The 108,588-nt window shown below is 47.7% G+C and overlaps 2 protein-coding genes across 6 annotated transcripts; one reads left to right on the forward strand and one right to left on the reverse strand.

Moving 5' to 3' along the window:
• Positions 1–3,652: 3,652 nt before the first annotated feature.
• mitd1 (MIT, microtubule interacting and transport, domain containing 1) lies at positions 3,653–48,862 on the reverse strand. Of its 5 annotated transcripts, none has more exons than XM_072476576.1 (8): positions 48,549–48,862; positions 46,280–46,432; positions 38,682–38,783; positions 33,991–34,127; positions 33,485–33,571; positions 27,034–27,149; positions 9,513–9,573; positions 3,653–6,892 (listed from the first exon to the last, which is right to left on the reverse strand). In XM_072476576.1, exons 1-8 carry the CDS (start codon positions 48,622–48,624, stop codon positions 6,797–6,799), a joined length of 828 nt encoding a protein of 275 aa, XP_072332677.1. In that variant the 5' UTR covers positions 48,625–48,862; the 3' UTR covers positions 3,653–6,796. The 5 variants fall into 5 exon arrangements, with proteins under 5 accessions (XP_072332677.1, XP_072332679.1, XP_072332678.1 ...); XM_072476578.1 differs by having other exon boundaries at positions 48,506–48,862; XM_072476577.1 differs by lacking the exon at positions 48,549–48,862 and adding an exon at positions 47,186–48,498.
• Positions 48,863–49,182: 320 nt separating this feature from the next.
• Positions 49,183–87,271, forward strand: mrpl30 (mitochondrial ribosomal protein L30). Its single transcript, XM_072476583.1, has 5 exons — positions 49,183–49,402; positions 51,807–51,890; positions 62,528–62,674; positions 86,565–86,638; positions 86,732–87,271. Exons 1-5 carry the CDS (start codon positions 49,367–49,369, stop codon positions 86,844–86,846), a joined length of 456 nt encoding a protein of 151 aa, XP_072332684.1. The 5' UTR covers positions 49,183–49,366; the 3' UTR covers positions 86,847–87,271.
• Positions 87,272–108,588: the final 21,317 nt, after the last annotated feature.

The raw sequence follows: 108,588 nt of genomic DNA on the forward strand, positions 1-108,588 counted from the left end.
TTCAATGTCTCCCGATTTTTGGCCCGAAGGACTTTTTTAGGAAAATGAACGTGGCGATCTCGGGTTTTGTGTGGACTGGGAAAACCCCGAAGGCACTCCTGGAACGGGGCCGTGGGGAGGGGGCTTGGCCTTCCCAAGTTTTATTAATTATTACTGGGCAGCCAACATATCGATGGTCAGGAAGTGGGTAGTGGGGGAGGGGTTGGTTTGGGAGCGAGTAGAGACGGCATCCTGTAAGGCAGGCATTGTAAAACCCGGCGGGTCGTGGAGCCGTTCCGTTGCGGCGCTCCCGATCACGCAAATCTGCGCACAACAGCCAGCTGCTAATAACGCCGGCTGCAAGCGGTCTTCAAAATGACTGCGAACAGGTTTTAAAAAAAAAAAAAAAACAGCCGCATTGCGCATGCGTGCCAGATCATCGGCGCGCATGCGCAAAACTATGTGCATGCGTGCCGATGATCGGGCACACATACGCAGTGCGGCAGCTTTTTTAAAAAAACGGTTGCAGCTTTTTGTTTTACAAGTTCGGGGGGGGGTGGGGGTTTATTCATTTATTTTAAACATTTTATTATTTTCATTTATTTTATTTTATTTTTACAAGTTCGGGGGGGTTTTATTTGATACAATTTTACAGGAAAAAATGCAGAACTTTGGTCAGATGGAGACTCCATACTTTCCGACACCGGAAGGCTTCACCTTCATCCAACAGGTTCCATTGGAGGAGTGTGTGCGAGGGCCAAAGGGACCCAAAACCATTTCCTCCATTTTTGTCAGCAGCAAACAAGGTAAGAGAAAATGGTGGGTCGCGCAGGTCGGCCGGCGTGGGTCGCGAAGGTTGGCCGGTTGGTAAAAATGCGTCTTCGGAAAAACAGTTTGAAAACTGCTGTAAGGGTATGAGTTTGGAGGCTTTATTGATGGCGCCCCTCACCGGCTCGGTACCCCACAAGCCCAGAAGGTAGTGGCAGCCCTGAGGGTGTTGGGACAATGGAGACAGCACATGAGAGTGGAGTCACCGTGTGGAGTCAGTGTGGTCACCGATCTGTGACAATCATCGTTTTGTTCCGGGGGGGCTGGATGGGGTCTTTAAGATGTGGCAGCGGGGCAGAGAGAGATTTGGGGATCTCTTCATTCAGGAGTGTTTCCCGGGCCTGGAGGCATTGGAGGAGGAGTTTGAGTTGCCGGGTGGGAAAGGGTTTCGGTACCTACAGGTACGGGACTTTGTTCGGAAGCAGGTTCCAAGCTTTCCTCGCCTCCCCCTGAGGGGACTACAGGATAAGGTGATGTCAATAACGGGGGTTGGGGAGGGTCGGGTCTCTGAGATATATAAGTTGATGGAGTGGGAAGGAGTCCCTATCTGGGAGGGGAAGAGGAGCTGGTTGGGAGCTGGAAATCGAATTATGGGAAAAGGCTTTGAAGAGAGTTAATTCATCCTCTTCTTGTGCCAGACTTTAGCCTGATCCAGTTCAAGTTGGTTCATAGGGCCCACATGACGGTAGCTCGGATGAGCAGGTTTTTTGCAGAAGTGGGGGATAGATGCAGATGCTGTGGGGCTAGCCCGGCGAATCATGTACATATGTTTTGGGTGTGACCGAAGTTGAGGGGATTCTGGCAGGGATTTGCAGACGTCATGTCAGAGGTCCAGGAAGGGAGGTTTACTCCGAGTCCAGAATTGGCAATATTTGGGATATCGGAAGATCCGGGGGCCCCGTGAAGGGGGGGTAGGGGGGTCAAATATTCTGGCCTTCTCCTCCCTGGTGGCCCGGAGACAGATTTTGCTGGGATGGAGAGACGTGGAACCCCCAAAGTCAGGAGCGTGGGTCAGCGACATGGCGGGGTTTCTCAGGCTGGAAAAGATTAAGTTCGCCTTGAGAGGATTAATTCAGGTGTTCGCCCAGAGGTGGCAGCCGTTCATCGGGGGGGGGGGGGGAAGGAAAATGGGAGGCATGGGGGGGGGGGGGGGGGGGGAAGGAAAATGGGAGGCATGGTAGTGTAAGACGAGGACAGGGAACTTAGTGTACGGATAATTAGGAAATAGGGCAGGGGTAGTAGGGGACATTGTTTTTAGGATTTTTGCGTGCGTCGGCCCAGGCGGTCGTTTAAGGAATGTTAAAGTGTTAAACTGTAAACTGAAAATTACAAATGCTTCAATAAAATATTTTCTAAAAACAAAAGGTGGTGAGACTTAAGAGAAGAATGATAGGGAGGGGCAATATTTAAAAGCGGACAGACTAGCTGAATTTGGATTTTTGAAGAGGGAGTGACAGCAGTTTTGTAAGGAAAAGGGATGATTCAGGCAGTGAATGAGAGGCACTGACAAAATTAAGAAGCAACATGGTCTGGGAAGATGGTTGAGTAAGAAGGGGATTGATGGAATGATAGAGTAGGTTGGAAAGGTTGTGGGGAAGGAGTAGGTGGGGAGAAACTTCAAATGCCTGTAACATGAGAAGGCAAAGACATGAATAGCAGGCAGACAAGGAAGTGACGAAAGAAAGCAATGGCAATATGGTCACATTCACTGTTGTGCTATTAATAAGATACATTTCTGACTGTGCTCCTAGTTATTTTTCTCCAGCAAGGAAAAAGACTTTCACCATTACTGCTGGGCAGAATACACAGAAGCATCAATACCTGTCTTTGGGGATGTGATCAAAGTTCTCCTGTCATGGCACTGGCCCACCGATTCTGATTCCCGGTGAGTTGGTCCCAGCTGCTGCAATGTTTTCCAATTCCAGTAGAAAAAGTATTGATACTGGATCCAACTTAATGACCCATGATCACTGGATTTCTTTGTGACATTTTGGCATTTGACTTAAAAAAATATATATTTCTCAACATGAGTTGAGACTAATTTTATTGAGTCAAGCGACAGATGGAAGTACTCTTGTGGGGGCTATTCAAAGCAGCAATCTAATGTGTCCACCTCAAGACAGGAACCTATAGTGACCAACTCAGATTTTACATGGCACAACTTGTACATAAACACTGGTGCCATTTGACTGGAGTGTTCTGTCATGGTAAGAATGGTTCAGGATTTTGAGACTACATTAATTATATAATCTAGACTTAATGGCGTTACGTCCTTTAATGCAGGTGCTCCACTTCTCTGACAAGATGTCATTATTAAACTCTATTGGTTTTGGAGTGAACAAAATTTAGATTTGCTGCTTTGGGCAACACATGTACTTTTCAGTTGCTGCTGAACAAAGGGTGATTATATGCTCAGAAATGACTATGTTGAGACTAATATCCTGATGGAAGTTCTCATTTAGTTACTGTAGGATGGGGAGTTCACATGGGTGAACAGACAGGAAAAAGAGTAGGAATTAACGGGTCTTTTTCCAAATGGCAGGAATTAACGCTCTTTTTCCAAATGGCAGGCAGTGATTGTGCAGAAATGCAGGGATCGGTGCTGGGACCCCAACTATTCACAATATATGTTAATGATTTAGATGAGGGAACGAATAGCAAAATCACCAAGTTTGCAGATGACACAAAAAGGGTTAGGTGGGAACATGAGCTGTGAGGAGAATGCAGAGATCATTCAGTGTGATTTGGACAAGTTGAGTGAGTGAGCAACTGAATGGCAGATGCAGTATAATTTGGATAAATGTGAGGTTATCCACTTTAGTAGCAAAAACAAGAAGGCACACAATAATAATAATAATCTTTATTAGTGTCACAAGTAGGTTTACATTAACACTGCAATGTCACCACACTCCGGTGCCTGTTTAGGTACACAGAGGGAGAATTAAGAATGTCCAATTCACCTAACAAGCACCTCTTTCGGGACTTGTGGGAGGAAACTGGAGCACCCGGAGGAAACCAATGCAGACACTGGGAGAACGTGCAGACACCGCACAGACAGTGATCCAAGCTGGGAATCAAACCCTGGTCTCTGGTGCTGTGAAGCAACGGAGAAGCAACGGTGCTTACCAACTGAATGGCCATAAATTAGGAGAGGGGACTGTGCAACGAGACCTGGGCAAGGTAAGCCTGCAGGTGCAGCAAGTGGTAAAGAAGGCAAATGGTATGTTGTCCTTCATAGCGAAAGGATTCGAGTGCAGGAGAATCAATTTTGCTGCAATTATATAGGGCCTTGGTGAGGCCACACCTGGAATATTGTGTACAGTTTTGGTGCTATAAATGGAGTGCAGAGAAGGTTTACCAGACTGATTCCTGGGATGGCAGGATGGACGTATGAGGAGAGATAAGTCAGTTAGGATTGCATTCGCTGGAGTTCATGACTAGACAGGATAAATGCAAGAAGGATATTCCTGATGGTGGGAGTGTTCAGAATCAGGGGGCATAGTTTGAGGATATGGGGTAGACCATTTTGGACAGAGATGAGAAACGTCTTCACCCAGAATGTGGAAATCTTTACCATAGAATAGTTGAGGCCAAAACATTGTATTATTTCAAGAAGCCATTAGATATAGCATTGGGTGGAAGGGGATCAAATTAGAAGGGGGAAGGCAGGATTATGCTGTGAGTTGGATAATTAGCCATGATAATGAATGGCGGAGCAGGCCGAAGGGCTGCCTCCTCCTCCTATTTTCTATGTATGTTACTAATGCACTATATACTAATACGTAGTGTAATACTATTAGAAATGGAGACGTTGGCCAAATATTACGGTCAATGGCGAAGCACACTACTGATCGCAAAGAAAGCTATCCACATGATCGAGAGATCTGATGTGGATGTGGTTTTCCTCTTTCCCAATGGCAGTTTAGAACCTGACGTTTAATCATAATGAAGAAAATTTACATTCCACAAATATAAAATTGGCTTTCCAGGGCTACTGAAGGTATTTTGCAGTCATTGAATTTAGTAGTCATTCATTCCAAATGGTGTAGCTTTGCCCTGTGTCTCTACGGTGAGAGGAGGACCAGCATATCATATGAATTTATATTGGCTACAGCCAGTTGAGAGGAGTGGGGTAGAGGTGCCTGAACAGTACAAGCTCTGGAGGAGCAAACTACCACTTTACACATGTGGATTCCAGATGTTGCTGTCCATGTCAGTCATTTTAAAAAATATATATTTAAGAGTACCCAATTATTTTTTTTTCCAATTAAGGGGAATTTAGTGTGGCCAACCCACCTAACCTGCGCATCTTTGGGTTGTGGGGGAGAAACCCATGCCGACACGCAAACTCCACACAAGAGTGATCCGGACCGGGATCGAACCCGGGTCCTGAGCGCTGTCGGCAACGGTGCTAACCACTGTGCCGTCCTCTGTCCATGTCAATCATAGTAAGAAGTCTTATAACACCAGGTTAAGACTTCTTAATGTGCTCACCCCAGTCCAACGCCGGCATCTCCACATCATGTCAATCATGATTGCAAACACTGATAACTACCTTGTGATTACCACTGCAAATTTGGACTATTGAGCAATTTTGTGTGGAGAATAAGAAGGGCCAATCCAGAATCCTGTGAAGACATGTCAACTGAACTTATGGTCATTATCATTATCTTTACTAAATTATTGCAGACAGGAAGGTGAACTGAATATATACTTAATTTTTTATGTGTGTACCGCTGGCAAGATCACCATTTATTGTCCATCCTTAATTGTCCTCAAAAGTGGTGATACGCCTCTTTGAACCACTGCTATCCGTGGATGGACACTCCCATACTGGCAACAATGATGTGTAACTTGGAAGGAAACTTGCAGATGGTGATGTTGCTATTGACTCGCTGTCCTTATATGGGTTGGATGTGCAGATTTAGAAGATGCTGTTGAAGCTTCGGCAAGTTGATAGTACATACTGTAGCCAGAGTTTGCCGGTGGTCCAGAATGAATGTTTAGGGGTGAATGGGGTGACAATCCATGTGCGTTGCTTTGACCTGGATGGGGTTGTGGTGGAGCAGTGGCAGTCATCGAGACAAGTGGAGAGTATTCCATCACTCCTAACTTGTGCTTTCTCGATGGGAGAAAGACTTTGGGGAGCCAGGTGGTGAGTTATCTGCTGCACAGTATTTGTGACTGATCCTGCTAAATTTCTAGTTGATTAGTCACTTGGTAGTACAGAACTTGAATGTTGTAGAAAAAAAGGCACACTGTCAAAAGCTTTTAATCTTGCACTCACCAGGAATGATAATTACAATTTGTACTGCATGAGAAAAGGGTACGATTAGTTGTCTGTCTACTCTTATCAAGGCGCTGCCATGGATGTGGACAGACAGCATGTGAAGAGTTGAAAATGGAATGGAACACTTTACAATTGTCAGTAAGCATCCTCATTTCTGACACGATGGAGGGGAGGCCATTAATGAAGGAAAATAATTCCGTCTAGTACACTGCCCTGAGGAACTCCTGCAGCGATATTCTGACCTCCCAACAGCAACAACCATCTTCCTTTGTACTGGGTATGACACCAGTAACAGTAGAATTTGCTCCTGATATTTTTGGTATTATTTGTGTAAAGTTGATACTAGAATGTACATATAAAATGGAATTGATCTTGTTAGAAGGAGAGCGGTGTCTTGTTTTAAATGCCATTGTAATACACCCTCTTCCTCATAAAAAATTGCTGGTGCTTTAAAATATAAGTTCTCAGGTTATAGCAGCCATGCACCTGAATCAGCTTAGAGCTACATGGTCAGTAAGCTGTACCATATAATTCAGAAAATCTTGTAAAATTGTTGGTACATTCAACATTCCAAGTTAAACAAGAATATCAATTTTTTTGACAAAAATCATTTGGTGCTGGGTATTCAAATGCTATTAACTTCACTATTACAAATGTGCCAATTTCATATACTGACTAATAAAGTACCCAGTAGATGGATTATGAATTCTTTGTATGCTTGATATGGAAAATGTCCACTGTAGTTTCATGGCATTGTCTCAAGTCGAAGTCACAGTAACCAATTGAAAATCGACCCTGGAAAAATAAGATAGTGATCTGAGGCAACAAACCTGATATATGGCATTCATGCCTTAACTCATTTTATTGAATTTTTGAGCGGCATAGCTGTCCGTGCATGTAGAAAAAAAATACTGCCCCCCCCTCCTATTTTATGTAACTTAATGAATAACGACCTGCTTATATTCCATATGATTGCCTGTTTTTATTTCATTTTTGTGCATATTTCTCTGTTGCTGTTTCCTGCTTCTTACTTCTCATTTATTGCTGCCATCCCACCCTGAGTTTTATCCTTTATTATGTCCCTCTTTTTGATGCCCATTAGAAGTGTCATGTTTTAGGATTTTGATTATTTTTCCTACAGAAAAGATTCCGAGAAATAGTTTTTAATGTTAATTTTCAAAAATTTCTGATGCTAATGGGGTGGCTGTTTCCCTAGACTGTAAGCAATCAGCAATTTGTAGCTCCTCTCAGTAATTGGTAAACATCTGAAACTCAATGCATTAGAAAGTTTTTGATCCCCACCTGTGAACACAGGTCCTGGAAACCAAAATGGTGGATTACAGAAGGAATCTTGTTTCCGCCAAATAACCACTGGTGGGAGACCGTGGTACATGCTTTGTTATGTGAAGATATCTTATACTGTTCAAAAAGTGAGTTGGTGGCGCAGTGGGTTAGCCCTGTTGCCTCACGGCACCGAGGTCCCAGGTTAGATCCCGGCTCTGGGTCACTGTCCATGTGGAGTCTGCACATTCTCCCCGTGTTTGCGTGGGTTTCGCCCCACAACCCAAAGATGTGCAGGCTAGGTTGATTGGCCACGCTAAATTACCCCTTAATTGGAAAAATGAATTGGGTACTCTAAATTTTTTTTAAAAAGTGAGTTCTGTTTTTACAACCGACTGTGAAATAAAACAAGCAATGTATGAATGCATAGTCAGGCTCATCTCACCGAATGCTTGCTTAGTCCACCTCCAGAGAAATAGAAGAGCACAGGTGCAAGACACAAGTTCACATCAGAGATGAATACTATTAGTTGTATTATTGTACGGTAGTGTGAGTCAACTCAAAGCAAAACCTCTCTCGGGCTACTTTGCAGTGACTGATGTTACTTCGAACAAGATACCAACTATGGCAGACTCAAATTACAATAACTGTTAATGCAGGATCGAGCAGAACTGAAGATGGATCTTTTTAAACAAAGAAACTTAATTCGGGAACAAAGCAGTGGAAAGATGATTTCTTGAGATATGGCTTTGTTAATTATTCCAATGCAAATCAGGGTACAAAGCCCATGTGCAGGGAAGTACAGGCAAATGAAAGTTTATACCCTCAACTTCAAAGGCATTTGAATACTAAGCATGGCAAGTTCGAGGACAAACCTCTTGGTTTCTTTTTTCAAAGGATTCAGTAAGAACTTAAATCATCAGTTGAAGTGCTTAGCAGAAATGTAACATCAAATGCCAAAGCAAGTGACATCGTGAGAACCAAGCAGGCTCACCTGTCACATTAAAGGTAAGCAAAAATGGTGTGTCACGAAGGACCCGGCCGGGCCTAGGCCGTGAAGGACACGGCCGGTTGGTAAAAGTGGGTTTCGGGGAGGGGGTGGAATTTGAAAAACACTGATGTAGATGATAAATAGAGTGCCATGGGTGGGTCCTTGAGGAACACCAGAGATGAATGTACAAGACTGGGAAATGAAGCCATTTCAGATGTGTTTTATTTTTTGGCTACGACTGGGTAGATAAGAACCAGGCAAATGCAGTTCCACCTGTCATGATATGCAGACGCACACAATCATACACAGACAAGCAGCTAATGGACACAGAGAACAGGACACGACCAATAAGCAGGCAGGACACTCGGGTGGGATCTGACTATAAAAGACACGAGGCACTCTCACTCAGCCTCTTTCCACTGATGAACATCTAGAGTCAGTCAAGGGTGTTGTTACAATCTCACACCTCCACCACGTGACTAAGAGCTAGTCTGGTTCAGTCAGACAGAATAACCACACTTAAGTTAGCAGAGAGTCGAACTCATGGAGAACTGTGCTATTAGTTCAATAAACCTGATTGAACTCACTTCAAGGTCTGGAGTATCTTTTTGATCTAAGCTGCATCCAGTGTTAGACCAGTGTACCTAACACCACAACACCCAGCTAGGTGATGCTGGAGAGGCATTGTATCAGAAATTTGTGGTCGACTGCAGAAAGGTCAAAGGATGAGGTGAAATAATTACAATCACATAGGATGTAATTTGTGACTTTGATAAGAGCTGTTTCAGTACTATGGCAAGGTCAGAAAACCGACTGGAGGGATTCGAACATGTTCCGAGAATGCACATTTTGTTCCATGTCCAGACTAAAATACAAGAATTTCTGGAATTCTGGAAGCATAGTCTTAAATGATTTTATGTGAAAATGGAAAGTGGTTAGAAGTCACTTCGCCAAACAATGTGCCGATGCTGAATTATTTGTGGCCACCAGAATCAATAACACAATGTGTTAGATAACATCTGTCACTTTTACAATACTTAAACAGCATTTATGGATCAATGAAATAAAAACAAAAGTATTCATTTGGATTTGTTTTTAGCAGTAGTCTTAAAAATCAAACCTCCCTCTTCAACTGAAACAAACCTGTGTTTTTTTAAAGTAATCGAGTCCTCTTCCAATCTTGATCATCCACCCATTGTTGAATCTGTCATTCAAAAAACATTTTACTTAGACTCTAGAAAAAAGTGCAGTTCATAGCAACACAGACTTTCTAACTGTTCTCATCAAACTACTAAATGTTATGCATTTATGTTCCGAAAAGAGATCATTAAAGCATAAGTTTGTAAAAGGGATATTAAACATTACATTTGAAAACAAATAAAACTGGAAACATATTGAGAAACTTAACATCCCCATCCCATTGAAGTCAAAACTTTGATTAGGGAACAAAGAATAAATGCCATGGATTTGCAAAAATAATCTATCTTGGTAGAGACCAACAACTGTTTTTAAAAGATGAAATTAAAATTCCAGTCGTTCACTAGATCAGTTTAAAACAAAAGACACATTTTACTCTACAAATCAAACACTAATCTATCCTATACTCTAATGTAGAGAAATGAGTGAAACATGAATTAACAGGCAAAATTTCATTTAAAAACTATAAAATTGCACTGTAACTGGCAGATAAATGTAAGACAGGTCTTATGAATTGGTTCAGCAGTCCACTACGATTTTTCAGTCAGTCACAATGTCCTTCAAACCCTTCCTCACAAGAAATTTAAGCTCATCCGGTCGGACCTATCCTGACCCCCAGGTGACAGCAGTGCCACAGGTACAATATTCACTACGAACCGAGTCAGCTTGGTTTGTATGAGGCCGACTCACCAATGCTATCTTCCATAACAGAAACAGCTACAGCAACTTGTTCTCAGCTTCTCTGCCTTCTTCGACCTGGCCTGTTCTGCACCACTGGACTCATCAACTGCTACTGCTGGGGTTGGACTGATCAGTGTCCTTTTATATCTTTCAACAAGATTCAGTTTGCCAGAGCTTTTGGGTTCCAAACCGGTTTGTTTTTGTTTCCTTGGAAACTGGGAGGGTCAGTTTTCCTTCTACATTTACTTGTTCTGTTCCTCATTTTTTTTTTTGTTCCATTTTCAGTTCAGTTTTTGAGTTGGTTAGGATCTTCCACAAAATACAAATTAAAATTAAAAACAGATTCCCTCAATTTCATAAAGATATATTTAATTTTTGTTTTTGTCTACTGCTCATTTTGCTTTAAAGATTTGTGGGAAAAGGAGAAAGAATGGGTTTTAATTATACAACTACACTCCAATGAAATGAGACAAATACCTAAAAATGTAGAGAAACTAACTAAAGCCAACAAGATATTTGTTTATATTAATAAAGCAATGTAACAAACCAAAGGGAACCATTTTGACAGTGCAGACAGACTGCAAATAGTGTCCTGTATCCAGTTTTGATTCCTGCCCCACATAAATAACACTCAATAAAATCATAGAATAGTACAGCACCAAAGGACTGAGTCTGTACCAATTCCTTTGAACAGCAATCCAGTTAGTTCCACTCCCGTTCTCTTTCCACAAATCCTTGTATTGTTTTAAACCCTTAAAGCATTTATCCAACATATCCACCATTATCGGCGAGTACATTCCAATCCAAATCCCAACCAATCATTAAGAATATTTTCATGTCTTCTTTTGCCAATTGCCTGAATCTGTGTTCTATCCTTCACTGGAAACAGTTTCTCCTCACCTAATTAATTAAGCTATCTAAACTCTTGAGGCGAAAGAACATATCTTCCAATGTGACCCCATTTTAACTCTCCACCACCTTGTCAAGAGAAATTAAGGATGGGCAGAAGAATCAGTGAAGCCCCCTCTCCCCAACACATACATTGTAATCAGACACTCTTTCTTCCCCCCTCCCTCCCCCCCCAACCAAACATACACACACACCACTCTTTTCAACTAACTTCCTCCCACTTATTCACTCAATTGCCCCTCTTCCCACCATATCCCCCCACTCATCTGGCAGCCCCTCTCCCAACTCACTCACCTGGCAGCATCTTTTCCCAACCTGCCCTGTCCCACACACCCAACAGCCCTTCCAATGCCCACCCATCGAGACTCTGACTCGTTCCCCCTACCTTCACCCGCCCTCTCCTCCTTCAGGTTGCCAAACCCTGGGAAAGCAAAGCTCAACCAAGTGGCCAGAGCAGAGCACGCCCTTCTGGTGGGATGGGTGGTAGGTCTCCTGAACTTGCTCCTGATCTCATTATTGGCAGGAATTTTCCAGACTTTGATACTCTCTCCTCATGGCCTAGGAAGCGGTGGCGGCCGAGGCGAGGTGAAGGTCAAAAAAGAAAAGTAAAAGGATTCCATTACCCAAAAGTCAGAATTCTGCCAATTGACGGAAATCTCTCATACCTAGGTACAAGGTTTTACACTATACCCTAAGCCTTTATTCATGAAGCCTAGTGTCCATATGCTTTAATGTCTTTGTTAACCTGCTCTACCACCCTCAAAGATATTTGTGAAATCACTCCAAGGCTCTCTCTTCTTGCACTCTTTTAAATTGTAACATTTATTGTCTCTCCTCATTCTTTCTACTAAACTGCAATATCTCACATTCTTCTGCATTGAATTTAATCTGTTGTGTGTCTGCCTATATTCCACCAGCTTGCCTGTATTCTTCTGCAATGTATTTCCAACTTCCTCAGTGCTAACTACACTCCCAGGCTTTGTGCCATCTACAAATCTTGAAATTATAACTTGTACCCTCCAGTCCAAGATATTAAAGTACATCAAAAAACATCAGGGGGGAGGACCATTGTCTATCCCCCTCCATTTGTTTCATGTGATCTCCTGGTTTTAATCATCTGAGGGGTCTGAGATGAATTTTATAGGATATTTTTCTTTGTTAGCTCTTTTTTTTGCTTTTTCAGCCATTACATGGCTGTGGTGGGTTGAAGGGGTCACTAGGTGAGGAAGGAAATTGGTGTTTAGCCATTATAATATGGGTTAGGTTAATGGACCAGGTAGTCTTTTTCTTCCTGTAAATATATCTTTGTTAAAAGCAAATCTGACCAATCAAAAGCATCAAACCTTATACAGCAACAGAAACTATAATTGCCAAGTATTACCTGGCAGGGGGGGCAAGAAGGCAGGCAGTACTCAAGATTTTTTAATTTAATTCTTTGGGAGAAAGAATAAGGAGAGACATTTATATTAATAGTAAAACTTAAAAAGGAGTACAAATTTGAAAAGTAAGAGGAGAAGTTAATGAAGCTATGAAAAGCATTTCGGACCTTGGTTTTACAAATATTGGCATACAGTAAAGAAATGTAAGAGGATAATGCTGAACTTATATAAAACTTTGGTTAGGCTGTATTTAGAAAATTATGGACCATTCTGGGTTCTCTATTTTAGGTAGGCTCAGGGCCATAGAAGGGTGCAGAAGAGATTCACTAAGGTAGCACAAGGAATATGAGGCTTTAGTTATGAAAGCAAATAATTGCTCTTTTGATTAGAATGCAAGTTAAGCGGAGATCCGGTAGGGATATTCAAAAATGATATATTTTGATTGAGTAAATACTATTTCAAGTTGGTAAATAGATAGCATAATTTGAACATCAAAATAACAAAAGGTGATATTACTTTTTTAATGCAGGGGACTTGGGAAACAGTGTCCCATCAATTTGTAATAGCTTTTAAAAACAAAGTGGATGATCATTTTAAACTTTGAAAAATGGTATGCGGAAAGAGGCTACATAGGTGTAACAAGTTGAACAATTTCTCTTTGTTCTGTAAATTTCTATCATTCAAAGATTTCAATTTGTTCATTTCAGAAAAGTTCAAAATTTAAATTGCAAACTGCATTGAAATGCTAACTTGTATTATTTCAGTGAGTGTCAATTTTTTATCCTAGAGCACTGCCTGGAAACCATGTCAGTTCTACATATATGTTTATGACACTTAGCTCTAGCTCTCCAGCATCTCTAAATTGTCAGACTGCTGGTGGAATCCCAGTACTAGACGAGCAAAGATTTCTTCCAACTAACTATTGGGAAGACTGAACTCATTGTCTTTGGCTCCCACCACTTATTTTGTTCCATTTCTCTCCCTCGCTGAGCTTCTGACCACATACCCACGCTTTAAGGCTGCCTATTTCCATCCCCATAACTGCGACTGACTCTGCCCCAGCGTCTTATGTGCACGGTCAATTACAGCCCCAGGTGCCCTGGAGTCTCAACACAAACAAATTAAGCAATAATTCTTATAAAACCTTTGGTTTGTAAGTTGGAACACAATTACGGTTTATTTATAACAAGAATAATGCTGAAATACGCAATAAATAGAAATGGATAACAGAAAGCTTTAACTGTCCTATCCCCTACCCACACACAACACAAGACAGACGAATGCGGGGGTTGGGGGGGCTGGTGAAGGGGTGAAAATAATACGCTTGAAGGTCAAGAGATAAGTCTTTGCTTCCAATGGTGGTTTTTTAGCATGCTTTCCTTGCAGCACGCTGGCTGATTAAAGTCCTTGGTTCGTAGCTTGTAATGATCTCTGTAGTTCAGAAATATATCACTCAGCTTTTCCAGGACAAGCCCCTTTGCTTCGCATCAAACTTTGCTTTTGGTTCATGGTTTATTTCCAGGTCTTTTCTGGAGAAAGAGTTGGTCGGCTTGCATCAGCCTTTTCAGCAGAGAGAGTTGGTCAGTTCTCCCCTGCATTCACAGCCTGCACTGATTCTCCCGTGCATAGATTTATACAGGCACCCAGCTAATTCAGAAAGACATTTCTGGAGAAAACGGAGAAGGGAGAGGACAGCAGTCCTTCATCTGAGCAGCCAGCAGTCAAACAAACAAAAACACAACCCTTGAACTTCTGAAACATTCCAGTGGGATCAGATCCACACCAACTGTTACCAGCAGGGCACAGCATTTTGGCCCAATTAATTGGCCACCAGCCAAATCAATCAAACCGAGACATCACTGATGTCAGCCAATTTCCAATCACCAGCCTAAAACAGCACAGCTTTCTGGATCCTTCTGTTTGAATGAAAGGTGCAGGCTGCTTTGTCTTAAAGTCACATCCATGGATCAAAAATGTAACAGCAAAAATAAAAGCACGGGGAAACAAGGAAATAAACAAGAACAGGCAGGAAGGCCCCTAGCATATCTACCCCGCCCCTGCCCAAAAGAATGAAACTTCACAGCACGGACGTTTCATTATGAGGAATGCAAGACATAAATCACAAACACGTATCCATTCCCAGTGTACAAGTTCCTTTGCCAGTCTCTACATTGGTAACTAGTCAGCCCTTAAAGGCGTGACAAAGCACCCACAATCACATTATCTTTTCTGGGAATATGTACACTTTTATATTGTAATAATAAACTACAACGGAATAACCTTGCATTCTGGGTTTTAAACTTCTCTATAAATGCAAGTAGATTATGGTCTGGAAAAGGGCCAGCACCAGTTCATCCTCCAACATGGCCATCAATCTCCCAAACTCTACTTTGCATTCTGTGGACTACTGCATTTTTGCTCGTTTCTGAAACATGTATTGTATTTCAGTCTCTAACTGAGCCAGTCTCAGTGGTTTTAGTTGAGACGGTTGTGGCTTTAGTGGTTCAGAGTTTCTTATGTCCACACCATGAGTAGTTAACAAGAGGCCCCCGGGGGCTTCCGGGTGCGGCGATGACCAGCTGAGTCGCACGTTTCGGCAGCTCCCTGTGAAACGGACTTTTGGGCTCTTGATAGGAGCCCCAACGGCAATTTTGACGGCTAAAAACACTGTGCGGTAAACCAGAAGGGAATCCCCCCTGGATACGGATGGAAAAAGGAGGAGAGAGTGGCCAGATTGCAGTGGATCCTTTAGAACAGCGGCAAGGAAGGCAAGCAAAAACCAAGATGGCGTCGGAAGGTGGCAGTTTAACATGGGGCCCTGAACAACAAGAGTTCTTGAAATGCTGTGTGGAAGAGATCAAAAAGGAAATGAAGAAAGAGCTGTTGGCCCCGATACTACAGGCGATCGAAGGGCTAAAGGAGGAACAAAAGACCCAGGAGCGGGAGCTTCGGGTCGTGAAGGCAAAGGCAGCCGAGAATGAGGACGATATACAGGGCCTGGTGGTGAAGACGGAGACGCAGGAGGCACATCAGAAACGATGTGTGGAAAGGTTGGAGGCACTAGAAAACAACGCAAGGAGGAACAACCTGAGGATTCTTGGTCTTCCTGAAGGTGTGGAAGGAGCGGACGTCGGGGCATATGTGAGCACGATGCTGCACTCGTTAATGGGAGCGGAGGCCCCGGCGGGTCCGTTGGAGGGAGCATACCGAGTGATGGCGCGAGGACCGAGAGCAGGAGAAATTCCCAGAGCCATAGTGGTGAGATTCCTCCGTTTTAAGGATAGAGAAATGGTCCTTAGATGGGCGAAGAAAACTCGGAGCAGTAAATGGGAGAACGCGGTGATCCGCGTTTATCAAGACTGGAGTGCGGAGGTGGCGAGAAGGAGGGCGAGCTTTAATCGGGCCAAGGCGGTGCTTCATAAAAAGAAGATAAAATTTGGAATGCTGCAACCGGCAAGACTGTGGGTCACATATCGAGGGAGGCACCACTACTTTGAGACGGCGGATGAAGCGTGGACTTTTATTGTGGAAGAAAAACTGGAATGAGCGGGTTATTAAAAAGAACGTTCGAACAAAGTGGTGGGGCGAATGTGGGGGGCAAAGAGGGGTTTTATGTACTAATCCTGCGATGTGGTAACTTTTCTCTCTCCCACAGTGGTGATGGGGGGAGGAGGGGAGGTGGAGGAGATGGGGCGTTGGCCATTGGGGGCGGGGCCAAGGGAGAAGCGCGGGCTTGGTTCCCGCGCTATGATAATCATGGCGGGAATAGAGAAGCAGGAAGGAGGGGGCGTCGCACGGTGCGAGCCGAGGTCACGGGGGGAAGCCGAGGTCAGCCAGAGTTTGCTGACTTCTGGGAGCAACATGGGGGGAGTAATTACGCTAGCGGGGGATCTAGCGGGGGGGGGTGGGAGGGGGGAATTACTGGGTTGCTGCTGCTGGGGAGAGGGGGGAGCTGGTATGGGAGAGGATGGGCGGGGGGCACCGCCTGGGGGAGATACAGCTGCGTGGTAACCGGGTGAGGAGCTGGAAAAAGGTGATGGCTAATCGACAAGGGGGGGGGGGGGGGGGTAGGAAGCCCCCCAACTCGGCTGATCACGTGGAACGTGAGAGGGCTGAACGGGCCGATAAAGAGGGCACGGGTACTCGCACACCTTAAGAAACTTAAGGCAGATGTGGTTATGTTACAGGAAACGCACCTGAAACTGATAGACCAGGTTAGGCTACGCAAAGGATGGGTGGGGCAGGTGTTCCATTCGGGGCTAGATGCGAAAAACAGGGGGGTGGCTATATTAGTGGGGAAGCGGGTAATGTTCGAGGCAAAGACTATAGTGGCGGATAACGGGGGCAGATACGTGATGGTGAGTGGCAAACTACAGGGGGAGACGGTGGTTTTGGTAAACGTATATGCCCCGAACTGGGATGATGCCAATTTTATGAGGCGGATGCTAGGACGCATTCCGGACCTAGAGATGGGAAAGCTGATAATGGGGGGAGATTTTAATACGGTGTTGGAACCAGGGCTGGATAGGTCGAAGTCCAGGACTGGAAGGAGGCCGGCAGCAGCCAAGGTACTTAAAGATTTTATGGAGCAGATGGGAGGTGTAGACCCGTGGAGATTTAGCAGACCTAGGAGTAAGGAGTTCTCGTTTTTCTCCTATGTCCATAAAGTCTACTCGCGAATAGACTTTTTTGTGCTGGGTAGGGCATTGATCCCGAAGGTGAGGGGAACGGAGTATACGGCTATAGCCATTTCGGATCACGCTCCACACTGGGTGGACTTGGAGATAGGGGAGGAAACAGGAGGGCGCCCACCCTGGAGAATGGACATGGGACTAATGGCAGATGAGGGTGTGTGTCTAAGGGTGAGGGGGTGCATTGAAAAGTACTTGGAACTCAATGATAATGGGGAGGTCCAGGTGGGAGTGGTCTGGGAGGCGTTGAAGGCGGTGGTTAGAGGGGAGCTGATATCAATAAGGGCTCATAAAGGGAAGCAGGAGAGTAAGGAACGGGAGCGGTTGCTGCAAGAACTTTTGAGGGTGGACAGACAATATACGGAAGCACCGGAGGAGGGACTGTACAGGGAAAGGCAAAGGCTACATGTAGAATTTGACTTGCTGACTACAGGCACTGCAGAGGCACAATGGAGGAAGGCACAGGGTGTACAGTACGAATATGGGGAGAAGGCGAGCAGGTTGCTGGCACACCAATTGAGGAAAAGGGGAGCAGCGAGGGAAATAGGGGGAGTGAGGGATGAGGAAGGAGAGATGGAGCGGGGAGCGGAGAGAGTGAATGGAGTGTTCAAGACATTTTATAAAAAATTATATGAAGCTCAACCCCCGGATGGGAGGGAGAGAATGATGGGCTTCTTGGATCGGCTGGAATTTCCCAAGGTGGAAGAGCAGGAAAGGGTGGGACTGGGAGCACAGATCGAGGTAGAAGAAGTGGTGAAAGGAATTAGGAGCATGCAGGCGGGAAAGGCCCCGGGACCGGATGGATTCCCAGTCGAATTCTATAGAAAATATGTGGACTTGCTCACCCCGGTACTGACGAGGACCTTTAATGAGGCAAAGGAAAGGGGACAACTGCCCCCGACTATGTCTGAAGCAACGATATCGCTTCTCTTAAAGAAGGAAAAGGACCCGCTACAATGCGGGTCCTATAGACCTATTTCCCTCCTAAATGTAGATGCCAAGGTCCTGGCCAAGGTAATGGCAATGAGAATAGAGGAATGTTTCCCGGGGGTGGTCCACGAGGACCAAACTGGGTTTGTGAAGGGGAGACAGCTGAACACGAATATACGGAGGTTGTTAGGGGTAATGATGATGGCCCCACCAGAGGGAGAAACGGAGATAGTAGTGGCGATGGATGCCGAGAAAGCATTTGATAGAGTGGAGTGGGATTATTTGTGGGAGGTGTTGAGGAGATTTGGTTTTGGAGAGGGGTATGTTAGATGGGTGCAGCTGTTGTATAGGGCCCCAGTGGCGAGCGTGGTCACGAATGGACGGGGATCTGCATATTTTCGGCTCCATAGAGGGACAAGGCAGGGATGCCCTCTGTCCCCATTATTGTTTGCACTGGCGATTGAGCCCCTGGTGATAGCGTTGAGGGGTTCCAAGAAGTGGAGGGGAGTACTTAGGGGAGGAGAAGAGCACCGGGTATCTTTGTATGCGGACGATTTGCTACTATACGTGGCGGACCCGGCGGAGGGGATGCCAGAAAAATGCGGATACTTGGGGAGTTTGGGGATTTTTCAGGGTATAAATTGAACATGGGGAAAAGTGAGTTGTTTGTGGTGCATCCAGGGGAGCAGAGTAGAGAAATAGAGGACCTACCGTTGAGGAAGGTAACAAGGGACTTTCGTTACCTGGGGATCCAGATAGCTAAGAATTGGGGCACATTGCATAGGTTAAATTTAACGCGGTTGGTGGAACAGATGGAGGAGGATTTCAAGAGATGGGATATGGTATCCCTGTCAATGGCAGGGAGGGTGCAGGCGGTTAAGATGGTGGTCCTCCCGAGATTCCTCTTTGTGTTTCAGTGCCTCCCGGTGGTGATCACGAAGGCTTTTTTTAAAAGGATTGAAAAGAGCATCATGGGTTTTGTGTGGGCCGGGAAGACCCTGAGAGTGAGGAAGGGATTCTTACAGCGTAGCAGGGATAGGGGGGGGCTGGCACTACCGAGCCTAAGTGAGTATTATTGGGCCGCTAATATTTCAATGGTGAGTAAGTGGATGGGAGAGGAGGAGGGAGCGGCGTGGAAGAGATTAGAGAGGGCGTCCTGTAGGGGGACTAGCCTACAGGCTATGGTGACAGCCCCATTGCCGTTCTCACCGAGGAACTACACCACAAGCCCGGTGGTGGTGGCTACACTGAAGATTTGGGGACAGTGGAGACGGCATAGGGGAAAGACTGGAGCCTTGGGGGGGTCCCCGATAAGAAACAACCATAGGTTTGCCCCGGGGGAATGGATGGGGGATATGGAATGTGGCAAAGAGCAGGAATAACGCAACTGAAAGATCTGTTTGTGGATGGGAAGTTCGCGAGTCTGGGAGCGCTGACCGAGAAATATGGGTTGCCCCAAGGGAATGCATTCAGGTATATGCAACTGAGGGCTTTTGCGAGGCAACAGGTGAGGGAATTCCCGCAGCTCCCGACACAAGAGGTGCAGGACAGAGTGATCTCAAAGACATGGGTGGGGGATGGAAAGGTGTCAGATATATATAGGGAAATGAGGGACGAAGGGGAGACTATGGTAGATGAACTAAAAGGGAAATGGGAAGAAGAGCTGGGGGAGGAGATCGAGGAGGGGCTGTGGGCAGATGCCCTAAGCAGGGTAAACTCGTCGTCCTCGTGTGCCAGGCTAAGCCTGATTCAGTTTAAGGTATTACACAGGGCACATATGACTGGAGCACGGCTCAGTAAATTTTTTGGGGTGGAGGATAGGTGTGCGAGGTGCTCGAGAAGCCCAGCGAATCATACCCATATGTTTTGGTCATGCCCGGCACTACAGAGGTTTTGGATGGGGGTGACAAAGGTGCTTTCAAAAGTAGTAGGAGTCCGGGTCGAACCAAGCTGGGGGTTGGCTATATTTGGGGTTGCACAAGAGCCGGGAGTGCAGGAGGCGAGAGAGGCCGATGTTTTGGCCTTTGCGTCCCTAGTAGCCCGGCGCAGGATATTGCTAATGTGGAAAGAAGCCAAGCCCCCGGGGGTGGAGACCTGGATAAATGACATGGCGGGGTTTATAAAGCTAGAGCGGATTAAGTTCATCCTAAGGGGGTCGGCTCAAGGGTTCACCAGGCGGTGGCAACCGTTCGTCGAATACCTCGCAGAAAGATAGACGGAATGGGAAAAAGAAGGCAGCAGCAGAAACCCAGGATCGGGGGGGGGGGGGGGGGGGGGGGGAACCAGAAGGACTCTCAGGGTTGTTAATATATACTGTATAGTATGTATAGGTCGTTGCTACAAATAATTATATATTGGACTGTTAAATTATATTTTTGGAGAGTGTTACTTGTGACAAGGCAGTTGCCAATTAGGGCTAGTTTTCATTTTTGTTATTTATTATTTATTCATTTTTTTTTGTTTATAAAATAGGTCATTGTTATTTGTGTTGTTATAATATTGTGTAAAGGATGCACAATGTACTGTGTTGGTTGACCAAAAATTTTCAATAAAATATTTAATTAAAAAAAAACAAGAGTCCCCCTGGTGTTTCCCTACAACTCTGTCGATACCCTTTCAGTCTCTCCTGTAATGCAGTCAGCCTTTTCTGATTTTCCAATGAACATCTCACCAAATTTTGAGGATTTCCTACAGTCAAACTACAAGCAGTATTGTCAATGCTGAGAGAAATATTTGGTTCATTTTTTAACCAATAAACACTCTTTAACCCTTCCAGCTTCACATTCTCTCGTGTCTGTCACATGGCTACCTTAAGCAACAAGTGCAGTTAAAGGTTCAATCCTCTCGGGGTTGGTTGACTTAAAATGCACTGTTCTTGGTATTACAGTTTTTACCTCCTCACCGGAATTTTCGCAATCACAGGCCTTATCCCCATTTGGTAATGCAGACTGAAACAATTTGTACTTTCTAGATTACAATTGTTCCTCTTTACTTTCAGAATCCGAAATTGGCACGTGATCTGTGCCATGAACTTTCTGCTTGTTGTTAACACATACGGTGGCAGACCATCACATGGTTCTCCATCCACCTTGCTCTTAGTTTTTTAAAATAATTGTTTACCGATTAGTTAGTCTCCTTTATTGTTTTCTTCCTTTATCTTGAAGTGGCACTGTGGACCTTCAAAAGGATGTGGGTTAACCAGCTGTTCGCTTGCTATCACTTCACAGCCCTTACTTTCCTCATTCTGACTAACTTATGCCATGCTGTCATCAATATTTTCCTTCAAAGCTTCCTTGCTACCATCATATGTGCTCTATGTATTACCTTAAACTGAATGAGGCTTAGCCTCGCAGAGCCTCTACCCACGTCTCAGCCCCCAACCCACCCAGCTCATCCTCCCATTTACGTCTAATATCCCCACCATGGCCCCCTCCCAATCCATCAACTCCTTATAGACCTCGGAAACCTTCCCCTTTCCTATCTCGTCCCTCAACAGCACATTGTCTTGCAACTCCAGGGGTGGCAGCCCAGGAAAGGACGGCACCTCTCTCTTTACAAAATCACAGACCTGCAGGTACCTAAAACTGTTCCCCTCTGAGCAGCTGGTACTCTTCCTCCAGGTCCTCCAACTTCGCATATTTCCCTCCATGAACAGATTGTCAAATCGATCGATCCCGGCTTGCCTCCTCGACCCCCAAAACGTTGCATCCACCACCCCCAAAACCTTGCATCCAAACGCCCACTGCTGCCTCCACTGTCCCCACACCCTTAGGGCCGACACTACCACTGGGCTTAAGGAGTACCTGGCCTGCGAAAACGGCAGAGGCGCTTAGCCCTTAAACACGTTCACCCACATGATGCCACCTCCGTTCGAGCTCTCCCCCACAACCCATTTCTTAACCATAGCAATATTTGCCGCCCAGTAATAGTTCATAATGTTTGGCAGATCCAGCCACAACCCCCGCACCTGCCATGCTTCTCACCCTCCTAACCCGCGGGGTCTTCCTCGCCCACACAAACCCAGAGATCAGCGCATTAACTCTCTTGAAAAACGGCTTCGGGACGAAATTTGGGAGGTTCTGGAATACAAACAGAAACCTTGACATCACCGTCATTTTTACTGTCTGCACCGGCCCCGCCAGCGACCGTGGCAGCACACCCCACCTCCTAAAATCTGCTTTAATCAGCTCCACCAGCCGAGCCAAGTTCAACTTGTGCACATGCGTCCAAACCCGAGACACCTGGATGCCCAAGTATCTAAAGCTCGCCCCCACCACCCTGAACGCAGGATGTTGGCCCACCAGTTGAGGAAGCAAGAGGCGGCGAGGGAGATTGGCAGAGTAAGGGATGAGAAGGGTAATGTGGTGATAGACCACAGAAGGCTATATGAATCTGTGCCCCCCGGCCTCCTCTCCTGCCTTCTCTCAATCGGGAACACCTTATGTTTCCCATATTCAACTGGTACCTGGAGAACAAGCTAAACTGCTCCAAAATCCCCATAATGTCCCTGATACAGCCCAACGGGTTTGAGATATATAACAACAGGTCGTCCGCATACAATGAGACCCTGTGTCAGCTCCCCCCACTCAATCCCTCTCCAGTCCCTCAACGCCCTAGCCAGCGGCTCTATCGCCAAGGCGAAAAGCAACAGGGAGAACGGGCACCCCTCCTTGTCCTCTGATGAATCCCAAAACTCATTCAGTGCGTCCGCACACTTGCGACCGGCACCTTGTACAGCAACCGACCCAGTCCACAAACCCTTGTCAGAACCCAAACCACCCCAACACCTCGAGCAGATACTCCCACTCCACCTGGTCAAATGCCTTCTCCACGCCTATTGCCGCCACTCCTGTCCTTCCAAAGGCATCATGATTAAATTCAGCAGATTCCTCACCTTTGCCATCAACTGCCTTCACTTTGCAAACCCCGTTTGGACTTCGCCTATCACCCCCGGTCTATTTGCGAGTCCAACACCTTCGCCAACAGTTAGTCGTCTACATTCAGTAACAATATTGGGCAATATGCCCCACACTTCTCCGGATCCTTGTCATTTTTTAATATCAAGGAGATGGAAGTCTGTGACAGTGTAAGGAGGAGTTACCCCCTCTCCCTTGCCTCATTATACACCCTCATCAGCAGTGGCGCTAGGTCCGCCCCAAACCTTTTATATAACTCCCTTGGGAACCCATCCGGCCCTGGTTTCTATCCTGCCTGCATCGCCCCCATACTGTCCATCACCTCCCTTAACCCAATTGGGGTCTCCACTCCATGAACCAGCTCATCCTCTACCTTGGGGAAACTCCAGCCCATCCAAAAACTGCCATATTCCCTCCTCTGCCGGCTTTGGGCACAGCCTTCTGTAGAATGCCTCAAACGTGCCATACACCTGCTCTGGGTCTATCACCACATTACCCTTATCATCTCTTACTCTGCCAATCTTCCTCACCGCCTCTTGCTTCTTCAACTGGTGGGCCAACATCCTGCTCGCATTCTCTCCGTACTCACATAGTGCTCCTCTGTCTCTCCTTCAACCGCCCTGCCTCCGGACCTCCAAATACCTCCTGTCTACCCTCAGAATCCACCAGCCTTGCCATCTCCACTCGCTCTGCTTTCTCCCTGTGCACCCGAATTGAGATAAACTCCCCCGCTGACCACTGCCTTGAGTGCCTCCCAGTGTGGCGGCCGTGACCTCCCGTGTCATTTAGCTCCACGTACCCCCGAATGTCAGCCTTCACCTGCTCGCACAGCTCCTCCGCCAACAGCCCCACATTTAGTCTCCAATACGGGCGCTGCCCCCTCCCCCTGCGGGTCACACGCAAATCCACCCAGTGCGGCCTGTGGTCGGAAACCCCAATTGCCGAATACTCAGTCGACCACCCACACCAGCAACGCCTTGACTAACATGACAAAATCAATCCGGGAGTACACCCATTGCACGTGAAAGTATGAAAATTCCTTCACCCTCGGCCTCCCAAACCGCCACGGTTCCACCCCCCCCATCCCTTGTGCTCCATGAACCCCTTCAGTTCATTCGCCACTGCTGACACCTTCACCGACTGAGGACTCGACTGGTCCAAGCTTCGTTCTATGACTGTATTAAAATCCCCCCCCCCCCCGAAAAAAAATAATCAACCGGTACAAGTCCAAGTCAGGTATCTTCCCTAATACCCGCCTCATAAAATCGACATCATCCCAATTTGAGGCATAAACGTTTATCAAAACCACCGGCATCCCCTCCAGCTTTCCACTAACCATGATGAACCCCAACCCCCGCTCCAAATCTGTTGCGATGTTCCCCACCTCGAACGCCACCCGCTTATTCACCAACAAAGTCATTCCCCTCGTCTTCATATCCAGTCCCGGGTGGAACATCTGCCCCACCCATCCCTTTCCTCAACCTATCTTCAGGTGTGTCTCCTGCACAAAGTCTACGTCCCGCCTTCAGACTCCTCAGGTGTGCGAACACACATGACCGTTTGATCGGCCCATTCATCCACCTCACATTCCACGTGACCAGCCTGGTCAGGGGGGGGGGCTCCCCACCCCCTGCCGATCACCCATATCCCTTTTTGGGCCAGCCCAAAACGCGTGTCATGCGACTCTCCAGGCCCACCGTCCACCGCCCAGCAAATATGGTGGCCCATGTCCAAGGCCTCCAACTTCCCTACCACCCCCAACTCCCCTACCCCCCCAACCATACACTCCCCCTCGATGTACCCCTGTGAATAACCTCCCGTCCAGAAAACCCACCATCAAAAACTTTTTAAATACACACTAACTCCTCCAAAGTTCAATATCCTCACTCTCCTCCCAGTCCATTGTCCCTCAAACTCCATTGCCTCTTGTGGCATGCCAAAATAGTACTCTCGCTTTTGGAACCTGAGACGGGCCAGGGACAATACTCTGAACTTCACTCCCTTTTAAAGAGGGCCACCCTGACCCCGTTAAACCCGGCCCTCTTCACCAGTCCGGCTCCCAGGTCTTGATACACCCGCAGCTCGTTCCCTTCCCAGGTACATTTCCTGGTCTGCCCTGCACATCGGAAAATCTTCTCCTTGTCCAGAAAGCGGTGCAATTCATACAGACATACATACAATTGACAGTGCGGAATGAGGCCATTCGGCCCATCGAGTCTGCACCGGCTCTTGGAAAGAGCACCCTACCCAAGCTCACACCTCCACCCTATCCCCATAACCCAGTAACCCCACCCAACACTAAGGGCAATTTTGGACACTAAGGGCAATTTATCATGGCCAATCCACCTAACCTGCACATCTTTGGACTGTGGGAGGAAACCGGAGCACCCGGAGGAAACCCATGCACACACGGGGAGGACGTGCAGACTCCGCACAGACAGTGACCCAAGCCGGAATCGAACCTGGGACCCTGGAGCTGTGAAGCAATTGTGCTATCCACTATGCTACCGTGCTGCCCCAATTGCACCACCATTGCCGGCTCACTTGCCTGCGGACTCCTCATCAGCAGATTGTGAGCTCGGTTGACCTCCAAGGGCCGGCAAAAGGCCCCCTCTCCCATCAGCTTCTCCAGCATCTTAGCCACGTACACGCCGGCCTCTGCACCTTCGATGCCTTTGGGCATCCCCACGCTCCTAAGGTTTTGTCTTCTGGAGCGGTTCTCCAGATCCTCCACCTTCTCCTTCAGTCTCTTTTGGATCTCCTGCATCACCCCACTTCAGCCACCAACGAGACCAGCTGCTCCTCATGCTCCCCCTCCGCCTCCACTTTCTGGATCGCCCGGCCCTGGGACTCCAGCCTTTGCTCCACTCTTTCGATCCCTGACTTAATCGGTTCACTACCTTGGCTGGGTCTTCCAGGGCCCCTTTCCTCTGCTGGCAGAACTTTCCATTGAGGAACTGCTCCGTTGACCAGTGGGCAGGCAGAGCAGCCCCCTTCCCTCCGCCATCTTATCCTGTGGTGCATCACAAAGACTTTCCTGTTCTAGCATCTCTTTCCTTCTTGCCCCAATCCTATACCGTGGATCCATCTACCAGCCACACCAGAGGAGTAAAACCTTCCCCAGCCACTCCGACACCTCTTACACTCAAATCCTCGCCCTTCGGGCAGTAAAAAGACAGAAAATATCCGTCTTGAGCAGGAGCCACCAAATCTGCGACTGCTTACTCCAGGTCGTCACCAGAAGTCCAACCTTTCAAATTCTGTATAAGGCTGTCCCAGCTGTCTCCTTAAATTCCAAAACGTTTGCCTATATGTGGTTCATGAACCAATTCATATGCATCCAGAATTGCCTTTTTTTTAACCTTGTCATAATTCTTATACACCTGCTCTGACAGAGAAGCATAAATTTCCTATACCCACCGAGTCAATCAAAGAGCACAGCCTTTTGAGCCAATTCTTTGGCCAGCCGCCAAATCAATCAAACCAAGTCATCACTGATATCAGCCAATCTCCAATCACCAGCCTAAAACAGCACCACCTTCTGGATCCTTCTGTTTGATTTGAAGGCTGCTTAGCTTTAAAGTCACAGGTCCATTAAACATCCATGGATCAAAAGTGTTAACAACAAAAATAAAAGAAAGGGGAAATAAGGGAATAAACAAGAACAGGAAGAATGACCCTTACACTTAGGATTTTTACTATGTTGAAAGTATGATCTGAAGTACTATCTAAGCATACTATGTGTACTTGTTAATGAAGAAATTGTTTTGCGTTAGACCATGATTGAGTAGTTTTAAGAGCAATTTTAGAGACACATATACAGCCTCCCCATCGTAACTAGAAAATGGAGTATGTTGCGAACAGCAGGACCAAACTCTTGAACAAAAGCTGGATAATGCTTTAGGTGACAATAATGATACCTCAGTTCATAAAAATACAATTGACGCAGTAAAGAAACTACCTGATTTCTCGGTCATGTATCGAAAAAGAGTGGTTCAGTTCCAAGGTTACCCCATAACTCTGTAATGACTGCTTTATCTCGTCAAGACTACTGCTCTGCTGTGAATTACCACCGCTCTACAATGCATGAAACAGAAGGTTAATGCATATTATACATTTGTGTTCAATAATATGATACCAGTAATGTAATATTAAATAAACACTCCAGCATACAAGCTTCAAATAAAGCAGCTTATTTATAGAATCATTGAGTATGCTATCTAGCTAATCATTTTTGGTATGTTCTGAAGTTATTTTCTTACCTTTTCCCCAATTATGTCCTTCTGTAGCATTCACTCACCACAACTGAGTAGATGAATACTTTACTTTGGTTTTCTACTAATGTCCCTATGAAATCTGGCAAATAATGTATAAGAATTTCCAGCACTATCCTACTTTCATATTAGATATGCAAGTTCAGTGACCTGTTAAAGGAAAGACTGGGGAAGGAAAGTGCGCAGCGATGATTACAACATCCTGGCCTCGGGGATCATATCAGCTACAGCTATTTTCAGGTTAGCAGCAGAGCAGGAGCACTCATCATTGACTGCAATTTCATCTGCTCATGCCCTTTTTACACTAGAGCCTCAGGTGCCATTAACCAGAAACTGAACAGGACTATCCATATAAATACCTCGGCAATAAGAGTAGGTCAGAGGCTAGGAATCCTGCAGTGAGTAACTAATCTCTTGATTCCCCAAAGCCTGTCCACCATCTAAAAGGCACAAGTCGTGAGTGTGATGGAGTACTCACGACTTGCCTGGATGAGTGCAGCTCCAGAGAAGCTTGGCTGTCCAAGACGAAGGAGCCTAATTGATTGACACCCCATCCACAAACATTCATTCCCTCCACCACCGACAGAGTGGAAACAGTGAGTACCATCTGTAAGATTCACTGCAGCAACTCGCCAAGAATCCTCAGACAGCACTTAGAAAACCACAACCATTACCATCTAAAAGGACAAGGGCAGCAAACACATGCAAGTTTTCCTCTAAGCCACACACCATCCTGAGTTGGAACTATAAGGCCATGTTTCACTGTCATTGGGTCAAAATTCTTGGAACTCCCTCCCAAACAGCACTGCGGGTGTACATGCAACAATGGGACTGCAGTGGTTCAAAAAGGCAGTCACCACTATTTTCTCAAGTGCAATTAGGGATGGGCAATAAATGCTGGCTTAGTCTGTGATGCCCAGGTCCCATGAATGATTACAAGATAAAAATTCTGCTCACACATCTGCTGTGATTCATAATTGAGCAGAGTCCAGAGATCTAATGATGAAGTGTACCTTTTTCTCATGAACTGAAAAATTACCCTTTTAACTTCGAGTTTTTTTAATGGATTTGACACCCACAAAACTGCACAGCCTCCACTCTGACAATTCTAATCCCCTCATTCCTCAACAATGCTCATCCTCCCTCCCTTACCCACCCTGGCAATAGCAAACGTATGTTTGCTAAATTTGCTGATCCACAAAGACAGGTAGGGAAGTAAGTTGTGAAGAGGTCATAAGGAATCTGGAAAGGAATACAGATAGGTTAAGAGAGTGAGCAAAAATTTGGCAGATGGTGAATGATGTGGAAAAATCTGAACTTGTCCACTTTAACAGGAATAATAGAAAAACAGCATATTAATTAAATAGAGAGATTGCAGAACACTGTGGTACAGAGGGATCTGGGTGTCCTGGTACATGAATCACAAATTTAATATGCAAATGATCAGGAAGACAAATTAAATTTTGTAATTTATTGCAAGAATGGAATATAGAAGTAGGGAAGTTCTGCTATAGTTGTACAGGGTGTTAGTGAGACTACACGGTGTATTGTGTACAGTTTTGTATAAGCAGTTCAGAGAAGGTTCATTTGATTGATTCCTGAGATGAAGTTGTCTCACGAGGAATGACTGGACAGTTTTGAAGAATGGGAGGTGATCTTATTAAAACAAAAGATGCTGGGGAGACTTAACAGGGTGGATGCCAAAAGGATGTTTCCCTTTGTGAGAAAGGCCAGAACCAGGCTACACAATAAGGGATCTCCCCTTTTAGACGCAGAAGGAGAAATCCTTTCTCTGAGGGTCATGAGAATTCTCTTCCAGAGAGAGCAGTGGTGGCAGGATCATGAAATATTTGTAAGGTTGAATTAGATAGATTCTTTGCTGACGAGGGAGTCAAAGGGCACAGGGAGTAGACAAGAAAGTAGTGGCCACAATCAGATCAGCCATAATCCTACCAAATGTCGGAGCAGGATGAGGGGAAATAAGGCCTACTCATGCTCCTAATTCACATGTTATAACAATAATCTTTATTACTGTCACAAGTAGGCTTGCATTAGCATTGCAATGAAGTAACTGTGAAAATCCCCTAGTCACCACACTCCAGCACCTGTTCAGGTGCACTGAGGAAGAATTCAGAATGTCCAATTCACCTCACAAGCATGTCTTTCGGGATTTATGGGAGGAAAGCAGAGCGCCCAGACGGGAAGACATGGCTCCAAGGTGACCAAGGATGCGAACTAAACATTGAGGGCTATTCAGTTTTTAGGAAGGACAGACAGAAAGGAAAAGGTGATGGGAGTTGTACTGTTGATTAAAGAAGATATTGATACAATATTGAGGAAAGATATCAGCACAGATGATGTGGAAACTGAATGGGTCGAGTTAAGAAACACCCCAGGGCAAAGAACATTTGTAGGGGTGGTATACAGACCACCAAACTGCAGTGGTAATGTTGTGAATAACCTTAGACAGGAAATCAGAGGTGCATGTGATAAAGGAACATCTGTGATTATGGGTGACTTTAATCTGCATGTAGATTGGGTAAGCCAAATTAGTCACAATACAATAGAGGAGGAATTTCTGGAGTGTATATGGGATGGTTTTCTGGACCAATAGGTCGATGAACCAACAAGGAAACAGGCCATCTTGGACTGAATGTTGTGCAATGATAAAAAATTAGTTGGCACCCTTGGGGATGAGTTGCCTATAAAATGATAGAATTCTTTATCAAGGTGGATAGTGAGTAGAATACAGGAGGGAGTTGGAGAACCTAGTGGAGTGGTGCAACAACAACAATCTATCCCTCAATATCAGAAAAACTAAAGAGCTGGTCATTGACTTCAGGAAGCAAAGTACTGTACACACCCTTGTCAGCATCAACGGGGCCGAGGTGGAGAGGCTCGCAGAAAAATACTTTTCACTGTACCTTGGTACACGTGACAATAAACAAATCCAATCCAATCTAAGTTGATTCTGTGACCAGGGTCTTGAACCTCAATAAATGTTACTATGATGGTATGAGGCATAAGCTGGCTATGATGGACTGGGAAACATTGCTGAAAGGAAGGACAGTGGACAGGCAATGGCAGGCATTAAAGGAATGAATAGGTGCATTCCAAAAGTTGTTTATTTCTATTTGGTACAAAGTAGAAAGGGGACTGTGGACAAACCATGGCTTAGAAGGGAAATTAGAGATAGTATTAGATTCAAAGAAGAGGCAAACAAATTAGCAAGAAAGTAGAACCTGAGGATTGGGAACAGTTTAAAATTCAGCAAAGGCAGACCAAGGGATTGATTAAGAAGGGGAAAATACAATATGAAAGTAAACTAGCAGGGAACATAAAAATTGACTGTAAAAGTTTCTATAGATATGTAAAGAGGAAAAGATTGCTAAAACTAATGTAGGCCCCTTAGTCAGAAACAGGGAATTCATAACAGGGAACAAAGAAATGGCTGAGGAACTAAATTTGTGCTTTGCTTCTATCTTCACAAAGGAAGACATGAATAATATACTGGAAGTTCTGAGAAACAAAAGTTTCAGTGATGAGCCGAAGGAAATTAGTATTAGTAAAGAAATTATTTTGGGGAAATTAATGGGATTGAAGGCGGATAAACCTCCAGGGCCTGATAATCTTCATCCCAGAGTACTTAAGGCAGTGGCCCTAGAAATAAGAGATCCATTGGTGGTCATTTTCAAAAATTCTCTGAACTTTGGAGTGGTTCCTACAGATTGGAGGGTAGCTAATATAACCCAAGCTATTAAAAAAGGCAGGTAGATAGAAAACAGGAATGATAGACCAGTGAGCCTATCGTCGGTAGTGGGGAAGTTGTTAGAATCCATTATTAAGGATTTCATAGCACAGCATTTGGAAAGCAGAGGTATAATCAGACAAAGTCAGCATGGAATTACAAAAGGGAAATATCATGCTTGAGTTGGGTGGGAGAGTGAGCTGTGAGGAAGATGCAGAGATGCTTCAGCAGGATTTGAACAGGCTGATGGCAGATGCAGTATAATGTGGATAAATGTGAGGTTAACCGCTTTGGTAGCAAAAATAGGACGGCAGATTATTATCTGAACGGTGTAAATTGAGAGAGGTGGATACTTGGTAAGACCTTCGGTGTCCTTGTGCATCAGTCGTTAAAAGTAAGCGTGCAGATACAGCAGGCAGGAAAGAAGGCAAATGGTATGTTTGGCCTTCATAGTGAAAGGATTTGAGTATAGGAATAGGGATGTTTTACTACAATTGTATAGGGCATTGGTGAGGCCACACCTGGAGTATTGTGTGCATTTTGTGTCCTTATCTGAGGAAGGATGTTCTTTCTGTGGTGGGACTGCAGCAAAGGTTTACCAGGCTGATTCCTGGGATGGGGGACTGCCATATGAGAAGAGACTAAGTCAGTTTGGATTATATTCTTTGGATTTTAGAAGAGTGAGAGGGGTCTCATAGAAACCTATAACATTTCAACAGGACTAGACAGGGTAGATCCAGAAAGCATGTACCCGATGATGGGGAAGTTCAGAAGGGGTCATAGTTTGAAAATAAGGGGCAAACCTTTTAGGAACTTTCTTCACCCAGAGAGTGTTGAATCTGTGGAATTCACGGCCACAGAAAGTAGTTGAGGCCAAAACGTTGTGTAATTTCAAGAATTAGATATAACTGTTGGGGCAAAAAGGATCAAGGGATATGGGGGGAGGAGGGAATCAGGGTACTGAACTTGATCATTAATCCTGATCATAATGAATGGCAGAGCAGGCTCAAAGACCGAATGGCCTCCTCCTGGTTCTATTTTCTATGTATATAAATGTATGATAATGCTCACCCTCCCCACCTGGCAATACTCAATCCCAACTCACCCACTTCCTTGCTCCGCTTCCCTCAAACAATACTTAATTCCCTGTTACCCTGACAATGTTGACTCTTCTGACATCAGCCAGGCAGGAGACACTGATTCTGCAAGGTGAGTCATGGGACGGGGTTTAGGGTTGCATGGGGGGGAGGGGGGAACAAGAGAGAGAGAGAGAGAGAATAACGTTGTTGGGGTGTGAACATTGCCGGCTGGGAGGTTCTGTATCTGAGTTGTCCCAGTGATGGTTCCTGTGACATTCAAACTGATTTACTCGGAGCTATGATTCTGAGCAAGCTTTACACCCGCTTGGAAAAGCTCGAAGTAAATCAGCGTAAATAAAAACATGGCAAGTATAGGGAAAACAGCCCAAGTCAATTTGGTTATGGCCAGATAATCGTGCAGCATTCCAGGCAGGGTATAGCCAACAACTGGAAGATTAAACTTCATAAGTAATTGCCATGCATGTGCACGGACTTCCTCAGGTCCCAGTGTGCATCAGTACAGTAATTCGCCACTTCCCATATTGGAAGATTCAGATCAAAATTTGTTCTTGGGTTTTCTAACAAGAGCTGTGTACTTTCCACAGTTAAAAGAATAAAAATCAGTCCTCACTAATGAAATATGTTTCTTATCCCCTAGGATATTTTTCTTCGTTCACCACCTCCTCACATTTATACAGCTAAGAATGTGAACCGTGGTGTGTGGGATGTTAAAATATCTCAAATCTTTAAATTAATGTTTATTCTCTTTGCAAAGAATTTGGAATCATAGAATCCCTACAGCGCAGAAGGAGACCATTTGGCCCATCGAGTCTACAGCAACCCTCTGAAAGAGCACCCTACCTACGCCCATGCCCCCAACCTACCCCTGCAACCCAGTAGCCCCACCTAACCTTTGGACACTAATAGGTAATTTAGCATGGCCAATGCACTAAACTTGCGCATCTTTGGACTGTGGGAGGAAACCGGAGCACCCGGAGGAAACCCACAGAGGCACAGGGAGAAAGTTCAAATTCCACACATTCAACCAAGGTTGGAATTGAACCCGGGTCCCTGACACTGTGAGGGAGCAGGGCTAATCATTGCGCTATTGTGCCGCCTTTTGATTTGAGGGAATATAATACAGTTTATTAATTATAAAAGCTACACAAACCAGCATTGGCAACATAAATATCAGCGGCAATGCTTATGTTCCAACATATTGCAGCACCCTCTGGTTGCAGTTCTTATACTGAATTTATTTCTGGCTTGCAATGAAGATCTTTTAACAGTAATCCACAGTAAGTTACGTACATTATCAAGAGAAGTCAGTAGATGGATATTTTTCACTTTGCAAGGATCTTTTAGAAGCATCTCACAAAATCTCAAGAAGTTGTATAGCTATAAAACAAAAAATCAATATGAGTGTTTGAAAATTGTCGGGTTAAGTTTGCTTTTCATTAAATTAAATGCAGTATGCTTCAATATTTTAGTTTACGTCTTCCCAACAGATTAATGTTTTAAAAGATTTTAAAATTATTTAGACTGCAACTGGTATTTCCCAACTTGATAATCCTCCTTTTATTTATTAGTGGCTCAGATTACATTGAGCCAGTCACATCCTCTGGTAAATTGGGAAAACTGCAAGCTGTGTTACAAAATAACTCTTTCCTTAAGCCATCTGCATTGAAATTAGTAGCATTTGGCAGATTGTTATTAACAGACTGACAATATCAGTAACCTTGTCCAAAAATTGAAGATATGCCTTAAGTACATGTTGAACTACTCCATTTCAAAGGAAAGAGTAGGATGCTTCTCACCTGATGAACATGCCTGATGTATGGGTCTTCCACCCACACTTCAGTAACAAATTGGTCCAAATATGGTTTGAATAGTTTTTCATAACTAAATCCAGTCGCATCTTCTGGAATTTTGATCTGTTCATGATATTTCCCATCTGAAATACAGACAGTTAGCGAAAGGTTGCACACAAAAATCATAGTTTTTACATAATTTAGTTAGACACCGAGCATCATAATTGATGCATGCAAACCTTTATATAGTTCCACTGGAGTATTCTGCACATATGCATTACAACCTAGTCAAATCGAATGTTAAAATTTTACTTCACAAAATTAATTTGAAACTGATACTAAAGATGCAGGAACACAGGAGTTTCACTTTAACTGATAGTTTTTTTGAAATATGGGTTTCATATAAATGCTAAAGAGATTTAGCAGTCATTTCACACACAAGATGAAAATGAACTTTCCAAGTGTCAGATCTGAAACCTCTGCAACACTTCATAGCGGTTTTTAATGTGAATATCTAATGTTTCCTATTGGGAAAATTGTGGCCACTATTATATTTTCCTCTTTAGTACTATTACGATCCCGGAACAGACCCAAACAATTGCTAGAATACTGGACAGAAACCCCAATATTTTATTTATTTTGTAAGACTGTGAGGAATGGATACTTTGCTCCAGGAGTAATTCCACACACAACTAGGGAGATGGTGTATTGAAACAAACTTTCTTACTAGTACAGGATTAAAATATCTTTAACACCACACAAGAAAATAGCTTACAATTACCCATTAAATAATGCTTATCAATGACAACGAAACACTAATTTCTAACTGCTATCTTTTATCTTCACTCAAAGGAAACCCATCCCAAGTCACAATTCACTTTTAAATACAGTTAGCCAACCCAGGAATACTTGCTGTAAAGAGATGTTTTGGGAGGGTGATCCTCCAGGAAACAGCTTGCAGATCTTGCCTTTTCAGAAACCTCTGTTCAGTTTACAGACAAAAATATTTTGACTTAAACAGCTGGGATAGAAGCTCATCTGTTCGCAGACAGATGCAAAACTGATCTGTTTCTCCAGAAACTCAACACCTGACTGCCTCAGCCCCTGGCTCCTCCCATTTACTACATTATCTTACTAAACTGAACATAATGGGCTGGATTCGCTGTCTGTTCATGCCAGCAGGATTCTTCTTTCCCGCTGCAGTGAATGGAGTTTTGGCTGAGCGCCAAATTCTACGTTCTCGCTGGCAGCGATAGTGGGGCAAATTCAGATCAGAGCATCCCGGCCAATGTCTCTAATTATCTATTTCCAGAGAACCTGCTTCCTTTAAACTAAATTCTATTATCCTAAAGTTTACGATGCTTTAATTGCACCTCGGTCTCCAAAAGGTCCATCTGCCTTTCCAACCCAGGATTTTTAAAAACATGACTGCAGCAGTCACATACTAACCCAGGCTTTTAACCCTTGCTGCACCAAATACCTATAATACAATATATAAAGAAATTCTTACATTCATCACAGTACTATTAACTGGATTATTATTCACCAAATTCATTGGTTTATCATCAGGAAGAAATGCATCTTCTTTTGTGTTAAAAGGTAACAAAGATTCTACAATTCCTTCAGTTGATTTATTTTATAAAGGTCACTTTACAACGCTAAATGCAGAGATTTGGACGAATAATTCACAGAACCTTGGTTCAAATCCCACTATGGCAGTTTCAGAATTTTAATTCTGTTCAGAAAGAAATCTGGGAATTGAAGGTACTAGTCAGGAATGGAGCACCAACAACAATCAAGACGTTTGACACCATCCATGACATTCCATCCACCACCTAACACATTCACTCCCTCCACTACTAGTGCAGAGTGGCAGCAGTGTATAGCAGCAACAAGATGCATTACAGCAACTTGCCAAACTTCCTTTGATAGTATCTTCCACACCCGCATCTTCTACCTGCCGAGAAGGTTAAGGGAAGCTGATGCACGAGAACACTACCATCTTCATGTTCCTCTCCACGTAACAAACTATCCTGACTTGGAGCTATATCACCGTTCTTTCACTGTCACTGGGTCAGAATCCTGGAATGTCGGTGTATCTACACCATATGGACTGCAGCGGTTCAGGAAGGCAGCGCACTACCATTAGGGACGGACAGCAAATGCTGGCCTTGCTAGGGATGCTCACATCCCATTAAATGTTTTTTTTAAGTCACTGGAATCAGTAAAGATGAATATGTTGTTGGCATGCAGCGTTTAAAAAGAAACAATGAGTTAATTTTAAAAATATATTTGATTCCAAACACAATCAATAACGTACACATGCAACAACCAAATAAAAACATGATTTAAACAATTTGTCCACTTTCCTCTTTTCTCCCCTAAACGAAAAACTAATCCCCCCCACCCCACCCCCCACCAACCCAGTGGCAAATAGATCCTCAAGTGAGGACAGAAAGAGCCTCCATCTTATATATAACCCCTCTTCCGACACTCTGAGAGCGAACTTGATTTTCTCCAGTTTTAAAAATTCATACAAATCTCCCACCCACACCGAGACTCCCGGCGGGACTGCTGACCTCCAACTCAATATGATTCGCCGCCAGGCAATCAGAGAGGCGAAGGCCACAACATCGGTTCCCCCCGCCCCGCCCCGCTCCGCAGCACCGGCAGATCCGAAACACCAAAAAGGCATGGGGACATTCTCATCCCCACTGTTTCTACTGAGTCTCGAAGACCGCTGCCCCATAAACCCCCCCAACTTTGTGCACCCCCAAAACATATGAGCATGATTCACCGACCCCCTCCCACATCTCTTGCATACATCCTCCACTTCTGGGAAAAACCCACTCATACGGGCCCCGAGTCATATGAGCACTATATACCACCGTAAACTGTATAACTGTATAATCATCATTTCATTCCAGGCCCCCCGCCCAAGCTCAAAGCCCAGTTCCTCCTCCCATTTCCACCTTATCCCCTCCATTGGCACCTTCAGCGTCCCCACAAATCAACCATAAATGCCCCCCCCCCCAAACTCGGCTCATCCTGAATTAACAACTTATCCAACAGCGTATGCTTTGGCAGCTGTGGGAACAAGGGTAGCTCCTTGTGTGAAAATCCCAGACTTGAAAATATCTGAATTCTCTCCCCCTTGGCAATTCAAACTTCCGCAATTCCTGTAGCCTCGTAAACCTCCCCTCTATGAACAGGTCAGCACGGTAGCATTGTGGATAGCACAATTGCTTCACAGCTCCAGGGTCCCAGGTTCGATTCCGGCTTGGGTCGCTGTCTGTGCGGAGTCTGCACATCCTCCCCATGTTTGCGTGGGTTTCCTCCGGGTGCTCCGGTTTCCTCCCACAGTCCAAAGATGTGCAGGTTAGGTGGATTGGCCATGATAAATTGCCCTTAGTGTCCAAAATTACCCTTAGTGTTGGGTGGGGTTACTGGGTTATGGGGATAGGGTGGAGGTGTTGACCTTGGGTAGGGTGCTCTTTCCAAGAGCCGGTGCAGACTTGATGGGCTAAATGGCCTCCTTCTGCACTGTAAATTCTATGATTATAGGTCCTTAACCCGCTCTATCCCTTCCCTGTGCCATCCTGTACGTCGCATTTCCCTTCTCATTCCTGCTCCCAGGCCTGCTTCCCCTTTCGCTCGCGCTCACATGCCCACTTCCCCTCTCGCTCCTTCTCAGAGATTTCCTTCCCCTCCCACTAAATCGGCTGCTCTCCCTGTCACTATACTGTCCGCGCTCGCCCTGATCTAAGAGTTTTATGTTGTTCCCAGCTTGTCCAATCAGAAGATGGATTCTGGAGAAGCCAGCCTCTGATTGGATTAATAGTCAGAAGGTAGTCACAGGCAGCACGGTAGCAGAAGTGGATAGCACTGTAGCTTCACAGTGCCAGGTCCCAGGTTCGATTCCCCGCTGGGTCACCGGAGTCTGCACGTTCTCCCCGTGTCTGTGTGGGTTTCCTCCGGGTGCTCCGGTTTCCTCCCACAGTCCAAAGACGTGCAGGTTAGGTGGATTGGCCATGATAAATTGCCCTTAGTAACCAAAAAGGTTAGATGGGGTTATTGGGTTACAGGGATAGGGTGGAAGTAAGGGCTGAAGTGGGTCGGTGCAGACTCGATGGGCCAAATGGCCTCCTTCTGCACTGTATGTTCTATGTTCTAAGGCTGTTTGACAATGTGGAGAGAGCATCATAACCAAGGCTACTATTGTCCTTATTCAATAAATTTCCAACATGGGGTTATCATTATAATGATCTTGCTAGAATGATTACTGCTATTTCCCTTCCAAACCCAAGTCATATATCATAAATGAGGTCCAAACCCAAGGACTTCTCAGGTTCATATGACTCAGTATTATCTTAGATAGATTTACCCAATGAAGCAACTTTGTAGCATTTTTCAAATTTTATATATCAACCTGTTCCACGGAACCCAGTTTGAGAAACCCTGAAGTAAGGGATTTCCCTGGTCTGTCTGACTTTTCCTTTTTTAAAAATGTATTCTACCGAACAATGAATTGTCTGTTCTATTTTATAAAGCATTTGAAATCCTTACAATTGATGCAAACATAAAATGTGGTCTTGAAATTATTACATCTGACATACAATAGAATATCCCAAATACAGGAGGTAAAGTTTTTACTGCATTTGGTACGTGCCTTGCTTCAGGTTATTGCGTTTAGTTACCTTCTTTCAGCTTATCCAGATGTTTTTTAATTTCTTCTGCTCGATCCATGTAGTTTGCAATCTTCTGTCGATAGTGGATTTTTTTTGTGTCATTTGTTGTAGCTATCAAAACAAATAAGTCTTCATTTATCCTGCTAATTGTTTTATGATATGATATAGAACATTTTGCATGCAGCATTGTTTATCCCTGCTCTTTCTTGAAGCATATTGCCTCATGTTAGGATATTGTGCATGGGTTTGTGGCCCTCTCGTATCTCACCAAAATGGTGAGTTTACATGTTTGACAATGTGGAGGGGGCATCATTACCAAGGTCACTGTTGTCCTTATTCAATAAATTTCCAGCATGGGGTCATCATTACAATGATCTTGCTTGAGAATGATTGCTGCTATTTCCCTTCCAAGTCCAAGTCATATATCACAAATGAGGTTCAAATCCCAGGACTTCTCAGGTTCATATGGCTCAGTATCAACTTCGGTGGATTTACCCAATGAATATCACAGCAGCAAAGATGAATGGTACCCACATTATTTTGTAATGCAAGTATAATGTGCGTGAATAACATGATTTCATCATCACCGAAAATCATAACGAGTATGTTGTAGTGGTAGTTTATATTATCAAAATGTAATTAATAGAGAAAAAAGAGGACTTCCGGGTACGGCGATGACCAGCTGAGTCGCACGTTTCGGCAGCTCCCGGTGAAACGGACTTTTGGGCTCTTGATAGGAACCCCAACGGCAATTTTGACGGCTAAAAACACTGTGCGGTAAACCAGAAGGGAATCCCCCCTGGATACGGATGAAAAAAGGAGGAGAAAGTGGCCGGATTGCAGTGGATCCTTTAGAACAGCGGCAAGGAAGGCAAGCAAAAACCAAGATGGCGTCGGAAGGTGGCAGTTTAACATGGGGCCCTGAACAACAAGAGTTCTTGAAATGCTGTGTGGAAGAGCTCAAAAAGGAAATGAAGAAAGAGCTGTTGGCCCCGATACTACAGGCGATCGAAGGGCTAAAGGAGGAACAAAAGACCCAGGAGCGGGAGCTTCGGGTCGTGAAGGCAAAGGCAGCCGAGAATGAGGATGACATACAGGGCCTGGTGGTGAAGACGGAGACGCATGAGGCACATCAGAAACGATGTGTGGAAAGGTTGGAGGCACTGGAGAACAACGCAAGGAGGAACAACCTGAGGATTCTTGGTCTTCCTGAAGGTGCGGAGGGAGCGGACGTCGGGGCATATGTGAGCACGATGCTGCATTCGTTAATGGGAGCGGAGGCCCCGGCGGGTCCGTTGGAGGTGGAGGGAGCATACCGAGTGATGGCGCAAGGACCGAGAGCAGGAGAAATTCCCAGAGCCATAGTGGTGAGATTCCTCCGTTTTAAGGATAGAGAAATGGTCCTTAGATGGGCAAAGAAAACTCGGAGCAGTAAATGGGAGAATGCGGTGATCCGCGTTTATCAAGACTGGAGTGCGGAGGTGGCGAGAAGGAGGGCGAGCTATAATCGGGCCAAGGCGGTGCTTCATAAAAATATAAAATTTGGAATGCTGCAACCGGCAAGACTGTGGGTCACATATCGTGGGAGGCACCACTACTTTGAGACGGCGGATGAAGCGTGGACTTTTATTGTGGAAGAAAAACTGGAATGAGCGGGTTATTAAAAAGAATGTTTGAACAAAGTGGTGGGGCGAATGTGGGGGGCGAAGAGGGGGGTTAAAAAGGGGGGAAAGAGGAGTTTTATGTACTAATCCTGCGATGTGGTAACTTTTCTCTCTTCCACAGGTGGTGATGGGGGGAGGAGGGGAGGTGGAGGAGATGGGGCGTTGGCCATTGGGGGCGGGGCCAAGGGAGAAGCGCGGGCTTGGTTCCCGCGCTATGATAATCATGGCGGGAATAGAGAAGCAGGAAGGAGGGGGCGTCGCACGGTGCGAGCCGAGGTCACGGGGGGAAGCCGAGGTCAGCCAGAGTTTGCTGACTTCTGGGAGCAACATGGGGGCAGTAATTACGCTAGCGGGGGATCTAGCGGGGGGGTGGGAGGAGGGAATTACTGGGTTGCTGCTGCTGGGGAGAGGGGGGAGCTGGTATGGGAGGGGATGGGCGGGGGGGGCACCGCCTGGGGGAGATACAGCTGCGTGGGAACCGGGTGAGGAGCTGGAAAAAGGGGATGGCTAATCGACAAGGGGTGGGGGTAGGAAGCCCCCCAACCCGGCTGATCACGTGGAACGTGAGAGGGCTGAACCAGCCGATAAAGAGGGCACGGGTACTCGCACACCTTAAGAAACTTAAGGCAGATGTGGTTATGTTACAGGAAACGCACCTGAAACTGATAGACCAGGTTAGGCTACGCAAAGGATGGGTGGGGCAGGTGTTCCATTCGGGGCTAGTTGCGAAAAACAGGGGGTGGCTATATTAGTGGGGAAGCGGGTAATGTTCGAGGCAAAGACTATAGTGGCGGATAACGGGGGCAGATACGTGATGGTGAGTGGCAAACTACAGGGGGAGACGGTGGTTTTGGTAAACGTATATGCCCCGAACTGGGATGATGCCAATTTTATGAGGCGGATGCTAGGACGCATTCCGGACCTAGAGATGGGAAAGCTGATAATGGGGGGAGATTTTAATACGGTGTTGGAACCAGGGCTGGATAGGTCGAAGTCCAGGACTGGAAGGAGGCCGGCAGCAGCCAAGGTACTTAAAGATTTTATGGAGCAGATGGGAGGTGTAGACCCGTGGAGATTTAACAGACCTAGGAGTAAGGAGTTCTCGTTTTTCTCCTATGTCCATAAAGTCTACTCGCGAATAGACTTTTTTGTGCTGGGAAGGACGTTGATCCCGAAGGTGAGGGGAACGGAGTATACGGCGATAGCCATTTCGGATCACGCTCCACACTGGGTAGACTTGGAGATAGGGGAGGAAACAGGAGGGCGCCCACCCTGGAGAATGGACATGGGACTAATGGCAGATGAGGGTGTGTGTCTAAGGGTGAGGGGGTGCATTGAAAAGTACTTGGAACTCAATGATAATGGGGAGGTCCAGGTGGGAGTGGTCTGGGAGGCGTTGAAGGCGGTGGTTAGAGGGGAGCTGATATCAATAAGGGCACATAAAGGGAAGCAGGAGAGTAAGGAACGGGAGCGGTTGCTGCAAGAACTTTTGAGGGTGGACAGACAATATGCGGAAGCACCGGAGGAGGGACTGTATAGGGAAAGGCAAAGGCTACATGTAGAATTTGACTTGCTGACTACGGGCACTGCAGAGGCACAATGGAGGAAGGCACAGGGTGTACAGTACGAATATGGGGAGAAGGCGAGCAGGTTGCTGGCACACCAATTGAGGAAAAAGGGAGCAGTGAGGGAAATAGGGGGAGTGAGGGATGAGGAAGGAGAGATGGAGCGGGGAGCGGAGAGAGTGAATGGAGTGTTCAAGACATTTGATAAACAATTATATGAAGCTCAACCCCCGGATGGGAGGGAGAGAATGATGGGCTTCTTGGATCGGCTGGAATTTCCCAAGGTGGAAGAGCAGGAAAGGGTGGGACTGGGAGCACAGATCGAGGTAGAAGAAGTGGTGAAAGGAATTAGGAGCATGCAGGCGGGAAAGGCCCCGGGACCGGATGGATTCCCAGTCGAATTCTATAGAAAATATGTGGACTTGCTCGCCCCGGTATTGACGAGGACCTTTAATGAGGCAAAGGAAAGGGGACAACTGCCCCCGACTATGTCTGAAGCAACGATATCGCTTCTCTTAAAGAAGGAAAAGGACCCGCTACCTATTTCCCTCCTAAATGTAGATGCCAAGATCCTGGCCAAGGTAATGGCAATGAGAATAGAGGAATGTGTCCCGGGGGTGGTCCACGAGGACCAAACTGGGTTTGTGAAGGGGAGACAGCTGAACACGAATATAGGGAGGCTGTTAGGGGTAATGATGATGGCCCCACCAGAGGGGGAAACGGAGATAGTAGTGGCGATGGATGCCGAGAAAGCATTTGATAGAGTGGAGTAGGATTATTTGTGGGAGGTGTTGAGGAGATTTGGTTTTGGAGAGGGGTATGTTAGATGGGTGCAGCTGTTGTATAGGGCCCCGATGGCGAGCGTGGTCACGAATGGACGGGGATCTGCATATTTTCGGCTCCATAGAGGGACAAGGCGGGGATGCCCTCTGTCCCCATTATTGTTTGCACTGGCGATTAAGCCCCTGGCGATAGCGTTGAGGGGTTCCAAGAAGTGGAGGGGAGTACTTAGAGGAGGAGAAGAACACCGGGTATCTTTGTATGCGGACGATTTGCTACTATACGTGGCAGACCCGGCGGAGGGGATGCCAGAAATAATGCGGATACTTGGGAAGTTTGGGGATTTTTCAGGTGTATAAATTGAACATGGGGAAAAGTGAGTTGTTTGTGGTGCATCCAGGGGAGCAGAGTAGAGAAATAGAGGACCTACCGCTGAGGAAGGTAACAAGGGACTTTCGTTACCTGGGGATCCAGATAGCCAAGAATTGGGGCACATTGCATAGGTTAAATTTAACGAGGTTGGTGGAACAAATGGAGGAGGATTTCAAGAGATGGGATATGGTATCCCTGTCACTGGCAGGGAGGGTGCAGGCGGTTAAGATGGTGGTCCTCCCGAGATTCCTCTTTGTGTTTCAGTGCCTCCTGGCGGTGATCACGAAGGCTTTTTTTAAAAGGATTGAAAAGAGCATCATGGGTTTTGTGTGGGCCGGGAAGACCCCGAGAGTGAGGAAGGGATTCTTACAGCGTAGCAGGGATAGGGGGGGGCTGGCACTACCGAGCCTAAGTGAGTATTATTGGGCCGCTAATATTTCAATGGTGAGTAAGTGGATGGGAGAGGAGGAGGGAGCGGCGTGGAAGAGATTAGAGAGGGCGTCCTGTAGGGGGACTAGCCTACAGGCTATGGTGACAGCCCCATTGCCGTTCTCACCGAGGAACTACACCACAAGCCCGGTGGTGGTGGCTACACTGAAGATTTGGGGACAGTGGAGACGGCATAGGGGAAAGACTGGAGCCTTGGGGGGGTCCCCGATAAGAAACAACCATAGGTTTGCCCCGGGGGGAATGGATGGGGGATATGGAATGTGGCAAAGAGCAGGAATAACGCAACTGAAAGATCTGTTTGTGGATGGGAAGTTCGCGAGTCTGGGAGCGCTGACCGAGAAATATGGGTTGCCCCAAGGGAATGCATTCAGGTATATGCAACTGAGGGCTTTTGCAAGGCAAAAGGTGAGGGAATTCCCGCAGCTCCCGACACAAGAGATGCAGGACAGAGTGATCTGAAAGACATGGGTGGGGGATGGTAAGGTGTCAGATATATATAGAGAAATGAGGGACGAAGGGGAGACTATGGTAGATGAACTAAAAGGGAAATGGGAAGAAGAGCTGGGGGAGGAGATCGAGGAGGGGCTGTGGGCAGATGCCCTAAGCAGGGTAAACTCGTCGTCCTCGTGTGCCAGGCTAAGCCTGATTCAGTTTAAGGTATTACACAGGGCGCATATGACTGGAGCACGGCTCAGTAAATTTTTTGGGGTGCAGGATAGGTGTGCGAGGTGCTCGAGAAGCCCAGCGAATCATACCCATATGTTTTGGTCATGCCCGGCACTCCAGGGGTTTTGGATGGGGGTGACAAAGGTGCTTTCAAAAGTAGTGGGGGTCCGGGTCGAACCAAGCTGGGGGTTGGCTATATTTGGGGTTGCACAAGAGCCGGGAGTGCAGGAGGCGAGAGAGGCCGATGTTTTGGCCTTTGCGTCCCTAGTAGCCCGGCGCAGGATATTGTTAATGTGGAAAGAAGCCAAGCCCCCGGGGGTGGAGACCTGGATAAATGACATGGCAGGGTTTATAAAGCTAGAGCGGATTAAGTTCGTTCTAAGGGGGTCGGCTCAAGGGTTCACCAGGCGGTGGCAACTGTTCGTCGAATACCTCGCAGAAAGATAGATGGAATGGAAAAAAGAAGGCAGCAGCAGCAGCCCAGGATCCGGGGGGGGGGGGGGGGGGGGGGAGAGGAGGAACCAGAAGGACTCTCAGAGTTGTTAATATATACTGTATAATATGTATAGGTCGTTGCTACAGATAATTATATATTGGACTGTTAAATTATATTTTTGGAGAGTGTTACTTGTGATAAGGCAGTTGCCAATTAGGGTTAGTTTTCATTTTTGTTATTTATTATTTATTCATTTTTTTGTTTGTTTATAAAATAGGTCATTGTTATTTGTGTTGTTATAATATTGTGTAAAGGATGCACAATGTACTGTGTTGGTTGACCAAAATTTTTCAATAAAATATTTATAAGAAATTAAAAAAAAAAAAAAAAAAAATCGAGAAAAAAGAGTTGAGCAACACAGTAGAGGAAAATAATTCAACTATTGAGGGCAGAAGCATGTAACCTACTTGCTTTATGTATTATTGTTCCTCAAGTAATTTGGTGATTTATTCTCCCAGATTACACTGTTCTCCAATTAGTCTACCTGTGTTCAGTGGTGTGACACACAATATTTTACAAAAGCAAATATGGAGGATGAGACATTTTCATATCTATGTAAAAACAAGCATGAAATGTATCCATGGTTACAATAAAGCGTGAAACAAATAATGCTCTTGTCTTCCAAGATAAAACACTTTGGCTAAGTAATTTATAACAGTTATTGTCAGACATGGAGACTTTTTCATGTCATTCATCCATAGATTGAGTGATGCATAATTCCTGAAGTCATGCAAAATACATGTGATGTGGTCTGAGGAATCAACTGCAAGCGAATCACAAATGACAAAGTGTGCTTTCAACACAGCCATATATATTTTTCTGCTGAAGTCATTGACTTCTGCTGAAGTATTCTTCCACAGATACCATCAGCACTTTGATACAGCCCAGACTGTGAGTGATGGAAAGCAATTCAACCACAGAGGCCATTAGAGATGAATTCTCACTGACAACCACATGATTACTTTCCAGAAGGCCTCATTAGTGAATGATCAGGAATAGAATGTTTGGCTAATCTGTTCATTTTCATAGTCCAGGGAATCTGGGAAAACTGTATTACTATTCTTTACATCAGTTTTATTTATATTTTATGTCCTCCCTGATCAATCACTTAATGACTTGGTAACACATGTGCATTGATCCACCCATGTGCGGGCCTAACATGGTATCTGTCGAATGTGTGGGGAAAGAATTGTTGTTTATTATAGAATCATAGAATATACATTGCAGGAGGAGGCCATTCAGCCCATTGAGTTTGCACCGGCCCTTGGAAAGAGCACCCTACTTAAGCCCACACCTCCACCATATCCCCATATCCCAGTAACCCCACCTAAGCTTTTTTGGACACTAAGGGCAATTTTGCCTGGCCAATCCGCCTACACTACACATCTTTGGACTGTTGGAGGATACCGGAGGAAGCCCATGCTGACAGGGGGAAAATGTGCAGACTCCGCACAGACAGTGACCCAAACCGGGAATCGAACCTGGAGCTGTGAAGCAACAATGCTAACAACTCTGCTACCGTTTACTGACTGTCCGAGAGACCCCGACTTCAAAGTATGGTTGATAGATCTATTTTCTATAATAAATCATGGAGGGAACATTAAAATGTGTTACCTTTCAGCACTTGCAAAAGAAGATCGATTCCTTCTTGATAACAAACCAATGAATTCTGAAAACGTGAGTCATTGTCTAACTCTATAGCCCTCTTCAGCACTGTCACAGCTGAATTCTCCTTTTCTGACGTACTCTGAGACATGGCAGCAGAATCTACAAGTAATTGTCAACAAAACTTTATATAGCATATTTCATATACAAAATGTTTTCAATGAACATTCAGGTGAAAATTTAAAACACGCAGACATCAAACCCTGGCTGGACAGTTAGAATTGATGGCCAAGATAGGTCTAAAAACAGGAACCCTATCATTATGAAGCCTCTTGATGCTGCAAACAGAAGTAGCGATGTGAAGATGTTTAGGGAGGAACTCCAAAAATCATGGCTAACGTAGCCAAAAGCTCTGCTACTAATTGTAAGAAAGGAATATACACAAAACGTAATGTCAGTTAGCGATGAAGCGGAAGGTTGCTGCGGCAGGGTGGAATAAGCTGTGGAAGAATTTGATGATGCAAACAAGGATATTAAATTCAATGCATTGGGAACAGGGAGGCAGTGTAAGTCAGCAGGGATAGCGGTGGGCAGTGGATGGGCTTTGGTGTATGACAGAACACAAACGCCCAAGCTTTGGTAAGTTGGGGTTTGTAAAGCGTGGTGGATGGAAAACTGGGAAAAACAAAGACATTGCAGAAATCCAGTAATAGATAACAAAAGTATGGTGTCATTGAGATAGGTGCAGAGTGGGCAATATTGGAATGGAGGTGTCAATAGTGGATTTGGAAATAAGCAAGCTTGGTTTCTTTCCAATTACATACATGACGTTTCCGATGCCTTTCATCAATCTGATATTTTGCAGTTCCCAGCCCTAACTGCTTCCTCTTCATAGTTGATATCCAATCTCTTTACCTGTAATTGTATCTGTATGGTCTGAGGGCATTCTGCTTCTTCCTTGAGCCAAGGCACAACAAATCTCCAACCACCACCACCTCTCCTTCTCCTTTAACTCAATTCACATCCTCCAAATGAAAAGTGTTATTGTGGGCATTTTAATATCTGCCTGATTGTGGGATATATGAGCGCCATTATTTGTTTTCAGTCATATGCAGGTCTCCTCATTCACCTCTTTTTCTGTACATCCTTCTGATGAAAAGTCATTGATCTGAAATGTTGATGCTGTTCTCTCTTCACAGATGCTGCATGAGCGGCACGATAGTACAGCGGTTAGCACTGTTGCTTCACAGCACTAGGGACCCGGGTTCAATTCCCAGCATGGGTCACTGTCTGTGCGGAGTCTGCACGTTCTCCCAATGTCTGCGTGGGTTTCCTCTGGGTGCTCCAGTTTCCTCCCACAAATACCAAAAGACGTGCTTGTTAGGTGAATTGGACATTCTGAATTCTCCCTCAGTGTACCCAAACAGGCGCTGGAGTGTGGTGACTAGGGGATTTTCACATAACTTCATTTCAGTGTGTGATGATAGGCAGACTATCATCTGTATATATGATTAGTTCATCATCACTGTAAATTCTATGATCTGCATGAGTATTATAAGTTATGTTTTACTGCTGTATTTCTAGCATCCGACCAGCAGGTGTGGTGATGATGGAGTCCTCGACCCGGATGCACCATGTGTTCCTTCAGAAGGTGTTTGCAAAGAGTTGATTGCAGTTGCATATTAGAGCAGCTCTGTTGTATCTTAGTGTAAGTTAGTGTTAGACATTTATTTCCAACTGTATTCTTCTTAGACATTTTAGTTATTTGTTACTGTAGTGTTAGTAATAAATAGCTTTGTTTATAAAACAAAGTCTAATGTTCTTTGTTCACATGGCAATATTGAGATTCCACATCAGCCCAATCAAAGAACATTACAGTTGATTTAAGCCTACTTGTGACAATAATAAAGATTATTATTATAAATTACACAAGTGTTTTTGTCTCACCTACTCTCTGGTGGTAAATTCCAGATTCACCACTCTCGGTGAATACATTTCTCCTCACCTCAGTCGTAAAAGGTTTACCCCTTATCCCCAAACTGTGACCCCCTAGAAAGGTGGTCACAATGAGTTTTGCGATTTCCCTCTCTCCAGCTAATCTCTCTACTCACTTGTATTCTGTATGGAATTTTCACTATTTATTTCTACAATTTCTCTCCCCAGTCATGGTCTATAATTTCATCTCTCCCTTCTGTTATTATCAGTATGTTTCATTTGTATGATTTAGTTATTTACTTGTGCTCTACAATGCTGTGTATTCCTCTGCCTCGGTACTCACTGCAGACCCGGAAGCCTACAGCGTTTCTCTTTCTGCTCCTCGCCCTGGGTGCGGTGATCTTCTCACTCCGGTCCATTTGGAGCAGCACCTTCCAGAACTCGGAACATATCCATCGGCCTCTCCTTAGGGTTGGGCCCTGGAATGATCATTATAGATTTAAAATTAAATATTACATTACCCGCAAAGTAATGGGGATAATAGAAAAAAAATTATGATTTAGCAATGTGAATGAAAACAAAAACGCCGCAGTATATTCAATCGGAAGGACATGTGCAAATAGAAGAAATGACTTCCGGGAGCGGCATTGCGTTCGGGGCGGGGCCTCTGTTCAGGGGCGGGACCGTCGCTCGGGGCGGAGCCTCTGTTCAGGGTCCAGCCTGCTTTCGGGGGCGAGGCCTCTGTTCAAGGGCGGGACGGCGCTCGGGCTCTGCGTTAGGGGGCGGAGCTGGCGCATGGGGCGGGACACGGCTCGGGTGCTGCGTTGGGGGGCGGAGCTGGCGCATGGGACCGGACGGCGCTCGGGCACTGCATTGGGACAGGCCTGGCGCATGGGGCTGGACAGCGCATTGGGGGGGCGGGGCTGGCGCATGGGGCGGGACCGTCCTCGGGGCGGGGCCTGCGCGGGGGGCGGCATCTCTGTTCGAGACGGATCCTCTCTCGGGACGGGAGGGTGCGGTTTGTTTTTGATTGACGTGGAGTGGGTGAAATCGCGGTTACCCGGGACTCAGTGACCTGGAGCCGCGTGTGGTCTGGCAAGCTTGAATTTGTGTTTTGCACGAAGCAGGCCCTTGTTGGCATTTTTCGGGCGGGTTGAAGTGATGGCCGCCCTGTGCAGGAACATTAATCGACTAACGGTAAGTTGTATCCTCCGGCTCGAGGCCTCCTTCCTGCAGTCTGGACATGTGACGGGATATATTCCTGGTGCTGTTGTAGTTTTCAGTGTCTTTTTATTGGAGATTGGAGCGGAAACAGTGTTTGTTTATTTCGTAAATAAGGCTTCGGCCGCAAAGGCATATCTGATATCTGTGCTTGTTATGGCTGCATTTGTCTGTGCTACAGCAGTTAATAGTTTTATTACTTCTGGGTCAGAGATGAGGAAACGTCAGCAAGAGCTGCTGCTTGCTCTTCATTGACTCCTGGTGGAAAGGGAATCTTGAGAATGTGATATTTTCCAGACTGCTGAGGTCGTAAATAGTCATTCTATCTCACACAGCCCAAAGATGTACAGGTTAAGTGGATTGGCCAGGCTAAATTGCCCCTTAGTGCCCAAAGGTTAGGTGGGGTTACTGGGATAGGACTGGGGTTGAATAGCTTAGGTAGGGTGCTATTTCAAGGGTTTTACAGACTTGATGGGCTGAATGGGCGGAATGTAGGGATTCTATGATTCTGTAAGTTGAAGTCACCAGGGCTAGAAAGCAACTGTCGGGGAGTATGATATGAGAGCCAATGGCATTCGGCCTGTGGTATTACAGAGGATGGGGTTTAATAGTCCAATGATATTGCCACTATGCCATATCTCCCCCAAATGGAGATGTCTCTGTGATCAAGCAATCCCAACATTTGAGGAAAACAGAGTTGGGTCCCTACAAGGATAAGCCAGCATGCCACAAAGCCAGCACTTTCACCCACTCTGACAGTGACTTCATGTGTAATATTTGCAATCTGACTGCAAATCAAGATTTGCCTTAACATCACATATGAGATGACACCAACCTGGACGGTGAACACTTGGTCTCCTTGCAGAACACTCAGCCATCAAAGTGATGGGAGAATTCAACACTTGCATAAAACCTGTTACAATACTGAGCCTTTGCAGCTCTGATGAAAGGTTATCTGTCTTGAGACATTAACTTTCTTTCTCTCTCCAAATGCTGCCAGACCTGAGTGTTTCCAACATTTTCTATTTTTATTTCAGTTTTCCATATCTGCTGTATTTTGTTTTTGGAAGGCCAGTATGTCGGGGGAAACAATCACCTGCTTGCACATACTCAGGGCATGGACATAAATCCTTTCATTGATATTAAATTGAAATCTAGTATTTCCAACCTAGCCTGTTAATGCCATCTCAAGGCAACAGGGCTCAGAAGTAAATGTGGCCTTACCAGCTGAAACCAAAAGCTGCTAATGTCACATAATTGGTGTGCACTTCATTATTTTTGTTAACTATCTTTTTGCATTACAATTACGAAACTATGGGTAAACATATGAATTAGGAATAGACCACTTGGCCCCTCGGGCTTGCTTCACCATTAAATAAGATCATGGCTGATCTGATTGCAACCTCAATTCCACATTCCCACCTACCCTAACGGCAGCACAGTGGGTAGCATTGTTGCTTCACAGCTCTAGGGCCCCAGGTTCGATTCCCGACTGTCTGTGTGGAGTCTGCATGTTCTCCCTGTGTCTCCATGGGTTTCCTCCGGGTGCTCCGGTTTCCTCCCACAAGTCCCGAAAGAGGTGCTTGTTAGGTGAATTGGACATTCTGAATTCTCCCTCTGTGTACCCAAACAGGCACCGGAGTGTGGTGACATTGCAGTGTTAATGTAAGCCTACTTGTGACATTAACAAAGATTATTATTATTGTGTGCCGCCTTGTTTTTGCTACTAAAGTGGATAACCTCGCATTTACTAAAGTGGATAACCTCGCAATCTACCTAGTTCTGTCTGAAAAAGGTTCCGAGACTTTTTCCGCTGCTTTTTGAGCAAGAGCGCACCAAAGACTCATCCTCTGAGAGGAAAAGAAATTCTCATAATCTCTGTCCAAAATGATCCGACCCCTAATTTTTAAACAGTGACCTCTAGTTTTCGATTCTGCTGCAAGAGGAAACATCCTTTCCATATCCTCCCTGTCAAGACCCCTCAGGATCTTAGTGTAGTGTATATAACTTGACTGCCATATTAAGCGTACATTTGTGGGTTCTTAATGCAAATGCCATAACACAAATGTAAATGTTATAAGTGAAACTATTGGATTCAATAACCACTAGGTAGAACTAAAATTGTAAACACTTCAATTAAAATAAATTATTATGTTGTTCTGTCATTTCATAGTGGATGCATAATGAGTAATTTTATTAGTATTAATCAATTTGAATAATAGTTACTTTGTGATTTCTTCCAGCACTACCATCAATAAGCATTCCTTCATTTTTTTTTCCCTGGGTTATTCCATTGACGAGAAAGCTAATGTTGAATTCAATTTTTTGCTTCCTGTAATGTAGATCAAATATTTTAAGATTGTTAACTCTTATTTTGCAGAACTTGGTGGAACAGTGTTTGATTCCAGTATCGTGGCCTGGATTCATACGATTGAAATTTACTAAGACTCGTATTCCAGAAAAGGTGAGAGCATCATCTGTAATCAGATTTGTTCATGACCTATTAAATATTGAAGTATTGCTTCACCTACTAATAAAGCCTTCATTAGACCCATTACTGCATGAATGCTAGAGTAGTCATCTCATGTGTTCTTACAAAGTATTCTCTTCTATTTTGTTTTTCTTTTCTTGAACAAGTAAACTCTCTGCATCACCTGGTGTCATCAGGTTTCATAGAAGTACATGGGTGGTGAAAAGGAGGGATGGATTAGAAGTCTAAATGAAAACTGACCATATTTCAAAAGTACTTCATTGACTGCAAAGCAATTGAGGCCATTCTGTGGCCATGAAAGGCACCATATAAATGCAAATCTTTCATTAAAGTTGGATGTAGAAAAGGAGGAAGTGTAGAAAGAGTGTTCGGAGTAGGAAAAAGTGATGAGAGTTGGTGGAGTGTGTGTGTTTTGGGGAGGGGAAACAGGTCAAAACAGGAGAATAGAGGGGGAAGAGAGGTAAGAGAAACAGGGAAACATGGATTCCCTAGTAAACCTGTAATTTTGTTAGTACCATCTGGCAACTGAGCAGAAGCAGATGGCCAGGCACCTGTCCCTCCAGGTGCCCTCATTGTGAGTGTTTGCCTGAGCTTCAAAACTCACTAATGGATCTATTTTCAGAGACTGAAGTGGAGTGTTAGCTTTGAGGTTATAATAACTATTTTTAAAAACTGGCAAACAGACAGATATTGTGGTACACATTGGTACCAACAATATAGGCACAAAAAGGGATGAGGACCTGAAAGCCGAATTTAGGGAGCTAGGAAGTAGATTTTAAAAAGCAGGACCCAGAAGATAGTAATCTCTGGATTATTTCCGGTGCCATGTGCTAGTGAGTATAGAAATAGAAGGTTAGTCCAAATGAATGTGTGGCTGGGGAAATGATGTAGAAGGGAGGGCTTTAGATTTCTGGGACATTGGGACCGTTTTGGGGGACTCTGGGCCCTGTACAAAGAAGATGATTTGCACCTGAACCGAAAAAGGACCAGTCTCCTTGCAGGGAGGTTTGCTAGTTCTACAAGGGCCTGGGATCCGGAGATGAGGTTCAGCAGGGATAGATGCACAACCATAATTAGAGGAGACAACTAGGGAAAGTGTAGGGCCCTTAAGGACCACAGTGGTAATTTGGGTGTGAAGCCGGAGGATGTAGGTAGGGTTCTAAATGAATACTTTATGTCAGTGTTCACTCGTGAGAGGGACAGTGTGAGTATACAAACCTGAGATAAGGACTGTAATAAAATTGAAGAGATTAACATGGACAGAGAGGAGATTCTGAGCGGTCTGGCAGGCTTTAAAGTAGACAAATCTCCAGGGCCAGATGAATTGTATACCAGGCTGTTGAATGAGGCAAGGGAGGAAATGGCAATAATTTTCTTCTTTTTTTTAATAAATATTTTATTGAAAATTTTTGGTCAACCAACACAGTACATTGTGCATCCTTTACACAATATTATAACAACACAAATAACAATGACCTATTTCATAAACAAAAAAATGAATAAATAATAAATAACAAAAATGTAAACTAACCCTAATTGGCAACTGCCTTATCACAAGTAACACTCTCCAAAAATATAATTTAACAGTCCAATATATAATTACCTGTCGCAACGACCTATACATGTTATACAGTATATATTAACAACCCTGAGAGTCCTTCTGGTTCCTCCTCCACCCCCCCCCCCCCATCCCCCGATCCTGGGCTGCTGCTGCTGCCTTCTTTTTCCCATTCCGTCTATCTTTCTGCGAGGTATTCGACGAACGGTTGCCACCGCCTGGTGAACCCTTGAGCCGACCCCCTTAGAACGAACTTAATCCGCTCTAGCTTTATAAACCCTGCCATGTCATTTATCCAGGTCTCCACCCCCGGGGGCTTGGCTTCTTTCCACATTAACAATATCCTGCGCCGGGCTACTAGGGACGCAAAGGCCAAAACATCGGCCTCTCTCGCCTCCTGCACTCCCGGCTCTTGTGCAACCCCAAATATAGCCAACCCCCAGCTTGGTTCGACCCGGACCCCCACTACTTTTGAAAGCATTTTTGTCACCCCCATCCAAAACCCCTGTAGTGCCGGGCATGACCAAAACATATGGGTATGATTCGCTGGGCTTCTCGAGCACCTCGCACACCTATCCTCCACCCCAAAAAATTTACTGAGCCGTGCTCCAGTCATATGCGCCCTGTGTAATACCTTAAACTGAATCAGGCTTAGCCTGGCGCACGAGGACGACGAGTTTACCCTGCTTAGGGCATCTGCCCAAAGCCCCTCCTCGATCTCCTCCCCCAGCTCTTCTTCCCATTTCCCTTTTAGTTCATCTACCATAGTCTCCCCTTCGTCCCTCATTTCCCTATATATATCTGACACCTTACCATCCCCCACCCATGTCTTTCAGATCACTCTGTCCTGCACCTCTTCTGTCGGGAGCTGCGGGAATTCCCTCACCTGTTGCCTTGCAAAAGCCCTCAGTTGCATATACCTGAATGCATTCCCTTGGGGCAACCCATATTTCTCGGTCAGCGCTCCCAGACTCGCGAACTTCCCATCCACAAACAGATCTTTCAGTTGCATTATTCCTGCTCTTTGCCACATTCCATATCCCCCATCCATTCCCCCCGGGGCAAACCTATGGTTGTTTCTTATCGGGGACACCCCCAAGGCTCCAGTCTTTCCCCTATGCCGTCTCCACTGTCCCCAAATCTTCAGTGTAGCCACCACCACCGGGCTTGTGGTGTAGTTCCTCGGTGAGAACGGCAATGGGGCTGTCACCATAGCCTGTAGGCTAGTCCCCCTACAGGTCGCCCTCTCTAATCTCTTCCACGCCGCTCCCTCCTCCTCTCCCATCCACTGACTCACCATTGAAATATTAGCGGCCCAATAATACTCACTTAGGCTCGGTAGTGCCAGCCCCCCCTATCCCTGCTACGCTGTAAGAATCCCTTCCTCACTCTCGGGGTCTTCCCGGCCCACACAAAACCCATGATGCTCTTTTCAATCCTTTTAAAAAAAGCCATCGTGATCACCACCAGGAGGCACTGAAACACAAAGAGGAATCTCGGGAGGACCACCATCTTAACCGCCTGCACCCTCCCTGCCAGTGACAGGGATGCCATATCCCATCTCTTGAAATCCTCCTCCATTTGTTCCACCAACCGCGTTAAATTTAACCTATGCAATGTGCCCCAATTCTTGGCTATCTGGATCCCCAGGTAACGAAAGTCCCTTGTTACCTTCCTCAACGGTAGGTCCTCTATTTCTCTACTCTGCTCCCCTGGATGCACCACAAACAACTCACTTTTCCCCATGTTCAATTTATACCCTGAAAAATCCCCAAACTCCCCAAGTATCCGCATTATTTCTGGCATCCACTCCGCCGGGTCTGCCACGTATAGTAGCAAATCGTCCGCATATAAAGATACCCGGTGCTCTTCTCCTCCTCTAAGTACTCCCCTCCACTTCTTGGAACCCCTCAACGCTATCGCCAGGGGCTCAATCGCCAGTGCAAACAATAATGGGGACAGGGGGCATCCCTGCCTTGTCCCTCTATGGAGCCGAAAATACGCAGATCCCCGTCCATTCGTGACCACGCTCGCCATCGGGGCCCTATACAACAGCTGCACCCATCTAACATACCCCTCTCCAAAACCAAATCTCCTCAACACCTCCCACAAATAACCCCACTCCACTCTATCAAATGCTTTCTCGGCATCCATCGCCACTACTATCTCCGTTTCCCCCTCTGGTGGGGCCATCATCATTACCCCTAACAGCCTCCGTATATTCGTGTTCAGCTGTCTCCCCTTCACAAACCCAGTTTGGTCCTCGTGGACCACCCCCGGGACACATTCCTCTATTCTCATTGCCATTACCTTGGCCAGGATCTTGGCATCTACATTTAGGAGGGAAATAGGTCTATAGGACCCGCATTGTAGCGGGTCCTTTTCCTTCTTTAAGAGAAGCGATATCGTTGCTTCAGACATAGTCGGGGGCAGTTGTCCCCTTTCCTTTGCCTCATTAAAGGTCCTCGTCAGTACCGGGGCGAGCAAGTCCACATATTTTCTATAGAATTCGACTGGGAATCCATCCGGTCCCGGGGCCTTTCCCGCCTGCATGCTCCTAATTCCTTTCACCACTTCTTCTACCTCGATCTGTGCTCCCAGTCCCACCCTTTCCTGCTCTTCCACCTTGGGAAATTCCAGCCGATCCAAGAAGCCCATCATTCTCTCCCTCCCATCCGGGGGTTGAGCTTCATATAATTTTTTATAAAATGTCTTGAACACTCCATTCACTCTCTCTGCTCCCCGCTCCATCTCTCCTTCCTCATCCCTCACTCCCCCTATTTCCCTCGCTGCTCCACTTTTCCTCAATTGGTGTGCCAGCAACCTGCTCGCCTTCTCCCCATATTCGTACTGTACACCCTGTGCCTTCCTCCATTGTGCCTCTGCAGTGCCCGTAGTCAGCAAGTCAAATTCTACATGTAGCCTTTGCCTTTCCCTGTATAGTCCCTCCTCCGGTGCTTCCGCATATTGTCTGTCCACCCTCAAAAGTTCTTGCAGCAACCGCTCCCGTTCCATACTCTCCTGCTTCCCTTTATGTGCCCTTATTGATATCAGCTCCCCTCTAACCACCGCCTTCAACGCCTCCCAGACCACTCCCACCTGGACCTCCCCATTATCATTGAGTTCCAAGTACTTTTCAATGCACCCCCTCACCCTTAGACACCCCCCCTCATCTGCCATTAGTCCCATGTCCATTCTCCAGGGTGGGCGCCCTCCTGTTTCCTCCCCTGTCTCCAAGTCTACCCAGTGTGGAGCGTGATCCGAAATGGCTATAGCCGTATACTCCATTCCCCTCACCTTTGGGATCAACGCCCTTCCCAGCACAAAAAAGTCTATTCGCGAGTAGACTTTATGGACATAGGAGAAAAACGAGAACTCCTTACTCCTAGGTCTGCTAAATCTCCACGGGTCTACACCTCCCATCTGCTCCATAAAATCTTTAAGTACCTTGGCTGCTGCCGGCCTCCTTCCAGTCCTGGACTTCGACCTATCCAGCCCTGGTTCCAACACCGTATTAAAATCTCCCCCCATTATCAGCTTTCCCATCTCTAGGTCCGGAATGCGTCCTAGCATCCGCCTCATAAAATTGGCATCATCCCAGTTCGGGGCATATACGTTTACCAAAACCACCGTCTCCCCCTGTAGTTTGCCACTCACCATCACGTATCTGCCCCCGTTATCCGCCACTATAGTCTTTGCCTCGAACATTACCCGCTTCCCCACTAATATAGCCACCCCCCTGTTTTTCGCATCTAGCCCCGAATGGAACACCTGCCCCACCCATCCTTTGCGTAGCCTAACCTGGTCTATCAGTTTCAGGTGCGTTTCCTGTAACATAACCACATCTGCCTTAAGTTTCTTAAGGTGTGCGAGTACCCGTGCCCTCTTTATCGGCCCATTCAGCCCTCTCACGTTCCACGTGATCAGCCGGGTTGGGGGGCTTCCTACACCCCCCCCCCCCCCCCCCTTGTCGATTAGCCATCCCCTTTTTCCAGCTCCTCACCCGGTTCCCACGCAGCTGTATCTTCCCCAGGCGGTGCCCCCCCCGCCCATCCCCTCCCATACCAGCTCCCCTCTCTCCCCAGCAGCAGCAACCCAGTAATTCTCCCCTCCCATCCCCCCCCCCCCCCCCCGCTAGATCCCCCGCTAGCGTAATTACTCCGCCCATGTTGCTCCCAGAAGTCAGCAAACTCTGGCCGACCTCGGCTTCCCCCCGTGACCTCGGCTCGCACCGTGCGACGCCCCCTCCTTCCTGATCTCTATTCCCGCCATGATTATCATAGCGCGGGAACCAAGCCCGCGCTTCTCCCTTGGCCCCGCCCCCAATGGCCAACGCCCCATCTCCTCCACCTCCCCTCCCCCCCCCATCACCACCTGTGGAAGAGAGAAAAGTTACCACATCGCAGGATTAGTACATAAAACTCCTCTTTCCCCCCTTTTTAACCCCCCTCTTCGCCCCCCACATTCGCCCCACCACTTTGTTCAAACGTTCTTTTTAATAACCCGCTCATTCCAGTTTTTCTTCCACAATAAAAGTCCACGCTTCATCCGCCGTCTCAAAGTAGCGGTGCCTCCCTCGATATGTGACCCACAGTCTTGCCGGTTGCAGCATTCCAAATTTTATCTTCTTTTTATGAAGCACCGCCTTGGCCCGATTAAAGCTCGCCCTCCTTCTCGCCACCTCCGCACTCCAGTCTTGATAAACGCGGATCACCGCGTTCTCCCATTTACTGCTCCGAGTTTTCTTTGCCCATCTAAGGACCATTTCTCTATCCTTAAAACGGAGGAATCTCACCACTATGGCTCTGGGAATTTCTCCTGCTCTCGGTCCTCGCGCCATCACTCGGTATGCTCTCTCCACCTCCAACGGACCCGCCGGGGCCTCCGCTCCCATTAACGAGTGCAGCATCGTGCTCACATATGCCCCGACGTCCGCTCCCTCCGCACCTTCAGGAAGACCAAGAATCCTCAGGTTGTTCCTCCTTGCGTTGTTCTCCAGTGCCTCCAACCTTTCCACACATCGTTTCTGATGTGCCTCATGCGTCTCCGTCTTCACCACCAGGCCCTGTATGTCGTCCTCATTCTCGGCTGCCTTTGCCTTCACGACCCGAAGCTCCCGCTCCTGGGTCTTTTGTTCCTCCTTTAGCCCTTCGATCGCCTGTAGTATCGGGGCCAACAGCTCTTTCTTCATTTCCTTTTTGAGCTCTTCCACACAGCATTTCAAGAACTCTTGTTGTTCAGGGCCCCATGTTAAACTGCCACCTTCCGACGCCATCTTGGTTTTTGCTTGCCTTCCTTGCCGCTGTTCTAAAGGATCCACTGCAATCCGGCCACTTTCTCCTCCTTTTTTCATCCGTATCCAGGGGGGATTCCCTTCTGGTTTACCGCACAGTGTTTTTAGCCGTCAAAATTGCCGTTGGGGCTCCTATCAAGAGCCCAAAAGTCGGTTTCACCGGGAGCTGCCGAAACGTGCGACTCAGCTGGTCATCGCCGCACCCGGAAGTCTCGGCAATAATTTTCAATCCATCTTTGGCCACAGGAGAGGTGCTGGATGACTGGAGGATAGCCAATGTGGTACATTATTAAAGAAGAAAGGGAGGTAGGGAAAAAGCAGGAAACTACAGGCTAGTCAGTCTAACCTCAATGATGGGGAAACGATTGTAAGCAATTCTGAGAGTCAGAATTAATCTGCATTTGGAGAGGCAGAGATTAATCAAGAACAGTCAGCATGGTTTTGTTAAAGGGAGGTCATGTCTAAACAATTTGATTGAATTTTTTGAAGAGATGACCAGGTTCGTAGATGAGGGAAGGGGGCGGCACGGTGGCGCAGTGGTTAGCACTGCTGCCTCACAGCGCCGAGGATCCGGGTTTGACCCTGGCCCCGGGTTACTGTCCGTGTGGAATTTGCACATTCTCCCCATGTCTGCGTGAGTCTCACCCCTACAACCCAAAGATGTGCAGGGTAGGTGCATTGGCCACGCTAAATTGCCCCTTAATTGGAAAATTTGAAAAGAAAGTAGATGAGGGAAATGCATTTGACGTAGTCTACTTGGACTTTAGCAAGGCTTTTGATGAGGTCTTACATGGGAGACTGATAGCGAAGGTAAGAGTCCATGGGATCCAAGGAAATTTGGCAAATTGGATCCAAAATTGGCTGAGTCATAGGACGCAGAGAGATCTGACTAGAAGCCTGTGTCCACTGGGGCCCCGCAGGGGTCAGTGCTGGGGCCCTTGCTGTTTGTGGTTTATATAAATGAATTAGTTATGAATGTAGGAGGGGTGATCAGTAAGTTTTTGATTGATACAAAAATTGATGGGATGGTAAATAGTAAGAAGGATAGATAGCCTTCGATTGCAGGAGGATATAGACAGGCTGGTCATATGGTCCACTCATTGGCAAATGGAATTCAATACAGATAAGTATGAGGTGATGCACTTGAGCAGGACAAACAAGGCAAGGGAATACATGATAAATGGCAGGACCCTGGGAAGCACCGCGGATCAGAGGGACCTTGGTGTGCATGAACACTATCTTAAGGTAACAGAGGAGGTGGATAAGAAGGCACATAGTTTACTTTGATTATTAGCCGAGGCATATAGTTTAAGAGCAGGGAGGTTGTGCTGGAACTGTATAAAACGTTGGTTAGGCCACAGCTTGAGTATTGTGTGCTGTTCTGAATTCCACATTATAGGAGGGATGTGATAGCACTGGAAAGGGTGCAGAAGAGATTTACCAGGATGTTGCCTGGGCTGGAGAGTTTTAGTTATGAACAGAGATTGGATAGACTTGGACAGTTTTCTTTGGAGCAGAGGAGACTGAGGGGGACATGATTGACATGTATAAAATTATGATGGGCATAGATAGAGTAGACAGGACGAACCTCTGCGCCTTGGTGGAAGGGTCAGTGACCCGGGGGAATAGACTTAAGGTAAGGAGCAGGAGGTTTAGAGGGGATGCGAGAAAAATCTATATACCCAGAGTGTGGTGGGAGTTTGGAATTCACAATCTGAGGGGGCGGTAGAAGCAGAGATCCTCATAACATTTGAGAAGTATTTAGATTTGCACTTGCGATCCCAAGGCATACAAGGCTATGGACCAAGTGCTGGAAAATGGGATTCGAATAGTTAGGTGGTTGGTTTTGACTAGCAGGGACAGGATGGGCAGAAGGGCCTTTTCTGTGCTGTATGACTCTTAAGATTTGCTATTGTTATTATATGGCTCATTGATTCTGTACACGATGCTTACAGAGTGCAGGGGCATAGGGAACTGGAGGACGCATGGGTAAAAGCTTGTGAACTGAATCCAGATTATGGTTCCCTGTTCTTCTGAGGGGGCATTAAGTCCTCAAATCTGTCTGGATGCCACAAACCTTTGGTTGAGGCTGTGAGGGCAGGTTGCGGGCCTGCTACCCAAGTTTGGCAATGCCAGATATGGAGGTAAGAGTCCTCGAATCTGGTCCTGCCCACTAAAGACCTCCAGAGTTGTACTGACCCTGCAAAGATCTAGCCCATGGAGTGGAAAAACAAGGAAGTTATGTCTAGGTAGGCAGCCTTCTGTCTAGTGAGACAATGGTTTGCTCCTTGGTGGTCAGCTCTGTTAAAAATTGCCCGGTGAGCATCAGGAGTTCCACTCTGGCATTTGCTGCACTTGCACTTGAAGGTTGAGAAGTTGCATGATTTGCTTGTTTTCTCTGTGCCATCTTTGAGCTTTCCATTTCTCCTTTCCTCTTCTAATGCCCTTCTGAACAGTCAGCCACCAGAGATCTCAGCCAAGCATAAATTGTCCAGTTGTCACTACAGTGGAGAAGAGTACCGAGGACACAGACGTGGTTTACTTTCCAGTTTGTTGTTCTCCATTGGGTTGCTGTTCTTCAACACACTGGACATAACATAACCCTGTAGCTTTTGCGATGTATGTGTTGATTTCAGCATCAAGTGACAAAATGCTCGTGATTGTGGAGCCTAGATATGTGAAGCTATCAACCTCCCATGTTACATTATCAGTAGTAAATGATTATCAGTGGTAAATGATGGTGGTATAGCAAAGTCCTGGACCATGACATTTGTCTTCTTTTAAAAAAAAATTTAGAGTACCCAATTCATTTTTTCCAAATAAGGGGCACTTTAGCATGGCCAATTCACCTAGCCTGCACATTTTTGGGTTGTGGGGGGCGAAACCCACACAAACACGGACAGTGACCCAGAGCCGGGATCGAACCTGGGACCTCAGCGCTGTGAGGCAACAGGGCTAACCCACTGCCCCAACATTTGTCTTCCTGATGCTAATGATCAAACCTTTGCAGGCATGAGAGAGACTGTCCATTGGCTCCTCAAGATGTTATTGGTATGAAATGTATCAGCACAGAGAACCCCTCAGATGAGGACTTAAGGCACTTATATTTTAAATCTCAGACAGCCAAGGCTGAACAACTTGCCATCAGTTCTGATATGTAAGTAGACAACCTCCTTCACTTAAGTTGTATGAAATTTAGCAAAGGAGAGAAAATGCCAAACTGTTGTCACCAGAATACAACCTTGTTTAACCCCACTGCAATTGTCAAAGGGTTCCAATGTTGCCCTGTCATAGCTGGCCTTGCCCCTCATGTTGTCACAGAGGAGGAAATTGCATAAAGCAGCTTCGGCAGACAGCCAATTTTTTTCAACTTAAATAGACCACCTCTGCCTGTATGGTAAGCATTTATAAAATATTGGTTGGACCTGAGTCTTCTGAGAACCAGAACTTAGGTAGTGTGTCCAACATTACAGAGATGTAAGCTGGTAGTTCGTAGCTCACTCGTCTCTGAATTTGAAGGTCCTGGGCTCAAGTCTTATTCCATAGGGCATCATTGCAGTTGATTGAAGAAAATGAGAAACTGTTTCCATTGGCAGAAAGAGTGGTGATCAGAGGACTCAGATTCAAGGTGATTTGCAAAAAAACTCAGAAGCAAAATGAAAAATCATTTTTTACACAGAGACACGTCATAATCTGGAATGCATTGGCTTATCTGCATAATTTTTTTAGTGTGTAACCAGTTTATCGTCTTGGTTGCAGATGTTTGAAGTTGAACCATCTGATCATGCAAAATATAAAGGTGATCCAGACCAACCACACCAACTGCACATCATTACCAGAATAAAATGTACAAAACGGCGTCCATATTGGGAAAAGAAAATTGTCCATGACCTTGGGTTAGACAAGGTGAATTACCTTTTCTGTGTTGTCTATATGAAACCACTTGTATTTTTCAGTAATATTGTAGTGAATGGTCCAACCCCGCAGGACAGCCACTTTTTGTTCTTAAATCAATTTAGGAACATTTTTGTACCTCTTGTTCCAACTATTGTTCTGTCACATTGGACTCTCCTCTTTTCTATTCAGCTGCTGTGTCCAACACATTCCCCATTCTATCTCTTTGCCCAAACTGACGGCCATTCAACCCTCAAACAGCTTGTTTTCCACTTAATGTTCCTCAACCTTCTATCCTTCCAATGCTTCCGCATATTGGCACAATGGTGAACAGTTGTTTCCTTTTGTCATTTAGATATATTTACTTTTGTGTATTATTGGTGTAAGGATAGATGTGCAATGTCTTTTGGTTAGTTTCCATTGTTGGTTTTGTAAGATTTTAAGCCAGACCAGCATGTCACAGGATACTTATGGATGAGGAAGGCTGCTGACTCGTTGGTCCAGACAGATCTTGCTCTCCCTCACCAATTGCTGAATTTAATTGCTGCTTTTTAAGGGATGGGAAGGTATTCTCATCTACCATCGTGACCAGGTGTCCATTTCAAGTGTTGATCGTTCATTATGTGAAGAACATCAAACCCTTTATCCGAGAAATATTCTTGATCATTTTTTACAGATATTTTATTACTTTGTGTAGTTCTGTAAAACGTATGCCTTCTATGGTATAATGGTAATGTTACTTAATCCGCAGGTCCAGGCTAATGCTCTGGGGATATAAGTTCAAATCCCACCATGGCAGCTCACAGAATTTAAATGTAATTTTTTTTTTTTTAAATCTGAAATTAAAAGTGTTACCTTTATGGGAGTCTTTCAGATGTCAGTTGATTAGAATTCAGGACTGGCATGTTCCTGTGAAGATGAAGGATAAATATGGCAAGTTTAGGGAATCTTGGGTAACGAGGGATATTATGAGCCTAGTCAAAAAGGAAGCATTATTAAGGTCTAGAAGACAAAGCCCTTGAAGAATATAAAGAAGGCAGGAAGGAACCTGAGCAAGGGGTTTCCTCCGGGTGCTCTGGTTTCCTCCCACAGTCCAAAGATGTGCAGGTTAGGTGGATTGGCATGCTAAAATTGCCCCTTAAAAGGTCAGGTGGGATTACTGGGTTACGGGGATAGGGTGGAAGTGTGGGGCTTAAGTGGGGTGCTGTTTAGAAGGGCCAGTGCAGACTCGATGGGCCGAATGGCCTCCTTCTGCACAGTAAATTCTATGTTCTAGCCTGATCGTGGTTTTTGAGGAAGTGACGAAGATGATTCATGAAGGAAGGGCAGTGGATATTGTCTACGTGGACTTCAGTAAAGCCTTTGACAAGGTCCCTCATGGCAGACTGGTACAAAAGGTGAAATCACACGGGATCGGAGGTGAACTGGCAAGATGGATACAGAACTGGCTCAGTCATAAAAAAGAGGGTAGTGGTGGAAGTGTGCTTTTCTGAATGGAAGGTTGTGACTACTGGCGTTACACAGGGATCAGTCCTGGGACCTATGTTGTTCGTAGTATATATGATTTGGAGGAAAATCTGATTGGTAAGTTTGCGGACGATACAAAGATTGGAGGAGTTGTGGATAGTGAAGATTATTGTCAGATCAGTTGGAGACTTGGGCGGAGAAATGGCAGATGGAGTTTAATCCGAACAAATGTGAGGTAATACACTTTGGAAGGTGAAATACAGGTGGGAATTATACAGTAAGTGGCAGAACACTTAGGAGTATTGACAGGCAGAGAGATCTGGGCATGCAGGTCCACAGATCACAAAGTGTCAACACAGGTGAATAAGGCAGTGCAAAGGCATACAACATGCTTGCCTTCATCAGTTGGGCATTGAGTGAAAAAATTGGGATGTCATCCTGCAGCTGTACAGAACCTTGGTTGGCCACATTAGGAATATTGCGTACAATTCTGGTCGCCACATTACCAGAAGGATGCTTTGGAGAGGGTACAGAACAGGTTTACCAGGATGTTGCCTGGTCTGGAGGGTAGTAACTATGAGGAGAAGTTGGATAAGCTCGGATGGTTTTCACTGGAACGACGGAGGTTGAGGGGCGACCTGATGGAGGTTTACAAAATTGAGTGGAATGGACAGAGAGGATAGTCAGATGCTTTTTCCCAGGGTGGAAAGTTTAGAAGAGTTGTGCAAGGCAAGTTTTTTTTTTTTACACAGATGGTAGAAGCAGATACGATAGTGACGTTTAAGAGGCATTTTGACGAATGCATGAATAGAGGGATACGCACCCTGGAAGTGCAGGAAGTTTTAGTTTAGACAGGCATCATGGTCGGCGCAGGCTTGGACAGCCAAAGAGTCTGTTCCTGTGCTGTAGTGTTCTTTGCCACACACCTGGATTTCTTACAAACACAATGCAAGGTTTATTAGGAGATGTTGCTCATCCAGTCTAAGATGAAGAACTGAAAGCCCGCGCAAATACTCTGCTGACGTCACTACAAGCCACGTGATGTTCTACCAGCAGCAATGTATTCTTTAATACATAACAAAGAGCTAGTCCCAATAATAATGACTGTGAAACTATCGGAATATCATTAAAAACTCACCTGCTTCACAAATTGTCATCCGTATCAACATCCTAGGGATTACCATCAACCAGAAACTTTACTGGATTCAGAGAAGTGCTGTGGCTACAAGAGCTGGTCAGCGGTTAGGAAACCCACTGTGAGTAACTCACCTCCTGACTCCCAAAGCCTGTCCACCACCTTCAAGGCACAATAGGAGTGTGATGGAATATTCTCCCACGTGCAGCTCCAACAATATTCGAGAAGCTCAACACCAAGACAAAGCTTATGTGCTTAATCAGCACCACACCCACCACGTTAAACATTCACTTTGTCCGCCACTGATGCACAGTGACAACAGTGTGTGCTATATACAAAATGCACTGCTGCAACTCACCAAACCTCCTTCGACAGCACCTTCCAAACCCATAACCTCTACCACCTAGAACAGCAGCAGACACATGAGAACATTATCACCTAGAAATTCTCCACCTTCTCACTTGGAACTATTTGATGTGGGGATCAAATGGAATATTTCCAAGTTTGATAATGACACAAAACGAGGTGGGAATGTGAATTGTGAGGAGAATGCAGAGAGGCTTCAAGGGGATTTAGATAGGCTAAGTGAGTGGGCAAGAATATTGCGGTTGAAATATAATGTGAAAACATGTGAAGTTATGCACTTTGGTATGAAAAACAGAAATGCAGAGTTTATAAATGTGTAAGAAACTGGGAAGTGCTAATGTCCAAAGGCACCTGGGTATCCTTGTTCATGAATCACTGAAAGCCAATATGCAGGTGGAGCAAGCGATGGGAAGGCAAATGATATGTTGCCCTTTATTACAAGAGGACTTCAATACAGGAGTAAAGATGTCTTGCTGAAATTATATAGAGCCTTGGTGAGACTGTACAATGGAGTAATCTGTTACGATCCCAGCTGATGTTACTACTGGACAGTCGGGTCCCGGAGTGGATCCTGGCTCAATAAATAGTAACTTATTTTTTGTTTAGAGACTTGAATGGACAGGTTCACAGGATGGATTAACCATAATAAACTACTCCTGCATCCCAGCTATATCTTTACAGGTATATACGGATTTGTAAGGATTATAAGAGCTATGAAATATATCTTGTATTCTAAAGTTCTCAGTAAGTACACAGTCCTTGTAAGCCAATAGGCAAGATATGGTCATACTCATTACACTCTGAAACCAAGTGACAGATATCACCCAAAGCTTCTGAGAATTTCTCATCAAATCTCCCAGAAGCTTGCTACACTGTAAGCCAACTGGTCTCACTCTGACTTCCACACGAGGGTCCCCAACTCCGCTCTTGAAGAACATACTTGGAATATTCTCCCAAACAACGCTTTCTCTTGGATGCATTCACCAAGATTCCACATTTAGGATTTTAAACTCCTTTCGGTATTCCCCTGCCCCTGGAACACCGCGTCTTTTCATGCTTCCACACAATCTCTCAGGATCCAGCCACACCAACAAAACACAATTGCTTCACAGACCATATTAAAGTGTTACCAACCTTAGTATTACTTCAGATGTCTGGCTGATCCCTAGTCGGCTTCTCCAGGTCTGCACCTTGCAACCCTGTCATTAACTGGAGCCTCTCGCTGCCCTTTTAATGTCATGTGAACAGTACCATATTCAGATTTTGTTTCTTTGTCACTTTGACTTTAGTCTTCCTGGGACTTCTCTCTTATAGGTTCCCTGGCTTCTGGAGCCTTCTGTTCTTTAGCTTCTGGTACTTGCTTTCTTCATCCTATAGTGTCCTACCTGTGCTGGCTGCTTCTGTGGAAAACTTCTTGCTTCCCAGTTACCTGGTTGCTGACTGAACTTAAATACTTCTTGTTTTCAGTGTTGGCTTCAGGTTGCTAAGCAATTGTTTTGCTTTTTAACGTAAAATCTCAGTTACAGTTAAGCAAAGTTTTGAAGTGAAAATAAAACCTATAGGCATGCAGACATGTTTGTTTAACATGAAGCTAACCAAGTTTTAACCCTTTCTTAGCACATTAACACAAATTATGCTTAAACTTAGTTGTTTTACCTTAATTTTAACACACACCGTACAAATATCAATTACTTAAACTATCTCTATTTCCTAACAGTATATAGTTTTGGTTGTCTTCCCTAAGGAAAGGTATATTTACCATCGAGGAAGTGCAACAAACGTTCACAGACTTATTCATAGGATGATGTGATTGTTCCATAAGGAGAGATTGAGGAGACTGGGCTTGTATTCTGTAGAGTTTAGAAGAATGAGGCAATCTCGTTGAAATGAACAAAATTCATACATGGCTCAACAAGGTAGATCAGGAAGGATGTTTACCCTGGCTTGGGGGGTCTAGAATCAAGTTTGAGTCTCAGAATAAGAGGTAGGCCCCAGACTGAGATGGGGAGAAATCTCTTCATTCAGGGTGGTAAATCTTGGGAATCATCTACCTCAGATGGCTTAGCCATTGAGCATGTTCAAGACACAGATTGATGGATTTCTAGATAGTAAAGACATCAGGGATGTGGGAATAAATGTGAGAAAATGGTGTTGAGGTAGAAGACCAGCCATGATCAAATTGAATGGTGGAACAGGCTTGTAGGGTGTTCCTATATCACAGTCCTTACACTGTCACTGGATCAAAACTTGGAATTCCCTCCCTAACTAGCACTGCGTGTTTACCAAATTTCATGAACTACAATACTTCAAGAAGACAATTAACCACCACCTTGAAGGTTATAAGTGATGGGCAATAAATGCTGGCCTTGATAGCAGTGATCACATTGCATTAAACATTTTTAAAAATTGATTAGATAACTTGTTGGAAAATGTATAAACCCAGAACTACTGGATGATTGTTTTCCTTGTGGAATCATAGCTTTTGGCTCAATTGGCTGGACAGCTGGTTCGTGATGTGGAACATCGCCAACCACGTGGGTTCAGTTCCCATACTGGCTGAGGTTATACATGAAGGCCCCGCCTTCTCAACCTTGCCCCTCGCCTGAGATCCTCTGGTTAAATCAGCACCAGTCAGCTCTCTCAAAAGAGGAGAGCAACCTATGATTCTTGGGGACAATGATGACTTAATTTCATAGCTCTAGCAAGAATTTTTTTTGTTGGCACTGTAGATCAAAGTAGAAAATGGTAAAAAGACAATCACCTAATTGTGAACTTCAGATTTTACAGATTGTTATCGCCCAATAACTGTAAAAAAACAATACATTCTTGAGTGACAGTCTATTCTATTTGAGCAGCTTATTTCTGGCCACTTTGTTAATGTAAAGTTAGCCGTCCCATAATTTTAAATATTGAATATTTTCTATTGCTCGTTTCTGGATAATTAAGAAACAAAATAGCTTGCTAGTCAGTCGTTGAATGCATACCAATCTAAAATGGAACGATACACACTTTAGTTTACTTATAAATTGTAACATGGCTGTACATTTGCAAAATATTTGTAGTGTGTCCAAGCATACAGCCTTTGCCTAGGTTAATTGTTACGCCACCGTAGGCAAGTGTGCGGTCAATTCTAGCCTCACATGCCCTGGAGTCACAACACAACTGACTTAACCAATATTTCTCATAAAAATAACCAAAATCTTTGGCCCTGGTTGCCCAATAATTACAGTCACAGGTTTGTAAGTTGAAACACAATTACTGTTCACTTCTAACAAGATTAATGGTGAAATATGCAGCGGATATAGTTGGTTAAATATTAAGTACCTAACTCCTACTGTAACTTGCCTCTATATAAGACAATCACAGAGGTAGGGGGTAAATAAAAGAGAAAGGAGCCTTTGCTTCAGATGATGGGTCCTTGCAGGCTTTCTCCACAGTAAGCTTGGGAATCACGGTCCTTGTTTTGTAGCCTGTACGCCTAATTTTCCAGTCCCTGTTTCATCAGACTTTGTTCTCAGTTCATGGTCCTGTTTTCAGGAATCCAACACCTATAGGCTTATTAGAGAAAGAGAGGGTCAAATGGATATTTTCTGGAGAGTAGCAGCAGTTTTCTAGGAAGGATTTTTTCCCTCGACTTCCAGAACTAAAGGTGAAACTAAAATTGAATCTCCTAGCTCTGAAATACATCCCAGAGGGATAATATCCAATCACCATCTGTTATTGGGCAGAGCACAGCCTTTTTGGCCAATTAATTGGCCACCAGTCACACCAATCAACTTGAGTCATCACTGATAATTGCAAATTTCCAATCACTAGTCTAAAACAGCACAGCCTTCTGGATCCTGCTGTTTGAATAAAGACGCTGGCCATTACTTTCTTCTGATTGAATTAAAATGGCAGGCTGCCTTAAAGACATGTTCCTAAATCATCCATGGATTGAAAATGTAACAAAGTAAAAGAAAGAGGAAACAAGTGAATAGACAGGGAATGAACAGGAAGGACTCTTGCATCTCTATTTCTCTCCTCCTCCCCCCAACTGTCAAACAAATGAAACATCAGGTCATAGACATTTCATTATGAGGTACGCAAGACATAAACCACAAACACATATCCATCTCCAGTATATAAGTTCCCTTCCCAGTTTCTATATTGGTAACTAGTCAGCCATGAAATGGTGACAACGCATCCACAACCACGTTATCCTTTCCGGGAATATGTACAGTTTTAATATTGAACTGTTGTAATAATAAACTCCCAACTAAATAATCTTGCGTTCTGGGTCTTAAACTTCTCTACGAACCCAAGTGGATTATGATCTGGAAAGGTCCTGGGAGGCCAGCACTGGTTTGTCCTCCACAATGACAGTCAATCTCCCAAATTTTACTTGCTGTTCTGTGGAACACAATGGTTTAGCTTGTCCTGACCAACTGATACCATGCTATCAAGTATATTTTCCTTCAAAGCAGTGGTGCTTTGGAAAATATTTTCATGTAAAATGAGTTGCCATGAGCTTACTGCAAGAGGCTGTATCAAATTACCTTCAGAAAAGTCACTTTCTTATGGTTTGCTGTCTTCTTTACTAGCTTTGGAAAATTACTTGCCATTTGTTCAAGATCAGTTAGTGACAGATATATTTGGTAACACTTGTTTATCATTGCTTCATAGTCAGAACTAAAATCGGATTCATAATTCTCGTCTGACTCTTCATTACATTCAAACTCCTCTTTCTTATGGTTACCTTCAGTCTTAGAGTTGTCAGAACCTGGTTCTCTACTAGAGTTTATCTTTGACAAATCTCTGTGAGGAATCATTCCTGTAGAAATAATTTCATCAGTATCAGCTAAGTCAGATTCACTACCATTGTCACTTGATCTGTGATCAGTGTCTTTCAACATTTCTTTTGCCCAACGGGTTTTCCTAACTTCGACATGCCCTACCATTGGCACTGCATGTGCTACCTGGAAAACTTCCCTCTGACTCTTTTAATCATTGGTGAAACTACAACCTTCACTCCAGCCAAATCATTCCCCAAAAGTAAGTCTACTTCTTCCACGGTGAATTGCTTAACCACTCTGACAACTACTGGATATGACACTAAATCACACTCCAATTGTACGTTATACAATGGAATTGGGAAACAATTTCCCACCTATCCATTCACTAATACTCAACTTTCATTGAGCTCTCTGGAGGGAAAACCAAATCCTTTTCCAGTATGAGAGTTTGAATAGCACCTGTATCCCTTGAGATAGTTCTGGCTTTGGCTACCTCAGCTGATGAAAAGGGGGTGACTTTCCCCTTAGACGCAAACAAACACGGCATATCTCTCATTTACCTCATTCTTCACACCAGCCTCCACAGCAGTATATACCTCCTGCCTCCCAAGTCCAGCTAAAGCTACTGTCTGCCCTGTAGTATTCTGCACTTTTTTGTTCCCTTTCAGAATCTTCTTTATGAATCCCCACAAGTTCCATGGGCTTTGCTTGCAACTTCCAACATGCTAAATGAACATGCCCACCTTGTTACAGTGGTAACACCTAGGCTTCCAAGTCTCGCCTCCATCCTCATTCTTCCTTCTTGGTCTGAGGAGAAAACCTTGGAGCATTCCCAGCTATCCATTCCTTACATTGGCTACCCTGCCTTCCTTTCACTCTCCCACTTCCTAACCGTTTAAAAATTATGGGGATGATTGAACAAAGGTTTAAGTTTATGGATTAGCTCCTAATTGTCAGCCATAATCGCTGCTTTCCTAGCAGTCTTCAACCTCTTACCTTCAACATGGGTCTTCCGGACTTCCGGTTGCGGCTATGCCTAGGTAGGTCGCACGGTCGGCAGCTCCCGCCGATAACGGACTTTTGGTCCCTTTTAAGGAGCTCCAGTGGCACTTTGACGACGATTCCCGGTGTGGGAAGGAAACCGTGAGGGTCCCCCAGCGCTGTATGGAGTGGACCAGGAGTGGGGCGGTCAAAAAAGTGGCTTTGGAGGAGAGAGGAGAATGGGTGCGAAAAAGCAAGATGGCGGCTGGCGGGGATCAGGCAGCGTGGGCCCAGTGGTCACGGGAGCAGCAGGAGTTTTTAAGAAACTGCTTTGCGGATTTAAAGGCGGAGATGCTGGCCCCTATGAAGGCGTTGATTGAAAGGTTGGTGGAGACCCAGAAGATGCAGGGGGCGGCGATCAAGGGGGTGCAGCAGAAGGCCTCTGATAATGAGGACGAGATTCTGGGCTTGGCAGTTAGAGTGGAGACGCACGAGGCGCTGCATAAAAAATGGCAGGAGAAGCTGGAGGACCTGGAGAATAGGTCAAGGAGGCAGAGCCTGCGGTTTCTGGGTCTCCCCGAAGTCGTGGAGGGGTCGGATGCTAGGGCGTATGTGACCACAATGCTGGGTACGCTGATGGGCGCAGGGGCTTTCCCGCGGCCCCTGGAGCTCGATGGGGCGCACAGAGTCCTGGCAAGGAGGCCGAGGGCGAACGAGCCGCTGAGAGCTATGGTGGTAAGGTTCCACCGCTTCACCGACAAGGAGTGTGTCCTGCGATGGGCGAAGAAGGAGCGGAGCAGCAGGTGGGAGAACACCGAGATCTGTATTTATCAGGACTGGCGTGCAGAGCTGGCCAAGAAGCGTGCGGGATTCAACCCTGCCAAGGCGGTCGTCCACGGAAAGGGGGTGAAGTTCGGGCTGTTACAACCGGCGAGGCTGTGGGTTACATATCCGGACCGGCACCACTATTTCGACATGCCGGACGAGGCGTGGACTTTCATCAAGAATGAGAAGCTGGACTTGAGTTAATGGACTGCAGTATGTTGTGGGGGTTGTTGGTGGGGGAGGAAGGGGCGGTGTTATGTTGGGGTTTCCCCTGTGTTTTCTTGTGTTTTTGTGGCCCCTTTGCCCTGGGCCCTTGAGGCTTTAGGCGAGGTCGCAGTTGGGAAGAGCTGTGTCACAGGAGGTGGGGTCGGCCCAGACAGGGAGCGCGGTTTACCCACAAAATGGTGGGGTGGCACTTGAAGCTGGAGGTTTGGGTGTACGGTACTTTGTTTGTTTTTATTTCTCTGTTCACACGGGGTGTAGGGGGGGGGAGACCCTCTCTACCCCACTTAGGTGGGGGGGGGGGGTTGGAAATTTGTACGGGGAACCCACAGGGGGATTGGAGGTGGAGGCGGGAGCAGCCGGGGTCAGCATGAGTCAGCTGAGTTACGGGAGTGCAATTGGGGGTGGATAGGGGGGTTAAGCGGATGCTTGATTGGGGAGGGGGTTAAGGGGGGGGCTGGGATGCTGCTGTGCTGACTGAGGGGAATCGATGTTAAAGGGGACAGTCGGGACGGGGAGCCTCCGCCTGGGGAGTTGGAGGGTGCGGGAGGCGCGGGCACGTGGCTGGCCTAAGAAAGATGGCTAGTCGGCAGGGGGGTTGGGTAGCCCCCCGACCAGGCTGATTACGTGGAACGTGAGAGGTCTGAATGGGCCAGTCAAGAGGGCCCGTGTGTTTTCGTACTTAAAGGGGCTAAAGGCAGACGTAGCCATGCAACAAGAAACGCACCTGAAGATCGCGGATCAAACCAGGCTGAGGAAAGGATGGGTGGGGCAGGTTTTCCACTCTGGGCTGGATACGAAGAACAGGGGGGGGTCGCAATTTTGGTGAGCAAGCGGGTGGCATTTGAGGCGGCGGGGATTGTGGCAGATAAAGGGGGTCGATATGTTATGGTGAGTTGCAGGGGGCCCGGGTGGTGCTAGTGAATGTGTACACTTCGAACTGGGACGATGCAGGGTTCATGAAGCGGATGTTGAGTAGGATTCCGGATCTGGGGCGAAATTCTCCTACCCGCCCCGCCACATTTCTGCCCCGACCGGCCGGCGGGAGTCTCCGTAACACCGGCCGGTCAATGGGGTTTCCCATTGTGGGGCAGCCCCACGCCGTCGGGAAACCCCCGGGCGCTGGCAAAACGGAGACTCCCGCCGGCGGAGAATGACGCCCCAGGAGTCATGCAGTTTGGTAATGGTGGGGGGGGGCTTTAACACTGTCCATGAAATGAAATGAAAATCGCTTATTGTCACAAGTAGGCTTCAAATGAAGTTACTGTGAAAAGCCCCTAGACGCCACATTCCGGTGCCTGTTCGGGGAGGCTGGTACGGGAATTGAACCGTGCTGCTGGCCTCACTGGAACGGTCTAGGTCGAGATCGGGTAAGAGGCCAGCAGCGGCCAAGGTCCTGAGGGGGTTCATGGACCAGATGGGGAGAGTGGATCCGTGGAGATTTACCAGGCCGAGGGCGAAGGAGTTTTCCTTCTTCTCCCATATGCATAAGGCGTACTCGCGGATTGATTGTTTTGTGGTAAGTAGGGCGCTAATCCCGAGAGTGGAGGGGGTGGAGTATTCGGCCATTGCGATCTTGGACCATGCCCCACAGTGGGTGGAGTTGGGGCTGGGGGAGGAGAGAGGCTAACGCCCTCTGTGGAGAATGGACGTGGGACTACTGGCGGACGAGGAGGTCTGTGGGCGGGTTCGGAGGTGTATCCAAAGCTATGTGGAGACCAATGATAATGGGGAGGTTTCGGTGAGTGTGGTCTGGGAGGCGCTGAAGGCAGTTGTCAGAGGGGAGCTAATTTCAGTCAGGACCCACAGAGAGAAGGGCTAGGATGGAGAGGGAGAGATTGGTGGGGAAGATACCTAGGGTGGACAGGAGGTATGCGGAATCCCCCGAGGAGGAGTTGTTGAAGGAGCGCCGGAGCCTGCAGGCGGAGTTTGACTTGCTTACCACGGGGAAGGCTGAGGCTCAGTTGAGGAAGGTACAGGGAGCAGTGTGCGAGTATGGGGAGAAGGCAAGTAGGATGCTGGCGCATCAGCTGCGGAAGAGAGAGGCGGCCAGGGAGATTGGGGGAATTAGAGATGGGGGGGGGGGTAACACGGTGCTGAGCTCGGCAAGGATTAACGAGGTCTTCAAGGACTTTTATGGCAAATTGTACGAGTCAGAACTGCCGGAGGGGGGGGGGAATGTGGCAGTTCCTGGACCAACTGAGGTTTCCACAGATTGAGGGATTGGGGCCCCCAATTGAGATGGAGGAACTGGTTAAGCGGTTAGGGGGTATGCAGGCGGGCAAGGCCCCGGGACCGGATGGGTATCACGTAGAGTTTTATAGGAAATTCTCAGAGCTGCTGGGTCCGCTGTTGTTGAGGACTTTCAGTGGGGCTAAGGAAAAGGGATCCCTTCCCCCGACTATGTCGCAGGCTCTGATCTCGCTTATCTTCAAGCGAGATAAGGACCCGTTGCAATGTGGCTCCTATAGGGCGATTTCGCTCCTTAATGTGGATGCCAAGCTTTTGGCCACTAGGATTGAGGACTGTGTCCCGGGAGTGATCAATGAGGATCAGACGGGGTTTGTGAAGGGCAGGCAGTTGAATACGAATGTGCGGAGGCTCCTGAATGTGCACATGATGCCCTCGGAAGGGGGGGATGCAGAAGTGGTAGCGGCAATGGACGCAGAGAAAGCCTTCGATCGGGTGGAGTGGGAGTACTGTGGGAAGTGTTAGGCAGATTTGGGTTTGGAGAGGAATTTATAGGGTGGGTCAAATTGTTGTATCAGGCCCTGGTAGCGAGTGTGTCGACGAACCGGCTGCGGTCGGGGAACTTTAGATTACATCGAGGGACGAGGCAGTGATGTCCCCTGTCTCCCCCCCCCCCCCCCCTGATGTTTGCTCTGGCGATTGAGCCGCTGGCCATGGTGTTGAGGGAGTCCAGAAACTGTAGGGGGTTGGTTCGGGGAGGGGAGGAGCATCGTGTTTCACTGTATGCGGATGACCTGCTCCTGTACATTGCGGATCTGGGGGAGGTCATGCAGATTCTTGGGGATTTTGGAGGCTTTTCGGGGTATAAGCTGAATGTTGGAAAAAGCGAGCTTTTTGTGATACATGCGAGGGACCAGGAAAAGAGACTGGGAGAGCTACGCTTAAGATGGTGGAGAGGAGCTTTCGCTACTTGGGCATTCAGGTGGCTAAGAGCTGGGGGGTCCTGCACAAGCTCAATTTAGCTCGACTGGTGGATCAGATGGAGGAGGACTTTAAGAGGTTGGACATGCTGCCGCTTTCCCTGGCGGGCGGGGTGCAGTCCGTAAAGATGACGGTCCTCCCCAGGTTCTTGTTCGTCTTCCAGTGCCTTCCCATTCTGATCCCCAAGTCCTTTTTCAAGCGGGTAAATAGGATTATTACGTGATTTGTGTGGGCAAACAGGACCCCGCATGTTAAGAGACGGTCCTTGGAGCGCAATCCTTTGCAGCTATTACTGGGCAGCGACTATATCCATGATTCGGAAATGGGTAATGGAGGGAGAGGGGGCAGCGTGGAAACGGTTGGAAGCGGCGTCTTGTAAAGATACTAGCTTGGGGGCACTGATAACGGCGCCGTTGCCGCTTCCGCCGACGCGGTTTACCACGAGCCCGGTGGTGGCGGCGACATTGAGGATCTGGGGGCAGTGGAGACGGCACAGGGGGAGGCTTGGGCTTCAGTCTGGGCCCGATACGGAACGATCACAGGTTCGTTCCGGGTAGAATAGATGGGGGAGTTCCTAAGTTGGCACAGGGCGGGTATCAAAAGGATGTGGGACTTTTGCTAGTCTGAGGGCGCTGGAGGAGAAATTTGGGCTACCCCCGGGGAATACCTTTAGGTACATGCAGGTTCGGGCGTTCGTGAAAAAGCAGGTGGGGGAATTCCTGCTGCTGCCTGCCCGGAGGTTACAGGCAAGGGTGGTCTCGGGCATGTGGGTAGGGGATGGCAAGATATCGGAAATATATCAGGATCTGCAGGAGACTGAGGAGGCCTCGGTGGAGGATTTGAAGGGCAAGTGGGAGGAGGAACTGGATGAGGGCCTGTGTGCTGACTCCTTGGGCAGGGTCAATTCCTCCTCATCTTGTGCCAGGCTTCGCCTGATTCAGTTTAAGGTGGTGCACCGGGCGCATATGACAGTGGCGAGAATGAGTAAGTTCTTTGGGGTGGAGAACAGGTGTGTGAGGTGTTCAGGGAGCCCAGCAAACCATGTCCATATGTTCTGGGCATGCCCGGCACTTACAGGATTTTGGAAAGGTTTCGCAAAGGCTATGTCCAAGGTCTTGGATACTCGGGTAAAACCGAGCTGGGGGATAGCGATATATGGGGTATCAGATGATCCGGGAGTGCAGGAGTCCAAAGAGGCCGGAGATCTGGCCTTTGCCTCCTTGGTAGCCCGGAGAAAGCTCTTGTTAATGTGGAGGGACGCGAAACCCCAAGCGTAGAGGCTTGGGTTAGTGACATGGCGGGATTTCTCAGGTTGGAGAAGATAAAGTTTGCCTTGCGAGGGTCTGTGCAGGGGTTCTCCAGGCGGTGGCAACCGTTCCTTGACTTTCTCGCGGAACGTTAGGTGGAGGTCAATAGCAGCAGCAACACGGGGTGGGGGGGGGGGGGGGGGGGTGGTAGAGGTGGGCACGACTCCATCCCGACCCACACGGCCCTGGTTTGGGTGGTGGATGGATTTCTTTTGTAAAGGGCAGATACCCCATCTTGTTTTGTTAAATGGTTAAGTTGTTTTCTGTTTTATTGCTATGTTTTCTTTTCGTTATTTGTCTTTTTGTAGTGGTTTGTAAAAATTATTGAATAATTTTGAATAAAAACAAATTTAAAAAAAACATGGGTCTTACTATATAGGAGGCAGGGAATTCTTAAATTCTTACTCAGAGTACTCCTAGAACATACAGTGCAGAAGGAGGCCCTTCGGCCCATCGAGTCTGCACTGACCCACATTAAGCCCTAACTTCCACCCTACTCCCGTAATCCACTAACCCCTCCTAACCTTTTTGGACACACAAGGGCAATTTAGCATAGCCAATCCACCTAACCTGCACGTCTTTGGACTGTGGGAGGAAACCGGAGCACCCGGAGGAAACCCACGCAGACACAGGGAGAACGTGCAGACTCCGCACAGACGGTGACTCAGCAGGGAATCGAACCCGAGACCCTGGCGCTATAAAGCCACAGTGCTATCCACTTGTGCTACCTTGCTGCCCAAATTCTTCTAAGAGAATCACCCCTCTCAGAGCCTCATGGGTAGTTTCAACACCCAACGCTCATACCCACCTATCAAAATTATTCTGCTTCACCCATTCAAATTCAGCAGAAGTCTGTTCCAAATTCCAAAATTCCTATGTGCTCCGGGAACCAATTTGTATGTATCCAGAGTAGCCTTTTTTACCGCTTCATAATCCTTAGATTACCGCTCTGACGGAAGCATAAACTGCTTGCCCCCATAAATTTACTGTGCATGGGTAATGTCCACTTTTCTCTTGGCCACTCCATTTGGATTGCTATTTTCTCACAAGCCCTTTTTTAAAAAAAAAAAAAGTTTTCTTACCTCCTTCTCATCGAATCTTAGAACAGCCTCTATAAATTTAAACATATCGCCTCTGGGTTCCATTCTAAGGTGGCACGGTAGCATAATGGTTAGCACCATTGCTTCATAGCTCCAGAGTCCCAGGTTCGATTCCTGGCTTGGGTCACTGCCTGTGACCCCCCCCCCCCCCCATCCGGGTAAGTTAGTTGCTGGTTACAAACAGGTCTGCGAATATGTTTGTGAACCTTTTCCACGTGGCGTGGAATCTTTCTTCGGACTCCCTTATCGAGAATTTTATTTTTCCCAGTTTTCATGAACTCCGTCAAGTCTGAGAGCCACACTGGTGCCCTGTGTGGCGCTGTTGACTTCCAGCCTAGCAGTAGTCTCTGCTTGGCGATCAGTGAGATGAAGACCAGGGCATTTGTCCCCTTCCCTGTCCAGAGCTCTGGATGCTCTGACACCCCAAGACCACCACAGATGGGCACAACTCCAGCCCGACCCGCACGACGCTGGACATGGCTTTGAAAAAGGATGTCCAGAATTCCGAGTCTGGGGCAAGACCAGAACATGTAGGTGCTGCAGGTATTTGAGCTTAATCCCTTTTGGGAGTTGAAGCCTCCTGAGAGTTTTCCTAGGGTCGTCAATCTATTGTCCATGTACATGTCCTTCACTCTCAGTGCCCATCTGTCCTCCCTCCACATCACAAATGTGGTGTCTATCCACGCCAGTGTGAACCTGTGGTCTTGGAGATTGGGGCCTCTACGGACATCTCGTCAAACTTGAATTGGCGCCTGAGCTGGTTCCGTGTCCTTAATGTGGCCACTACCACCAAGTCCCTGGTGTGTGTGTGTGTGTGTGTGTGTGTGTGGGAGGAGGCCGGGAGTAGTGTGGTGCCCTGTGCTCATAGAGACGTCCTCATGCAGGAGGCCGCCTCCATTCGGACCCAGCCCACCTCCCGCTCTCTTAGCCACCCCCTCACCCTCTCCAGGGTTGCTGTCCAGGGTAGAATAGGAGGTTCGGTAGGGCCAGGCCTCCCACGTCTTGCCCTTGCTGTAAGATGGTCTCGGATATCCTAGGAACACTTCCCCCCCCCCCCCCCCCCCCCCCAGATGAAGTCTACCTCTGAGGGCTTGCCAAAGCCCTCCTCCCTGACTAGCTTCCCGAGCATCGCTGCTACGTATTCTGTGGGGTTTCTTCCCTCTATTCCCTCCAACAGTTCCATGATTCTCTGGTTTTGCCGACACAATCGATTCTCCTGATCATCGACTTATCCTTCAACCCCTTCTGGGTCTTGACTAGGCTCGCACCTCGTCCTCGAGTGGCGCGACCTGGTCCCCTTGGTCCGTGGTGACTTTTTCAAGCTCCGGTGTCGTATTTTCCTGGGCCTCTAGCCTCCACTCCATATTGTCCATTGCCTCCTTTATGGTGGCCATCGCGGCTTCCACTGCCTCCTTGATAGATGTGGGAGTATTTTCCACTCTCCTCCCTGTGTCTCTGGAGCTCGGAGGTGATGAAGCATGTCAACTTGTCCATCAGCACCTGGGTCTGTGCTGGGAGCTCTATGAGGTTGGCCCTGTGGCTCCATGTGCGGTTCCCTGCTCCAAGGCTGAGGTTTCCATCCCCTCATCTTTACTGGCTTTCAGCTGGGCGGCTGATTCTTTCCCATTCTACTTGGCAGTCGATGGGGGGTTAATCTGGGGAAATAAGAGTACTTTTGGTGCCCGATTGTTGGGGTTAAAAGGCATTAGCTGAGAGGCACCTTTCATGTGACCACTCAGCCAATGGCTGCCACCAAAATTCCGCTGCATCTCCGCGTCTCTCGTCGCTGCATCTCCGCGTCTCTCGTCGCTGCATCTCCGCGTCTCTCGTCGCTGCATCTCCGCGTCTCTCGTCGCTGCATCTCCGCGTCTCTCGTCGCTGCATCTCCGCGTCTCTCGACGCTGCATCTCCGCGTCTCTCGTCGCTGCATCTCCGCGTCTCTCGACGCTGCATCTCCGCGTCTCTCGTCGCTGCATCTCCGCGTCTCTCGTCGCTGCATCTCCGCGTCTCTCGACGCTGCATCTCCGCGTCTCTCGTCGCTGCATCTCCGCGTCTCTCGTCGCTGCATCTCCGCGTCTCTCGTCGCTGCATCTCCGCGTCTCTCGTCGCTGCGCCTCCGCGTCTCTCGTCGCTGCGCCTCCGCGTCTCTCGTCGCTGCGCCTCCGCGTCTCTCGTCGCTGCGCCTCCGCGCCTCTCGTCGCTGCGCCTCCGCGCCTCTCGTCGCTGCGCCTCCGCGCCTCTCGTCGCTGCGCCTCCGCGCCTCTCGTCGCTGCGCCTCCGCGCCTCTCGTCGCTGCTCCTCCGCGCCTCTCGTCGCTGCGCCTCCGCGCCTCTCGTCGCTGCGCCTCCGCGCCTCTCGTCGCTGCGCCTCCGCGCCTCTCGTCGCTGCGCCTCCGCGCCTCTCGTCGCTGCGCCTCCGCGCCTCTCGTCGCTGCGCCTCCGCGCCTCTCGTCGCTGCGCCTCCGCGCCTCTCGTCGCTGCGCCTCCGCGCCTCTCGTCGCTGCGCCTCCGCGCCTCTCGTCGCTGCGCCTCCGCGCCTCTCGTCGCTGCGCCTCCGCGCCTCTCGTCGCTGCGCCTCCGCGCCTCTCGTCGCTGCGCCTCCGCGCCTCTCGTCGCTGCGCCTCCGCGCCTCTCGTCGCTGCGCCTCCGCGCCTCTCGTCGCTGCGCCTCCGCGCCTCTCGTCGCTGCGCCTCCGCGCCTCTCGTCGCTGCGCCTCCGCGCCTCTCGTCGCTGCGCCTCCGCGCCTCTCGTCGCTGCGCCTCCGCGCCTCTCGTCGCTGCGCCTCCGCGCCTCTCGTCGCTGCGCCTCCGCGCCTCTCGTCGCTGCGCCTCCGCGCCTCTCGTCGCTGCGCCTCCGCGCCTCTCGTCGCTGCGCCTCCGCGCCTCTCGTCGCTGCGCCTCCGCGCCTCTCGTCGCTGCGCCTCCGCGCCTCTCGTCGCTGCGCCTCCGCGCCTCTCGTCGCTGCGCCTCCGCGCCTCTCGTCGCTGCGCCTCCGCGCCTCTCGTCGCTGCGCCTCCGCGCCTCTCGTCGCTGCGCCTCCGCGCCTCTCGTCGCTGCGCCTCCGCGCCTCTCGTCGCTGCGCCTCCGCGCCTCTCGTCGCTGCGCCTCCGCGCCTCTCGTCGCTGCGCCTCCGCGCCTCTCGTCGCTGCGCCTCCGCGCCTCTCGTCGCTGCGCCTCCGCGCCTCTCGTCGCTGCGCCTCCGCGCCTCTCGTCGCTGCGCCTCCGCGCCTCTCGTCGCTGCGCCTCCGCGCCTCTCGTCGCTGCGCCTCCGCGCCTCTCGTCGCTGCGCCTCCGCGCCTCTCGTCGCTGCGCCTCCGCGCCTCTCGTCGCTGCGCCTCCGCGCCTCTCGTCGCTGCGCCTCCGCGCCTCTCGTCGCTGCGCCTCCGCGCCTCTCGTCGCTGCGCCTCCGCGCCTCTCGTCGCTGCGCCTCCGCGCCTCTCGTCGCTGCGCCTCCGCGCCTCTCGTCGCTGCGCCTCCGCGCCTCTCGTCGCTGCGCCTCCGCGCCTCTCGTCGCTGCGCCTCCGCGCCTCTCGTCGCTGCGCCTCCGCGCCTCTCGTCGCTGCGCCTCCGCGCCTCTCGTCGCTGCGCCTCCGCGCCTCTCGTCGCTGCGCCTCCGCGCCTCTCGTCGCTGCGCCTCCGCGCCTCTCGTCGCTGCGCCTCCGCGCCTCTCGTCGCTGCGCCTCCGCGCCTCTCGTCGCTGCGCCTCCGCGCCTCTCGTCGCTGCGCCTCCGCGCCTCTCGTCGCTGCGCCTCCGCGCCTCTCGTCGCTGCGCCTCCGCGCCTCTCGTCGCTGCGCCTCCGCGCCTCTCGTCGCTGCGCCTCCGCGCCTCTCGTCGCTGCGCCTCCGCGCCTCTCGTCGCTGCGCCTCCGCGCCTCTCGTCGCTGCGCCTCCGCGCCTCTCGTCGCTGCGCCTCCGCGCCTCTCGTCGCTGCGCCTCCGCGCCTCTCGTCGCTGCGCCTCCGCGCCTCTCGTCGCTGCGCCTCCGCGCCTCTCGTCGCTGCGCCTCCGCGCCTCTCGTCGCTGCGCCTCCGCGCCTCTCGTCGCTGCGCCTCCGCGCCTCTCGTCGCTGCGCCTCCGCGCCTCTCGTCGCTGCGCCTCCGCGCCTCTCGTCGCTGCGCCTCCGCGCCTCTCGTCGCTGCGCCTCCGCGCCTCTCGTCGCTGCGCCTCCGCGCCTCTCGTCGCTGCGCCTCCGCGCCTCTCGTCGCTGCGCCTCCGCGCCTCTCGTCGCTGCGCCTCCGCGCCTCTCGTCGCTGCGCCTCCGCGCCTCTCGTCGCTGCGCCTCCGCGCCTCTCGTCGCTGCGCCTCCGCGCCTCTCGTCGCTGCGCCTCCGCGCCTCTCGTCGCTGCGCCTCCGCGCCTCTCGTCGCTGCGCCTCCGCGCCTCTCGTCGCTGCGCCTCCGCGCCTCTCGTCGCTGCGCCTCCGCGCCTCTCGTCGCTGCGCCTCCGCGCCTCTCGTCGCTGCGCCTCCGCGCCTCTCGTCGCTGCGCCTCCGCGCCTCTCGTCGCTGCGCCTCCGCGCCTCTCGTCGCTGCGCCTCCGCGCCTCTCGTCGCTGCGCCTCCGCGCCTCTCGTCGCTGCGCCTCCGCGCCTCTCGTCGCTGCGCCTCCGCGCCTCTCGTCGCTGCGCCTCCGCGCCTCTCGTCGCTGCGCCTCCGCGCCTCTCGTCGCTGCGCCTCCGCGCCTCTCGTCGCTGCGCCTCTGCGCCTCCGCGCCTCTCGTCGCTGCGCCTCTGCGCCTCCGCGCCTCTCGTCGCTGCGCCTCTGCGCCTCCGCGCCTCTCGTCGCTGCGCCTCTGCGCCTCCGCGCCTCTCGTCGCTGCGCCTCTGCGCCTCCGCGCCTCTCGTCGCTGCGCCTCTGCGCCTCCGCGCCTCTCGTCGCTGCGCCTCTGCGCCTCCGCGCCTCTCGTCGCTGCGCCTCTGCGCCTCCGCGCCTCTCGTCGCTGCGCCTCTGCGCCTCCGCGCCTCTCGTCGCTGCACCTCCGCGCCTCTCGTCGCTGCACCTCCGCGCCTCTCGTCGCTGCACCTCCGCGCCTCTCGTCGCTGCACCTCCGCGCCTCTCGTCGCTGCACCTCCGCGCCTCTCGTCGCTGCACCTCCGCGCCTCTCGTCGCTGCACCTCCGCGCCTCTCGTCGCTGCACCTCCGCGCCTCTCGTCGCTGCACCTCCGCGCCTCTCGTCGCTGCACCTCCGCGCCTCTCGTCGCTGCACCTCCGCGCCTCTCGTCGCTGCACCTCCGCGCCTCTCGTCGCTGCACCTCCGCGCCTCTCGTCGCTGCACCTCCGCGCCTCTCGTCGCTGCACCTCCGCGCCTCTCGTCGCTGCACCGCCGCGCCTCTCGTCGCTGCACCGCCGCGCCTCTCGTCGCTGCACCGCCGCGCCTCTCGTCGCTGCACCGCCGCGCCTCTCGTCGCTGCACCGCCGCGCCTCTCGTCGCTGCACCGCCGCGCCTCTCGTCGCTGCACCGCCGCGCCTCTCGTCGCTGCACCGCCGCGCCTCTCGTCGCTGCACCGCCGCGCCTCTCGTCGCTGCACCGCCGCGCCTCTCGTCGCTGCACCGCCGCGCCTCTCGTCGCTGCACCGCCGCGCCTCTCGTCGCTGCACCGCCGCGCCTCTCGTCGCTGCACCGCCGCGCCTCTCGTCGCTGCACCGCCGCGCCTCTCGTCGCTGCACCGCCGCGCCTCTCGTCGCTGCACCGCCGCGCCTCTCGTCGCTGCACCGCCGCGCCTCTCGTCGCTGCACCGCCGCGCCTCTCGTCGCTGCACCGCCGCGCCTCTCGTCGCTGCACCGCCGCGCCTCTCGTCGCTGCACCGCCGCGCCTCTCGTCGCTGCACCGCCGCGCCTCTCGTCGCTGCACCGCCGCGCCTCTCGTCGCTGCACCGCCGCGCCTCTCGTCGCTGCACCGCCGCGCCTCTCGTCGCTGCACCGCCGCGCCTCTCGTCGCTGCACCGCCGCGCCTCTCGTCGCTGCACCGCCGCGCCTCTCGTCGCTGCACCTCCACTAGTTCCTTAGTAACTGAATTTTAGCCAATTCTACTGATTGTTGCCTAACACAGGCTGTGTTTCCTGCATTTCTTTGCAATTTAAATGTTGAACAGTCACTTCAGTTATCTCCATCTTTTTAGTACATCTATTTCTAATGCACCTATCATTTCGACTAGCTTGTCTTTGCAATGCTCTTTTAAATAAAGCAGAGATAAGTCGTCTACCTCGAGAAAAATCTTAGCTTCCAGACCCATCTTGTTATATCACTACAAACCTGATGTCTCTTTTAATTTGCGCTGTAACCCAAACTTCGCTGCCTACTTTCCAAAACCCTGGACTTGAGCTCCAAAATTATGTTGCACCACCCTGGGCAAGTGCACGGTCAATTCCAGTCCCATGTGCCTCCCCCCAGCCTCTCTACACACACGTGACAGACAAACACAGGGGGGGGGGGGGGGGGGGGGTGGAGAATGTGAATGAAAGAGAAAAGAGTCTTTGCTTCAGATGATCAGTCCTTGCAGGCTTTCTCCACAGTAAGCTTGAGAATCACAGTTCTTGTTTTGTAGCCTGTACTCACAATTTTTCTGATGAGACAGAGTCCCTGTTTCATCAGACTTGCTCTTAGTTTGTGGCAGCCTTCAGTCCCTGTTTTCAGGGATCAACACCCACAGGCTTATTGGAGAGAGAAAGTTAACTGGATCTTTTCTGGACAGGCTTAGCAGCAGTTTTCTGGAGTCGCTGGGCTGGATTCTCAGATTCTCAGGCTACGTCCTGACGCCGGCGTGGGAATGGTGGCCTTTTATAACCGAACGTTGGGTGCAAAATGGCCACGATCCTCCATTTGGCCGATACGGCCCGGAGAATTGTCGGGTCCATGGCCACGCATGTGCACGGCGGCAGCCTGCAGAGGCCGCAGCGTGCAACATGGCACCGGCTGCGCGCCGACCTGGCCTGCAAAATAATGCCCCCCCCCCCTTTGGCCAGCTCGTGAGCCCCGGACCACCTCCCAACAGTGCTACCAGCCCCTGCCAGAGTCCCTGCTGCCCGCGGATTGGCCCTCTCCCGACTGTCGCGGCGCAGGACTGAGTCCGCAGCCACCACGCCGAGTTCCCGACAGGTAATACTATGAGAGACCCACGTCATCGGGAACTCGGTCGGTTGGGGAGGAGCATCGGGGGGTGGGCCTCAGGCAACGTTCTGAGGCTGTTGATGTGGCGCACTCCTAGAATACGCCACTTTGGAGGGGGAGGAGCGTTGCAAAAGCTCCACCGTCCCTGATTTCGGCGGAAGCGGGGATTTTCCCGTCGATCGTCGAACACTAATTCGGCGTCGACGATCGGAGAATCCTGCCCAATATTTCCCTCCACTGCCAGAACCATAAAATGAAACTAAAATGGAACCTAGTAGCTCTGAAAAACATTCTAGCAGCATAATATCCAATCGCCACCTTTTACCGGGCAGAGCACAGACGTTTGAGCCAATTTATTAGGCGCCGTAGGCACCAGCCACACCAAACATAGATACATAGAAGATAGGAGGAGGCCTTTTGGCCCTTCGAGCCTGTTCCGCCATTTATCACGATCATGGCTGACCATCCAACTCAATAGCCTAATCCTGCTTTCTCCCCATAGCCTTTGAACCCATTCGCCTCAAGTGCTATATCTAGCCGCCTCTTGAATATATTCAATGTTTTAGCATCAACTACTTCCTGTGGTAATGAATTCCACAGGCTCACCACTCTTTGGGTGAAGAAATGTTTCCTCATCTCTGTCTGAAATGGTTTACCCTGAATCCTCAGACTGTGACCCCTGGTTCTGTACACACCCACCATTGGTAACATCTTCCCTGCATCTACCCTGTCTAGTCCTGTTAGAATTTTCTAACTCAATTTGAGAACCCCCCCTAATTCTTCTGAACTCCAGCGAGAATAATCCTAACCTAGTCAATCTCTCCTCATATGACAGTCCCGCCATCCCTGGAATCAGTCTGGTAAATCTTCGCTGCACTCCTTCAAGAGCAAGAACATCCTTACTCAGAAAAGGAGACCAAATCTGCACACGATATTCTAGGTGTGGCCTCACCAAGGCCCTGTATAATTGCAACCTGAGTCATCACGGAGAGTAGCGAATTTCCAATCACAGCTTTCTGGATCCTGCTGTTTGAATTAACGGCACAGGCTATCGTTTTCTTCTGTTTGAATTAAAATAGCAGGCTGCCTTAAAGACGTGCCTGTAAATCATCCACGGATCAAAAATGTAACGGCAAAATAAAAGAAAAGGGAAAACAAGGGAATAAACAGGAAGGGCCCTTAAAAAACTGGTAGAGGAAATTAGCAATTTGAAAATGTCTCAGTATTTTAATAACACTGACTGGTGTTGTGACGGATTAGGAGTTTTCTGTTTGAGCCATTCAACACAAAATCTTATCCTTTGTCATGCTAGAAACAAAGTATTTAGGACGCTAATATGTTAAATTCTGGTGTTTCCCATTTAGAAATTAAATGTTTAGATTCAATTCAACTGAATTATCATATATTGTTATAATGCATTTTGAATTTCAAACAAATCCTCCTTATTTTACCAGTCAAATCAACCACGGATCCATAAGAATGTTCCATCAGTTAACAATAAACTAAAAGTCATTAAGCATCTTATAAGGTTGGTGAATACAAATACAATAACATTTTCTTTGTCTTGATTTTTGAAGTTGTAATTCAAATGTTGTGATAAATATTTTCAATATCTTTGCAGAGTGCAACCTCTGAAATTGCCACAGGGACTTCCAACAGAGCAGGAACTAGCTGACACTTACCTGAAGAGCACCGGGGAATTGATTATAAGACGTCACTTGCAGCCATTGGAGTAAAAAGCCACTGAAACTAGAGCTGCTATTCGTGTCTCGTGTGTGAAATAAATATTCAATTTCATATTTCCATAAAGTCAAATTTCAAGTTTATCTTTAAAATATCTAGTGGAATTACCATCTTGATCTTTCATTCTGCATTGACCTTAAATTCCCTTCCTAACTACACGGACTGCAACACTTCAAGAAGGCAACTCACCAACACTTACTCAAGGGCAATAATGGATGCACAACAAATGCTGGCCTTGCTAGTGGCATTGACATCTCGTGAAATAATTTTTTAAAATCTTGGTTAGAAAAATTGATGAAAGTTTATAAGCACAGATCTAGATAATTACTTTTCCTTGTGAAAGCAGCCCTTGCAAGAATTATTTTTGTTCCTGGGGTTGTTATACCAAAGCAAAAGTGTAATAAAATATTTTGGTTAACTGCTGTACAATGAAATATATTTTACTTCAACATTGTACCGCAACCGGATGTTAAGCTCACTTCCGTGCTTTTCAACAGGATGAAACAAGTTTAAAAAATTTAATAATAGTCCATGCGTAATTACAGGAAGATGAAATAATGTGGCACAAGATGGCGCCGGAGCATGGCGACTCGCTCCGAGCTTTCCCTAACAGATCCACTTTTTACTTAACAATCGTTCCTATTATGTATTTTCTTTTATTTCCTTTTAATGATCTGTTGAGCTGCTCGCAGAAAAATATTTTTCACTGTACCTTGGTACACGTGACAATAAATAAATCCAATCCAGTTCAGTGTTTTGAATCCCTTGCACATTTTAGAAAAAGAGCAGCTTTTTAGTGCTAATCACTGCACCACCGTGCCGCCCGGGTTCAAAGCTTCTTAAAGAAAATACTGAAAACGTCAACAGGTCTGGCAGCATCCAGAGAAACATAGTGTTGGTGTTTCAGGCCTATGATCTTTCATCAAGACTAGATAATAGAACATAGAAAATACAGCACAGAACAGGCCCTTCGGCCCACGATGTTGTGCCGAACCTTTGTCCTAGATTAATCATAGATTATCATTGAATTTACAGTGCAGAAGGAGGCCATTCGGCCCTCTGAGTCTGCACCGGCTCTTGGAAAGAGCACCCTACCCAAACTCAACACCTCCACCCAACACCAAGGGCAATTTTGGACACTAAGTGCAATTTATCATGGCCAATCCACCTAACCTGCACATCTTTGGACTGTGGGAGGAAACCGGAGCACCCGGAGAAAACCCACGCAGACACGGGGAGGATGTGCAGACTCCGCACAGACAGTGACCCAAGCCGGAATTGAACCTGGGACCCTGGAGCTGTGAAGCAATTGTGCTATCCACAATGCTACCGTGCTGCCCTTAAGAACAAATAAATCTACACTATATCATTTTACCGTAATCCATGTACCTATCCAATAGCTGCTTGAAGGTCCCTAATGTTTCCGACTCAACTACTTCCACAGGCAGTGCATTCCATGCCCCCACTACTCTCTGGGTAAAGAACCTACCTCTGATATCCCTCCTATATCTTCCACCTTTCACCTTAAATTTATGTCCCCTTGTAATGGTTTGTTCCACCCGGGGAAAAAGTCTCTGACTGTCTATCTATTCCCCTGATCATCTTATAAACCTCTATCAAGTCGCCCCTCATCCTTCTCCGTTCTAATGAGAAAAGGCCTAGCACCCTCAACCTTTCCTCGTAAGACCTACTCTCCATTCCAGGCAACATCCTGGTAAATCTTCTTTGCACCTTTTCCAAAGCTTCCACATCCTTCCTAAAATGAGGCGACCAGAACTGTACGCAGTACTCCAAATGTGGCCGTACCAAAGTTTTGTACAGCTGCATCTTCACCTCACGTCTCTTAAATTCAATCCCTCTGTTAATGAACGCGAGCACACCATAGGCCTTCTTCACAGCTCTATCCACTTGAGTGGCAACTTTCAAAGATGTATGAATATAGACCCCAAGATCTCTCTGCTCCTCCACATTGCCAAGAACTCTACCGTTAACCCTGTATTCCGCATTCAAATTTGTCCTTCCAAAATGGTCAACCTCACACTTTTCAGGGTTAAACTCCATCTGCCACTTCTCAGCCCAGCTCTGCATCCTATCTATGTCTCTGCAGCCGAAAACAGCCCTCCTTACTATCCACAACTCCACCAATCTTCGTATCGTCTGCAAATTTACTGACCCACCCTTCAACTCCCTCATCTAAGTCATTAATGAAAATCACAAACAGCAGAGGACCCAGAACTGATCCCTGCGGTACGCCACTGGTAACTGGGATCCAGGCTGAATATTTGCCATCCACCACCACTCTCTGACTTCTATCGGTTAGCCAGTTCGTTATCCAACTGGCCAAATTTCCCACTATCCCATGCCTCCTTACTTTCTGCAGAAGCCTACCATGGGGAACCTTATCAAATGCCTTACTAAAATCCATGTACACTACATCCACTGCTTTACCTTCATCCACATGCTTGGTCACCTCCTCAAAGAATTCAATAAGACTTGTAAGGCAATACCTACCCCTCACAAATCCGTGCAGACTATCCCTAATCAAGCAGTGTCTTTCCAGATGCTCAGAAATCCTATCCTTCAGTACCCTTTCCATTACTTTGCCTACCACCGAAGTAAGACTAACTGGCCTGTAATTCCCAGGGTTATCCCTAGTCCCTTTTTTGAACAGGGGCACGACATTCGCCACTCTCCAATCACCTGGTACCACTCCTGTTGACAGTGAGGACGAAAAGATAATTGCCAACGGCTCTGCAATTTCATCTCTTGCTTCCCATAGAATCCTTGGATATATCCCGTCAGGCCCGGGGGACTTGTCTATCCTCAAGTTTTTCAAAATGCCCAACACATCTTCCTTCCTAACAAGTATTTCCTCGAGCTTACCAATCTGTTTCACACTGTCCTCTCCAACAATATCGCCCCTCTCATTTGTAAATACCGAAGAAAAGTACTCGTTCAAGACCTCTCCTATCTCTTCAGACTCAATACACAATCTCCTGCTACTGTCCTTGATCGGACCTACCCTCGCTCTAGTCATTCTCATATTTCTCACATATATGTGTAAAAGGCCTTGGGGTTTTCCTTGATCCTACCCGCCAAAGATTGTTCATGCCCTCTCTTAGCTCTCCTAATCCCTTTCTTCAGTTCCCTCCTGGCTATCTTGTATTCCTCCAGTGCCCTGTCTGAACCTAGTTTCCTCAGCCTTACATAAGTCTCCTTTTTCCTCTTAACAAGACATTCAACCTCTCTTGTCAACCATGGTTCCCTCACTCGACCATCTCTTCCCTGCCTGACAGGGACATACATATCAAGGACACGTAGTACCTGTTCCTTGAACAAGTTCCACATTTCACTTGTGTCCTTCCCTGACAGCCTATGTTCCCAACTTATGCACTTCAATTCTTGTCTGACAACATCGTATTTACCCTTCCCCCAATTGTAAACCTTGCCCTGTTGCACACACCTATCCCTCTCCATTACTAAAGTGAAAGTCACAGAATTGTGATCACTATCTCCAAAATGCTCCCCCACTAACAAATCTATCACTTGCCCTGGTTCATTACCAAGTACTAAATCCAATATTGCCCCTCCTCTGGTCGGACAATCTGCATACTGTGTTAGAAAAGCTTCCTGGACACTGCACAAACACCACCCCATCCAAACTATTTGATCTAAACAGTTTCCACTCAATATTTGGGAAGTTAAAGTCACCCATGACGACTACCCTGTGACTTCGGCACCTTTCCAAAATCTGTTTCCCAATCTGTTCCTCCACATCTCTGTTACTATTGGGGGGCCTATAGAAAACTCCTAACAAGGTGACTGCTCCTTTCCTATTTCTGACTTCAACCCATACTACCTCAGTAGGCAGATACTCCTCGAACTGCCTTTCTGCAGCTGTTATACTATCCCTAATTAACAATGCCACCGTCCCACCCCCCCCCCCCCCACCTCTTTTACCACCCTCCCTAATCTTATTGATACATCTATAACCAGGTATCTCCAACAACCATTTCTGCCCCCCTTCTATCCAAGTTTCCGTGATGGCCACCACATCGTAGTCCCAAGTACCGATCCATGCCTTAAGTTCACCCACCTTATTCCTGATGCTTCTTGCGTTGAAGTGTACACACTTCAACCCATCTCCATGCCTGCAAGTACTCTCCTTTGTCAGTGTTCCCTTCCCCACTGCCTCATTACACGCTTTGGCGTCCTGAATATCGGCTACCTTAGTTGATGGACTACAAATCAGGTTCCCATTCCCCTGCCAAATTAGTTTAAACCCTCCCGAAGAGTACTAGAAAACCTCCCTCCCAGGATATTGGTGCCCCTCTGGTTCAGATGCAACCCGTCCTGCTTGTACAGGTCCCACCTTCCCCAGAATGCGCTCCAATTATCCAAATACCTGAAGCCCTTCCTCCTACACTATTCCTGCAGCCACGTGTTCAACTGCACTCTCTCCCTATTCCTAGCCTCACTATCATGTGGCACCCGCAACAAACCAGAGATGACAACTCTGTCTGTCCTGGCTTTTAACTTCCAGCCTAACTCCCTAAACTTGTTTATTACCTCCACACCCCTTTTCCTACCCATGTCGTTGGTACCAATGTGCACCACAACTTCTGGCTGCTCCCCCTTAAGGATCCTGAAGACACGATCCGAGACATCCCTGGCCCTGGCACCCGGGAGGCAACATACCTTCCGGGAGTCTCGCTCGCGACCACAGAATCTCCTATCTATTCCCCTAACCATTGAATCTCCTACAACTATTGCTTTTCTATTCTCCCCCCTTCCCTTCTGAGCCCCAGAGCCAGACTCAGTGCCAAAGACCTGGCCGTTAGGGCCTTCCCACGGTAGGTCATCCCCCCCAACAGCATCCAAAACGGTATACTTGTTTTGAAGAGGAACGGCCACGAGGGATCCCTGCACTGTCTGCCTGTTTGTTTTTTTCCCCCTGACTGTAACCCAGCCATTCTTGCCCTGTACCTTGGGTGTGGTTACCTCCCTGTAACTCTTCTCAAATCACCCCCTCTGCCTCCCGGATGATCCGAAGTTCATCCAGCTTCAGCTCCAGTTCCCTAACACGGTCTTTGAGGAGCTGAAGTTGGGTGCACTTCCCGCAGGTATAGTCAGCAGGGACACCGGTGGTATCCCTCACCACACAGATCCTACAGGAGGAGCATGCAACTGGCCTAGCCTCCATCCCCTCTTACCTGACAGAATATAGCTGCCCTGTGGACTAACTAGATCTCCGCCCTCCGACTCTGCTCCCAGCCAGCTACACTTTCTGTAAACTCCTGGCTCTCCTCACTCTTTGCGGAAATGTCGGAAACAAAATGAAAGGAGCACCTTACTCCCTCCTCACCTAACTCCCTCGGTCAATAAACTCTTACTATAGCACTCAAATGCACCAAATTCAGCACTCAGTGCAAACAAAATCTGCACTGTAGGGGATCACTTTTATACTGTGAATCTAGCCTCTGAAAACTGGCCTAATCCAATTAACTAATTAACAAGCTCCAGCTGCAAGTGCCTACAAGTAGAAGCTTGTTTAAAGCTGACTGAAAATTCACCTTCTTCTAAACCAAACAGGAACTTTTAAGTTAATTAACTAAATAAAAGAAAGACTAAACTTTAGATAAAATGAAGCCTTATACTCCCTCGGTCACCAAACTCTTACTATAGCACTCAAATGCACCAAATTCAGCACTCAGTGCAAACAAATAATGTTACAGATTGGCAGGTATTAGAGAGCAGAGGAAAATTGGACAGAAAAAAGGAGGTTTTTGATTGGGTGGAGGAAGAGATGATTTTAAAGGACACAAATCATGATGGTGCAGGTAAAAGGTGGTTCCCACAATAAGACGTCATCCTCTATGCTCAGCTCCCGAAGCTTTGTCGTAAAGGCCCACAAATTGTTGGGCACAACTCAGTGTTGACCCCCACACTAGGCATTCCAAGAGGTAAAAAGGCGAAAAGCTTCTCGGATGACAACTGCCTTTTTACCTCTTGGAATGCCTTCTGGTGTGGGGCGTTCCATTTCCCACTGGTATCCCTTTTTTAACAAGTGGGCGAGCGGACTAAGCAGTGTGGCCAAGTTGGGAATGAATTTCCCTTCGTAGTTGATAAGTCCTAAAAAGGAACAGAGTTTGGTTGGGCCTTTAGGGATTAGAGCCTGCCCGATGGCCCGCACCTTGTCTTCCACCGGGTGAAGCCCCCTCAATGGCTAGTCCTGTGTCTCCACCACCCCCTAATTTATTGGTTCCTGGCTACAAACCTGTCTTGAAACAAGTTGGTGAGCAGCCTTGGGTGGTGCTGCCGATCGCCAACTGAGCAGGATTCTCCAGCAGGCGATTATGGAGGCAAAGGTTAGGGCATTGACCCCACTCACCATGAAGAGCTCTGGCTGATCTGATACCCCAAAGACTGCCACTTTTCGGCACGTCTCCACCATAACACCCACAATCCTGGAATGATCTCGAAGGATGCACACTACCCAGCAAATCTGGGCAAGGACCAGAACATGTGGGTGTTGACCGGGCCTCCCTGGCACTGTTCGCATATGTCCTCCACCTTCAGGGCGAACCTGTTCATTTGAGTTCTGGTTAGGTGTGCTCTGCACCACCTTTAGCTGTGTTAGTCTCAGCCCTGCGCACATGGAGGTGAAGTTTGCCCTGTTCAGCGCTTCATTCCAGATCCTCCCCCTATCAAGAAACGTCAGAGAGTCGTGAACACAGCCCAGTCCACCACATGAACCTGCCTCCCATCTATTGACTCTACACCTCCCGCTGTCTTGGGAAAGTGGGCAGCATAATCAAAGACCCCTCCCATCCGGCTTACTCACTCTTTCAACTTCTTCCATTGGACAGGAGATACAAAGGTATGAGAACACGCACAAACAGTTTCAAAAACAGCTTCTTCCCGCTGCTACCAGACTCCTAAACGATCATCTTATGGACTGACCTGATTAATTCTACACTCCTGTATGCTTCACCCAATGCTAGTGTCTATGTATTTACATTGTGTATCTGTATCTTGTGTTGCCCTATTATGTATTTTCTTTTTATTTTATTTTCATGGACTAAATGATCTGTTTGGGCTGTTCGCAGAAAAGTATTTAACTACCTCGGTACACGTGACAATAAACAAATCCAAATTTTTTGTATCTCCATGCCTAGTACCTCCTTCAACAGTCTCCCAGACATGTCCGCATAGCACCCCCCCCCCCCCCCCCCCCGGCTAGGTCGCCCACATCCAGCAGTCTTCTTTCTACTAATGAGTGTCCTGGTGTCTGGGGCTACATCGTTGTAACTTTGTGGAGGAAGTTTTTGACCTGAATATATCTAAGGTTGTTTCCTCTCAGGATCCAGAACTTCTCCGTAAGTTCCCCCAGTATCCCTACTGTACCGTCTGTGTACATGTCGCTAACTGTCAAAGTCCCCTTGTCCTGTCTCCAACTTTTGAAGAAGGAGTCCATTGTTGCGGGAGTGAACGTTGTAGATGAGGGCCATGGTGGACATTTTGGTTAGACCAAAGTGCTGCCGCATTTGGTACAATGTTCGGAGCTTGGTTTCTACCATTGGGCAATTTGAGAATCTGGCCAGAGGGGTGATGCGAGTGTGGTTGTGGCCAGCGCTCAGGAACTCTCCTCCATCCTCACCCACTCCACTCCCGGTCCCTTGACCCATCCCCGTACTCTTTCTGCTGCGGCCGCCGAATGGTACAACTATAGGTTCACCAATTTCCCCACTACAAAGAACTTGATCCTAGAGAAGGCACTGTGGATCTGGGAGAAGGAGAATTCCTTTTTTTGGCATAAAAACCGGCACACACAAACAGAAAAAAGAACCACGGCAAAACATTCTTCTTCACCAACTGAATTCTGCCCGCCAAGGACAGAGGGAGATTATCCCACCTCTGTACGTTAGCCTGAACCTTGCTCATCAAACTCGTGAAGTTCAATTTCCGAAGCTGGGCCCAATTCCAAGCTATCTACACCCCTAGATACCCATTAGCGGAATGGTAACTCCCCCAGATTGGCTCCTCTTCCTGGCGGAGTGACAGGAAAACACTCGCGTTTCTCCCAATTCAATTTATACCCTGAAAAAGCCGCCAAACGCCATTATATCACCCATTGTGGAGATCAGATGCGCCACATACAAAAGAGCATCATCAGCATGGAAGGACACCCTGTGTACCAACCCCCCATTACCCCTTTCCACCTATCCGAGGCCCTCAGGGCAATGGCCAAAGGCTCAATTGCCACACAAACAGGAGGTGGGACATAGGGCACCCCTGTCTCGTTCATTATTTGTATGGACACTGGTCTTAGATTAGCAACTTGTCCCACGCTATGAATTTAGGCCCTATCCCAAACCGTACCAACACCGCAAACAAATAACCCCATTCTGCCTTATCAGACACCTCTCGGCATCCAGCGCCTAGTAGGGGGGGGGGGGGGTGCTATGCGGACATGTCTGGGAGACTGTTGAAGGAGGTACTAGGCATGGAGATACAAAAAATTTGGATTCGTTTATTGTCACGTGTATCGAGGTAGATAAATACTTTTCTGCGAGCAGATCATTTAGTGCATGAAAAAAATAAAATAAAAAGAAAATACATAATAGGGCAACACAGGGTACACAATGTAAATACATAGACACCAGCATTGGGTGAAGCATACAGGAGCGTAGAATTAATCAGGTCAGTCCATAAGAGGGTCGTTTAGGAGTCGTAGCAGCGGGGAAGAAGCTGTTTTTGAATCTGTTTGTGCGTGTTCTCATACCTTTGTATCCTGCTGTCTACCTTCTGCCGGGACAAAACTACGCTTAAAACGCGCCTCACATTTGATGACTACCGCTTCCCCTTCACAAACACTGATCTTCCCCAATAACCTGAGGGAGACACTGCTCTAGCCTCAGTACTAAAACATTGGCCAAAATCTTGGCATCCACATTTAATAAAGAAATCGGGCCATACGACCCACACTCCACCGGGTCCTAAACCTTCTTTAACAGAAGCGAGTAGGATGCTTGCATCATTGTCTCTGGAAGAGACACCTGCGCTACCAAATCCACAAACATCTCCACCAATAATGGCACCAGTCAATCAGCAAACGTTTTATAAAATTCCACCAGAACCCTTATCCACCTGCATCTGCCCAACAGCTGTCAGCACCTCCTCCATCTCCAATGGCTCCTCCAACCCTTTCTGGTCTGCTTCCTCCACCTTAGGACACTTCAGCCCTTCCAGAAATTCCCGCATATCCGACTCCTCCCCTGGTGGCTCCGACCTTTAGAGGTTCTTGTAAAACATCTCAAAAGCCCTATTAACACGAGGCAGCACGGTGGTGCAGTGGTTAGCACAGCTGTCTCGGCGCCGAGGTACCAGGTTCTATCCCAACTCTGGGTCACTATCCGTGTGGAGTTAGCACATTCTCCCCGTGTTTGTGTGGGTATTGCCCCCACAACCCAGAGATGTACAGTTTAGGTGGATTGGCCATGCTAAATTGCCCCTTAATTAGAAAAAATGAATTGGGCACTCTAAATTTATTTAAAACATTTTTTTTTAAACTCTGGGCTGCACAGTGGTTAGCACTGCTGCCTCACAGCTCCGAGGACCCGGGTTCAATCCTGGCCCCGGGTCACTGTCAGTGTGGAGTTTGCATATTCTCCCTGTGTCTGTGTGTGTCTCACCTCCACAACCCAAAGATGTGCAGGGTAAGTGGATTGGCTACGCTAAATTGTTGCTTAATTGAAAATTTTCTAATATTTTCTTTTTTAACGGTCCCGTTAACTTTATCTGTCCATCTCCACGATCTCATCCACCAACCGTTGCCACTCTTCCCTTGCCTCCCTATCCACCTGTGCCTTGTGCAAGATTTTGATTATATACAGTGAAAAGTATTGTTTCTAGCATGCAATACAGCCAACACATACCTTACATAGGGAAGGAAGGAGAGACTACAGAATGTAATGATACAGTCATAACTAGGGTGTAGAGAAAAGATCAACTTAATACGAGGTAGATCCATTGAAAAGTTTGATGACAGCAGGGAAGAAGCTGTTCTTGAGTTGGTTGGTACATAACCTCAAACCTTTGTACCTTTTTCCTGATAGAAGAAGGTTGAAGAGAGTATGTACGGGGTGCGTGGGGTCCTTAATTATGCTGGTTGCCTTTCCGAGGCAGTGGGAATTATAGACAGATTCAATGGATGGGAGGCTGGTTAGCGTGATGGACTGGGCTGCATTCACGACCTTCTGTTGTTTCCTGCGGTCTTGGGCAGAGCAGGAACCATACCAAGCTGTGATACAACCAGAAATAATGCTTTCAATGGTGAATCTGTAAAAGTTGGTGAGAGTCGTAGCTGATATGCCAAATTTCCTTAGTCTTCTGAGAAAGTAGAGTCGTTGGTGGGCTTTCTTAACTATTGTGTCGACATGGGGGGACCAGGACAGGTTGTTGGTAATCTGGACACCTAAAAACTTGAAGCTCTCCACCCTTTCTACTTCGTTCCCATTGATGTAGATAGGCGCATGTTCTCTACGCTTCCTGAAGTCGATGACAATGTCCTTCGTTTTATTGACATTGAGGGAGATTATTGTCGTCGCACCAGTTCACCAGATTCTCTATCTCATTCCTGTACTCTGTCTCATTATTGTTTGCAAGATAGACACCCCCTGCCGTAGCCCACTTCAAAGAACAAAGAAATACAGCACAGGAACAGGCCCTTCGGCCCTCCAAGCCTGCGCCGACCATGCTGCCCGTCTAAACTAAAATCTTCTACGCTTCCGGGGTCCGTATCCCTCTCTTCCCATCCGATGTCATATATTTGTTAAGGTGCCCCATAAACGTCACTATCGTCCCTGCTTCCACCACCTCCTCCAGCAGCGAGTTCCAGGCACCCACTACCCCCTGTGTAAAAAACTTGCCTCGTACACCTCCTCTAAGCCTTGCCCCTCGCACCTTAAACCTATGCCCCCTTGTAATTGACCCCTCTACCCTGGGTAAAAGTCTCTGACTATCCACTCTGTCTATGCCCCTCATAATTTTGTAGACCTATCAGGACGCCGCTCAACCTCCGTCGTTCCAGTGAGAACAAACCGAGTTTATTCAACCTCTCTTCATAGCTAATGCCCTCCAGACCAGGCAACATCCTGGTGAATCTCTTCTGCACCCTCTCTAAAGCCTCCACATCCTTCTGGTAGTGTGGCGACCAGAATTGAACACTATACTCCAAGTGTGGCCTAACTAAGGTTCTGTACAGCTGCAACATGACTTGCCAATTTTTATACTCAATGCCCCGGCCAATGAAGGCAAGCATGCCGTATGCCTTCTTGACTACCTTCTCCACCTGTCTTGCCCCTTTCAGTGACCTGTGGACCTGTACACCTTGATCTCTCTGATTGTCAATACTCTTGAGGGTTCTACCATTCACTGTATATTCCCTACCTGTATTAGACCTTCCAAAATGCATTACCTCACATTTGTCTGAATTAAACTCCATCTGCCATCTTTCCGCCCAAGTCTCCAAATGATCTAAATCCTGCTGTACCCTCTGACAGTCCTCATCGCTATCCGCAATTCCACCAACCTTTGTGTCGTCCGCAAACTTACTAATCAGACCAGTTACATTTTCCTCCAAATCATTTATATATACTACGAACAGCAAAGGCCCCAGCACTAATCCCTGCGGAATACCACTAGTCACAGCCCTCCAATTAGAAAAGCATCCTTCCATTGCTACTCTCTGCCTTCTATGACCTAGCCAGTTCTGTATCCATCTTGCCAGCTCACCTCTGATCCCGCGTGACTTCACCTTTTGTACCAGTCTGCCATGAGGGACCTTGGCAAAGGCCTTACTGAAGTCCATATAGACAACATCCACTGCCCTACCTGCATCAACCATCTTAGTGACCTCCTCGAAAAACTCTATCAAGTTAGTGAGACATGACCTTCCCTTCAAAAAACTGTGCTGCCTCTCGCTAATACGTCACTTGCTTCCAAATGGGAGTAGACCCTGTCTCGGAGAATTCTCTCCAGTAATTTCCCTACCACTGACATAAGGCTCACCAGCCTATAGTTCCCTGGATTATCCTTGCTACCCTTCTTAAATAAAGGAACAACATTGGCTATTCTCCAGTCCTCCGGGACATCATCTGAAGACAGTGAGGATCCAAAGATTTCTGTCAAGGCCTCAGCAATTTTCTCTCTTGCCTCCTTCAGTATTCTGCGGTAGATCCCATCAGGCCCTGGGGAATTATCCACCTTAATATTTTTTAAGACGCCCAACACCTTGTCTTTTTGGATCTCAATGTGACCCAGGCTACACACCCTTCTCCAGACTCAACATCCCACCAATTCCTTCTCTTTGGTGAATACTGATGCAAAGTATTCATTTCGTACCTCGGCCATTTCCTCTGGCTCCACACATAGGTTCCCTCTGCTGTCCTTCAGTGGGCCAACCCTTTCCCTGGCTACCCTCTTGCTTTTAATGTACGTGTAAAAAGCCTTGGGATTTTCCTTAACCCTATTTGCCAATTACTTTTTGTGACCCCTTTTAGCCCTCCTAACTCCTTGCTTAAGTTCCTTCCTACTTTCCTTATATTCCTGGCTTCGTCTGTTCCCAGTCTTCTAGTCCTGACAAAGGCCTCCTTTTTCTTTTTGACAAGACCTACAATAACTCTCGTTATCCAAGGTTCCCGAAATTTGCCATATTTACTCTTCTTCCTCACAGGAACATACCGGTCTTGAATTCCTTTCAACTGACATTTGAAAGCCTCCCACATGTCAGATGTTGATTTACCCTCAAACATCCGCCCCCAATCTAGGTTCTTCAGTTCCCACCTAATATTGTTATAATTAGCCTTCCCCCAATTTAGCACATTCACCCTAGGACCACTCTTATCCTTGTCCACCAGCACTTTAAAACTTACTGAATTGTGATCACTGTTCCCGAAATGCTCCCCTACTGAAACTTCTACCACCTGGCCGGGCTCATTCCCCAATACCAGGTCCAGTAGAGCCTCTTCCCTAGTTGGACTATCTACATATTGTTTTAAGAAGCCCTCCTGGATGCTTCTTACAAACTCTGCCCCGTCCAAGCCCTTAGCACTAAATGAGTCCCAGTCAATATTGGGGAAATTAAAGTCTCCCATCACAACAACCCTGTTGCTTTTACTCCTTTCCAAAATCTGTCTACCTATCTGCTCCTCTATCTCCCGCTGGCTATTGGGAGGCCTGTAGTAAACCCCCAACATTGTGACTGCACCCTTCTTATTCCTGATCTCTACCCATATAGCCTCGCTGTCCTCTGAGGTTTCCTTCCGCAGTACAGCTGTGATATTCTCCCTAACCAGTTGCGCAACTCCTCCACCCCTTTTACCTCCCCCTCTATCCTGCCTGAAACATCTAAATCCTGGAACGTTTAGCTGCCAATCATGTCCTTCCCTCAACCACGTCTCTGTAATGGCAACAACATCATAGTTCCAAGTACTAATCCAAGCTCTAAGTTCATCTGCCTTACCCGTAATACTTCTTGCATTAAAACATATGCACTTCAAGGCACCAGTCCCGCTGTTTTCAGCAACATCTCCCTGTCCGCTCTTCCTCAGAGCCATACTGGCCCTATTCCCTAGTTCTCCCTCAATTTTTTCATCCTCTGACCTATTGCTCCAGTACCCACCCCCCTGCCACACTAGTTTAAACCCTCCCGTGTGACACTAGCAAACCTCGCGGGCAGGATATTTATGCCTCTCCAGTTTAGATGCAACCCGTCCTTCTTATACAGGTCACACCTGCCCCGGAAGAGCTCCCAGTGGTCCAAATAACTGAAACCCTCCCTCCTACACCAGCTGTTTAGCCACGTGTTTAGCTGCTCTATCTTCCTATTACAACACTAGAGGTCCTGTCTTTTAACTTTCTACCTAGCTCCCTGAACTGCTGCAGGACCTCATCCCCCTTCCTGCCTATGTCATTAGTACCAATATGTACAACCTCTGCCTGTTTGCCCTCCCCCTTCATGATGCCCGTTACCCATTCTGAGACATCCTGGACCCTGGCACCAGGGAGGCAACATACCATCCTGGAGTCTCTTTCACGTTCACAGAAGCGCCTATCTGTGCCCCTGACTATGGAGTCTCCTATGACTATTGCTCTTCTGCGCTTTGACCCTCCCTGCTGAACATCAGAGCCAGCCATGGTGCCACTTCTCTGGCTGGTGCTGTTTTCCCCTGATAGGTTATTCCCCCCAACAATATCCAAAGCGGTATACCTATTCGAGAGGAGGACAACCACAGGGGATTCCTGCACTGACTGCCTGCCCCTTCTGGTCGTCACCCGTCTCTCTGCCTGCACCTTGGGTGTGACCACATCTATATAACTGCTATCTATAACGCTTTTTGCCACCTGCATGCTCCTAAGTGCATCCAATGCTGCTCCAACCGAACCATGCGGTCTGTGAGGAGCCCCGGTTGGGTGCACTTTCTGCAGATGTAGCCATCTGGGACGCTGGAAGCCTCCCGGAACTGCCACATCTCACAGTCAGAGCACTGCACCCCTCTAATTGACATTGCGGTAATTAAATTAAATTAAATTAAAAAAAATGTTGTTTTTTTTTAAAGTTACTGATAACTATATGTTTCCTACCACTAGATTTATACTATAAATGTAAATGCTAAATACAGTACTCTCCGGTCTCTGGCTTAGATACCCCTCTAAATTATGATTAAGTAATTAATTAATTATGTTTAATTAGTTGAACAATGTTTAATTTTTAAATTTAGTGCAGATTCCATACCAGCCAATCAGGTCACAGCTTTCCTGTGATGTCACCTTTCAGTTTTGCTCCCCCCCCCCCCCACCTGCCCCCAGCTGAAACACTCAGAATAGCAGAATATCTATCACTTACCTGTTCCCAAGCGGCTCCCCGGCTCTCTCTCTCTCTCCCGGAAATGAAGGCCACTGGAACCTGGGGGTAAATTTTTATATCACTTACCTGTTCCCAAGCTGCTCCCCGGCTCTCTCTCTCTCCCGCTTCCGGAAATGAATGCCGCTGGAACCAGGGGGTACGTTTTTTATATCACTTACCTGTTCTCAAGCTGCTCCCCTGCTCAATCTCTCTCCCGCTCTCGGAAAATAAAATAAAAACATAAATAAATAGACAAATGAAAAGAAAACTACTTACCAGTCACTTATCAGGATTAAAAATCACCTCCTCCCCACCCAGCTTTGAATTCCCACCTAGCTTCAAATTCCCAAACTCACTCTTCACTGTGCCTCACTCTGGCTGTGCCTTCACTGGCTCACTGGGAGAACTCGCTGGGAGTGAGTTACAAGTTGCTCTTTTAAATTGGCCTGAGTTGACTCCCCCCCCCCCCCCCCCCACACTACCTGCTTTTAGATCAAAGTAGCTTAGGGTGACTGCCAGTTATGTGAATGGGTGGGGCAGCCCCTTGTTAATCTTCACTGCACAATTCTAGATTAACTTAAATTCCTGAAATTTAAAAAGGAACAGTCTTACCGATTCAGTTCAATTCCCACCTAGCTTCAAATTCCCAAACTCACTCTTCGCTGTTTAATTTCAATTAACAACTCTGTACATCCAAGAAAAAAGGGGGAAGGGTAACAGGGAGAAAATAGAACAAATTACACATCTTTACAAATGTCGCCATACAAACCCGTCCCAATCACCAGCTTCCTCTGCCGTCTCAAAGAAGTGGTCCTTGGCTTTATGTGTAACCTTCAGCCTCACTGGGTACACCACACTAAACCGCACATCACTCTTAAAAAGCGTTGACTTCACCTAATTAATGGCCACCCGCCTCCTTGCCAATTCTGCCGTGACAACTTGGTATATTCGAATACTGCTGCCTTCCCGCTGAAACTTCTGATTCTCTTTGGTCCACTTAAGGCGCCTCTCCTTTGTCCGATAGCTGTAAAAACATGCTATCCCCGCCTATGGTGGCTCATTCACCCGTGGTTTCACCTGAAGCGACTAGTAGGCCAGATCCAACTTGATTGGGGGGAGGGGGGGGGCGACCTGATTCTCCTCCTCCATCAACTTCATAAACGTCGCCTTGAACTATTCATTCGGTCTCGGACCCTCCACTCCCTCATGCAATCTCACAGTCCTGACGTTCTGCCGCCTCGACATATTCTCCAGGTCCTTGAGCTTAGCTCTCAAGCCCTTGTTCCTGTCCTCCACTCTCCGCAGCTCAGCGAGGCCAGCTGATCGCTATGTTGCGACAGTGTCACCTCCACCCTATTCAACACCTCACTATGCTCCCGCATTGTCTCCGGTCTTCCCCATAGCCTCCTTTATCGGGACCAATGCATCATCTACCGATATTCTGAGAGGCTCCATCATTTCTCTCACTTGCCTCTTAAAATGCTTGCCGAATTTTCTTTCAAATTCGACAGCCATTAACTCTGTCAGCTTGTCCACTGTAATAGGTGCGGTCCCACCCAGCGAGCCTGCCTCCACAATCTTGAATCCAGCAGGACTCTGCACCTTGCTCAATTCCTCAGACGGGCTACTGCTTACACCTTTCTTTCCAACATTCTTTTTTTTGCCTTTTGACATCCTCACCCAAAATGAGAGCTAGGACAGTCTGTCTCCATGACTAGGGCCATATGGGTGGGATTCTGTCCCTGCCCACAAGGTCCTTCCAGTGGTGGTGGCCAATAGTTTTTCATGAATCCCTGATTTTCGGGAGGTTGACGGGCTGGTTTTCGACACTCTTTAACATAACGGCCTGCTCGACCGCAATTGTAGCATTAGCCTTGATGGATATTTTGATTTTGGTCTCTAACTGGGGTCACATACCAGGGTGGAGGCTGCCGAGTTGTTATTTTCCCATCCCCAGTGTCGACCTTCATTTTTCCATGTAGGGTTTGGTTTCGATTTCTAACCAGATTCATTCATCCCTCTGTTATTAGACCGCTACCTTCCACTATCCTGTGTCTCTGTATCTCAGGCAAGGGTCATATGCGGCACGTGTGGGTAGCAGTTGCTTCACGGCTCCAGGGTCCCAGGTTAGATTCCCGGCTTGGGTCACTGTTTGTGTGGAGTCTGCACGTTCTCGCTGTGTCTGTGTGCGTTTCCTCCGAGTGCTCCAGTTTCCTCCCAAAATTCCTGAAAGATGTGTTAGATAATTTGGACATTCTGAATTCTCCCTCAGTGTACCCGAACAGGCGCCTAGGGACTTTTAATAGTGACTTCATTGCAGTGTTAATGTAAGCCTACTTGTGACAATGAAGATTATGGCTGGTGTCCACTGGGTCACAGGCTTTCCTACTACCTTCGGTGGCATGCAAGATCAATGTTCTGACTCACCGAGTTCTCCTAGTGTCTTCCAATCCTGCTCAGTTAAGGACTGGCCCGAAGACATCATTAAAATGAACCCAGAACCTATTGGCGAACGGCGCTTGGTGTTCCCCTTTTTGCTGCCTGCATTTACACAGTAAATCAACAGGGTTCTCTTTGTCATATCCCACAGCTGTCAGGATGGTGGTTTTCTTTTCCTCAAAAGTCCCTTCCCAGTTTGCTTCATCCTCAGATAGTGCAATAAGAATAGTTTTCCTCAAGCATATTAAGTACTAACTTCTGCTCTTCCCTCTCAACTAGGCCATGTAGGGCACCAAGTCTATTTCCGACAATTGTGCCACTGTAAAGGGAGTACTTCAAGAAGTACAACCGTTTTCAGCAGTCGTGCCTTGGGTAGTTGTTATTGTGTTCATTTGTGCTTTCACAAGTGGTGCAGAAGAGACCATCAACTTATCTTTATATTGTGGAGGCGGATTACCCCTACCATGTTCTCCTTCCCCATACCTATGCACCATTTAGACTGCCCTAATCCGCGCCGCCATCATCATTCCTTTGTTTCCCCTTGAAAGACCCATATCATATCTCGGTTGGCAGCAAGTTGACTTTTTAATCTGTTTATTTCTCACTGACACTTACTGCTGTTATTCTTCCCTTCTAAGTTGGAGTGGTGCAGTGCTTGAAGGGCTCCCACCAAAGTGTAACATTTAAGTCAGATGCTGCCATATCAGCTGCCTCGCTCTCTCAGTGCACCTGTCACATGGAGTTTGAAATTGACTCATATGACTGACATATAGTTCTGCTTTACATTCCTCCTCAAATACTCTCTTTTTCAAGTTGTGTCATCTGCCTTGAGACTTTTAACTAGCTTGGTTTCTTTTGAGTTCTGCTTTTAACCTAACAATTTCTATTTCCCTTCAACACAATTCCCTCATTGAGCTTAGAGGCACATTTCACCTGTTCTTTCCTAGCATCTTTCCAGCGCTGCTGTCCAATGGGTCCGGGGCCTGAAATACTTTATCAGCATATTTGGCCATTTACACGTTAGGTACTCTTAGGGTATCTTCTCTCATTCTTTTTTTTTTTAATTAAATATTTTATTGAAAATTTTTGGTCAACCAACACAGTACATTGTGCATCCTTTACACAATATTATAACAACACAAATAACAATGACCTATTTTATAAACAAAAAAAAAATGAATAAATAATAAATAACAAAAATGAAAACTAACCCTAATTGGCAACTGCCTTATCACAAGTAACACTCTCCAAAAATATAATTTAAGAGTCCAATATATAATTATCTGTAGCAACGACCTATACATATTATACAGTATATATTAACAACTCTGAGAGTCCTTCTGGTTCCTCCTCCCCCCCCCCCCCCGCCCCCCCCCCCCCCGGATCCTGGGCTGCTGCTGCTGCCATCTTTTTTCCATTCCATCTATCTTTCTGCGAGGTATTCGACGAACAGTTGCCACCGCCTGGTGAACCCTTGAGCCGACCCCCTTAGAACGAACTTAATCCGCTCTAGCTTTATAAACCCTGCCATGTCATTTATCCAGGTCTCCACCCCCGGGGGCTTGGCTTCTTTCCACATTAACAATATCCTGCGCCGGGCTACTAGGGACGCAAAGGCCAAAACATCGGCCTCTCTCGCCTCCTGCACTCCCGGCTCTTGTGCACCCCAAATATAGCCAACCCCCAGCTTGGTTCGACCCGGACCCCCACTACTTTTGAAAGCACCTTTGTCACCCCCATCCAAAACCCCTGTAGTGCCGGGCATGACCAAAACATATGGGTATGATTCGCTGGGCTTCTCGAGCACCTCGCACACCTATCCTCCACCCCAAAAAATTTACTGAGCCGTGCTCCAGTCATATGCGCCCTGTGTAATACCTTCAACTGAATCAGGCTTAGCCTGGCACACGAGGACGACGAGTTTACCCTGCTTAGGGCATCTGCCCACAGCCCCTCCTCGATCTCCTCCCCCAGCTCTTCTTCCCATTTCCCTTTTAGTTCATCTACCATAGTCTCCCCTTCGTCCCTCATTTCTCTATATATATCTGACACCTTACCATCCCCCACCCATGTCTTTCAGATCACTCTGTCCTGCACCTCTTGTGTCGGGAGCTGCGGGAATTCCCTCACCTTTTGCCTTGCAAAAGCCCTCAGTTGCATATACCTGAATGCATTCCCTTGGGGCAACCCATATTTCTCGGTCAGCGCTCCCAGACTCGCGAACTTCCCATCCACAAACAGATCTTTCAGTTGCGTTATTCCTGCTCTTTGCCACATTCCATATCCCCCATCCATTCCCCCCGGGGCAAACCTATGGTTGTTTCTTATCGGGGACCCCCCCAAGGCTCCAGTCTTTCCCCTATGCCGTCTCCACTGTCCCCAAATCTTCAGTGTAGCCACCACCACCGGGCTTGTGGTGTAGTTCCTCGGTGAGAACGGCAATGGGGCTGTCACCATAGCCTGTAGGCTAGTCCCCCTACAGGACGCCCTCTCTAATCTCTTCCATGCCGCTCCCTCCTCCTCTCCCATCCACTTACTCACCATTGAAATATTAGCGGCCCAATAATACTCACTTAGGCTCGGTAGTGCCAGCCCCCCCCTATCCCTGCTACGCTGTAAGAATCCCTTCCTCACTCTCGGGGTCTTCCCGGCCCACACAAAACCCATGATGCTCTTTTCAATCCTTTTAAAAAAAGCCTTCGTGATCACCACCGGGAGGCACTGAAACACAAAGAGGAATCTCGGGAGGACCACCATCTTAACCGCCTGCACCCTCCCTGCCATTGACAGGGATACCATATCCCATCTCTTGAAATCCTCCTCCATCTGTTCCACCAACCGCGTTAAATTTAACCTATGCAATGTGCCCCAATTCTTAGCTATCTGGATCCCCAGGTAACGAAAGTCCCTTGTTACCTTCCTCAACGGTAGGTCCTCTATTTCTCTACTCTGCTCCCCTGGATGCACCACAAACAACTCACTTTTCCCCATGTTCAATTTATACCCTGAAAAATCCCCAAACTCCCCAAGTATCCGCATTATTTCTGGCATCCCCTCCGCCGGGTCCGCCACGTATAGTAGCAAATCGTCCGCATACAAAGATACCCGGTGCTCTTCTCCTCCCCTAAGTACTCCCCTCCACTTCTTGGAACCCCTCAACGCTATCGCCAGGGGCTCAATCACCAGTGCAAACAATAATGGGGACAGAGGGCATCCCTGCCTTGTCCCTCTATGGAGCCGGAAATATGCAGATCCCCGTCCATTCGTGACCACGCTCGCCACTGGGGCCCTATACAACAGCTGCACCCATCTAACATACCCCTCTCCAAAACCAAATCTCCTCAACACCTCCCACAAATAATCCCACTCCACTCTATCAAATGCTTTCTCGGCATCCATCGCCACTACTATCTCCGTTTCTCCCTCTGGTGGGGCCATCATCATTACCCCTAACAACCTCCGTATATTCGTGTTCAGCTGTCTCCCCTTCACAAACCCAGTTTGGTCCTCGTGGACCACCCCCGGGACACATTCCTCTATTCTCATTGCCATTACCTTGGCCAGGACCTTGGCATCTACATTTAGTAGGGAAATAGGTCTATAGGACCCGCATTGTAGCGGGTCCTTTTCCTTCTTTAAGAGAAGCGATATCGTTGCTTCAGACATAGTCGGGGGCAGTTGTCCCCTTTCCTTTGCCTCATTAAAGGTCCTCGTCAGTACCGGGGCGAGCAAGTCCACATATTTTCTATAGAATTCGACTGGGAATCCATCCGGTCCCGGGGCCTTTCCCGCCTGCATGCTCCTAATTCCTTTCACCACTTCTACCTCGATGTGTGCTCCCAGTCCCACCCTTTCCTGCTCTTCCACCTTGGGAAATTCCAGCCGATCCAAGAAGCCCATCATTCTCTCCCTCCCATCCGGGGTTGAACTTCATATAATTTTTTATAAAATGTCTTGAACACTCCATTCACTCTCTCCGCTCCCCGCTCCATCTCTCCTTCCTCATCCCTCACTCCCCCTATTTCCCTCGCTGCTCCCCTTTTCCTCAATTGGTGTGCCAGCAACCTGCTTGCCTTCTCCCCATATTCGTACTGTACACCCTGTGCCTTCCTCCATTGTGCCTCTGCAGTGCCCGTAGTCAGCAAGTCAAATTCTACATGTAGCCTTTGCCTTTCCCTGTACAGTCCCTCCTCCGGTGCTTCCGCATATTGTCTGTCCACCCTCAAATGTTCTTGCAGCAACCGCTCCCGTTCCTTACTCTCCTGCTTCCCTTTATGTGCCCTTATTGATATCAGCTCCCCTCTAACCACCGCCTTCAACGCCTCCCAGACCACTCCCACCTGGACCTCCCCATTATCATTGAGTTCCAAGTACTTTTCAATGCACCC

This window comes from Scyliorhinus torazame, chromosome 15 (assembly GCF_047496885.1).
Source record: "Scyliorhinus torazame isolate Kashiwa2021f chromosome 15, sScyTor2.1, whole genome shotgun sequence".
NCBI classification, from domain to species: Eukaryota; Metazoa; Chordata; class Chondrichthyes; order Carcharhiniformes; family Scyliorhinidae; genus Scyliorhinus; species Scyliorhinus torazame.

What these genes read in the sequence shown, in the direction of transcription:
- mitd1 (XM_072476576.1), bottom strand. Translation starts at nt 48,624, where the DNA reads ATGGACCGGAGTGAGAAGATCACCGCACCCAGGGCGAGGAGCAGAAAG. An exon ending in ACATCAGGCATGTTCATCAG is followed by an intron (nt 33,572 to 33,990) that starts GTGAGAAGCATC and finishes TTTGTTTTATAG; the next exon opens with CTATACAACTTCTTGAGATT. An exon ending in TACTGACTTCTCTTGATAAT is followed by an intron (nt 27,150 to 33,484) that starts GTACGTAACTTA and finishes CATGCATTGTAG; the next exon opens with AGCGGTGGTAATTCACAGCA.
- mrpl30 (XM_072476583.1), top strand. Translation starts at nt 49,367, where the DNA reads ATGGCCGCCCTGTGCAGGAACATTAATCGACTAACG. An exon ending in ATGACCTTGGGTTAGACAAG is followed by an intron (nt 62,675 to 86,564) that starts GTGAATTACCTT and finishes TTATTTTACCAG; the next exon opens with TCAAATCAACCACGGATCCA. An exon ending in GTCATTAAGCATCTTATAAG is followed by an intron (nt 86,639 to 86,731) that starts GTTGGTGAATAC and finishes ATATCTTTGCAG; the next exon opens with AGTGCAACCTCTGAAATTGC.